The 142,545-nt window shown below is 38.1% G+C and overlaps 11 protein-coding genes across 15 annotated transcripts; 2 read left to right on the top strand and 9 right to left on the bottom strand.

The window, feature by feature from the left end:
* Window positions 1-33,423: 33,423 nt before the first annotated feature.
* Window positions 33,424-35,195, bottom strand: fam181b (family with sequence similarity 181 member B). The gene has a single exon (XM_008426386.3). It carries the CDS (start codon window positions 35,154-35,156, stop codon window positions 33,927-33,929), a length of 1,230 nt encoding a protein of 409 aa, XP_008424608.1. The 5' UTR covers window positions 35,157-35,195; the 3' UTR covers window positions 33,424-33,926.
* A 5,431-nt stretch (window positions 35,196-40,626) lies between these two features.
* prcp (prolylcarboxypeptidase (angiotensinase C)) lies at window positions 40,627-54,836 on the bottom strand. Its single transcript, XM_008426385.3, has 9 exons — window positions 54,338-54,836; window positions 47,295-47,435; window positions 46,758-46,859; window positions 46,474-46,655; window positions 46,135-46,292; window positions 45,334-45,506; window positions 42,513-42,680; window positions 42,237-42,424; window positions 40,627-41,464 (listed from the first exon to the last, which is right to left on the bottom strand). Exons 1-9 carry the CDS (start codon window positions 54,509-54,511, stop codon window positions 41,218-41,220), a joined length of 1,533 nt encoding a protein of 510 aa, XP_008424607.1. The 5' UTR covers window positions 54,512-54,836; the 3' UTR covers window positions 40,627-41,217.
* A 1,008-nt stretch (window positions 54,837-55,844) lies between these two features.
* rab30 (RAB30, member RAS oncogene family) lies at window positions 55,845-61,793 on the bottom strand. Its single transcript, XM_017308393.2, has 5 exons — window positions 61,510-61,793; window positions 60,261-60,359; window positions 60,096-60,179; window positions 59,804-59,987; window positions 55,845-58,470 (listed from the first exon to the last, which is right to left on the bottom strand). The coding sequence occupies exons 2-5, from the start codon at window positions 60,351-60,353 to the stop codon at window positions 58,220-58,222; spliced, it is 612 nt and encodes a 203-aa protein (XP_017163882.1). The 5' UTR covers window positions 60,354-60,359; window positions 61,510-61,793; the 3' UTR covers window positions 55,845-58,219.
* Window positions 61,794-87,373: 25,580 nt separating this feature from the next.
* Window positions 87,374-90,303, bottom strand: LOC103475019 (tubulin beta-4B chain-like). Its single transcript, XM_008426383.3, has 7 exons — window positions 90,121-90,303; window positions 89,833-89,941; window positions 89,330-89,440; window positions 88,539-88,783; window positions 88,122-88,444; window positions 87,691-88,035; window positions 87,374-87,615 (listed from the first exon to the last, which is right to left on the bottom strand). Exons 1-7 carry the CDS (start codon window positions 90,175-90,177, stop codon window positions 87,471-87,473), a joined length of 1,335 nt encoding a protein of 444 aa, XP_008424605.1. The 5' UTR covers window positions 90,178-90,303; the 3' UTR covers window positions 87,374-87,470.
* A 1,069-nt stretch (window positions 90,304-91,372) lies between these two features.
* On the top strand, window positions 91,373-94,159 carry LOC103475018 (tubulin beta-4 chain-like). The gene is made up of 7 exons (XM_017308073.2): window positions 91,373-91,623; window positions 91,799-91,907; window positions 92,288-92,398; window positions 92,764-93,008; window positions 93,103-93,425; window positions 93,520-93,864; window positions 93,936-94,159. Exons 1-7 carry the CDS (start codon window positions 91,567-91,569, stop codon window positions 94,072-94,074), a joined length of 1,329 nt encoding a protein of 442 aa, XP_017163562.1. The 5' UTR covers window positions 91,373-91,566; the 3' UTR covers window positions 94,075-94,159.
* Window positions 94,160-94,736: 577 nt separating this feature from the next.
* ndufc2 (NADH:ubiquinone oxidoreductase subunit C2) lies at window positions 94,737-96,009 on the top strand. Its single transcript, XM_008426382.3, has 3 exons — window positions 94,737-95,002; window positions 95,369-95,512; window positions 95,821-96,009. The coding sequence occupies exons 1-3, from the start codon at window positions 94,864-94,866 to the stop codon at window positions 95,868-95,870; spliced, it is 333 nt and encodes a 110-aa protein (XP_008424604.1). The 5' UTR covers window positions 94,737-94,863; the 3' UTR covers window positions 95,871-96,009.
* An 877-nt stretch (window positions 96,010-96,886) lies between these two features.
* thrsp (thyroid hormone responsive) lies at window positions 96,887-97,514 on the bottom strand. The gene has a single exon (XM_008426380.3). It carries the CDS (start codon window positions 97,390-97,392, stop codon window positions 96,988-96,990), a length of 405 nt encoding a protein of 134 aa, XP_008424602.1. The 5' UTR covers window positions 97,393-97,514; the 3' UTR covers window positions 96,887-96,987.
* Window positions 97,515-99,381: 1,867 nt separating this feature from the next.
* guca1c (guanylate cyclase activator 1C) lies at window positions 99,382-105,835 on the bottom strand. Its single transcript, XM_008426379.3, has 4 exons — window positions 102,914-105,835; window positions 102,572-102,721; window positions 102,085-102,172; window positions 99,382-101,167 (listed from the first exon to the last, which is right to left on the bottom strand). The coding sequence occupies exons 1-4, from the start codon at window positions 103,106-103,108 to the stop codon at window positions 101,031-101,033; spliced, it is 570 nt and encodes a 189-aa protein (XP_008424601.1). The 5' UTR covers window positions 103,109-105,835; the 3' UTR covers window positions 99,382-101,030.
* A 315-nt stretch (window positions 105,836-106,150) lies between these two features.
* Window positions 106,151-114,016, bottom strand: c15h3orf52 (chromosome 15 C3orf52 homolog). Of its 2 annotated transcripts, none has more exons than XM_008426377.3 (7): window positions 111,626-114,016; window positions 109,657-109,713; window positions 108,808-108,867; window positions 108,599-108,704; window positions 108,274-108,404; window positions 106,995-107,065; window positions 106,151-106,888 (listed from the first exon to the last, which is right to left on the bottom strand). In XM_008426377.3, the coding sequence occupies exons 1-7, from the start codon at window positions 111,710-111,712 to the stop codon at window positions 106,702-106,704; spliced, it is 699 nt and encodes a 232-aa protein (XP_008424599.1). In that variant the 5' UTR covers window positions 111,713-114,016; the 3' UTR covers window positions 106,151-106,701. The 2 variants fall into 2 exon arrangements, with proteins under 2 accessions (XP_008424599.1, XP_008424600.1); XM_008426378.3 differs by lacking the exon at window positions 111,626-114,016 and adding an exon at window positions 110,899-111,601.
* A 124-nt stretch (window positions 114,017-114,140) lies between these two features.
* Window positions 114,141-131,150, bottom strand: zgc:153184 (capZ-interacting protein). Of its 3 annotated transcripts, XM_008426376.3 has the most exons (7): window positions 130,804-131,149; window positions 124,684-124,779; window positions 118,909-118,992; window positions 118,726-118,797; window positions 117,435-117,494; window positions 116,512-116,715; window positions 114,141-115,142 (listed from the first exon to the last, which is right to left on the bottom strand). In XM_008426376.3, the coding sequence occupies exons 3-7, from the start codon at window positions 118,933-118,935 to the stop codon at window positions 114,714-114,716; spliced, it is 792 nt and encodes a 263-aa protein (XP_008424598.1). In that variant the 5' UTR covers window positions 118,936-118,992; window positions 124,684-124,779; window positions 130,804-131,149; the 3' UTR covers window positions 114,141-114,713. The 3 variants fall into 3 exon arrangements, with proteins under 3 accessions (XP_008424598.1, XP_008424597.1, XP_081470908.1); XM_008426375.2 differs by lacking the exon at window positions 124,684-124,779 and having other exon boundaries at window positions 130,804-131,150; XM_081614782.1 differs by lacking the exons at window positions 124,684-124,779; window positions 130,804-131,149 and adding an exon at window positions 130,000-130,470.
* Window positions 131,151-136,551: 5,401 nt separating this feature from the next.
* mlnr (motilin receptor) lies at window positions 136,552-141,795 on the bottom strand. Of its 2 annotated transcripts, XM_008426374.3 has the most exons (3): window positions 141,163-141,795; window positions 139,532-140,360; window positions 136,552-137,109 (listed from the first exon to the last, which is right to left on the bottom strand). In XM_008426374.3, exons 2-3 carry the CDS (start codon window positions 140,313-140,315, stop codon window positions 136,802-136,804), a joined length of 1,092 nt encoding a protein of 363 aa, XP_008424596.1. In that variant the 5' UTR covers window positions 140,316-140,360; window positions 141,163-141,795; the 3' UTR covers window positions 136,552-136,801. The 2 variants fall into 2 exon arrangements, with proteins under 2 accessions (XP_008424596.1, XP_081470906.1); XM_081614780.1 differs by lacking the exon at window positions 141,163-141,795 and having other exon boundaries at window positions 139,532-141,156.
* Between the last annotated feature and the right edge of the window lie 750 nt (window positions 141,796-142,545).

Here is a 142,545-nt window from a genome sequence, read left to right as displayed (position 1 = left end):
ACGCATGGGCTTTTAGCAATTTGCTTGCCACGAGAGGTAAAAAGATTGTCGTTCCCTGATTTTTATGGTCATGGAGTTCTTTAGGTGAGCTTGGTGATAATCATGCTTGTGCAAGGTAGGAAATTGCTTTTACACCTTGGCACACAAAAGTCTGTCAAACTCTGCTCCCACTGGGGAACGGGGCTTTTAATTAAAACAAAGTTACATAGTAATGTAATTAAAGTCTAGATAATGATACATTCTTTAATTATGAAGTTCATCCAGGAAGGTCTCACTGATTAGATGCCCAAATAAGGATTAGATTAACAAGATGTGACATGGAAAAAGAGGAAACGCGAGTGCTGCAACTACATCAGGAATTTTTTCCCCCCCTCCTCATTCTCAGGGATTTAAAGGCTTACAAGGATTTGAGGGGATATTACCCATTCAATTCCAGAAAGTGTGAAATCCCGTTCAGTGTAAATTAAACAAATCAACATAATAGAACATTAAAACACTCCCTAATGATTTGCTGAAGAGAAAGAAATGCTGCACAAATACTAAATCATTATAAATACATTTTTTAAAAATCCTTAAATCCCAGCTTTGGAAGCGCACTTTTTGCTTTTAATCAGGAGCTGCTGTGACTCAGTATTAATCAAAGAACAAAAAAACAAAAAAAAAGCAATGCTCAGACCCAAGCTCAGCTCATTTGACAGAGGCATCTACAAATAAAACTCTACTGAAATAGTTACAGCAAATCTTATTCTTTTACAAGACTACAACTCACAATTACATAGGATATTATAAACTAGTCTCTTTTTTTAAGATCAGATTATTCTGTGTTACTGTTAAATCATTTATTCATTGTAATGACATATGTCACAAAATGCTGTATTGCATGACCAAAATGCAAAGAGTTGGAAGGTATTCAAAAAATTAAACTAGTTACTTTGCACGGTAATAATAATAAAACAATAAACTTACAAAACTCAAAGTCCAAGGGAAAAAAAATACGAGGATCACAAGGACCGTGAGACATGCTGGAATATGCTGGACATGAATAAGGATTTGAACCATAACTAACTGAAAGGTGTTCATGCTGGAGAGGTGATTATTGAACAAGGAGCAGGTGGTTCATTAGAAACAAGGTGCAGCTGTGGAGGTAGACAACAAAATGAAATCCAACTGAGGAAATTGGAGAAATGGCTGGCAAAATACACTGGGAATGTGGAAAAGAAGGAAATTGAAATCAGAAATGTAAACAAACCAGAGGCACAACCCAACATATGAAACTATCAAGATTCAAATCAAAAAGATGACAAGATAACACAGAAATAAGTAAATGGAAGGTTTTCAAGAAGAAGGCAGAAAACAAGCTTTAGGAGCTTTTGTCAGTGCTTTTAAACCTCGTCGACCATAAAATAATGCTCAATTTATAGTAGTAAACATGAAATATCATCTCAATAAAAATGTATGTTCAGATCTGTTAGGGGTAAATACCTGCCTACATCATGACAGGACGAAACAAATCCTTGACCAGCGAATGGGTTTGCCTTAATTCAAACCCATAACATGCTGAAAATCCAACCCTGTTCCCAGTGGTTGAAAAGAAGTCCATTAGGCAGCCAGAGAGACGCATTTTAGCAGCTGGGAAACCAAAGACATTTCTATAAGCATACATTTTTGCAGCGCATGCTTTCTAACAAAATGACCTTCCTCTCAGAGTCCAGACTCTGCCGCGGCTTTTACACTCATATTCATGTGGCCTGGTTTATGGGACTCGTAAGACCACTTTCATCCAGGAGCATAATGTGTTTGTGTGAGGGGTATAAAGCACATAATGTGCAATAAAATATGTCCTTTAATGAATATTAGGGAAAGATAGAAGGATCCACATCACCTTAAGAACAGGCGACAGGAAAATGAAACGTGGCAACTCCCAGTACAACTAATGTTGAGTAAACTAATGATTACTTTAGTGTTCACTTAATTTAACAATAAACTGGATTAAATATTGGTACATTAAGCTTTTTTTGTACAATATTAGAAATACATTAAAAGATGCAAATGAACAAATAAGTAATTTCTTTTTTTAAAAGTAAGTAAATATTTTCTTGCCTAAAATCCAATAAAACAGCATTAGCAAATCTGAATTATACCACTTAAGGAGTTTTGGATGAAACATATTTACAAAGGCGTTTTTATCTTATATTCAAAATAGATATACTTTTATACAGTTGTGGCTTAAATACAGCTATGTAGTTTTTTCACCACTTGGGCTTTTTTTTTTGTCTGTATACTCCAGTTAACGATTAATCAATTACTAAATTAGCTGAAGATTTGATAATTGTTTAATCATGGTTAAGTCAATTAATCATTTAGGCCCTATAGAAATTGATGATTTGTTTCCACTTCTTCAATTCTTTCCTCTCCAAAACCACTTATTATCACAGGTAGCGTGATCGCCACTTCCATGAGTTGGACTCCGTTTACAACTTCCGTTGACATAAAGTTAACAAATCTATTGAAATCTGTTGCGTTTATGAATACGGACAGTATTTGATGGATGGTGGCGGTGAAGGTGCGGAGAGGACCGCTGGACAGGGCGGACCTTTACACCTGAGTGGCAGGGGATGGCCTGGCCACATGCTGTTCGCATCATTACACAGCCTCAGCCCAGACCTGTGGTGCCACCCTGATTGATGGGCTCCACCAGGCCATATAGCCCAATGGAGGCGGTCCATCCAGTCTGGGGCCCGGCCCATCCATCTTGAGTTCCTGGTAGAGAGTCGTGTTACAGTGCATCTTGTCAGGTGGTGGGCCGCTCCAGCCTTAATCCCACACCCTGATTAAATGGATTGCTTAGTGCAGGCAGGGCAGTGTATTCAACATTAAATTCCCAATGACAATCTAAGAAGTGGGGTGCGGAGAAGATTGTCACTGTCAGATTATCATTTTCATCATATGTGCCATGAAATTTGTTGTATAACATGGTAGAAGAGGGTCTACATGTTAGTTTTGATGTCAGTGACTTGCAGTATGATGCAATTTTCATTGGGTGTAATCTCTAACCACAAATCTGGAAAAATCACGCATTATGGTAGAGTGATTCATATGATTGCAGATGGGAAATCTGCTGTGGCCTTTAACTTAAAAACAAACAGATCTAAAAAATATATTTTGTTAGACAAATGGACAAAAACATGAAAGAAAAAAAACATTTTTTGCTTTCAGTTTTGCTTGTATCATATCCTTCGCCAGCTCTTTTTATTTCTGGGTGAAATTTCCTCTCAAGTTTTGTTCTGCTTTTGCTTCATAGCTCAACATGAGTTTATTGACTTTTCTTGGAGAGCTTTTTCCTTTGTATTTTACCCAGTTCTGAATCCAAAGTGGGAAGCCACCAAGACATGACATGAACTGAGCCAGAACCACTGCTGAAGCAGAAAAGCTGGTCACTCCTTCAGCCCAAAGAAAAACAACAGAGATGGCATCCGAAAGCAGAAATGCAAGTAGGTTGCAAGAGAACATAAAAGTCAGCATATGATCCAAAACATGGCACTTTTTTCATGTTGTATTCATATTCTGCTGTCTGTGGTTCTGAAACATTGAGGCTCACCCTTTTTCCATTTTTCCAAACATTCCTATCAGTTTAGATTAGATTCTGAGACAAACACTTATTTTAAAGTCCTATGTGTATGACTAAGAATTAGGGTTAGGCTAAGCATTTTTTTTCTTTCAAATATATGAATAAAGTCATAAAATTAACAGGAAAAAGATGCAATATTATGGGAAAAAAGTCATACAATTACGAGAAAAAAATCCGTTTTAATTAGATGAAAGCTTCAATAGAGTAAAAAGATCAGGCATGAACAACCAGTTCTTTTCTTCTCAAAGCTTTTGTGAGTTCTGGGATCAGGTTGCATCCTTGACCTATTTCTTTATTCCTATTTTTTGCCGTGTTGTCCCTTCCCACTTCTGTCTTTTACCAGTAAACACCTGTTAACAGTGCATAGGGAGTTTTGTCTTCTATATGTGTAAGCTATGCAGATAAACTGTCAGAAAAATCAAACATATTTTACTGAACAGGGATGAGAATATTAAAAGACCCAAAAGGCAGACCAATTGATGCAACCTCATAAAACATCCAGTAGCAGTAGCTCCTTTTAGTGTCAAATGTTTCTGGAAGTCAATTACAAAAAGATCAATGCTGCAGAAGCAGAACACAGCAAACGGGTGAAGTTACCAGCACTACCACCGAAACCTGTTTTTCTTGTTTCATTCCTCTGCTTTCTATTGTGTTATATGAAAATTTCCTGAGTCTATGATGGCTTCTTTTAGTTATTGGATTTTTCATCTGATGATTATAGCTACCACAGAATGAAAAATCTTTGGTGAGAGGGAAACCATGTCTGAGATAAAAGGAGTAAATTTCACAAGCCATTATTGCAATATTTTTTTCCTGTTTTATCTTTTTGCCTTGGAACAAATTTTTCTGTGAGTAGCCAAATAGTTGTCATAATTGTGTTGAACAAGGAGCCTAATAAGTGCTTATTAAGTTAAGTAAAAGCTAAAGATTTAGCTTTAGTTGCCCATCTTTTGATTTCTTAACATGGTGGGCTACAAATTGGCCACTGACAGCCTTTCCCTGTTATTTCCCTAAATGACGTCTTTAACATTTCCGACAGTACACTCAGTATCCATCGCAGCGCATGCATCAACACGCTGCCTGTGAAATTGTTTTCAGCACATGACAATTACTGACATGCCATCCCTCGGTTCTCAGGGAAAGGAGCAGCTATAACAAATGAATGTCTTCCCGCCTTCTCCCTTTGAATGCACCACCTCTGCAGCCAGATGCAGCAGCCAGATGCACACAGCTTGTATGCTACCTTACCGCTTCAATAACTCTCATTACGGTAATTGTTGCTTAATGCTTCCATAATCTGCTGCTTACAGAAAACTGTTTTCCTTTCCCTAATACCATAAACTGCCTCCCTATGGTCCTATTCTCAATGTTATTTTTTTTTTTTAAATATGTTTTTTTTCAAATGGTTATAATGAATCGGGAGCTGCTCCCAACTGGCAGGTTTCCCTGATGTAAGAAAGTCTCGAACAGACTTTCTGGTATAAATGAGCAACAGAGTCATCAGAGAAAGGCCAACGGATTCCTGAAATAATGAGTCTCTTACTTGCAGCGTTGGCACCAGCTCTCAGCATCTGGCACTTGGGCAGCCGTGCACATTCACGGCATTTACTTACATTTCACCTCTGCCTTTCCTCGGAATGAGTGATTGTCCACTTAGCCCTGCTCCACAGAGCATTTCCATCTTAAAGAGACGCCGTCTCCGACACACATGCTGATTTATCTGCTTAACTGAACGATATTAATATTAGCAGGTGAGTATTAAGAAATAAACCTATTTCACACATCAAAATTTGCTCTAATTCTGCTGCGAAGAACTTTAAAATATTTTTTTTTCCCTAGAAGAACCAAGAAGTGATGTCAAGGTGGTGCCAGTTTTAAACAATGGATCCAAAAAAAGCAGAACTTGATGATTTTGGAACCCAAATCAGCTATGTCTCCTCATCACCACAAATGAACAAGAAAAATAAAATTAAAATATATCTGAATGAGTGTAAGAACATGGTTATCAACAAGAAAAATTTGGACTGCCTCAAGCAGAAGGGTTTAAGTATCTTTGTGTCTTGTTGATGAGCCACCTTAGTTGTGTAGCGATGCGGGGAGCTCCTTTGGTCTATGGTAAGGCTACAACTAACAGTGATTTTATTTAGTGATTATTCTGAAAATTACTTAATCGATAAAATACGTTGCCACATTTTACATATTTTTTTATTTAAACCACTGAGACCTTTTTGTGCAATATTAGAAATACATTAAAAGATTAACTTGACTTTCTTTTTTAAATAGGAAAATAACATTTGTATTGCCTAAAATGCAATAACATGCCACTCCTTTAGTGTGTGCTTGATTATTTAGATTAAAGGATGCATCTGCAGGTAATAGATATTTCCAACATCAGCATGTGAAGAGCTTGACTAACATCAATATAGTATAGGGCTAACCTATTGACTCTTTTTCCAAAAAACAATCAATAACGTGGTAGCAAAAGGTGCTTAATATGATTTTTCTTCTTTACAGACTAGGTGAAGCTAAAACTATGCCACTTGAGCATATTGGGGTCGGTATACTCCAGTCAACAAGTAATCAATTACTAAATTAGTTTATGATAATTTAATTTTTTTATTTAAAGTGGTATGATAAAGCCTTTAATTGTTTGCCCAGTGTACAATTAACTAATCAGTTAAGTAGAGAACCAACAATACAGTTGTTAAATTGCCTCAATAATAAATTGTGTTTTGTTTTGCTTTTTTCTTTCTTTTTTTTTTTTTTACAATAATGTCAGTCACTTTGTATTATTTAGTAAACAAACAAAAAAAGGTTGACAGTGTTTTGGAAGGGGAAAAATAAAACATTTGTGGAGATATGGTTATTTTTGCGTAATTAAAAATTTATTTTCAGGCTGTCATTCACAAAACACTTTAAGGTGGGATAAGGATTTAGCATTCAGGAGAACTTTATCGATCTCTCGAAGGGCAATTTTTAAGGGCAATTAAGGTGTCTTTCTGTTGTCTCTGTGGATTTTGTGAAAAAAAGTCAGAAGTCATCTCGCTTCTGTTTGGAAAGCTTTAGCAAAGAAGGCTTTATTTGGCCACTCTGCTTTATACTGAGTGACCAAGTTGGTTGGTTGTGTTTTCTAGCAATGTGGACATTTGCATCCGGTTTCCTCTGGTGCAGAAATATGACGCGCGTCTCACGTCAATGACGAAAAAGTCGGATAAAACGCAACATGATCGCTCAGAGTGCAGACATTTTTCATGCATCTGAAACCATCATGTATGGAAGTGGCCCAAATCAGAATGTCTTTTTGGTGAAGGGATCAGAATTATCCATGCACACTATCATGAAATGTTGGATAGATAAAATATCGGCAAAGAGTAAATAAATAAATAAAAACAATCGGATCTAGGTCACATTTGCCAGCTGTGTGAACGTTAGGGCTGTATAAATAAATCGATTCGGCGATATATATCGATATTTTCCGCCCTAGGAAAGTATCGATTTTTCATCCGCGAATATCGATCTGTTAAACCATAGGGATCCATAGCCTTATAGCTCTTTTTAACGTCCAGTTTGTTACAGCGTAGCAGCAACGCTCCGCCTCCCTCAATCTCACTTTCAACTTGAGCTTAAAGTGCAAATTATAAACTATACACCAGTTTTTAAATTGTGTTAATAGGCCAAGTATAACCGGAGTTATGCTAAAATTAGTAAACCATATTTTTCCGAATGTCAGAGAAATGTCAAAAGCGCCACCATTCCCCGGGTTTCCGATTATGTGAGAGGGAATGAGCTTCCAAACGTACAAAACGAAACCTTTGATTCCTGTGTTTTTGGAAATGTAAAATCTTCAATAAATAACGATGGGCTGTATTTTGTTGCTGAGAAACGAAGTAAAGTTGCGCAATTAACCGTGAAAGAGAAGCGGAACCGAGAAGCGGAAAGGAGTAGCGGCCAGTGGCGGAGCCGCCAGGGGGGCCACATGTGTAACGGTGGAGCATTTATGCGCATTTATTGCCCAGTGCACTGCGCTTGTTTCTGCCTAACGGATCTGCACTTAATTTCTTTCCTCTCTCAACAGTCAGCTGTTATTCCTCTACTTAAACTACAATAAGTAGATCACATTCTCTTAAGGTTTTCTCTGTGTGCTCCAAATTCATTACATGTAAACTCATTAGAAGCCAGAGCCACCATCAGGCAAATAATTCTGGTCCGACTTGGACTATTTTTACCTGTCAAATTACCTGTCCAAACAGAGCTTCCTAACCAAGGTGTAACTCATCAACACGCTGTCAGCTCCCGATCAGAAAGACGCATTTAGTTCAGTGTCCATGAGATGATATTCAGAAAGGATCTTTTATTTGATTGATTTTAGTTGCATCTGCGATTAACTCTTTGCGTAAAGTCTATCATGTCTCCATGTGCGCCAGTCAAAGGTGTTAATTATAACATGTCAAATGACAGAGGGGCTTAAAAAATAACCAAATATTCAGTTTGGTTATTTTTTTAAATTATATATATATATATATATATATATATATATATATATATATAGATGTGCACACACACATTTTAAATTTTGCACCCCGAGCTGGAATCCGCAGCGCAGTGAGGATTTCCATGATAACAATGGCTGATAGATCATTCTTATTAGCAACAGACAAAAGCGTATCAGAGACTGAGAGAACGATGAGATCCTGGCAGTCTGAGAGGCAGCTACTCAGAGATCCAAGCAGGGGAATAGCGGCGCTGCGTAGCTTCACTACGGGGTGAGGCGGAGCCACTACGTTAGCAGTTAGCCGTGGCTGTAAGCTGCTTTCTTCTAACTCCGGGAACCAAGGTAGAAAAGCCTTTTTCCCCATAGTCCAAAAGACTGCATTTGTGGCTGCATTTTCACTCCAAAATGCAGCCACGGTGTCCAAAAGAAAAAACATAAGTGCAATCATTTGCATATTGAGAGTCTACAGAGGCTGATAAACTCCCCACTCTGCTCCTGGATTACCGATTAAACTTTTGCGTTTTATGTCAAATCCACATGAATTAAATGAAGAGAAACTAAATCTCTCACTGCATCTTTGATTCATTTTGTCCAGCTGCACTGTTAGACTGTCTACTCAGAGTCACCAATCAGTTGGTGCTTTTAATCAGTTTTCAGTTAACTGAATTCAAGTCTATGGAACACAAAATGTCACTAAAATCCCTGTCCTCCTAAAATCTTTCAGAAAATCGCAAAAATGCACTGAATCGTATCGTGACCAGAATATCGTATCGTGAAATTATTGTATCACTACACCCCTAGTGAACGTAGCCAAACACTCCTATTATTTGAGTGCAACGTTAACATTTTGTTCTCAGGGCCTTTTCATGAAAACCAGAATGAGACCCATGTATATTGGAATTTATTTATTGCACATGGTTCTTACTAATATGTGCAATTCTCAATTTTACCCTTCACTAATGCCAGTTTGCATATTATATATATTCAATGTAAGGTGAGAGAAAATATCGACATGCTAATAAGTCAGGGTGGTATTTGAAATATCAGATAGCCTTTCCAAAAGACCCCTTAGTTTCCTATCAGCAATAATTATGAGTGACCAATCCATCTGTGGATCATTCGTTTCTCTCATTATCTCACGAGTGCATTCTGCCTGCCCATGACATTTAGCAGGGGCCCTTTCAGTTAGTCACAAGGTGGGCAGAGATGCCATTAGGTGATAAGGTTCATTTATTGTTGGGCTTCTCATCAGCACATTTCCTGCCTTGAGGCATAAAATACAATCCACACTGATTAGCATCAGGCCCATATCAGGAGAAACATAATAGCCCCACTCTGAAGGTGAAGCCTTCGAGGGCAAAGTCTTTGCTATAAACACAGACAATTGTCACAGATTTTTTTTCGCAGTTGGAGGATTATCTCCGGCGCTTCGAGTCCTGAGTGGCGCTCTCACGGGAGGAATTGAGTTGTTTTATATTCACATGACATCATCGGGTAATTAAATCATTAAGTTTCAGCATGTCCTTCATACTTTTAGTTTGCACCTTGCTATATAATATTCCTGTCAAGGCTTATTAATTGATTTGAAGATAAAGTCAAATAAATTTTAATCAAGTTAAGTGTTTTAGCAGCAAGTGAAACGACCTATTGCTCTATTTGTCCTTGAGAGCAAAAAAAAAAGAAATAAATAAAATAAAAGTAAGAAATGTGGCTGCTATTTAAAGCAATTTAAAATCAAAGGCTGCTAAAACTCAAACATTTAACGTTGGAGTAAAATTACAAACATCCCAAATTAAAATGTATCAAAAGAATTGAACATTATGCGATGCATTTTCTCTTATTACTTAGCTATTTATGTAAGAGAGAAAAAAAAAAAACACCCCCGGTGATTGTTAGTGGTGAAGGACAGCTAATTATACGGGTTGGTTGTCTTTGATTTATATAGTCTTTGCTATCATTTCTTAATCAGCTGAAACCAATGATCCGTGCACAAACAAAGCCAGTTTAATTACTAAGCCATGATCGTGACGGAAATGCCAAGCTCAGAGATGTGCTTAAAACTTGCACAAGACAGTCACATTTTCTACATTGATAAATCAGATAATTGAGCTGTAATTAGACAGATCATGTTGTTTTAAAGAGATCAAGACAATATGCAAGTCGTCCTTATGTCTGTAGCCCACTTATCTAAGCAACAGTATGGTCGAGATGTGTGTGTTCGCCACAGCAAACTGAGATGAATGACATGAGCTACACAATGGATCCTGTGCACCAACAACTTATTTGATCCTTTACCTGTTTTTTTTTTTTATCACTTTAAGTAGCTTTCCTTGACTTTAAATTCAGTCTAATTTAACTCTCCTTCCCAATAGGTAGGCAAACAATGAGTATTTATTAAGAAAAACAAATAAGGAAGCAAACAAAATACATTTTGGTGGATGTTGAAGAAAAAAAAATACAACTGCTCACACTGCACTGCATTCTCTTATCTTATTAGACTGTTAATGAACATTAATATAATGTAATGCAGCTCAATATTACGACATATTTATGCACAAAGACTTAACCATGTCATATGAAAATGAGTCAAAAACCAGTCGTCACAACAGCTGCCACTGCTGGTTATCGACTGAGATATGAAACCTGATTCTGTGTACACTGGAGCATTACACCCAGACATATGGATAAGTGTCAAATTCTTATGTCGTACAGATCTGAGATTGTTCCTCCGAAATATCGAAACAGAAGGCTGGCTGGCTGCCTGGGAGGTTTTAAAAAGAGCTGCTGAGGGAGAGGTCAGAGGGGACGGCAGTTCGATCAGCAGCAGGGCAGCAAGCAGACGAGATGGAACATGAAACCAAAGAGATTTATTGACAAAATCAATAAGCAGAGAAACTACTACAAACAGGTTATGACAGACGGACGGACGCATTCACACTCCCCGATTCACTCTCTGGACAGCCATCATCCTATTTCTGCTCTGGTGTTGAGCTGTTATTTTTATAAATATGATGAGAGAAACTCAAGAGCTGAAGATACAGTAATAAATCCAGTCTTCAATTTCAGAACAAAACCACAGCACATTTTTCATGATATCGAAACCCAGATTAATTAAACAAAAAGTAAAATTGATGAATGTTTATAGCATACTTAACATTTCTCATTAGGAACATTGAAAACTACAACACTCAAAATAGTTTTTTCTTGCCTTCCAGGCTGCCATTGATCAAGATCAACGCTGATGCCACACATCATCAACAATGCTGCACACTGTGAGAGGAGCATAAAATGGCGACGTTCGTCTGGAAATAAAACTTAAATGAAGAAGCGAGATAATTAGAGGAGGAGTGCAGAGCAGGTTCATGCAATAATAAGCACAAAATGAAAGAAAAACTTATCGAAACACCACATCTTCCTTGAGGTAACAGTCAATGGATTTTTTAATTAAGAGCAACTTTTTTATCTTTTATCTCACAAGAAACACCCACACACTATCATAGCGCTTAACAAATATAGTACTCTCTCTATATATATAAGATTATGCATATATGTGCACTTACAAAACTAGTTTTAAACAAGAGCAAGTTTTTGCAAGAACGAGTTTATTTATAATAATCACAAAATTAATATTTTATAATTTTCTTAGCAGGTTAGCTACTAGCATAATTAGCACAGTGAGCATTTGTAGCTAAGCAGAACTTTTTTTAGCTGACAATACAATCAAATTTTTACCAAATATCATCAATGACTTTTACCCTTAGTTTTTGAAAGTAGAACCAGCAGTGACAGCAACTGGTTGTTTTCACCTAAACAATTAACTGTACCATATATTTTAACTCTGAATGATAAATTAGTTCCTTGTTTTGAAGGTTGTTCATCAGGTCACCTTTTTTTTTTTCGTCCTTGGAGAAAATATCTGCCTCCCAACATCAACCAAAAATTACAATAAATTGAAAACTGTAAAACCACAGCCCTCCTGAACACAGATATAAAATGTGATAGCTCCTGAATTATGTTTATTTCTTGCATGATGGCTTCAGAAACAGAAAACAATGAAAACGTGTTTACCTGGTGGTGGGAATAAATAACCCAAACAGCCAGTGACCGTGGCAAAGCAGCCATCATCAGCATGCTAAAACGCCTCTTTTTCCCTGCAACCCAAAGCTGGACTCTTCCTGTCTGAAGCTGTTCAGGATTTCAAGGGCAAGCCAGACCAGAGGACAGCCACAATGATGATAAATAAGTCAACAGAAACCAAAAAGCACAGCTACCAGCAAGCGCGTGTTTGTAGCTGTGCAGAAAACATGATGGGATGTTTACAGCATGACAGTGATGAGATGAGTGTTTAGCTGGCAGTTTTCTTGTCCAGCAACGAAGCACCAGTGCTGAACAGACAGTGTCAGTGTTTACTGCTGCACGGTCCTGCCCAGTCTAATCTATTTCCACTGTACAGTCTGGGTATTTCCAAGGTGCAATGAAACTAATGCGGAATAAAAGAAAGCGGCAGAACATGAGAAGATATTTTACCGACGCAGGTCTAGAATGCATTGAGCCTTCGAAGTCTGTTTCTGAAGAGAAGGCGTGTGTTTGCAATCATGCGCCGGCAAAATGAGCTATATCTGTGCTCCAGGAAAATACTTTTGATTGCATATAATAACAGAGGATATTTGAGGTTCTGAAAATATCAGCAAATGAAGCAGTGACATTTGGAGAATCTGAGCTACACAAAGAGCTCTATGAGCAGACACAGGTTCAGATCTATATGATGTCCCCTCTTCTGTAAAGCAGCCCTCATAGGCGTCTTCCCTGATCGCTCCTTTTTCGTCCCCCCCATATTATTTATGCATGTTATTATTTAGTTCTCACTTTCAGTGTTGTCAGGAGCGCCAAAGCTATTTTACCCTAATCTCTGGTATGACATTGAGATATAACAGAGTGTATCTCTCACTTGCACAGCCTCCAAGGCGAAGGAGTACTATTGCATTACTGTGCATCCAATATAGCCTGCACAGTATGGTTATCACAGATTACCTTCAGTGACACATGGCTCATTGAAACGTAATGTGTTATGTAGCCTATTTGGAGAATTATTTGAGGTGAAACTATTCACCTTTGATATGCTGTTCCCCCCGAGGAGCAGAGGGTTTTGGAGGACTCTAATGGTCTGTTACTTTGATTTAAATCTGTCTGTTCTAAGCACCTTTCCAGGTTATTATCTTTTGCGGTGAAATTGTTCTTCTTGCACAACCGCGTAATTTCTATCAATCATAACAGAAGGTGCATCAAGGAAAGCAAGAGAAAATGTGAAAAAGTGTGCCGAGGCGAAATCCTGAAGGGTAATTACTTGTTGATAGTTTTTTGTTTTATTACTTGTGTAAAGTTGCATATTCCCAGTGCGTAGAGGCATAGCTTAAATAAATTAGAATATCATTGAAAAGCTGACTTATTTTGGAAGTTAAACTTCAAAGGTGAAATCAATTTCTCATTACACACAGAGTTATGCATTTCAAACATTTTTGTTCAGTAAATTTTAATGGTTACTCTTAACAGCTATTGAAAACCCAAAATTCAATCTAAAAAAGAAGTTTTATAACACCAGTAAAAAGTGATTTAAGTAAAGAAATGATGGCCTTAAAAAGTACGTCGATTGTACTTTTACAATATATGCACTCAATACTGCGGTTCTGCGGAGCTGCTACAGAAACTGGTTGTTTTAGCAGCCGTCTTCCCCTTTAAATTTGTTACAGGACAAAAAATAACAGGCCAACTCATTTCCTGTGCAGCATATTTAGTTTTTCTAGAACTGCAAAACAAAGAAATACAGGTTAACGGCAGAACTTGGTGTCTGTTCACTGCCTTGTGAAGTACTGATTAGATTTTTCTGTACAGTCTTTCAATGACAAGAATACATTACACTTGTGTTCAGGCAGTGGTTCTTAACCTTTTTTGAGGTACCGAACCCACCAGATTCATATGCGCATTCACTGAACCCTTCTTTCGTGATAAATAAAATAATTTCTTTTCCAAATTCTAGACATTTGACCCAACTTTTAAGATCACTAAGTCTTCTTAAAAGGTAGAGTCTCTGAGAACAGTTCTTCAAAATATAGTCAGTGTTTTCAGCAAAGTTGAGCTGACTGTCCAGGAACAACCCAAGTTATTTAAAATTTGCCACAGGTTCAACAGGTTGGCCATCGAGAGAAACTGGAACCACTTTAAGGTCTTGTTTAGGTCATTTAATTAGTTCTACATTCTTAAGATAATAAAAAATGAATAATAAATAATACAGACTTTGCGGTATTCTGATTTAGTAATGTAATTATTAGTTGTGTTACCACCCCCACGCCACTAGAGGCAGTAGCAGGCCCGAAAAGATGCGACTAAGGAGCAGATTTAGAAGTAAATATAGACACAAGTTCAAATCCATGCTGAGAGTGGAGCTCCTTCAATCAGGGCTCCTCCGCAGCTCTGATTGGCTAAGCAATGTAACGTGATCCTCTGATTGGTTAAGCAATGTAATGTGATCCTCTGCAGCAAGTGATGGCAAAGCGGGGCGTCATCACGACTTTACACAAGTGTGTCTACCTCCGCGGCAGAGGCTCCGCCGAACCCCTGAGACCGACTCATCGAACCTCTGGGGTTCGATCGAACCCAGGTTAAGAACCACTGTGTTCAGGTCTGTCACAATAACATATTTTGCTATTAATTGTCCCAGAAGTTATTGCAATAAATGATAATATTGTCGTTTTGAGACTATAGTGATGGCATGCAAGTTCACCCTCTCAAAGATGATTAAAGATTAATTTCTAATGAACATGAAACACTAGAAGACATTTTGATTATCCAAAATAAATAAACAAAACAAACTGTCCTTCAAAAAAGGGCTAGTTGACACCAAAGTATCAGATTGAAGTTTTGTCCTCCAGTCTTTGGTCGAGAGAGAAAAAAAGAGAAAAACTAATTATTGAGCTTATTTTAATTTATACTGCGTTTAACTGAATCATTGCTTATTAGAACATTACTTGTATTGTAAAACATAATTCGATTGAAGTACTGTGACAGTTTCCATTATAACCTATGACAACATCTCTACTTCTATTTTTTGTGTTTCAGTTTTACTTTAAATAAGAAAAAATTTAATTAAATGTAACTTTAAGAGAAAAATAACAATGCTTCAGATTGTTTTAGGTAAAACAAATTCTTGAATATAGATATTTGAAAAAGTATTAGTCCCACTAGCAGATTTTTTCCACTTGTAACAAGACTTTTTTCTTGTTTTAAGTCTCTTGAAAGGAATTTGCTTGACAATGCAGATATTTTAAGTTTACAACATTATCTGTTGCTTGTGAATCATTTTCTACATTGTCCCTCCACTCAACTTTCCATTAGTAGACTTGGTCACAGCTTTTACAATGATTCTTTTGTGTCTTATCCTCCTTGTGAAGGTTGTCAATGACTGTCCACTGGACACATCAGCAGTTTTAAGCATAGCACGATCAAAACATAGCATTTCTGTATTAAAAGGGTTCTTTTTTTTATTTGACTTGAGTAATGCTCCAATTTTTTGTGAATATGTATTTTGAGTTTTCTTTGGTTATAACTCATAATCATCTAAATTAACAGAAATAAAACGCATCAAATTCTCTGGGTAAAAGATCTGTATAATACACGAGTTTCATTATTACTGAATATTTCTCGTCGTCTTAGCTTTGGTTTTTCTTCTTCACTAACTCTGTAAAAACCCATTAAGCTATTACTTCCTTGACCCCCATGCAATTATCTTACAAAGGCTGATAACTACATATTTCATGTTTCCTTTGCAGTTTTAAAATAGCCCTTAATTAAAAGCAAATTCAGCTAACAGCAGCTTTGGATTGATGAAGTTAATGTTAATCACAAAATTAAAACAGTAAGTGACATTGTGAGCCAAAAAAAATTTAAATTCATCCACTTGCTCCTCTGCTACCACTGCCTGTCTCCACTTTGATTTTTCCTTGATATTATTACATTTCACGATAACACCTACACTTACCAGAATAGTCAAGTGCAAATATCACAAATCTGCAAAGGTTCTCAAGGGACGTATTTTCTCCATGAAGCTGACATTTCAGCTTGCAGGGTAATAGCTTTTTATTTTTTCAAAACATCATTGCAAAATAGGGCAAAAGGGTTCATTTAACATTAATAGCGCTATAAAAGTGTCCTTTTAACACTTTGAAATGGCTGTTCAAACTGAGCTCCATCAACTTATCTGCTCATCAGAGTCTACCTTAATGAATGATATGCTGTGAATGTAGCATTTTCAGGTTCATGCGGGTGCAAATAGACACACAGTGAAGGGTAATGAATGAGTGTCACATGCGTGAGGTCATATGCAAGTGCCACGGAAAACATTAACTGGCCAACAGATGGCTGGCTGCACATGCTGTTTATGGTAACATAAATTAGTTTTTTTTTTTCTTTTTGTGCCCCTGACCACAAAATAATAGCTTGACAATAGAACTTTGATTCTAGTAATATCTAATTTGCCTTTAAAATGACCCTGTTTCAAAAAACTAATGTTGCATTTATGCTCTAAAATAAATGTGCATCAGTGATTTGTGAAAAATGTTCTGATTTAAAAACGTATGTTCCACAAATCATCTCGTCAAAACTTAACACTAAGAATATTTCGTCAACAGGTTTGTTCCTTGTCATCTTCAAATGTTCAATCTTTAAAGAAGTTTCATACTTTATTTTCTTGATATTTACAGTGTTCACTTACATTTTCACATATTTTTTCTTTGGATCTTCGTGCCATCCCCAATCTGGGTTTTTTTAAAAGCAAATTCTAGACACGTTTTTACAAGGAAGACTTTTTAATATTTTTTTTATTTTGCCACATTCTTTTTTTATGTTTTGTGATCTGTGATCTTTTTCAATGTTATGATTTTATTGTTATGCACCTAGGGTTGCCTCTTTGGATCTTTTAAAGAGCTTATAAATCCATCCATCCATCCATCCATCCATTTTCTTACACCCTTGTCTCTTAGTGGGGTCGGGAGGTGCTGGTGCCCATCTCCAGCTAACGTTCCGGGCGAGAGGCGGGGTCACCCTGGACAGGTCTACAGTCTGTCGCAGGGCAACACAGAGACACACAGGACAAACAACCATGCACACACACACACACACTCACACCTAGGGGCAATTTGGAGAAGCCAATTAACCTGACAGTCATGTTTATGGACTGTGGGAGGAAACCGGAGTACCCGGAGAAAACCCACGCATGCACAGGGAGAACATGCAAACTCCATGCAGAAAGACTAATATTAGCATATTTTATATATACAAAAATTGTCTTGGTTTATAAGATTTTTCTGTGGTATGTTGTAAAATGTACTCTTAATTCAGCTGCTCCTGTCATGTGGCAAATGCAGACCTGCAGCAGCCAGTACAGTTTTATTCTTTTATTCTCATTTTGCATTTTGCATACCATCCATCCATCCATTTTCTTGCACCCTTGTCCCTCAGTGGGGTCGGGAGGGTTGCTGGTGCCCATCTCCAGCTAACGTTACGGGCGAGAGGCGGGGTTCACCCTGGGCAGGTCGCCAGTCTGTCGCAGGGTAACACAGAGACACACAGGACACACAACCATGCACACACACACTCACACCTACACACAACCATGCACACACACACTCACACCTAGGGACAATTTAGACAGACCAATTAACCTGACCGTCATGTTTTTGGACTGTGGGAGGAAACCGGAGTACCCGGAGAAAACCCACGCATGCACAGGGAGAACATGCAAACTCCATGCAGAAAGACCCCAGGCCGGGAATCGAACCCAGAACCTTCTTGCTGCAAGGCAACAGCTCTACCAACTGCGCCACTGTGCAGCCCTAGCTTATAAATCAATAAATGAAATGAAATTAAATCTTTCATGTTCAGCATTCAGATTGTGCACTTTGTTTTGCTCACCTCTTCTTAAAAAAACAAAACAAAAAAAAAATCAATCATCTTTTCATCCGTGTTGAAACTGATTTACGAATGGATCCAATCAAAAATTATGTGGCCAATCAAAGTTTAATGAGTTAGTCTTTCCTTGACATGTTTTTGTTAATCAATATTTTTTTCTATGGACACCCCAGCTTGGTGATCTATCCATCCCTGGTTCTGTCCTACATTCTTACAACCTGAGACCAAATGAAAGATGTGCATCAACCTTGCTAAATTAAACTGATTTGTGTTGCATCATTTTGTAGCAGGGAAACAGGAAGTTAGCATTACTAACTAAAAAGATATCATAAACACTGATTAACTTAAAAAGCAACATGTAGATGTGGAGGGCATAACTGTGGAGTGAACTGTATGCTCAGAGATTTCTTAAAGGGGCGGTATTATTCATTTTCTAGGCATATTGTACCATTACATAGCGCAAGCAAGCAACTATGTTACCTTCAGTTGGTTTACATTGCTGTATATGTATATCAAACGTAATATGAAATTGACCTCTGTCTCAGTACATCATCACAATCACTATGCTGTTTACAACTGTTCTTAGGAGCTTTGGATTGAGACGCAGTTGGGATTAGCTCAGCAGATGCACATTTTTACCAAGTGTTTGCCAGTTCCTGCTGGCGCTAGTCTGTAGGAGCTCAGTGGTTGAACACTCAAGCATGCATGAAAAATCAAAGCAACATTCCAGGTATGCTTTTAAGAGAATAGCACACCATAATGTAAAGCTCATAAAAGGTTGATTTTATAAAATACCCCACCTTTAAACTCAACTCTTTTCGAGGCATCGTTTTTTTTTTCTTTACCTTTGTAAACAACTTTATCATCACATTTATATGGTTCTAGTTTGCCTTTTTTCTCTGATAAGCACAGGGAAGTGACATTCATTTCCAAGCTCATTGCTACTCTGACTCTCTTCCCATTTATATATGTTTTTACTCATCTACTAACAGTCTTTTGAGTCACTGATTTGTGATCAACGGTAAATCCCACTGAAATTAATTACCAAGGTCAGAGCTGCGGTTTACCCTTAAGAGGGGTCTGAACTCCTATGCTGTTTCATAGATGGAGAAATTGCTGACATGTTGGCAACAAAGGTTAGTCTCGGTAAATAATTTAAGGCCACTAACTAAAAAGGGAAAAAAAAGCCTTTGCAGTATTTGTCTGCATTATTTAACTTAATTACCTCAAGAGCAACTGCACAGAGGATTAAGCATTGTTGCTGATGAAGCAGTCTTTTTAATAGGCCAATTAATTTAGTCCTCTATAGAATATTTTAATACACTATTATACAAAACCAGATCTCATGACATTCTTATCAACGTCTGTAGTCTGTCAGATAAAACCAAACGGCACGTCTGTTTTGACATTTATAATTCCTCTCTGTTTTTCCTAATTGGCATGTAGGAAGTCAAAAAAGTCACAATATAAACCTGGTTTTATGGGACTGTGAGCCATATGTTTTTGTTTATATGAGCGTTTTATTAACAGCATACCCTTCAGCCTTGTTGTAATATCTAAATTAGAGTAGCTCACAATGCACCTCCTCCTCCCCCGAACACAAGAGACGCTCGCTGACCTTCTCACTATCATAACGCTCTCAGAAAAGGTCACACAGGACTATACTCCTAGTAATGGTGTTTGTCTTGATTGATAGAACTGGAGCTAAATATACAAGTGTATAGGAAAAATAGTATTACATATTCAGTTAAATATTCGTGGGCTAAGATGGACTTCTGCTTTGGACACTAATACAGTTTGATATTTATTTTACATATAGCCTGCAGTTCCACAGTCTAAACCAAATTCAGATGGTAGATTATTATGTCAGTATATGACTGGAACACATTGAAATAGTCTCATGATGAGGATCAAAATCTGTTGACTTAAAATCGATTTGCTTAAGCTTTTGGCAGATTGACAAGATTTAGGTGGCGTTTATTGATGAGTGGAAAATGCTTTATCTTACAAATCTTTTTCTGCAACAGCTTCATCTTTACAAACCTGCATATCTGAGATCTTTTACTAGCCTGCCTTCTGACATTTTTTCTCCATATATTTCTTGCTTGTGGGTACAGTTAAAGACACCTGTAGTAAACCATTGTAAAAAAATATGAATACTAATTTATTTTTTCCCTTGTTGGTGTATAACTACCGTAGCACCAACTGAAACCTGGCTGCACTTTAGGGTGCTAGAATAATACAACTAGCACCCCTTGTAGGTTATTTTACATCTGCAATGGACAAAAAATGTGTACAATATAAAGGTAATATAATATCTTATTCCACTCAGGTGGGATTCTGGAATGTCCAGAATATGAATGCTTTTATAACATTACCCAGTTGTTGTACTCAAAAATAATTTGCTTATGTCAAGAAAACTTAAGACTTTCACTAATCTAGCTTGTGAAATAATATATAATTAAGAGTCTGCTATTGGAGCTGACTTAATTTTTATTCCTTAACATATAAATTTGTTCGTCTCTTTGCTCAAGGGCAGAACTATTGTTTGCATTTTTGGTCTTTCTCATCAAAATTGTTGACATTTTGGTTAAAATGTACATAGCCGTCGAGGAAAGTCTGATTTCCGTCTCATAAGCTGCGCTACAAACGCCTCTTCCCTCCATCCACTTGAGTTTTAGATCTCACTGGCATTTCTTCATTTAATACCATTTCCCCAACCTTCACGCACAATATTTACTTTGTTTTAAGTTGATTAGAGAATAGAGGCATTTTTAACTAGTCATTTTTATTCTCCTTATTTATTGTGCTCATTTGTAACATGGGGAAAATTGGAGAACATGGCTGTCATGTCACCAAGATCCTTTCTGGTCTTCATAAGTCGAGAAATGGCTGCATTTCTGCTCGTCAATATCTGCAGTCAGAACAATAAATAACACGTTGAAGGGTGCAGACACACCAGCCTTGTTTCTCCAATTGAATCTAATTTGACATTGAGCAGTGTGAAAGCGAACCACACCAGCTGAAAATGTAACAAATGTTGCAATTTTGGTCCCCAATCGAACCGAGTCTGCCGGACTGTCAGGTGTGAAAACAGCCTGAAACAACAGAAGTGTGGTTAGAAAAAGGCTGGAATAGGACAATGAGCTGGCTGATGAGCAAAGTAGCAAAATATTTCCAAAGCTCACTGAGAAACCTGGCATTTTCTACAGAGTGACACTATGCTGCTGCAATAAAAGATAAGTTTATTTTAAGGCATTTTACGCATCTATGCCAGGTGTCCCATTAAATGTGGAGGACAATATGTGATTGCATTCGCTTTCAGATTACAGTACACAAGGGAGAGGGAAGATTTTATGCATATTTGTTCCCTCGATTGTTAGCAATCTGATATAGCAAATTTAAACAAAAGCATAAACCCAATAAGAAAACATCTTCCACGTGGTCTTGTTTGACGAAGACATTTTGAACATTTGTGCATTCTGTGCGAGAGCTTTCTCAAAAGAAACAAAACAAACAAAAAGAAAAAAAAATCTAGAGTACATTTTGTACAATAAAAGGAACACATAAAGAACCGAATTCACCTTCTGAGAAATGTGACTGCGGCAAGTAAACCAGCTGTTAGTCATTTGTCTTCGTATGGTCAATGAACCAGCACCACATGCAGCTGCTTGGGAGGATTTCACCTATTTACACACATCTGCTTTGGCAGTGTAAGCCAACATCCTTCAGGTGAAAGAGTTTATGTTATCTGCAAACTTTTGAGAGGAAACCCATCATGCAGAAAGATTTCTGCGGGAGGATTTTCTATTTGCTAAACGGATGTGGGGATAAAAAAAAAATTGAGATTAATTTTCATTTTTTAACACATACGCATAGTCTCACACACACACAGTAAAGGTGCATTCACTTATACACAATACATCCCAGAAAATGAACCTTTTTCAACATGTAATTGTGTTGTCGGAAGCCACGGCTACAGTGCTGATATTGAAAAAAAGAAAAGACTGATGTTCAGAAAGGCTGGAATTATCTTTAGAAGACTGCGAATGGAACAATTTACCCACCAATGAAGAAATTTGTTTTGTACTGTATATTCAGAGCAATGGCGTATGAGGCAGTTTGGAACAGGCACATAAAAAAAGACCTATACATATGAAGTTTATTGCTTTACCAGTAACTAAAGGAAATACAGACACAGATGCAGAGATTAAAAAACAAACTGGGCCTTAACAAATGTGTTCACCAGGATTATTGTCAAAAGTTTCACCCTCATTAAAAGGAAAAAGCTGAAACTTGTTGAATTTTTTTTTATCTTGAAGAGCTCCACGACTTCTTGTAACAATAGTTATTTGAGAATATTTATATCAGAATAGAGATACTCTAGGCTGTTTAGTTTTTATAAACTTAAATGTCACATATACGTCACCATGTTGTTTACGCTGCAATGAACCATGGGTAGATGACCTATGCTAGGTTATTAGGAACAGCTGTGGACGAGAGCAAAAAGGCAGAAAGAGGGAAAATCAGTAATAACACGAAAAAAAGTTGAACTTAGACACAATGAAACTACAAATCCATGGGAAAGATCCTGACAATATTTTAAGGCCTAGTCCAAACGTAGCTGGATATCTGGCAAAACATATACTTTTTTATACGTTTTAGCTTCTCATCCATAGAAAAACTATCATTAAAAATGATTATTATAAAATTCTGAGGAAAGTCTAATCTATCTAGATTAGACTATTCTCTAATCTATTTGAGAATAGTTTTCTCAAATAGATTAGAGAAAATTATTTGCGTTTGTAGATGGGAAAACTGACATTTGCGGTCCACGTACATTAATAAACAAATAATATTTATAAATATATTTGCTTTGACATGATTTCTGATTAATATAGTCTGTGTAAAAGAAGTTGAGTCTGTCCACACAAATAATCCTTGTGTCATATTTAATTTCTAACAGGACGTTGTGGTTGTTTTGAAGCAATCTAATTGGTTGAAATAGGTTTTAGCTCTGCACTACACTGCCCCCTACGGGTTCGGCATGTTTAAAACGACGCTCAGGAGCATTTTTGAGTTGGTTCATGTGGAAGAAGACTTATTGAAACCAGTCCCGTGTGTACAATGTATCCTTAGCTGCAACTACCCCATTTTTCTTTAAATATCAGTGAATTCTACTTTATCTTGAGCAAACTATAAAGCACCATATCAAGAGATGACTTATCTTTACTGGCAAGATCACTTAGGAAACTCAAACACAATTCAATACTCTGAGAGTTGACGTCTTCAAAAGTCAGAATCCCATAAATTATTTGAGTTCCTTCCTGCTTTTATCTTTTTTATTGCTCTTTTAAAAGCGCACAGACATCTTCTCATTTCAAACGAGACGAAACAAAGCAGTTCACGCTCGCTCCCTGGCACCGTCTCTTCCCGTGTGCAGACATCAAACACTTCCAGCAAACCAGACAGCAGATAAACAGCTCGTTAAAAATGGGGGCGCGCCATCATTCGCAGAATGGCGTTACTCAACCTGCATCACAATGCAGAACAAACAGGGGGAAAAGGCAAACAAACCGAGCAGTCACATCCCAGGATACACCTGGACACAGTAATTTATTGGACATTAATCAGATCACCTGAACAGCCAGCGGGGTGTTGAATACAGAAGCATGACGGATCTGAGCTCATGCAGGGGAACAAAAATAAATTGATCACATCGAAGACAACAAAGAGACTGTTACAGCGTGAGAGAACAATGGGACGCTGAAATAGGATTTATGCTCCGGCTGCATTTTGAATGAATTTGCTAATTCAATATGTTGTACTCCTCTAAAGAGACGATTGTAACGGGAGGCTTTTGATTCCTACAAAAACTCTGAGATAATTATGTTCAGTGTTTCTTTTAGTTTGTCTAATTTTCCCCAGATTTAATAGCATTTCTCGTTAGGCCAGGGGAAAACGCAAAGAAAGCTCAGGCCTTGTGGGGGACGAGAACGCCAAATGCATCTCAGCGGTGTTTGACTTGGACGCAAAAGCTGAACAAACGGAACTGCAGGAGCAGAACAAACAGCTGTCTGGACCGTGTGATTTCACCTGACAAGAGTATCTCTCAGGTCAGCTCACAGAGGCCCATGGTTTGTCCCGCACCTGTGAAGGAAGTTTGATTAAAGGTGAATTGCTTTACCTGTTTAAGGTTGGACTGCATAGGATTATACTTCATTATATCTTAAATACACATTTACATTGTTTGTTCTGTTCAGAGGTGCTTTATGTGTGCAAGCCAGGAACAAAAAGGAGTCCACAGTGTCAGACAATGTGTCTCCTTATCAACAATGTCAAGTCAAGCGTATTTAGATATCACAGTTCAGCAACAAGGCAGTTCAAAAATACTTTCCAACATAAAAACATACTACAGTAACCAATTACGAAACAAGCAATAAACATTACACTTGCAAATATACATCAAATATGCTGATCAGTGTTCCAGTTATTATGAATCAAGGGCAGCTCTAAACAGGTTGAGTTTTAGTTTTAATTTAAAGGAATTTCAGTGTTAAAGGAGTTTTCTGGATGTTTGTTCAAGATTATTTCTCCATGTTTGGTTCTGGGGATGCAGAGTAGATGAGAATAGAAGAGCTGAGTGGTCTGGAGGATTGATTCAACAGCAGCAGATCTTTAATGTATTTTGTTGCTAAACCGTTCAGTGATTTTAAACTTTATTCTCTGAGCTAGAGGGAGCCGATGTAAGGACTTTAGAACTGCAGTGATGTGTTTTATTTTTCTGGTTTTAGTGAAAACGCGAGCAACAGCGTTCTGGGTCAGCTGCAGCTGTCTGACTTTTTAGGCAGATCTGCAAAGGCGTGGAGGAGTTTCTCTAGATCTCGCTGGGACATTAGTCCTTTAATCCTAGAAATGGTCTTGAGGTAGTAGAAGGCTCATTTAGTAATTATATTTATTTGTCTCTGAAGGTTCCGGTCTGTTATTGCCTTAATAAACTCTGCTTTTCTCTTGTGTTTCTCTCTCATGTTAGTATATCTCAGAGAAGTTTTTTGGACAAGGGTGTCAAGGGACACTATTGATCTTTCAAAAATAAGACCCGTTTTCTCAAGAGTTCACTTTAAATCAGATTATTTATGCAACACCAATTTATAACACAATTAATCTCTCGGCAAACAAGACAAACAGAACCAAATCAATCATTTAGAATGTAATTTAGTCCAAATTCAGTGCAAATCCGTCGTTACCATCCAACCGTACAATTAGATTTAGAACAATCCAGTTCGGTCCTACTTATACACAGCAAAAATCAATTGGTCATTTCTTGTCAGTTAGCGAAATGTCAAATCTAAAGATGTTCTTGTGGAGACATTAACTCTGCACTAGTCATCCTGAGTCAGTGATGACTGTGGAAAGCAACAACTACTGAACTGGATTCTGCAGAGGGAGAGGCCCTCTGCAGAACCCAGTTCAGTGTGAGTGGCCATCTGCAGAGACTGGATTAGGGCTGAGAAAACAGAGAGCAAACATTAAAAAAAAGGAAAAATAAGCTAAATCAATTAGCCAGGAGGACCTTCTATGATTCATAAAGACAACAGGCCAACTTACAAAAATTAATTGTAGTTTTACAAGACAGAAAAACCAAAGTGTCAGGAGTAGCTTTCTGGGAAGAAAAAAAAAAGATTACACAAACTTAATGGCATCAATGGTATTATGAATGGCTTTACCCAGGAAAGAGACGTGTAAACAAAGAAAACTTGGCCAGGAGCAAATTCTATGGAAAGAAAAACAAAGAAGATCTATGAACAAACTATTCAATTAAACCTCAATCAGTTTTACTAAGGAGAAAAAACAAAGAAAAGCTTCTTTCTCAAAAAAGTATGAGATTAAAAATGTGTATCATGTTCCAGTTCCCCATTTCCTTGTATAACTGCATTGTGCATTTCTTTGGTCTTCAACAACAGTGGTGAACAAATGTGGTTGAAAAATTGTTTTGTCCCAAAATGATTTTCTTGTTTTTCTCAAAGGCCAGCCCAAGCTTTGGGAGAAATGACAAAAATAGATTTCCCCCAGATTTTTCTTGCAGATATTGGAATATCAATGACTCTGGCATCTTTCACCTCCCGTTCCTCCCAAAGGAGAGACTCCAGCAATTATGGTGGAAGAAATCTGCCACTGGTAATGGGATTTTTTTTTTCATCCCCGACTCTGAATGATTCTCATGTTTCTCAAGGGATAAGCAGACGGTGTAACACAACTTCATCATCTTAGGACGAATACCACCTAATTTAAATCTTCAAATCACTTCCTGTCCAGAGCGTGAGACAAAGACGGAGAAACTCACTTTGATGCAAACATCTCTAAACATTTGCACCTGACAATAGCCAGGGACGCATTTTCTTCAATCAGGAGGACTTGCAGCGGCGAAATAATTGCGGCACTGCTTCATGACATTAAAACTCCATAATTGAGCAGTTTCTGTGGGCCTTGGTGGCAGGCAGCTTTGATGATCTTCACCGAGTAACATCTATTTCGAGGTGAGAAAGTCACTCACATTCCCACTTAGCATGAAGGCTATGCAAGAATTTGGAAATGCAAGTGTTATGAAGCCTTATGTAATGACTGCCTGTGCTGCCAGTGCAGACAGGGTTTGCATATTTCTGCAAAAGTATTGTGCAGAAATCTTTTGATTGTGTATTTTTTTTTTATTACGGTACCTAAAGACAAAAATGAAGCAACTTAACTGAGAGTTTTTGTTTGTTTTCGCTTTGAGGTAGTTGACAGACTTTTAGACGCAGAATATAAAACGGCTGCAGGCTAAGTGGTACCTTAAAGTGTCTCTCTGCTTATGTTGTTAATTCTGCCATTGAGTATGCTTTCATTACTCAGAAGCTTGAAATATTAATAACAAGGCCAGTAAGAAGGGACTAAGAGAATAAGCCACAATCAAATTACTTTAGAAAGGACATTTATCAACCAACTGTACTGCAATGTATATATATCTAAGTGCTGCTCCAATATTATACAATCTCTGGATTTCAAAACACAGCAAATGTTTTCAGGGGATCAAGATCATTTCCTTTCTTAAGGACGAACAGGATGCACAGAGCATTCATTTCAAGTGTGCACTCTCAGCTTGGGAATCCTTAGTTCTTTCTTTTGCCATTTAGAAAGACGTGAAAAGATGTGCAAAACGCAGGGCTGCACAGTGGCGCAGTTGGTAGAGCTGTTGCCTTGCAGCAAGAAGGTTCTGGGTTCGATTCCCAGCCTGGGGTCTTTCTGCATGGAGTTTGCATGTTCTCCCTGTGCATGCGTGGGTTTTCTCCGGGTACTCCGGTTTCCTCCCACAGTCCAAAAACATGACTGTCAGGTTAATTGGCCTCTCCAAATTGCCCCTAGGTATGAGTGTGTGTGTGCATGGTTGTGTGTCCTGTGTGTCTCTGTGTTGCCCTACGACAGACTGGTGACCTGTCCAGGGTGACCCCACCTCTCGCCCGAAACGTTAGCTGGAGATGGGCACCAGCAACCCTCCCGACCCCATTAAGGGACAAGGGTGCAAGAAAATGGATGGATGGATGGAAGATGTGCAAAACCAAATGTGCCAATTTAAAATAATTTTAAAAACGCTTTGCAGTTTAATAAATCACTCCAATGCTTTGCAAAAGGAAAAAAGTTGCAAATGATAATATGCTTAGCTGAGTTATAAAGGCATGAAGCTACAACAACGAGAGCTGGTCTGTAACTGGAAAAGGAGATGTGGTAAATAGAGGACTATTAGTTTGTAATACAATGAGTATCAGTGGAAAAATAACCAACAGGATGAGTTAGCTATCAGTTACACTTGACTTCTTTGAGTAGTTTAACTTTGCGAACAACCCAGACAGGATTTGGTGGGGAACCTTTAATAATTCAGTGACTCGTGGATCAGTTCTTCGACAACAGATATTTATCATGTCAAAGCTTTTTGGCTTTTTACACATAGAAGCCTGCAGTAGTCAAAGATGGTTCTCAGGGAACTGGATGGCAGCAGTCACCGAAACAAAATTGCTGCTTCTCAGAAAAGTTTCATTTCATAAAAGCAAATAAACTTGTTTTTAAAACATAAATGTCTGGCCTGCTGAAAAGTATGCTCATGTTCTGTACACTATACGCACACAATGCTTGGATGGGGCTCAATTCGCATGAATAACTGCATCAATGCAGTGTTGCTTGGGGACGATAAGCCTGTGGCTCTGCTGAGGTGTTAAGGAAACCCAGATTACTTTAATGGAAACCTTCAGCTCATCTGCATTGTTGGGTCCGATAGCTCTCATTTCCCTCTTGACAATATCCCATAGGTTCTCTATGGGGTTCAGGTCAGTTGAATTTACTAGCCTATGGGGCAAAGTATATAACGGTCACTGAACAGGCTTTTGGTGCCTTTGGTTGTGTGTGTGGGCAGGTGTCAAGTGGAGGAGGAAAGCATTACCTGCTGTAAAAATATCCTGCTAGATGTCTGTATTGGTTTTGCGCTTTATCATCACTAACTGGGAACTTCAGGGTTTCGAGTAATTTGGGAGTTTGATATCCGAATGAAATGCAAACTTTATTTTAATCTGAAATCAGGACGTTGGGACTATTCAAATCCCACAAACTCTTGAAATGGTTTAGCTTTAAAACCTCTAAACACAGGCTGCGTTTATCCTTTATGCACATTTTTCTAACATTTTTTCTTTCCACTCAACCTTCCATGATGATGCTTGGAGCATTTTGAGAACAGCTAGCTTATTTAAGACTAACTTTTTGTGTTTAATCTTCCTTAAGTTGTCATAGACTAGTCTATTGATCTCATGTAATCTGTATTGTTTTGTTTTCTTTTTTTCATGCCCTGCATCGACATTCCAGACATATAAGGAAACTGATTGCCTACATGTGCCATCACGTTTTGCTCCACAAAAAGATATTTGAGGAGGGTATCCTAACTGTGATGAAATATGAACTCTGTCGGTATGACCTTGTCCTTCTGGATGATGTGAATTTGAAAGTGTGTGTGCGCAAATCAGTGTGTCCGCTGGGGTCTGTTTGTAGAAAAATGTAAAAATGTATACTGCATATTTTTCTGGAATTTTCTCAGATAATGTTCTGTTTTCACCATGTGTGTATTATAATAATTCGAATTAACAAAAATAAGCACTTCAAATTTATCAGCATGAAATGACTCAATTTGAGTTTCACCTTCAACTTCAAATACTGATTTTAATTCACTTTTCAATAAAATATTAAATAATTAAAATGCCAGCGCACTTAAATAATTAAGTAAAGCCTCAATAAGACAAAAAATATGTTAAAAATCATTTTCAATTGCCAAACCCCCCCATTGACTTTATGATGTTGAGGTTTTTTTACATTGAAACACGTTGCACAAGAAGCAAGTGAATAAGTTGAAATCTCCCTTCCAAGTAAGATGCTTGGATTGAAACCGCCTGTCAATATAATTTTCTAGAGATGAACATTTTAGAGCAGTGTTGTCTGTAATGGATCCAAGACTTTTGTCAGTTGCACAGTTTTTTTATTATCACCCCAACAAATACACACAGTGCAAGCTCGCAACACCCTGAGGGGAAAAGGAACAGTGCTCAAACGCTGAATAAAATCATTTCAAAATGGAAAGTGTTGAGGCTTCAAAAATACAAATGCTAAAAGATGTCCTCTGCAGTAAGTACGCTGTGGGTGAGTCTGTCTGAAATCGCACACTGCAGACAAGTAAAAGATCAAGCCAAGGATAAAATATTAATATAAAGTGAATGTTTACGAATCACCTTTGCTTGTGACCACTGTGTTTTTTTATTCAGACTTTAGAAAGGATCCCACTGATTCTGACTGGTGGGTAGAAAAATGTAGCGTGAGCTCTAAAGTCACATCTCCACTGACAGCGTTTGTTGGTGAATGTCGTGGGTAGGTCGAAGGTTGCCCGCAAAATATTTCACGATGAAACATCTTTTCAGAATTGCATGTCTGAAGTTGTTTGGTGCTGACAATTTATTTCAAGAATGTAGCAGGAAGTCTTTAAAAAGAACCAAAAGGAAGAACTTTTGGTCAGAGAGAAGCTCTCTTTAGAAATTATTTGCCAGGTTATAACAGATATGTAGCATTATGGAGTAGGTGGTTAGAGGCAGGCGTGACATTCTCACAATACGATAACCTTGAGTAATAATATGAGTTTCTGAGGATCATAGTGTTTGCACAAAACATGTAAACAAAATATACTTATAACATGACATAGCAGCTCTTGTTCTAAAGAAAAAAAGTAACATTCACTCCCGCTTCTAAAATTATCAGCACCACAGACTGAAATAATAATCTAAAAAAGAGCAAAATTTAGTGAGTTTTCAAAAATAAAAAATCTAAACAAATCATTTTGCAGTTCTTTCAAGCATGAAAGAAATGTATTTTATTGTTGTAATTCTACGTTTATTTTGTTTTTGAAGCCAATGCACAGATATGATATACAGGCACCACGATATTACTTCATGACATACCTTTTTTCTGGTATGTCAATGAAGAATATGGAAACTATGGCAATATTTTATGATTACGAACATCTACAGTCACTGGTGGTATCTCCTAAATCCTAAACCAAAAGTACAGCCCTTTAGCGTTGCTAGGATACACCCTAAGGCAGAGCAGGAATTTGATAACTGCACCAGCAAAGTTTGCTGGTAAAATAAGTAAAAACCAGAAAAAAAAAATGCACATGGGGAAAAATGTTATCCATGCCGGAATGTTTAAAGGGGAATGCGTAAAAGGAGGACAGCAAGATCTGGCAATGTAAATGTTTATTCAGTCGCCAAGGATTTGCAGAAGACAGAGTAGAACATTTCTCAAATGCTCTGATCAATATTTTAAAAAGTGTACAAGCTACTGTTTACTGTTTATAGGACCAAAAACTATTAAAAAAATATTAAAATTTAAAATGAGGATACCAAAGAAATGCAAGGTAAAATTGGAACGTATTAAGCAGCAACAATAAATAGCTTTAACCATTATAGTAATCTGACACAATTCATGCAGAAGGCAGAGAAGTAAGCAGAATATTTTGCTACAATTAAACTTAACATTCACAAATTTAAAACCTGCTCAACATCTGTCTCAACAGCAGGAACCAAACAGAGCTATGGGAGTTTTTCAAAGTGGGGGGTCATCAGGAGGCTGCAGGGGAAAGATGGAAGAAAGTGAGCAAAATATAAAAAATATGGAATAAATTTGATTATATATGTTTTTAATTATAAAATATAACCTGTTTTATCAACATTGTAAAATGTAAGCTAAAATAACTTATCACAATGTTATTTGCTCTGCTCATCTTTCCTTTTGGTTGGCGGTCAAATTTATGAAGCTGCTTTGCTCTTGTGGATAGAAGAGCAACCGCGAAACTGACAAGTTTCTGTCAGGAAAAAGGCATTTATGGTAAACCAGTGTAATTATTATTGAATAGAGTATAAAAATGAAGACCATAAAAAAGAAAAACGTTTTAAAACTCAATGATTCTTTAGATATTTTGTTGCTTTGTTTGTTTTCTACATACGTTATCTGCAGTGGAAATCGTTTGTTTTAGCTGCATGCAGCATGTGTATCTATGCAATATAGTTTGTCAGATTTTTTTTTTTTTTTTTAAACCAAACATTCCAGTCTCGATATTCCTATGCGCAAAATCTCAGAAGTCGTTAATCACTTGGACAAACACAGCATCTCCACCGTACTATTTATCAAATCAAAGCAGGATGCAGTTCTTGTGCCATCAGTGGGGCCTAATCTGAATGTATTAGCCAGTGTCAACTCTGGGACAGAAAATCCATATGCCGCCTGTGTGTGTACTTCAGTGTACAGAAAGATAAAATGATGGTCTGTCCCTGTGTATGATGTATTATAGTAATGAACAATTTGCTAATCAAGCCAACTGGCAGGAGGCAAACCACAGGTCTTGCAGAAAATGTCTTCAAATTGGAGCATTAGATCATTTTTTTTGTGCTCAAAAGACTGAGCATTTTGGGAGAATCCTTCTCAAATGGGAGTAGGATAAAAACAGTGATTAAATATCAAATTTAACAACTGCTCATATTTCTCCAAATCTGTTTTTATAATGCAAGCAGACATTCGATGAACAACTCGGTTTTTACTATACAAGACTACAATGATATGCAAAACATCATACATCATTTATGGCCAGATGGGAGTGGTGGGGAAGCCCTTCCATGAACCATTACTGCCATCTAGTGCATGTGTGAAGGAAAAGCATGCGTGCAAATGGTCATGAAATCGATAAAATTGGATGAGACATGAGAAAAATGCATCAACTGAAATTTTGGAACATTTCTTGCTTCTGTCTACCTTCAAGCTTTATAAAGAAACTGATTTTATTTTCCACTAGGTCTTCCACTTGTTTCCGTTTCAATGACCCTGGTATCAAGCAAACTAAACCTCATTTTCAATCTTTTAAGAGAAATATGAAATCCCAGATCCAACAATGCAGTTAAACTGAAGTTTCCTTTTAAAGCAACCTGGACCTACTTATCTCCTTCTCATCCTGATGCTTTAATGCTGTAATTCATGTAAAAGCAGTTGTGGCCGAGTACTGAGTGCAGATACTGTACAACATATGGAAGCCCATTTCAATAATCTGAGATTTCTGTATTAAAAATCCCTTTTTCATTGTTTTCATGCAGTACATTTTCTAAGAAACCAAATTAGTTTTCATGAGCAGCAAGCTATAATATTTAAAATAAACAGAAATAAAGGTTTGAAATAAATCTGAATCAGTTTTTAACTCAGGGGTGTCAAACTCATTTTCATTTTGGGCCAACTGAACGTCACAAATATTCTCAATAGGGCCGATTGTGGCAGAATATATTGATAAAACTACCCAATAAATTGTTAAAATATTATTAGCTGCATTCCATTATTTAAAATTAAATATTAAGCATCTTTTCATATTAATTTATTTTTGACTCTACACAGATATAACTTCTTTGATTTGATTGACAAAATAATATTTAAGCAACTGTTATCTTAAAAGTACCTTTTCTCAGAGGGCCACATAAAAAGTTATGGCGGGCCAGACTTGGTCCCCAGGCCTCGAGTTTTACACATATACACCAACTTAAACTTTGTGCCAAGGGTTCATACTGTTACAAAAAAACAAAACATAGCCACTAGGGGGAGCCGGTATGTTTTGTAATTTTGTTGTCTGTTTTTATCACAACAGGTCTTTAAATTCAACACTAGAATCACATCGAGGTAGAATGCAGTTGTAGTCACCGAGTGAAAAATTGTGTTACACTTATCCACAATAAGCAGGAAACAGACACACCAATAAAGACCAGCTTTATTTTGTCCTGTTACAATAGCTAGATACAATAAATGCCTTCCCAAAAGGGGACGAAAAGTGTTCAGTCGACCAGCTGAAAGTAAATTCTGAATACATTTCTGGTAGACAAAAACACGGAGTCGTCATCGTTTTAGCAATAATTAGTTTCCCCCTTTCTGCGCTGCTGCACAGACCTTTACTAATAAAGTTGGAAAAGTGCATCTTTTGTTTAGTTCAGCTTCGTCACTGTTAATATCAGCCACTATAGGACAAACTGATGTGTTGAGCAGGATAAACATCACTGTCACCTCACAGTTAGATCCTTTCAGAAAGTCTTTGTTAATTGCCTGAGATGGAAAAGAAAATCCACACATGAAGCTTTTGATGTTTTGTAAAATGGGTTTTTCATAGACGCAACATGAAAACTGTGTCCCAGTTGCAATGTTAATGAAAATCAAAGTGTCTTCTTCTACTGTTAGAACCATCTGCAAGCTTTCAGTTTCTCATAGACATGAAAAATTAGTTTTGTTATATCCACCATTTAAGTCATAGGTAACCTGAGATATGGAGCAGTCTGGGAAGAAGTTCGGAAAGGTCAAAGTGCACAGTCCGTTGTCGTCTAAGGGCACAGAAGTGTCCTCAGCCTGACTGTAGACTGGAGGCTGCGGTAGACCTGTCCGCAGACCCTCCGAGGGTTTTTTACACGGTCCAGAGCAGTTAGTCCAGGGTTCGGTATAGAGGAGACCACCAACTAAGTGGTCATAGGAAGCAGGGTCCAGGCCTCCCAGGTCTGGCTGCCCCCTCAAAGGCACGCCCTGATAAATGTCCTGCTCGTTCACCATGTTGCTGTAGTCGGGCCCTAGGAGCTCAAAGAAGTCTGCGGCCTCCGGGTTGCCCCGTTCCAAGTCCTTCAGCGTCATCCCAGACGTGGAGCTAACTCTGGAGCAGTTGGCAGGCTCGGTAAAGAAAGATGGAGGCAGATTACGGTGCCTCATGGGGGGCTTCTTTGCCTTCTCCCCCCTTATTTCCTTCACAGGGCTGAAGAGAGCAGCCAGGCTCTTGCTCTGCAGGTTGGCCTGACCCCCCTCTCGTTTCTGTAGAGTTTTACTCTGCAGAGGGCCCTGCTGACTCACTGGGGAACCCTGTCTTTTCACCGGGGCTTCTGATGTGTTCCCTGGTGTTATAATACCAGTGCAGCGTTTGATCTGCTTCTGCAGATACTTCCGGTGGTTGACTTTCCTTTTGGACTTCACCGGCTTGTCCAGAGCCAGCTTGATGTTGCTGGAGGCTGAGTCTATGAAGCTCAGCAGGTCCCTGGTGGTCTCTTTGAAGTCTTCGTCGTTCTCTGCCTCGCACAGGAGACTCCCATCCAGACTCTTTTCCACGTCGTACTCCATCACAGAATCGGGGAAGCAAAAACTCATAAACTGAGGGTTCATGATTGCAGTTTGAACCGCCATAACTCTGTCGAGCCCAGCGGCTACACCTGTGGCATCCACTGTGATCCCTGAACTGAAAGTTTCTTCAAAGCATGACTTTGTTCTGTGGATAAACACCTGCTCCTGATGCTGCTCGTGAAGTTTCCATAAACAATCCAGACTGGAAGTGACAGGCACTGAGGATGAGGAAGGGGATCTTTCAGGGGGCAGGACCGATGATGTCAGAACATCAAAGAGGAGGAGCGAAGGGAAACCAGGGAACTTAACTCTTTGCTTGTGCCCAACCACCTGCATCTAAGAGGGATTTGTCTGAAATTTCCTACTGAGCTGAAGACAATGTGCTCTGTCAGAGAGCTCCTCCGCTGGTTTTACTGTCAGTGTGTGCTCTGAACCGTGACAGCTTTTGTGGAACTGTTGGATATGACTGTAATAGTGAGAAGAAAAGGCTTTTTAAGCCCCATTTGATGGCATGTTTCATTTTCTTTTGCAACTAAAAAGCAGTCACTAAACAACACAATTCCAACAAATTGCTTAACCAGTCGAACACTAAAAATAGCGCTATTAAAAAAATATATATATATTTTTTTAAAGCCATTTCTTCTCACTCGTACAGTCAATAGTTGCCTTTGTAACACTTAAAGGTTTCAGATTAAACAAATGTAATTATCTGAGAAATATAACCTGTCATCTCAAAACGTTGTCGGAATCCAAGACCAACATAATACAGCAGCCATGTTTTTTAAGTGCCATTTAAGTATTTGAACTAGAAAACTTTCAAAAACATTACATTTTTACTATGTGAGGCCACAGAAAATTCCCCAAAGTCCTGGGGATTATCAAGCTGTTTTTGGCAAATGTAAGACTTTTATATTATTTTTTTTGTCAGCTGTGAGTTTTCTCTTGAAACTTTTCAATAGCAGCCATTTTTGTCTAGTTTAACTATAAACTAACTATAACTAATGTACATGAGACCAACATTGCTGTAAATGTCCCTTTTTTATGTAGTTGAGGATTATGGCTCTCACTACGGTTTCCAAAGCCCTTTCAAAATAGGTTGATGTCAATTAATTTCTCTATTTTTTGATGTCTTTAGAGGAAGATATAATGTTTCTGCTTTCTGAGGGATATTTGACCTACTTTATGTTGTCAGAAATGTTCTGGTGGTACAGGTGGATCGGGCCAGGTTGGTTTGGATAACCTTTTTTCACATAAGCCATAATTTTTTCTTTCTCCATTTACTTTGATAATGTTTATCTGAAAAAAAAATTGTCTATGGATGCAAGCAAAAACATAAGAGCTTTCCTCAAAAACTGCAAAAACCAAATGTATCAAATTTAAAGACAGAAAACATCAAAGACAAGGAGGAAATTCATTTATGCTTAAAGCAACAAAAACATTTCATCAATTCATAAGAAGCTGAATTTTCTGATTATCGTTTTTGTTTAAAGCTTTAAGAGGTTTATTTGTAATTTCATTATTTACTAAGTTGAAAACTGAAGCTATACAGTTGCAAGAAGTTGCTTCTTTTCTATGGGAAAATCTTTGTCCCCAAACAGATGCCAGTATGTTGGAGAATCTTCCCCAACTGCTTGCTTGTTGTCTTAATCTGCTCATGGCAAAAGTTGATTTCTAGTGCATTCCCAGGCCAGTGGGAATTTCTGCCCTGGCCTGACAGCTATTATGGGCCGCCTTTGACATAAAGCCCTAGCGGGGTCTAAATAGCCCTCTATTCTTCGGGCAGCACTGAAAGGGAGCTTTGTGCCAGAGATTCATTAAATTGCACCTCACAGCCCCTTCGTAAAACGGGTCTCAATAATGAACAGTCGATTTAACTAGAAAAGCTGCCGGAGCTGTTAAATTAAAGTGGAATAAAGTGCAGTTCGGGCTCAGTGTGCCAGAAGAAACGTTGACCCTAAGAAATCCTGGGTATGAAGCTTCTGCTGTAAACAATCACGTATTTACAGGAAGTTTCATGGCCAGCACTGAATACAAGGGAGGATGTGTCCAACAGCCAGACAGTGTTGTTGCCAGTCCTTACCTTATTTTCTAGTACATTCTGAACCTCAAAAATGGTGTAATTTACTTTTAACGTATCTAGTAAATAGCATTTGTTCCTGTGTGCCCAGCCATTTGATACAAATATTTATTTTTCTCTTTTTCTAGGACAGAAAAAAAATAGAACAGGTCAATAAATTTACAGAAGCACCGAGTTGTTTAAGTGTTTGAATGATAAAAATCGGTGAAGCAGAGCAAAATTCTTTCTCATGTTAATTCCCAGGCAGAAAGGAGATTATGCAACCAGTTGGCCAACACAACTCTGCTGACTGAAAGGAAAGCTAAAAACAAGAGCAAATGTGAACAACAATTTGGACCGTTGCAGCTCATTTGTACAGTGGTTTAAAAAGACACACCCCTTGAATTTTTCAACATTTTGTCATGCTACAACAGCCTTCGCTGAATTTTATTCAAATTTCTTGTGATAGAGCAATACAAAGTAGTGTGTAATAATAAAGTAAACAACGTGTTTTACAAACTAAATTTTTCAAATAAGAATCTAGAAACAGCATCATGAAGACCAATAAATAAATAAGTATTCCTTTTAGAAGCTGCACAAAAATTAAGACTCATTTAAAGCTTCATCTTCCAATAGCATAACAACCCTAAATGTATGAATGGCCCAGTCAAAGTCTGGACTTTTAATTCAATTTTAATTCAATTGGGAACCAGTGGCACAACTTGGAATTATACGCACACAAATCCAGAAATGGGAATTTTTAGCTGCTTCACAATTTAACACCAATTAATTTTGGAATATCAAATTGTGACAAAGTGGTTAAGATTGTTATTTGTCCCTTAAGCATTTAATCTGTTTTATAGTTGACCTTGATGCTTTAGGTAAAACATTGGTGTTGTCATTTTGCTTCACTTACCATCATAGGTTTGTTTGTGGTGACATTATGTTATAGTTTACATTTATGCACGTTTACAAAGCTAACATTTCTGAAACATCAACTAATTATTTTTTTTTCTGAAGCTACACGGTAAATTTACTCATACGTTTATTTTTTTGTTTGTTGAGACTCACCATCTTTTGTCCCTCTGTTCAAATCCTACCACCGGAACAGAACAGGTGTGTATAGGAGGGGCCGGCCCGGCACTTCCTGTTTATGATGTCATTGATTACATCACTGGACGTAACCAAATGGAGTGTTTTCTTTTTGTATAGCATTATTTATTCTCTTTAAAGTAACCTTCTGAGATTAATGTATTAAGGTTTTTACTTTGCAGACGATTTAGTTGTGTAGATGAGCTTGTGAATTAGATTAATAACTTTATTTATTTTCTTTGTATAAATTTTGTTGTTTGGTTTAATCTGTTTTCTAATGGTACAGGCCAATGAGATCCAGCTGTGTTTTCAATTCTGTATAAAACTAGTAAGATTTTAGTCAGATAATAAAATTCGCCAAGAATAAACTATTGTCTGATGTTTTTATAATAATGACCGTATGCTCACACAGATATAATTCCAATAAAATACTTCATATATGCATTCAATGTGACAATATGTTAAAGAAAAAGAAAAAAATGTTTTAAGGCATTATTTTTCAAACATAATCTAAGCTAAAATACAAAGTGAAGAGAGAAAAATGCAGTTTGCAAACAAGATAACATGTCAGATTCGTAGAGGGAATTCTAAAATTCATTTTACTAGCAGCACAGTTTTGGCAAAATGACATCATTCCAGTCATGGCAGCTATAACCCCCTCCCATTTTTACCCTTGTCAGGGGGTCTTGGCTTTTATGCTGGTAGGTCATTCAGACCACAGAGCCTGACGCACAGATCCCGGAAACAAGTTTCTATTGTTGCGCGAAAGCTGTGAGGATGGGAGGGGAAGGGTAGATGCAGATCAACTCAAAAACAGAAACAGAGACCACAGCTTAGGAGGTTTAAAGTTGTTTGTACACTAAAAATATTCTGGTAAATAACTTTTTTAAGTTGTTCTTTGCAGCATTAAAGAATAAGTAATAATTTATGGAGAACATTACTTTGCAAATTCATATATTTCCCCAGTTGTTCCTCGTCCCGCTTAAGAAATTTTACTTATTCAGCAGAACCAAATCCTAAAGAGGAGAGAGGGGACAATGTGAAGTGACATCCACAAGCTTAACCTCATCCTAATAGTGTGTGGTCTCCATCTGAGCAGGGACACACTCAAGAGCTTGTGCTCAAGCGAATACTAATAACACCTCTGATTGATGACGATTGTCAGGGAGCTAAAAAAAAAAAAAAAAAAGAGCCGCCAAATTAATGACCTCTCAAAGTCCTGAGAAACGTTTTTAGAAGGGCATTTAGTGCCAGACACCCCGTCCTCCCCCATGTTTAGCTCTGCTTCTTTCCACTTAGGAAATTCATTTGAGGCTGTGACAAAACGCTTAAAATCTGTCTTTGTTGCTCGTTGTGAAAAATAAACTGACATACCCGACATTTTGCCCTCAACGGGTCATGTTTGTGTCAGGAACTTTAGCTTTAGAGGGTTAAAAGTGTGAAGTGAAACAGTCAAAAATGAAAAAAAAACCACAACTGATTTAAATCAGTCTCTGGGTACCTGCATCATCTCTCTGCATCACTTTTAACCTTCCAACAACCCCTCTCAGTCTCCGCAGCACTGCTGGAAATATATTAATAATACAACTAGCAGGGGGGGAAAAGAACTTGAGTCTACAGGCTGTCCTGGTTCCACAATTTAGACTTTTAATAGCAGCTGGTGAATGAATGCGTGGCAAGGGGAATCCCACAGGTTGGTCCGCAGGGGTAAGGTCAGCAACCGTAACCGCAATAACCTCCCACCACTTGCTTTATTGGCCTCCTCCGATTGGGTTTTTATTAAATCTCAAGGATGCGCATTTGTTCTCGCTTGGTGGAAATTGAACTTTATGGCCTCATCTTTTTCATAAACATGACAAAAGAGGCTCCTCAGAAGGATAAAGTCACATCTCTATCAAAGGCTAATTAAAAGGAGATACAGTAACTTGCAAAACTATTTATACATAAAGGGTACTGGGTTTTTAATGTTCTAAAAATAATGAGTGGTGTGGCTTTTAATTTGGTTTCACCCTCTTTTACACCGTCACCCCTAAGTAGAATCCAGTTGAACAAACTACCTTCAAGAGTTATGTATAGAGTAAATAGGAGTCCATCTGTGTTTGATACGTAAATACATTATTTGCATAAGAATTATTACAACAACAAACTAGTGACCAGGTCCGAAATCTGGGTGTAGTGATGAACCTTCAGAGACATATAAAGACAATTTCAAAGTCAGCTTTTATCATCTGAGTAACATTTCTAGGATTAAATGACTAATGTAAGATCTAGAGAAAGTCATGTTTATATTTAGTTGAATTGATTACTGCATTAGTGTCTTTATAGGATGACCTAAAAAAAATTTAATTACTTTGTAGCTGCAAGGATAATGATTTGAGTAAGGTGAATACAAATGGATAAGATAAAATTATATTTAAGAATAAACATATTTTTTCAGCTAAATCTCTTCCACTTTGTGTCAGTTTATCATGTGAATTCTTACAACTAAAATACTTTGAGGTTTCTGTTTGAGATATGAAACATGATAAAAATATGTAAAGGTTTAAATGGTATGAGTACAAGGCGGCACTGTGTCTATAGTTTTGAGAAAAATATTAATTTGTAGTTTGTACAAAGACATAAATTCAATACAAATCTAAAAAAGATGAAAAAAAATCATTTTCTGAACAGCACAATTTCTTTATTGCTCTCATTAGGGCAACAAAAGACTTCAATGCAAACAATTTCATTCATATTTAGTGCCAAAACTTTCTCCTGAGGCTCCTATAAGTACACTTAGAAAGAACAAATTACTGAATTATCCATGATGATAATAAAATGATAAATTGTCATTTTCTCATCAAAAATGAGATTCAAAAATCTGAAATATAAAAACAGCCCTGATTTCCGAAAAAGAAGACAAACATCACCATGTGGGCAGACGAGCCTTATCTGCTTTAACTTTAAGAAAATAAATAAACTGAAAATGTGCCAGTTTTTACATCAAAATTTCAAATGATAGTTTGAATAGCAGGATAGAAAATGCATTTCTGTCAGCAGGTTTTTTTTAACTGATATGTGAATGAAAACATTTTTACAAATATTATGGCATTGAAAATGGAGTGTTTATAATTAGATAAGAAAAGCTCAAACAACAACAACAAAAAATTACATAGTAAAGGACAAACTTTGGCATTGTTCAATCAGAAAGCACCGTATGAAACTCCATGTCATGCAAGTTAAAGCTAAATCTTGCACTTCAATAACATCTTAAGGAGAATTTTTCCTGTTCTTGGACATAGTAAATCCAGTTCCAGTTGACTTTTGAGCTTGCCTGATCCACTTCTGAAAATACTTCAACTCTAAGGCCCTTGCAGCTCGGACAGAGGGTGGGTCGAGCTTGTTGCTGTAGCGGAGGTCCAAGTGGTGAGCCCCGTCAGGAATCATGATGGAAACTAGAGACTGGCTTATGTTGGCGGTGACTCCACCAGCTGACCACGGATCAAGTCCGCCGTTGCTAGAAAATACACAAGATGCACATAAACACTGAGAATTGCACGCAAGGCACAAAACCATATAAGAGCATTATAACATCTGTCAAGCAACACAACACGCCTGAATCAAACAAATAGTCTAAATAAAACTCTGAGTGTCTCTACAAGGAAACTTGAAATGAGTCCTTATTGGGTCTTTCAGTAAGATAATGATTCATAAAAGATGGCCAGATCAATACGGAAATAGTTTTATTTCACACAAAAATCACCAGTCTTTCAAAAATACTTCAGAAATTGATACTGGACAGTCTAAGAAATTGTGGAACAAGGAACAGTCCAGGATTCCTCTCACCGTTTGCTCCAGAACTGCTGCGTAACCAGCCTTCACCCACTTCAAATTAAGAGCATGGATATAAACATCTTTTTGAAGATTTATTAACAGTTGATACCCAAAACATTAACGCCCATTACAAACTTTATTCAACTGAAAATTAACAAAACAGCCAAGTAGATTATTAGCGCATTAGAATTCATCTGAAAAAAAAAAAATTTGTGGAAGCTACGTGCACCAAACATTGTCAAAATTAGCAAAAGCATTGAACAAAGAATTAGCTCTTGTGTTAGCGCATTAGCAGAAGTGTGCCCACAACTGCTAAGTTGTTTCCTAGAGGTGTGAAAAGTTGTGCAACGTATGGACGGAACAATCTGATTAGTTTCAATTTACCTGTGGTAAAAGTTGTTTCCTCACCTAATAAACCCAAACACACTGAGCAATATTTACTTATGGTCTCATACCTGAAGATAATGTTGCTATGGGAACCAATCTTCTTTCCTCCATAGACCGTTCCAGCCCAATCGGCTCGAGGCCTGACGCCAAAGACGGAGTTACACTCATCGGATAAGGCCTGCAAGCTCCACTCCTCTGGTTCGAACATGTCCTGGACTCCATCTGTGCACATGGGCATCACCATCTCTGTGCAGGCCTGGGGTGGATGGATGAAACATATGTTCACTCTGAGAGGCAAACTCACCCACCGATACCCCGGAAAATCCCTAAGCTGTTTTACATACCTGGAAAAACCAGCCGAGGGCACCAAGGCTGCTGGTTGCTGTCTGTGAAGTGTTGAGGCAAGGAGCGTTTCCCGTGTAGTTGTAGTAGACCTTCGCCGCTTGGGCGACACCGTGCAGCAGCTGCTCGTCAGACACGGTGGAGTCGAAACCAAGATACTTGCACACCACCTTAAAAAATAAAATAAAAATCAGCATATTTAAAAAGGTAACTTCCTCACCCGGTCATGTTTTACCCTGATTTAAAACCCAAATGTTATAAGTTGATCTAGTTCTATTCCATAACAGTAAATAATCCAGTTCATGTCTTCAGTATTTTTATGAAAAATTAAGATAAATGGTCATAAAAATGCTCAAATGTTACATACCAGCATGTCATTTTCTGAAAACTCTGCATTTGAGTTTATTTTTGTCCTGACCACGTTTCTATTGAGGGCCACATTTCTGTTTCTTATTATTAAATGACAATAAGAGTAAATATAAATGGGGGCTTTATTACTTTAGATATTCTTTAGGGTTCTATTGTAACTGTCTGGAGGAGTCCTTCATCCACTCTTGGTGTAATTTTGTAAATCTGCCATTCATTGGGAGATTCTCCACTGTTTCATCCATCCATTTTCTTTACGCCCTTGTCCCTTAGTGGGGTCGGGAGGATTGCTGGTGGCTATCGTTCCAGGCGAGAGGCGGGGTCACCCTGGACAGGTCGCCAGTCTGTCGCAGAGCAACACAGAGACACACAGGACAAACAACCATGCACACACACACTCACACCTAGGGGTAATTTGGAGAGGCCAATTAACCTGACAGTCATGTTTTTGGACTGTGGGAGGAAACCGGAGTACCCGGAGAAAACCCACGCATGCACAGGGAGAACATGCAAACTCCATGCAGAAAGACCGGGGCTGGGAATCGAACCCAGAACCTTCTTGCTGCAAGGCAACAGCTCTACCACTGTGCAGTTTCATGTTTTCTTTATTTGTAGATTTTGATCCCAAAGCCTTAAAAATTGTCTTTTTACCCTTTCTGGACCGATAGATGTCATCGATTTGTTTCAAACCAGATCTTTGAGGCAATCATAGTGTCTTCATAACTCAACAAAGGTGCAAAGTACTATTTCTGTGTATTACCAATGTTTGTAATCGAGTGAATGGATACTATTGTGAGAGAAAACTTAGTCAAAAAATGTTTAGCATATTTTGCTTGCTTCTTTTAATCAGACAAAACCCGTTACCATGCAAAGCTGTATTGGTTCCCTAGCAGAACATACCACTGACAAGATGTGGAATACTGTACTGTTTTTACGGGACAACGAAACCAACGTAATGAGTTCTGTTCTTTATGCCTACGGAGGGTAAAAACTGTACCAGAGCCCCGTTTCCTACCCGAAATAGTCAGGTGTGAAACGACTAAGACTATAAAAGGTACAAAACAGCGAAGGAGTGAAATGAAACCAAAACAACTGAGGTTTGTTCGCAACAAAGTTTTGTCACCTTTTAAAAGTTCTGTGCGAGTGAAAAAAATTCAGGCATCCAACTCTCTTAAATTTAAGTTCTTTACAAGACTAAAGAATGCTTTCTTGTGGGCCATTAAGTGTTTTTCCCCGCATAAAGGTGGCGCCTGATTTGCATATGAAACTCCCTGGAATGAACTTGAATTTATTACTCTAACCTTGGCGTGGGAGAAAAAAAACTAAAAACTCTCCATGTATTCAGACGGAACAAGTTAAATAATTCAAAAATGTAAAGGCTTAAATCTCGTCCCTGCTGTTTTGTTTGACTCGCTGATTTCTCTGCATTATTAGCGTGAATGATAAATATTTGCGTTTCAGCTCCTGTTTGATTTCACTGCGTGTTGTTATGGTTGCGGCGGCAGAATTGGCCGGCGCTGTTGTTCCGCACCTTTTGTGAGGCAGAAAAACTGGGCTCTCTTTATTTTTAGAGGTTGGAGGGGATCGGCATCAGAGTGGAGTTTGTTACCAAGGCTTTTGTTTATGGGCAGGGGAGGAGTTGGTGGTCGATGGCTGAGGAGGGCCACAGACATGTCCAACTAAAGATTTATACTGTGGAGAGAGAGAGAGAGAGAGAAAAAAAACACTGCAATAGCCCCAAAGCATCTTCTCCTTACTTTTCAGATAGGATTAGTTTTATACATTCATCTCTGCCAACAGATTTCCCTTCTCTAAGCCTTCAATACCCCGTTCTCACACTCACTCAGATAATCACATTAGCTTTGTCATTAAAAAAGCTCCTCTTTGCACCCGCTGCCTAAACCGCTTAAACCACCCATAGGGGTTGCATACATTAAGAGAAAGGAGCCAGAAAAACCTCAAAGTGACCATTTAGTGCTCATTTCACATGATGAAACATGACGCTTGCGGATCCATTCAATGGCTCAATAATAAATAACAGAAACGTATCAGACTGGTGGAAAAATGGGGTTCCTGCGGGAAGCCCATTGAGGAGAGAGGAGAACTTAGTGCAAAGCCTGTGAAATGCCAAAAAGTATCTAAATAGACTGCACCCAAACAATGATGCAAAAGTATTTGTAACTTTTTTTCACATTACGTCCACACATTTATTAGGATTTTACATGATAGGCCTGTACAAAGTAGAGAACAAATACAAATCTGTAAAGTGTGGCCTGCATTTAAAATGGTAAAAGGCTTGTACTTGTATAGCACTTTATGAAATCCAGAGCACTTAATAATTAGGAAAACTAAAGTCGAGGTGAAAAAAGACAGAAAAGAAATTGAACATAATATTCAGTCGAACCAGGCGGGAGAACTACATATTTCCCAGTATGTTTACTGGAGTCCAGTCTGTACCTGTATTGGCCAGCGAGGCAGCGGCTGCAGGAAATTGGCTTCATAAGGATAGTCCACCATGGCCAGATTCACCCATGTCTCTTGAAGCCAGCTTTTAAAGCTCACCGCATCATTCTTGTTTTTCAGAGGGGAGCATAAACTGAACTCTTCTGACAGCCACTGAAGACCAGATGCTTAATGAAAAAAAAAAAAAGAATTCAGTTAAAAAATTTCCCAACAATGTGAAGCAAGATTTTTAATGCTATTCATTGTATGATTTTTCTCCCCCTGTGGTACAGAAGGAAAAAAAAAAAACCTAACATAGCTCCCATTAGCTATCACGGTTTGAATGTCAGAAATGTGCTGCTACTCTAAATGTAAATGAAACATCCATTATCTTGTCAAATTAGGCTGTTCAGGAGAAAAGTAAATACTCATTTACTTTAAAATATTCACAGAAAAGCTGAGGCACATATTTGTGTGTTTGATGCAACAAAGACTCTTATGAAAATACAAAAATCTGTTCTGTGCAAGAATCCTTTTTGATATCTAATAGTCATTCACAATTTTTCATAAGTCTCAGAATTACTATTTTTTAAAATTATCATTATGCGAACGTCCGACAGACCTGGCTAGTCACTTTTCTGAAATCCTTTTTAAGTTCATGTCCTTATTCAAAATACACTTTAAAAAGTTACATCCTTTTATAGAAAAATGCTGTGGGATAAAATAAAAAGGCACTCCAATTCCTTCAGTGTAATACAAAACAATCTGACATGTTGTGATTTATTTCCTACAGATAATCCAGCTCTTGCAACTCACCAGAGGAGGAGACGTTATTTATGGCCTTCCAAGATCTCCTGATGTTTGCGTCACAGTTTTTGCCGCTTTTGGCAAAGTCCTGTGTTACTATTTTATAAAAGTCTCCACATGGCACCATGTCAGGGAACTGCCATATTGGTGCAGAGGCTGCCAAAGCCCTGAAAGCCAAGAACAAACAGAACTGAATCTATTTCTTGCTCGAAAACTTCACATCCATTTCCCTCAGTCATCCGTGAAGACTTGCAAACACAAGGCGAGTCGTAAAGGTGGACGTCAAACGTTTTTCTCAGATGTTTAAGTATCAAAACATATGAGGCAACTTGTGCATGACAACCTTACCCAACGACAATATTTGGATATTTCATCCTGAACCAGGCGGAGAGCATCCCTCCATAGGAGCCTCCGATAGCGATGACAGGGCTGTTCTGAGCACCCGGTACAATAGTCTTGATGTTTTGAATCAGCACAGCAAAATCTGCGAGGGCCTGCTCCGATGTCAGGTAATTCAGGTGTTTGACGTCCTGCATTCAGAGTGAAATGCTTTTAAATTAAGAATCATGCGCTGGTTCTTTACATTAACTTTATAGATCTGTTTTTAGATGTCGACTTGGATCTTAACTCACGCTGTACGAGTCTTGACCAAATGGCAAAGACTCTCCATAGTAACGATGTTCTGCGAAAACCAGCATGGCGCCCAGCTGTTCGGCAACTTCCCACATGAAGCCCTGAAAAGCAGTTTAAGGTTTTACATCAGGCAGTGGTATGAATGTTTTGCCCTGGTGGCAAACTACTGGAAGGGAGGCCATAAAATTCATTACATTAAAAAAAAGCAAAAATTAATTTACTGTGAGCTTTACTTTCCTTTAAAGTTTTACCTGCTTAACAATAAACACTTTTTATGAGAACTGTACAACATTAAAGGTCCCAAAGATACAAAAAGGTTGTTAAAAGAAATAGGGCAATTTCCAATTTTTAGGGGGTCATCAATCGTTTTTCGTTTTCTGTTTTGTTGAGCAATTTTCTTCAATCATTCTTCACTTGTGATCAGGGGCTGAACAAAATCATTTCAAGGGCCACAAATAGCCCCCCAGCCACACTTTGGACACCCCTGATGTAAGGCTAAACAATACAAGTATGCAGTGGAACATCTTTATATTTACAGTGTTGTTGCAGAACCAGGTGATGTCTCCTTCGTTTCCGGTGTAGAACAAAATGGGTCCATCTGGATGCTGCCAGTGGTCGTCAGCTACAAGGTATCTCTGCTTAAAAGTGCCATCTTGGAGGAATCCAAAGTGATCAATCTGTGAAAGAGAATAACAGGTCAGTAACATATTGACTGAAAGCAATAGACATAATTTTCTTTATCCTGTGTTTCCACAAAAAAATATATAGGAAAGGTATTTTAAAAGGTTTTGCAAAATTTTATGATTTAAAAAAATAAAATAATTTTTGCTTTTCAAAATGGAATATCCTCAGAAAGAAAATAGCCACATGGTATGATGTATATAGTATTTTTGTAACAACTCAAGGAATAAAGTTTTATAACGCAGTGAAATAACTTAAGAAAAAACTGAAGATTTAACACTTTTACACATGCCTGTATTTTCCTGAGTTTAACTGAGATTTAGATTTGCCAAGGGTTAAGAGTTGAATTTACATCCTTAAAATGTCCTGAATGATTGAGAATTTTTAAGGTCTTAAATCCACATTTTTGTCTCAACCTAAATGCAATTTCAATACATCACGGTCCTGAAGTAGCCCCAAAGTATCCTGCTCTGTATCAGTGCTCCTGATATAACAAAATGTTTCTATTTCTCCGCTCCAGAGGTGATTACAGAATACCATCTAATAAATACTCTGGTTCAAGGCCAAAGTCATTTTTATGTTAGATATGTGAAATGGTCATTGAGCCACCCCCACCGCACCCCCTCCAAACATATATGGAACATTTTACCTCCCAAAAAACATAATATATTTGCAATAAATGTCAGTTTTGTGCCTAAATCTGCTACATATTTTTGCACATTGTTATTACAAATTTACTCTCCGTCTTTCCCAAAATGAGAGAAAGGAATTTGCCTTGGAAAAAAGATCAACAAGTAAAACGGAGCAGGGTGGATGGTAATAAGAGGACAAGTGAGTCAGATCATCATCATAATTTTCTTTTCTAGCGGAAAAAAGGGTCTCTGTATTCAGAAGCATGAACTGATTACAAATTGTGAATCTTAACTCAAATGGACTGAGGATTTAGACGGCATCATGGACGGCAATTTAACATCCAATTTAAATGCGGCTAAAGGACCAGGCTCGTGTTTACACTGAGCCTCCGTCTCATTTGATCATCTGTGCACTGCTCAGAGGAATGTGTCTGCAACGTCTCTGAAACACAACCTGGATACTCCAATTACCTGCACAGCTCCCGTCACTAGAGCCCTGGCGGACAAGACACTTCAAAAGATGGCGAGGAAACAGACAGACTGAACGTAATTTATTAGTATTTGTGCTACACGAGTAGCTTTTGATAACAGTTATTGAGCCTTTTAATAGTCTGCAGTACATTGCTAAAGTATTTTATTAGTATAAATGCTGTAGGCTTAACTACTTTTGAATACTTTGTGCTATTTCAACCTTTCAACTTTTACCATATTCTGCTCATTCAGGACATTACAGCTATGTATTTTGGTATTGATATCTACAACAGTTAAAGAAATATTCAGCTTTTTGTGATCATTTTGGGTCCCACTGAAATGAATGGATGAACTCCTAAGCTCATAATTTCTGAAAGATTCTACTAAAAACGTTGCGTTATTTCATGGTTAAATACTTCTTCATGCTTTCAAATGCCATTCAAATATTAAAAATGTAGTCATATCATGCAACTACTCCTTTTTGTTTGGTTTTTTTTGTATCCCTTACAGATTTCATAAAATCTATTCATGTTTTTGCTCACATTACGGTCAGCCTTCTGTCTTCCAAACAAAATTCCAACCCTCAGTTGCCAAAAATATTACATATCATGTCTCGTACACTATAGCCCTATTTACTATGGTAAAATTCTTGCAACTACAGATGCTGGTATTTTACTGTAAACTATATAATATTTTTTCAAACAGTGTAACAGCTGCTAGGAAGGATCTATGAAAACGCTCCTTTGTGCACTTAGGATGCAGCAGTCTGTCACTGAAGGAACTCCAGAGCTAAGCCACAGCTTCATGCATGAGATGGGGAATATTGGGGGAAAATATAAAATAAGTTTAAGGGGTACACATACTTTTACATGTCATCTTATTTATATATTATTATTCAGAAGACGTTTGCGCTTTCCTGACTAACAATGGTCATTAAAATGTCAGGCAGCTAGGCTTATATTCACGTTTTGCTCCTTTTTTCCTTCTCTGATAGAGCCATGAGATAAATGTTCTGTATAATCCGAAGATCAGATGAGTAGAACCTTCTGGCCACACTTCTCAAATGTAAGCTGCTCTTAGGTCACAGCCCTGATTTTGGACTTTAGGGTAATTAGCACCAATTTGTAAAGAGAAATGCTGGAACCATTTTAAAAAAATGCCACATTAGTTCCACCTTCGTTGAGCTCCGAAATATCCTTTGACAAAACCTCAGGGATTCTCGGCCATCTTCTCCTTTCAACCATATTTTCCCAAGTTTTTTTTTTCCTGAACAAAGGCTTAACTTCATGGTGAAGACGACCCCATGAGGTTTCTCTGCGGTTTGGCCGCTGAAACAGCTTCCAGCACTTCATACAAATGTTTCTGTTTTGTTTTTACCCCCTTCTATCGTCGCTCAGTACACTCCTTGGTAGAAACAAAGGAGGCAGGGTTTTTATGAGCCAGTGACAGCAAAAAGATTCTGGGGGCCTCAGTGTGTTCATTCAAGCCTCAATTCCTTCACTTGGCAGTGTTTTCGAGGGTGGAGGGGAACGACCATGAGACGGTTTAAAGGAAATGTTCTGCAGTTTGGCTACAGAGCCAACTGCTACTGGCCCAACATGCTGTAACATGTGGACAAAGAACTTCAGTTACTTCCTTTATCAAGAATTTCTTACATTTTACATTCTTAATTATTTATAACTGTGTTCAAAAGGATTTTAAAGAGTTGCTATCCAGCTTCAGGAACCGAAAGGTGAAAATACTGTCAAACAAAATCTGTTTTTAGTGAAACGTGGATTTAGAGAAAAAAAAAAAAAAAAACCTTTTTGGAGTTTAGTGCTTCAGCAAAAATGTACCCCCATACTCAGTATGCACAGCACACTACCTGTAAATCTGGTTTTATAACCCACCCAGAACTTAATAACTACTGCCACCTTGTGGCCAAAGCAAGTATGTCCTATTTCAGTTGAATTCAATAAATATTCAGCAGAAATGCGGAGCCTCAAGTATTAATATCTAGTATTTTTTTAAATCACATTGGTTTTCTTATGTGACAGAACAAAACAAAGTAGTGTATAATTGTAAAATGGAGATTTTAAGTTTTTAATGAGCTGACTAACAATCTGCTAAATTTTTGCTGTACCCATCTGTCAGGTTTGCACATCTAGAGACCGAAATAATTCTTTGTGAAAGAGCTAAATCTCAGTCTGAATGGAGAATATTAAGGGATAACAATGTTCAAGTCTTTCCCTTTTTCAGTTTGATTTAGGTCTGGACTTTGACTGGGCCATTCAAACACAAACAGGTTTTGATTTTAACCAGGGGACTGCCATCCGTGGCTCCAGACATTTGGACATCCCACAATAGCTCTTATTTGGCTAAAAATTACAAAAACAAACTCCAGCTTTGTGTTGAAATTTCACAACAGAATGACATTAAAAGTACCAATATGTTGTTCTAATTTTCGTCTTCAGGTGGAAAATGTTTTTAACAAATAACATCTTGTAGAAGAAAAATATATTCATTCTCTTTTTACAAAAGGTTTAAGTTTTTTTTTATTGTAAAACCTAAAAATTGAAATAAAATGGTGGTTCAGAACAACAAAGTTCCATAATATATCTTTTCTATAGGGTCATGTAAGACTTCTGGCTCTAAACAAGTTTCACGTAGCTGGACAGGGGGGAAAAATGACTCTTTTAATGGTGAAGGTCACAAACTCACAATCTAAACCTTTCCACGCCAATTCTGGCTGTATTTACGCTTAACAGTTATACTATTTGAGTTACTCTAAAATCCAAACAAAATACACTAATGTGAGCAAATATGGACAAATGTACGCATTAAAACGAATACTTTTGCGAGGTACTAAGAGTTTGAATATTTACTACGGCAAAAGTTAAGATGCAAAATTTGTTTTCTACCCTACAGAGTTGCAGCTAACTCTAGCAGTTAATTTTAAGGATGCTAAAGGACACTTCCATTTATTGTCTGATGGCAGACTGCAGCCAAAAGGATTTCCTGATGACAATTGCTGGCACTACGTTCGTATCAGTCGGCACTACAACGTGTGGGAAAAAAAACAAAACTATATCTTCGCTTCCAGATAGCAGAAGACCTGACAGGTATTGAAAAGAGGTTAACAAGGGTCTTATTTGTTGTACATATCACAAAGAAGCATACAATTTCTCACTGATTGGCGAACAGGAGTTCACACGAGACGAGACAAAGGGGGGATGGGGGCGTTAGGAGTGAGGAAATGGTCTTTATCTTCTTGTCAGCTCGGTTGATTAGACAGGATGCTGTGGGCAGGAACAGGTGTGGAGCATTGTCCACACATCCAAACATTGTTGAGAGCGGAGACTTATTATGAATGTCTTTTGTGGTATCGGGTTTGGTTGTATTTACGTTGGATCCGATGCGCTGTAGTATGTTTCCAGCTTTTGTAGGAGTCTCCAGTCCGAATGGCCTTCACAGATGCATTTGGACCGCTCCAGAGTTCACTTCAACCAAACCATGACCTTCGTTTCTAGGCAGTCTAAAGTTTGCTGTTTTGGTCCATGTTGGGTTCGATTGTTATTCACACCTCTCCAAATGAACCTGACTTTCAAACTGGAGTTCGATTAAAGCAGACTAATCAGGGCTGGTGTGAATGTATCACTGTGTTTTGCACATATCTAGAGCTGCTTTAAGAAAGTAGCTCATGACATAAACTGTGCTTGTTGTAATCATCTGACCAGAAACTAGACATTAAAATTGTCTTCCAATCAGTTAATGCATCATTAGAGCTAATAGGACAAGCTAACAGCAAAGTTCTTATAAGTGGAAGTCGTTACTGAGAGAAGACAAATAAAAGTTTGCTATTTTTGGTTTCTGTGAGATGTAAAAAAAAAAACTGAAAAAAAGGTGAAGGACAATCCTTAAAGACCATGCTGGATTTAATATCAGACTGATAGTGGCTGCTTATTTATGTTGCTATGTCTAAATGTGGAGTGAGAAGTTGGCAAAAACAGGAAAGTGCTGTCTTTTTCTTTGGAGTATTCCAATTCTGTATCTTATGCAACATTAGCAGCTATTAGCTATCTTTTTGAAATCTCATAGATAAATTAGGGATTTTCGAATTAATCCAAACAGAGATTGATGTGTACGAGTGTAAAATCACATAAAACCACAAAACTATGACATTCTTACTTAACAGCATCAGACCTTGGAAATCTCAAAGTGATCCATGTCTAATACGAACCCTTAAAACAACAGACAAAAACAACAAAAGACATAGATAAAAAAAATAAAAATTAAAACAGAATAACAAAATAAGTATTGTTGAAGTTTTAAATCTTTTCAGGTGTAGGTGTCTTTATCACATGTAAAAGAATGGGCGTTTTGTAAGTTCATATTTGGACTGCACCCAGATGTTTCTTGTTTTGACTAAGAGCAGATGTGCCGCGTACCACCGCACACCGTCCGACATGTAATCTGAATCGCCGTGAAGTAACGATAAATAGAAAATGTGCAGGCTGAATGAAGATCTTTCAAACCCCCATGAAAAGTAAATCGTTTCATATTCACTGGGCCCCGGAGACCTCTTTAGGCAGACAGCCAGGCAGGAGGGTTCCGGTGCTGCTGGCAGGAACAGAGCCAGTTGTGATGGCTTTCCCTTCACTACAGGAAGCCAGATGGAAACACCTATTGTCTTCAGTCACAACTCATGCACTCCTATATGTTAGAGTAAAGTGGGAACTTTAGAAAGCGCAAGCTCTGTAGTTCTTTTTTTTTTTTTGTAAACAGTGAAACCAAGAAGTGCAGTAGAAAATAGGATGAATTTGATTATCTAAAAATCAGAGCTCTTAACCAATGTTCTTCTCCTTTGACCTAAATTTTCTGGCTTTGATGGAATTCATTAGAGCTTGAGGAAATTTAAGCGAATGTAAAAAATTTGACAAACTGGATTTTATCTGTGTGTTTCATAAATTATGAAAAGAACAAACAACCTGAAGTTGACTTTCACTTTGATAGCTGGGTGATTTCTGGACAAACTATTCCTTAAACTTGGGAAATCTACAGATTCTGTATGTTATACCTGTATTGTTTTCTAATATGAAGAATCATAATGTCTAAGCTTTTTTGGTCCTAAACTGGATCCAGTTTAAGTATAAGTCCAAGTTAAAAACCTGATCTAAGAGGGTTTAGCCATAAAGCTCTGAAATTATCCCTTTTTTTTATTAGGTGTAAGTATGCGTTTATAAAAATCTAATTGATATATAAATATGAACAAAAAACAGGTTTTTTATGTGGGCAAATATAAGACAAATTTTGTCAGCTAAATAAAAATCAACACAAAAACGATTGTCTACAAATGAATGTTTTCCATCTTTGTGATCGAACCACACAACTTTTTCTGTATTTGATGAAAAAACAAAATCTAATTCTGTATTTCCCTTGACTTTTGTACATATAGGAACCTTGAACATTTATAGTGTAAACAACAAAATACACAGTTTTATTTTTGCAAGATTGGGTCATATCTTTTTTCTTGTTGTTATACTGGGAATATTCTAATCTGGGGGAATAATGTGGGGTTAATACCAGATATGCTTACGAAAGAGCACATGTAAGTAAGTTTCCTACATATAGGTATCATTGTATCTCCCTACTGAAGTTAATAAAAAAAAAAAACTAAAGGAGAAGTGAAAGAGAAAGAATTAAAAGCGGAAGACATCAGCTAAAGAATAAACTTAAGTGGTCTATTATTTTTAAAGTTCACGTCCAGCAAGAATAAATAAGAAAATAAATATATATATATTTTTTAAATCACTCACCTTTTGATCGAAGTACAGTGTTTTATAGCTGATGGGGGGCTCCGTGGTGTAACGTAAACCTCCAAGTCTGGTGAAAAGTTGTGACTTTAGAGAGGTCACGTGCAAACATGCCAAACACAACGTTATGATGCAGGTAGCTGCAATTGTGTCCAAACTCCTGCCTCCGACCATCATTCTGCTCCTGGGTAAATCACAGCCCTCGGCTTGCCGATCTTCTACGTGGTCAACACTGCCGCATGATCTCTGCTGAGATTGCAATAAGTATACTTCTCCCGTAGAAGGCAGGAAGTGAGATTCCCCCTGTCAGCAGGTCCGGAGAGGTGTTGCCATTCAAGTCAGTGTCAACTTAGCATGAGAGCAGCGGCTGAAGTCCGCTTCTGAAGAGCGGACACCAGGTGCCAGACTCTCCGGAAGTACTCAACTAACACTGCTAGGTAAGCTACCGGGGATGTAAACACACAGCAGATGGCTCGTATCATAAATAGACAAGAATGAGCGTACGCCGCATGAGCGTCAGCGACGTACGTCAAGTTTGCAACCATCTTGTGAGGGGCAACTTTTAGTTCAGCCATAGAAAGCTACAGAGAATATTTATGTTCTGTGACTGTGTGGCCTGTTGTGATGGGCCACTTTTTTCCACACACGATATTTCATGAATGAGTAAATATACAAAAACAAATGAACAACAAAAAACCGCTCCACTTTCTGTTTTCAACATGCTGAGTCGAAATCGTTAACATGGATAACAATGTACGTTCTAAATATACATTGCATATTATTCTAAAAAAAATACACTATTGAATATTATTTTCTGATATGACAAAAACTGATCCAATTACAATTTCTCAGAACTATAATTTCAGACATCAGTTAATCCCTGAAATAACATCCATTAAGCAAGTTTTTGACAAACTAAAAAAAGTTTTGTTCGTCCTCTGACTTAAATAAAGGTAAGCTTATGTGCATTAAAGCATACTGTTAAATTTTGGTTTTAAGTTGTCCATTAAAAACGGTCAATTAAAACCATTTTAAAATAAACGTATAAAAATTTTTTTCGAAAAAACGAGATTAAAAATGCCACTCACAAAATGGCCGACGAGTCTTCAGACTGACGAGCACACTGCGACGTCTGGTCTTCTACCATGCAATGGTTAATGGGAGTGTGAGTTCTTTATAAGAAAGATCCAACAAATTCCAAAGTTGATTCAGCAGTGCTCAGAACTTTTAACTATGATGCTCAATAATAGAGTCCTACACATTTTTTTCATTTCAGTGTTACTTACTACCCCAGATTGCATTTAATAGAGTTGTCAGTTCATTTCTAACCAATTTTATAAAGCAGAAAAACTCACATGCCAACTCTAACAGCCTGAAAATTTAGCATGACTATATATTTTGCTTTGTCTCTTTGTTTGGTAAAAAGTAGAGAATGAACTGCTTAAAATATTTTTTTAAAACTAAAAAAATCTGGCCATTACAAGCAAAAATAACAACACAGGGCAAATAGTCAATAATTAGTGTAGCTGTTTAATGAAATACACAGTAATTTAGGGATTATTTTTGTACACAAAAGGAAAAAATACAACAATTCAAACAGCCTTTCAGATGTAAATCCCATTGAAGTTGACAGGAAGATGTAAAGAATTAAGCACAAGTAACATAACTCTGGCACTTCTAGCAAATGAGAAAAAAACTGAAGGTACAAAATCATACAATAAAAGTGCCAAGATGTACTACAGTAATAAATCTGTACAAGAAAACACTAAGTGTTACAGTAAAAAAAAAAAAAAAAAAAAAAAACTAAGTGTGCAGTATATGGCATTGTGCAATACAGCAGCCTGTAGTTATGGCAAATGAATAAAAGATAATTTTAGACACTACCATGCTGACGACAAAATAAATTCACAGAAAGCATAGTATGAAATACAACAAGTTATATAAAATTACATGGACACACCCCCTTGAAACTATTTCATGACCAGCACTGACAAATGCAGGAATATTCACGGGTATGTTAACGAAAACAGCTGACAATCATAAAGAAAAATCTACTTAGAAGTTTCACTGATAGAAGGCTTTCCAACTGCTTCAAACTAAATCAGCAATCACTAAAACTGCCAATATACTAAAAAAATATTAATAGCGACGCACAATACTGTAGGTTTTATATGTGGTTCAGTTTTTATGACATAAAAACATGTTCTAGCAGCAAGTAAAAAGTCAAATTTGGGAGAAAAAAAAATGCTTCACAGTATGCAATGACAGGTGCAAATAAAAATGATTTTAAAAATGACAAAGCTGTCATGGTGATGTGATTCTCAGAGCAGAGGGAAAATAAACGTCCAACTGATTTTATGTTACATTTTCAGCTTGTTCAACCTTGGTAATCTCCAAAATGTAGTGCTTGTAAACATGTTACTGACAACTAATAAACCCCAATGTTCACTAAAATTGTCATCCGATTTGTAACAATATACCTGGCAAAACTTTTTGCTCTCTCATAATACTGCTGGTGAATACTGATGTCAGATGAGAATTGAATCCCGAAGGCCAAACTGGAAAGTCCTGCCGTTTCTAAGCCCTACCCAGATTACCCACATTATCAGTCAAACATAAGTGCATCTGAAGAAATTGGGATATGATTTAAAAAAATAAAATAAAATAATCGAGTTAAGTGAAACCTTTAAAATGTTATAAATTCATTACACACAGAGCAATATATTTCTAAAAGGAATTTTGAATGTAGAAATGTTATGGCATCTCCCAAGTTTTTCATTGGAAATACAACGGACGTGGCAGGTATCATGCAGAGTCGCAGTCACCTTCCAAAAGGAAGGTAAAATACCAAAAAGGCGTTGCTAAAGAAGCTGGCTGTTCACAGACTGCTGTTTCAAAGCATATCACTGGAAAGTTTGGTGGAAGAAAAAAGTTGCACAAGCAACACAGATAACTGCAGCCTTTAGAGGATTGTGAAGCAAAGGCCACTCAAGAGTTTGGTGTAGATTCAGATGTTGTAGACTGACACTCCCACACATAGACGTATCCTGGTATGACAACTGTGGCATTCCTTGTGTTAAGCCACTCCTGAACCAGAGATGATGTCAGATGTGTCAGAGGTGCCTTATCTAAGGAGAAAAAACGTCAGGACTGTCGTCTTTTCAGATGAAAGTAAAATGTGTATTTCATTTTGAGGCAGGAAGAGTGGAGAAGCACAAAATCCAAGTTGCTTAAGGTCTGGTGTGGAGTTTCCACAGTTAGTAATTTTGGGGGGAATTGAGTCATCTGCTGGTGTTGGAGCACTGTGTTTTCTGAAGTGCACAGTCACCTACCATGGAAGAGCACTTCACTCTTCCTTCTGCTGGCAATGTCGACTTCCTTTTCCAGGAGATCTTGACACCTGCCCACACTGCCAAAACTTCCAATCTCTGCATTAATGACCATGGTATAAAGTACTGAATTAAAAAACAAACAGGTCTGCACAAGACCCCATAGAGTACTGTCAAGAGAAAGATGAAAAACTCCAGAAGTAAACAATTGCAACCGAAATATATCACTCTGTTCATAATGAATCTACATAATGTGTAAGTTTCACTTTTTAAATTGAATTAGTGATTTAATGAACGTTTTGATGATGTTTTAATCGATTGATGTGCACCTGTTCATCCTGATCAAGTGAGGATACTGGCTTTAATGATAGTAGCACTTTTAAAAACTGAAATCAACTAGCTCCTTTGTACTGCGTATAAAAGGCATGGGAAAAACATGACCAAACTAAGCATTGGCTTTATGCCATCTTAGCAGGACGGAGGCATTGGGGCTCAGCCATCTACGCTCTACAGTCAATGGCTACCGAGTTACCGCAGCCGGGCAGCTGAGCTCCCTTTAATTGAGGCTGCAGCAGTTCAAATAACTGATGGTTTTACCCTCACCGGGCATTGGGGCAGTGTCATTGTTGTCGAGCTTGTTCTGCTTGGCTTCTCGGATGAGTTCGCACGCCAGGTCGAGGAAGAGTTTCTCGACGTTGTCGGACTCTTTGGCCGACGTCTCCAGATAGAGCATGCTCTGAGCCTGAGCGAAGTCTTCGGCCCTCTGCCTGAGAACCTCTCTCTTGTCTGCCAGATCTATTTTATTACCTAAAGGAGAACGGGCAAAACAAATCAGCCAACTATCGTCACGTACGTCGGGAAATGTTATTCAGAGTGCCACTCTGACGGAGCAGTGTGTAACGAAACAGATGGGGATGGAGGTGTATGTGTGTGTCTGCATGTGGGGGATGAATTTCAACAAAGGCTCTGAGTGGGAGTGCTTTATCCCAGAAAATTTGTCTTTTTTTTTTGACTGACATTTCATAGAAATCAACAAACAAGACAAGGGCTTTGTTTTGGATAAATTAGTTAAAAACTGGTGCTATTGGAGATTCTATTGTTTCATACCTTGTAGGCCGTTGACTTCTGTCCATGTATCAATTTGTTACTTCTGAGGGGATATTTTGTACCTGCATTGGCAAGTAGTAACTGTAAGTCATTTTCTATAATATATTCATGGTCTATAGAAAGAGGATTCAGTGGGAGGGTCCTCGGAGTTCATTTGGTTTGCTCAGAGAACCTAATCTGTCATATTTGGCAAGATTCAACTAACCCAAAAGGAAATCAAAACCAAAATAGCATTAAAGCCCATATCATGTTAAGTTCAGAAAATAATTCACTATAAAGTTAAGTTAGAGTTCATCACCTTTGCCAAAAGCAATTTTTTTCTGCCTAGAGCATCCTTTAGAAAAAAAAGTGTTTTTTTTTTTTGTTTTTTTGTTTGCCAAAATCACTTTAAGCAAAAAAATCATTTAGGCAATAATTCTAGGAATGTAACAAAAAGAAATACAATCATTTTTGTGTAAAGCTTACTCTAAGAGAATATTTTTGAGTACATGTGTATGTAATAGGTTGCTTACTGATACCAAATGAAAAAAGAAAGAAATTAAATGACAACACATGGCTACAAAATGAGGCTATGTTTAGGAAAATGTGTGATTTAATCTGGAGGTATTAAAACATTTAGTGCATTGCAGACAACGAAAAGTAGGGAGGCATGACATATTGACACTTACATTGGGATCAGCCGATATCAGTCATTTCTTAATGTCAGTATCGGTCCGATGAACAAAACAGGGCCGATAGGAATAACCAATATTTCTATTTTGTAACTGTTTGCTTCTGAAGGAAACAGGTTGGTGATGTAGCGTTTGTTTGGTCTTGTGACAGCGACAGTGGTGCAGTGTGGATTGTGAGGAAGAAGGGGTGAAGTCAGCAAGGTGATCTTTTTTTTTAAAGGTGTAGAATTGGTAATGAGATATATATTTATACATATGTAAAATATATACAAAATCAGTAAGTAATCAGCAGTAATAGCAACATCAATACAGGCCCAAATTTTCATATTGGTGCATCCCTAATAAAAATAAAACTTTCTTACCGACTAATATAGTCACCACTTGGTTGTTGGCATACTGCTCAATCTCCTTCAGCCACTCTGGAAGGCACCGAAAGGAGTCCTCACAGGTAATGTCATACGTGAGAATGAGGGCGTTGGCACTACGGTAGTAACTCTGAGTAATGGAGCGAAATCTCTCCTGTCCAGCTGTATCCCATATCTGCAACTGGAAAAATGAAGCAAATAACACGTGTAATTATCTGGAAATTTAAAAGTAAATCATTGCAGAGCATTCTTCTCCACACTGTAAACTTCTCTTTGGTTTTGGGTATACCTTGACCTTCTCCCCATTGATTTCCACAGTTTTAATCATGAAATCCACTCCAATAGTAGCCCCTTGTCCAGGTGGGAAAAGCCCCTACAATTTAAGTAGAAATTTAGAATTAAAAACTCTGACATTCGTGTGTTAAGATTTACAACATATTGGCAAAACACAGACCTGAGTAAAGCGCCGGACGAGACATGTCTTTCCAACTCCAGCATTTCCTATGAGAACTATTTTGAACAGGTAGTCATAATCTTCCATGCTCATAATAACCTGTAAAGAAATTTTAAAATTCAAAATGACAAAATTGCTCAAAAAGGAGGGCACCGATTGAAGCTTTCTGGCTGATCACCAGTCTTTAAAAAAACCTGACTGAACGATTCCAATTATGACCGATAACTTTTTTCTTTTGATTACCTAAAACTGTAAGGTGTTACAAGGTTATAATACACATTCAATGCTCCAATTTTATATTATTGGGACACACTGAAAAATACACAACTGTTATGAATGAAGTGCCTTTCGTAAATGTTCCTGGTCCTTGAACTTTTACACATTTCTTCATATTATAACCACAAACTTTAATGTGTTTTATTGGAATTTTTAAGTAACAGTCCAAGGCCTAGTAGTGTATAATGGATAATTGGTTTTCCAAATGCTTTACTTACACAGATCTTAAGAGGAGTGGCATGCAATTGTGATTGTACTGGTTATACTTATAGAACAAGCATTTGCTACAATTACAGATCTGAGTGATCCAAATTTATCAATATTGGCAAATGTTGAACAACCGGCATAACAGCAATAACGGTTTGTAACATTTATGAACAGAATTTCTAGGAGCAGTCAAGTGAGGAGTTAAACATTGGGTATTAGCCTAAGCTGCCATATTGGTGCTTTCCGAATATTTGTAATGCGTGTGCATAAAAGAAGAATTTAATAAACATTAATAGAATTGTTAGGGGAAAGCACCGTTACATCTATCCTGCTCTGTGGGGAGTCGTGCCTGCAAACCAAACCCGTCACAAATGCATTTCAGGCAGACAAACTGCTTGTTGCTTACTCACAAGAACCTATGTTAATGTCCTCCGCCGTAGTTTTTTGACATTAAATTAACAGCTTAAGCTTTCATGTAATATGCACCTCTTTACCGTTTCGAGGAGTTTATTAATCCTTTACCACTGTTAAATCCAAACACCGTGGCCCGCGGTTCATGTTTAATCTGATTAAACATTCTAATCCCTGTCAAAAATGATTTATCTTCAAGCTAACTTGATACCTAGTAGAGCGAAGCTAGCAACAGTAGCTAATAGCGAGGCTACCTTGCGATTCTAGCCATTTTCGCAGCTTCTGCAGATGCAGGAGGGAAGGAAAAATCACAGACAGAGCACTGCATCAACGCAAAAAACCAGTTTGCACTTACCAATAATCACGGGGATATCCCCGGACTTATAACTACTTGGTATGCATAGGTTCGGCTCTTCAAATAGGCAAAGCAGCCGCTGCTGGGCAGGGCATAATTCCCCCGGCTGAGAGCTGTGTGTCCTAGGCAGCTCAGTAGCAGCAGCAGCCTGTCTGATCAAGGAGGAGGGAGGAGGAAAGTGCACTCAATGATGTCATTACCTTTACATCCACTCGTGGACTGCTAATCAGCCAAGTTCAACACCACTGTATTTAATAAACTACATGTCTTTTGGTTTAAAACACTGTTTGTGTTTTAAGTTTGACATATTACAAAAAAACATAACCAGTCAGAAGCTACCAATACTTGTGTAAATGAAAGTTAGCTGTTAGCTCACAAAAATGGTTTTGTCTTCTTGTCTTTGTTGCTAGGAGACATCTAAAAACCGTACGTGAGTGCGTCCGCCATGTTACTAGTGGCATGTTCACTTCGCAACAGACACTTGGAAACAAGAAGCAGTAAAATTTACATTTAAAAAATTTTTATGCATTTTTTTAAAGTTAAAGAATATCTCAATTTTATTATGAATTCTGTTCACCGACACACATAACCGAACAAATCAAACATTTTAAATGCTGTTTATATTACATAATTATTTATTATCAGAGTCTGCACTGCTTTAGAATGCATTATAATGTATGAACGTAATGAATGATAATATTCTACATTTTATTCTTACTGCACTTTTCATTCATCATTGTGACACAGAAATTTACCATTGACATTTACAGCCAGCAGATTTCCGTGCTTTTCTATCAAAAATGAAGTAATAAAATAAAAACAAAACAGAAACAAAACTGCCACTCAACATCGCAGCTGCCGCAACCGAACCCATTGTAGGTGGAACTTAAACAGTCCTCATTTTCTGGGCCCGGACACTTCTTTCGCTTGCACACAAGTCCTTGACTTCCTACGGAGAGGTAGTAGCTGAAATCAAGGACTCTACAGATTGTAGATCACAGTAAGCCTAAATAAAATAATTAAAACATTATTGTCATGGTGCTTGTGACGGTGAGGAGTTTCTCATCCTAAAGGAATCCTTTAAAGGAACCGGTACCATAATACAAAATATGAACACTAAACTGGCAGGCTGAACCCGTATGTCCTCATGCAGGGAAGAGATTATGACATCTCCCTGTGATGTCATAATCTCCCTGTGATGTCATAATAGCATTCTCCTTTGTTATGACATCATAAAACAGTTTAAGTACTTGAACTTTCCCAAGATCTTTCATTCGAGCTCTGAAGAAAGACGTTTAACATGGATAATAATCTTATTGACGACATTAAAGAATTTTACATGAGGGTTGAAAGGAGGAGGTTAGGATATTTAAATACGGAGGAGTTACTCCATGAAGTTGCAGGACTAATGAAAAAGATTAAAAGGTCTTATAATTTAAATGCGTCTGAAGAAAATGAAATGGTGGAAGCTATTCTTGGCCATTTGAATCGAGAGCGGCAGCGTCCGAGCTGGAGTGTGTGGGGCTTTTTAACCAACTGTGGAGAGTCTTTTGTGAGCGGGTTGAGTTTTGGCCTGGGCTTTGGAGCGGCTGCAGGAGTTGCTCTCATCGTTTTTACTAAACTCCTGACCTAAACTGTCCCGTCCATCTGGGTGGTGCTTCAGGTGTAGAGGAATATAATTATGTTAATAGTTAAAAGTTAATTCACATTAAGATATGTTGCTGAAAAGGAATGTATTATGTTGAATGTGCTGGTTCAGTCTGACCCAATAAGGTGTCGTTACGAGAAATTCCTGGCAAGAATTTGTGCTTGAGGGACGGGTTCCCGTCGACCCGACCTTCAGCTGCAGAACCTGGCTCTTGGGACGGGGGATGTCTCCTCTCTGGGGGAGATTGGGAGAGGGGTTCCTGCCTCAAGTGGACGATTTTAAGTATGTGGGATCTTGTTCATAATGAGGGACGGAGGCAGCAGGAGATCGACAGGCGGGCCTCCCTTCTGAAGCTGCTGCCCCACGACCCAGAAACAGAGAGGAAAATGGACGGATGGACAGAGGTTTTTGTTACCATGCAGTTTCTAAGGGCTCGGCATGAAAGAGGTTCTACAAACAACTCTACAGATGATTTTACACTTTCACTTCTTTTGCATGACTGGTCCCAGACGCCATTCCCAAACGCTCCAGAACACCAACCCGGCTTCGTCTCCACGACCCTCTCCAGGCCTCCTAACTCGCCAGCTCCTCAAAGGCTGGACCGCCGCCCGCCTCCACCGTTCATTAAAAGAAAAATAATCCCCTTCAGTCGCTCCGACAACAAATTGAGGCTCTTTCTATTATTTATTTTTTATTGACAATAAGGTGGTTTACAAAATAGCAAAATTAATACAAATAAGTAACAAAACAGAGGATAATAATGCCAGGGTGTTGCATATGAAGCACAAACAAAATGAAAAGCAAATATACAAATAAAAAGTTAACTCAGAAAGATGTTAAAGTGAGAGCACATGTCCATCGTCTTAATGGCTTTTCTGTTTTTTTGAAGACTGGACAGATATAATATATTGTTTGAATTCCTCTTTAAAGGCTGAAAATCAGGTTTCTGATTTGAGAATTTAGATTTATGTGTATGATATTTTGCGACTAATAAAATTAGGTTGATAATATAAAAATGTTTTGTTTTATTAGTGGGATAAGAGAAGAATCCAAACAACATATTTACATAAGTGAGGGAAAAGTCATCAAGAATTGTTTGAGAAATAAATGTACAAATATCTTTCCAGAAAATACATGAGAAATAGCACGACCAGAATAAGTGGCAGATCTTCTTCATAGAGTTTTCAGAATGAACAATTTGTGTCTTTTTTGTATCGTTGAAGGAAAAACTTGCAGGGATAAAAACGATGGATTATCTTAAAAGACACTTCTTTGATCTCATTAATAATTAAATATTTAGATGGAAGACACCAGATTTTTCCCAGGTCAGGTTGGGGGCAAAGTTATTCCAATAAGAGATAAAACATTAGGAACAGAGACGATGTCCTTCTGGAATAAGGCTGGAACATCACGGTTGTTCAGATTTGACCAACATTAGTGACAGCAGGGTCTAGACCTGGTGGAGTCGGAACAGAAGTTACAGAAGATTTAAGAAGCATTATAACACCAGACGGGATGGCATCAAAAACATATTCCTTTGGTGGTACGGAGACCAAACCTTTCTAGAAGTTCAGAATAAGACATTAAGACACCATCAGGACTGAAAAGCTGCTGAACCAAGATGATTCCATGTTCAAACCAATATTCCAAGAATAAAGATTTATGTTTGTACAGAATGTCTCCATTGTTCCAAATATAATATCGATGGGGTGAAAAATTCTGCTTGTAAATTAGAGACCAGGAAATAAGCATTTGTTTGTGGAAATTAGATCGTTTTATGGGTAGTTTCTCAATTTTGTAGTTGCAAAGGAGAACAAATTTAAGGCCACCAAGTTCTGAGAATAAAAAGTTAGGTATAAAATTCCAGATTGAGGATGGATTTTTAAGAAACTGTTTAATCCAGTTTATTTTGAATGTATTATTTAAGGTTGAAAAACCAAGAAAATTGATGCCACCAAGTTCAAATGAGTTCATCAAGACTGACTTCCTGATATAATGAATCCTATTTTTCCATATAAACCTATAAAGCATTTTATCAATGATGTCAGTTGTTTGTTTATTTACAGAAAGAGACAAAGATGGATAAGTTAAACGGGAGATGCCTTCTGCTTTTGCTAACAACATTCTTCCTTGAATTGATAAATCTCTTTGAAGCCAAGAATTTAGTTTCTTTTGTACATTTTCTATAATAGGGTTAAAGTTCAGAGCACTTCTAGAATTTTGATCTTTGTTGATCATTATGCCGAGATAGGTGACCGATTCTTTTACAGGAATATTATAAATGGAGGATGTGTTACAATTTTTAAGGGCTAAAAGTTCACATTTATTAATGTTAAGGTCCAGAGGCTCTGGAACATTTCTCAACTATATCAATTGCTAAAGAACCTGAGAAGCATCTTTTAAAAATAAAGTGGCATCGTCGGCTAGTTGACTAATTACAATCTTTTTATCAGCAACATTGATACCTTTCAAATGGTTGAGTTTAATGAAATCTGAAAGTAATTGAGAGCAGATCACAAAGAGGTTTGGGGAAACTGGGCAACCTTGCATGACTCCTGGCTTTAGATCCGATCTGGGAGACGTACCAGTATGAAGCTTGACTGAACAATTAGCATTTTATACATGGTTTGGATTGCAGCACAAAAGTAAGGGCCAAAACCAAATTTCTCTAATGATTGAAAAATAAAATTATGTTCAATGGTGTCAAAGGCTTTAGGGAAATCTAAAAATAATATAAGGCACAAATCATCATGGCACAAATCTGCAGTCAATCAGATCCAACACCAGCCTGATGTTGTTAGCTAAATGTCTTTGTGTCATGAAACCATTTTGAGTTTCATCAATTATAAATGTAGCACCTTAAACCACTCTATGAGGAAAACTAAAATGGTGGGTGCTTGGGTTCGACATCAATCAGATACACCCTTATGTATACAATACCACTGACCTGGTTTGTAACGAATATGACCCGGAGAAACAGAATTTCAGGCAAAATCATTCAGCTTCACTTTATTAACTAAGGTGACAGGGAACCCTCCCTCACTGTTAATCACCCGTTGAACGGTAAGCTGTAAACACTCTTTAAGATTTAAGGAAAACAAAACAAAAAAAACAACAACATATACTTCTCACATAAGGCAGCACATAAGGCAGGCCAACTAAACTATTAACGTGCACAATTCCCTAAGACCGGTCACCCCAAGCAATGTCCAAGCTAGTGTATAGTCCTGAACCAATAGTCAGTTCTATCACGACCTCCAAAGTGATGGGAAGAACGGAAAAAACCGAAAAACGTTGCAGGCCTGTGACCAACGAGGAGTAAATGTTTAAATCCCAGATGGAGGACCAGGAAAACAAAACACACTTTGAGAGCGTTGCAATTCCGGGAAAACATAGAAAATGCTGCGATGCACTCCCTCCTCTCAACTTCGCAGAGGCTCAACCGCTACAGCGGAACCGTGGTGCTAAAGCGTTAGCCCACTTAGCTTAGCACAAAGTCCGTCGATCGTGACCACTTGCTCCGGTCCTCTTGGGTCGTCCCTCCAGCGTCGACTGAACTCCTTCAACTTCTCCTGACTTTCGTGCCCTCTCGTCCTGTTGTCCCTTTGTCTCTTCCTTTCGTCTGTCTTTATTCCTTTTTATCTATCTCCCTCTTTCCTTCGCTTATTGCGTCTCCCTTCTCCACCCTTCCGACTCTCTCTCTCTCTCTCTCTCTCTCTCTCTCTACCTTGGACGAACTGTCCCCCTTACCAATAAAATGGTGAGACCAGGAAAAATACAGTGCAGCTTGCGTCACACTGCTTCTTTTTCTTACAATATTTACATAATAGCTGAGTAACAATAGTTTTAATCACCAAATAAGGTAATTACTCAATAGTGACCTTTATATTATTTAACTATTAAGGTGAAGGAAAATACCAATATATTTCTTTCAGGAAGAAGGATACTAAACACTTAGTTGTTCATCAATGTATGCCTGAGTAAACAAGAATTTACTTTTAATATACTTGTATCTTGTCTTGACGATGTAAGATTTCTATTAACCTCAACGTACAGTAATTACAGCAACCTCAGTTTACCACTGGGCTACATAAAGTTAAGAACACTTCATCCTCACTGCAAAAATTGGAGCTAGTATTTTATAGTCGTTATTAAGAAGGCAGATTGGACGCCAATTATCAATCAGAAGGGTCTTTTTTAGGTTTGGGCATTAATGTCAGAAGGCCTTGACACAGAGTGGGAGGAAGAGTTTGGTTATGGATGCATCCTGCAAACAGCCGGTGGAGGAACTGGGCCAGTTGTTCTGCAAAGGTGATGCAGAACTCTGAAGTTATCAACTCCTGGAGGTTTGTTGAGTTTTAGGGGCTTGATGGCAAACAGGACGTCAGCAGGAAATGAGGGACGATCACAGATATTCCTTTGGTCATCAATAATTGACTTAGTTTCACTAAGATGTGCAAAGAAATGTTCAGATTCAGATTTATTCAATCGTGATTCATACAACTCACTGTAAAAAGCAGAGCAATACTTTGCTGTCGTTCGGGGATCATCAGTGATAAAGTTGTTAAGTTTTTGAACTGAATTGAATCGACCACGGTTCTTTCTAATTGAAAGAAATACGAAGTGTTTTGTTCCTCCAGCCATTTCCTTCTCGATCTCACAAAAGCCCCCTCTGCTTTCCTTCTGTATATTTAATTTAATTTATTTTGTTGAATGGCTAACTCCTTTAAGTCATTTTCAGTTAAATTTCCAGGTAAGATTTGAGTAATTTCCGTTATTCTGGATATGACATTTGTTTCTTCGTCTCTCCTGGATTTAGACAGAGAGGCACCAAAGAAAAAGGAATCCCCTTCAGTCGCTCCGACAACAAATTGAGGCTCTTTCAATTGCTCTCCTCCTCAGGTCCGCAGCAAACGTCAGGCCCGCCGTCATCCGAATACCCCGGACTTCCAGGTTTTTCTCCAACATCCTCTTCCTCCCTCGTCACCTCAGGCGTCATCCGGCCCACGCCTTCGAGCTCCTCGCACCCGGCAACAGCTCCCCCTCGCGGGAGCCACGTCGTATTACATCCCCCACCAAACGCACCCTGCCTAGCCGACCTCTCTCAGATGCTAGCTTCGGCTATCGCTTCGCTGTCTTCACAGACTCCTCAAATCCCGCCATCTCATTCTTCTCTCCACCCCCCATTCTCCTCCTCAGCTCTCCCCACCTCCATAAACGCCACGACCTCTGGTTCTTCTCAAGCCGCAGCAAACCCAGCTCAGTATAGCGCAGCAGGATTTTCTTCCTCTCCACTCCCCTCTAACCTTTTTCCTACCACTCCCTCTCTCTCAAATACCTTAGCCCTCCCTCTCCCCCTTCAAGCACTCTCCCTACCGTTAATCATAATTTTAATCTCGCTACAGCAGTTCCTCCAGCCCAGTTATCCAATAAAGTACCACGGCCCTCCCCCATTTCTCCTTCTCTTCACCAGCAAGTCCTGAATGGTAATTATGTCGATCTAGCATTTCTCCTTCAACCTTCTCTGATCTGTTTTAGTCAACCTAGAGAAATCAATACAAACCAAGGTCCCATGCAACTTAGCAATTCTTTAAGTTCCCATTCCAAAGACCTCACACCCGTCGAATTTGCTCTCGCTTTTCTCTTTACAGAGACACCATTTGCGCAATCTTTCCAGACCGCAGAGCCGAATTCGACAACTATCTCTCCTTAGTTCTCGACATGGCCCAACGGTTCGGGGGCACCGGGTTTTATCAACATCACATTCTCTTCGCCAACCAAGCAGCAGGTCGCTTGCAACAGTTCAACCTAGGCACTTACTGGAGTCTCTTGATTCCGAATTATACTGCCGCATTTTCGCCGTCCTTAATTTTAAAACAAGTTTTTTAAGCAAAACTCAGCTTTTCAGTAGCTTTTCTCATGGTGACATTAATAATTCGATATTTGCTTTTGTCTTTTTTCTGCAGTTCCAGTTAAAGTTTGATGCAGCTCTGCTTTCCTGAATGGACCGTTTGTCCATTCGGTACCATAACCAGGAGTTTAAAATGAACTAATGAACCATCGCTGTGTTCATGAGGATTATTAATGATGCAAAAATAAATATCAAGCCTGCAAACTTGATATCGGACTGGATGTTATGTTTTTATCATAATCTCTGGTCGGCTTGTGGAGCGCAGGAGGTTGCCATGGCAACGGCTGTGCTTAAATGAAAATATAAACAAGGGCACAATGCAACCTTTTAGTGACTGTAATCTATAAAACAGAGTATTAAATCATCTGCATACATTATGTGATTGATTATGCGGTCACCAACTATACAGCCTGTTTTACAACAATTCAGGCGCGTTGATAGTTCATCCATGTAGATGTTAAAAAGGTAAGGGGACAGTAAACTTCCCTGCCTTACTCCGTTACCAACTTTAAACGAATCAGACATTGTGTTGGCCCATTTTACAAACATTGATTGATGACCATACCAGTAGACCAGAATTCTAATTAGATATTTGGGTACACCTCTGCTTTCTAACTTGCCGAACAGTTTTTGGTGATTCACACGATCAAATGCTTTAGAGGCATCAATAAAACACATAAATACTGTAGTGTTGTGCAAATTATACAAGTCTAAAATCTCCTGTAGTGCAAAAATACACATGTCTGTGCCATGTTTGGGTTTAAAACCGAATTGATTATCGGAGGTCAAGAGAAACTCTTCCAGCCTATTTAAAAGGACTCTTTCTAAAACTTTCGACAAACTTTCCTATAACAAAATAAACCTGCAGAAAGAAATTACTAATAAAATATCTTACATAGGCATAGTGTTCTGCTCTATATGGAGATGTTCCTTAGCTTTGATTGTGTATGTCACAATTTTGTAATTTATCATTGTTTATTAAACTCTGAAAGCTGTTTGTTAATATTCTGTCCTAAAATACGGTTAGATGGGCCTTTATTTAAATTTTTTTTTGAGCTCCTGCCCCTGTAGTGGCCTCTGCACGGCCCTGCCAACAACAATAATAATCTCAGTGATTATTGTTCAGCAAGGTTTTGACCAATTGCCTTTCGGTTCCATAACCAGGAGTTTAAAATGAACTAATGAACCATCGCTGAGTTCATGAGGATTATTAATGATGCAAAATAAATATCAAGCCTGCAAACTTGATATCGGACTGGATGTTATGTTTTTATCATAATCTCTGGTCGGCTTGTAAATTCTTGTTTACTCAGGCATACATTGATGAACAGCTAAGTGTTTAGTATCCTTCTTCCTGAAAGAAATACATTGGTATTTTCCTTCACCTTAATAGTTAAATAATATAAAGGTCACTATTGAGTAATTACCTTATTTGGTGATTAAAACTATTGTTACTCAGCTATTATATAAATATTGTAAGAAAAAGAAGCAGTGTGACGCAAGCTGCACGGTATTTTTCCTGGTCTCACCATTTTATTGGTAACAGGGACAGTTCGTCCAAGGTAGAGAGAGAGAGAGAGAGAGAGAGAGAGAGAGAGTCGGAAGGGTGGAGAAGGGAGACGCAATAAGCGAAGGAAAGAGGGAGATAGATAAAAAGGAATAAAGACAGACGAAAGGAAGAGACAAAGGGACAACAGGACGAGAGGGCACGAAAGTCAGGAGAAGTTGAAGGAGTTCAGTCGACGCTGGAGGGACGACCCAAGAGGACCGGAGCAAGTGGTCACGATCGACGGACTTTGTGCTAAGCTAAGTGGGCTAACGCTTTAGCACCACGGTTCCGCTGTAGCGGTTGAGCCTCTGCGAAGTTGAGAGGAGGGAGTGCATCGCAGCATTTTCTATGTTTTCCCGGAATTGCAACGCTCTCAAAGTGTGTTTTGTTTTCCTGGTCCTCCATCTGGGATTTAAACATTTACTCCTCGTTGGTCACAGGCCTGCAACGTTTTTTGGTTTTTTTCCGTTCTTCCCATCACTTTGGAGGTCGTGAGTAGAACCGACTATTGGTTCAGGACTATACACTAGCTTGGACATTGCTTGGGGTGACCGGTCTTAGGGAATTGTGCACGTTAATAGTTTAGTTGGCCTGCCTTATGTGCTGCCTTATGTGAGAAGTATATGTTGTTGGTTTTTTTTGTTTTGTTTTCCTTAAATCTTAAAGAGTGTTTACAGCTTACCGTTCAACGGGTGATTAACAGTGAGGGAGGGTTCCCTGTCACCTTAGTTAATAAAGTGAAGCTGAATGATTTTGCCTGAAATTCTGTTTCTCCGGGTCATATTCGTTACAAACCAGGTCAGTGGTATTGTATACATAAGGGTGTATCTGATTGATGTCGAACCCAAGCACCCACCATTTTAGTTTTCCTCATAGAGTGGTTTAAGGTGCTACATTTATAATTGATGAAACTCAAAATGGTTTCATGACACAAAGACATTTAGCTAACAACATCAGGCTGGTGTTGGATCTGATTGACTGCAGATTTGTGCCATGATGATTTGTGCCTTATATTATTTTTAGATTTCCCTAAAGCCTTTGACACCATTGAACATAATTTTATTTTTCAATCATTAGAGAAATTTGGCTTTGGCCCTTACTTTTGTGCTGCAATCCAAACCATGTATAAAATGCTAATTGTTCAGTCAAGCTTCATACTGGTACGTCTCCCAGATCGGATCTAAAGCCAGGAGTCAGGCAAGGTTGCCCAGTTTCCCCAAACCTCTTTGTGATCTGCTCTCAATTACTTTCAGATTTCATTCAACTCAACCATTTGAAAGGTATCAATGTTGCTGATAAAAAGATTGTAATTAGTCAACTAGCCGACGATGCCACTTTATTTTTAAAAGATGCTTCTCAGGTTCTTTAGCAATTGATATAGTTGAGAAATGTTCCAGAGCCTCTGGACCTTAACATTAATAAATGTGAACTTTTAGCCCTTAAAAATTGTAACACATCCTCCATTTATAATATTCCTGTAAAAGAATCGGTCACCTATCTCGGCATAATGATCAACAAAGATCAAAATTCTAGAAGTGCTCTGAACTTTAAACCTATTATAGAAAATGTACAAAAGAAACTAAATTCTTGGCTTCAAAGAGATTTATCAATTCAAGGAAGAATGTTGTTAGCAAAAGCAGAAGGCATCTCCCGTTTAACTTATCCATCTTTGTCTCTTTCTGTAAATAAACAAACAACTGACATCATTGATAAAATGCTTTATAGGTTTATATGGAAAAATAGGATTCATTATATCAGGAAGTCAGTCTTGATGAACTCATTTGAACTTGGTGGCATCAATTTTCTTGGTTTTTCAACCTTAAATAATACATTCAAAATAAACTGGATTAAACAGTTTCTTAAAAATCCATCCTCAATCTGGAATTTTATACCTAACTTTTTATTCTCAGAACTTGGTGGCCTTAAATTTATTCTCCTTTGCAACTACAAAATTGAGAAACTACCCATAAAACGATCTAATTTCCACAAACAAATGCTTCTTTCCTGGTCTCTAATTTACAAGCAGAATTTTTCACCCCATCGATATTATATTTGGAACAATGGAGACATTCTGTACAAACATAAATCTTTATTCTTGGAATATTGGTTTGAACATGGAATCATCTTGGTTCAGCAGCTTTTCAGTCCTGATGGTGTCTTAATGTCTTATTCTGAACTTCTAGAAAGGTTTGGTCTCCGTACCACCAAAGGAATATGTTTTTGATGCCATCCCGTCTGGTGTTATAATGCTTCTTAAATCTTCTGTAACTTCTGTTCCGACTCCACCAGGTCTAGACTCTGCTGTCACTAATGTTGGTCAAATCTGAACAACTGTGATGTTGCAGCCTTATTCCAGAAGGACATCGTCTCTGTTCCTAATGTTTTATCTCTTATTGGAATAACTTTGCCCCCAACCTGACCTGGGAAAAATCTGGTGTCTTCCATCTAAATATTTAATTATTAACGAGATCAAAGAAGTGTCTTTTAAGATAATCCATCGTTTTTATCCCTGCAAGTTTTTCCTTCAACAATAAAAAAAAAGACACAAATTGTTCATTCTGAAAACTCTATGAAGAAGATCTGCCACTTATTCTGGTCGTGCTATTTCTCATGTATTTTCTGGAAAGATATTTGTACATTTATTTCTCAAACAATTCTTGATGACTTTTCCCTCACTTATGTAAATATGTTGTTTGGATTCTTCTCTTATCCCACTAATAAAACAAAACATTTTTATATTATCAACCTAATTTTATTAGTCGCAAAATATCATACACATAAATCTAAATTCTCAAATCAGAAACCTGATTTTCAGCCTTTAAAGAGGAATTCAAACAATATATTATATCTGTCCAGTCTTCAAAAAAACAGAAAAGCCATTAAGACGATGGACATGTGCTCTCACTTTAACATCTTTCTGAGTTAACTTTTTATTTGTAAATTTGCTTTTCATTTTGTTTGTGCTTCATAAGCAACACCCTGGCATTATTATCCTCTGTTTTGTTACTTATTTGTATTAATTTTGCTATTTTGTAAACCACTTTATTGTCAATAAAAAAAATAAATAATAGAAAGAGCCTCAATTTGTTGTCGGAGCGACTGAAGGGGATTCTTTTTCTTTTAATGAACGGTGGAGGCGGGCGGCGGTCCAGCCTTTGAGGAGCTGGCGAGTTAGGAGGCCTGGAGAGGGTCGTGGAGACGAAGCCGGGTTGGTGTTCTGGAGCGTTTGGGAATGGCGTCTGGGACCAGTCATGCAAAAGAAGTGAAAGTGTAAAATCATCTGTAGAGTTGTTTGTAGAACCTCTTTCATGCCGAGCCCTTAGAAACTGCATGATAACAAAAACCTCTGTCCATCCGTCCATTTTCCTCTCTGTTTCTGGGTCGTGGGGCAGCAGCTTCAGAAGGGAGGCCCGCCTGTCGATCTCCTGCTGCCTCCGTCCCTCATTATGAACAAGATCCCACATACTTAAATCCTCCACTTGAGGCAGGAACCCCTCTCCCAATCTCCCCCAGAGAGGAGACATCCCCCGTCCCAAGAGCCAGGTTCTGCAGCTGAAGGTCGGGTCGACGGGAACCCGTCCCTCAAGCACAAACTCTTGCCAGGAATTTCTCGTAACGACACCTTATTGGGTCAGACTGAACCAGCACATTCAACATAATACATTCCTTTTCAGCAACATATCTTAATGTGAATTAACTTTTAACATAATTATATTCCTCTACACCTGAAGCACCACCCAGATGGACGGGACAGTTTAGGTCAGGAGTTTAGTAAAAACGATGAGAGCAACTCCTGCAGCCGCTCCAAAGCCCAGGCCAAAACTCAACCCGCTCACAAAAGACTCTCCACAGTTGGTTAAAAAGCCCCACACACTCCAGCTCGGACGCTGCCGCTCTCGATTCAAATGGCCAAGAATAGCTTCGACCATTTCATTTTCTTCAGACGCATTTAAATTATAAGACCTTTTAATCTTTTTCATTAGTCCTGCAACTTCATGGAGTAAGTCCTCCGTATTTAAATATCCTAACCTCCTCCTTTCAACCCTCATGTAAAATTCTTTAATGTCGTCAATAAGATTATTATCCATGTTAAACGTCTTTCTTCAGAGCTCGAATGAAAGAACTTGGGAAAGTTCAAGTACTTAAACTGTTTTATGATGTCATAACAAAGGAGAATGGTATTATGACATCACAGGGAGATTATGACATCACAGGGAGAGTGATGTCATAATTGACATATTTGCATTTGCATAAATTTATGCATTTTTATAAAATATGTTTCTATGGTTTTGTTTTTTACATATGTTGAGAATGGAAATCTTAATGGATGAATCATAATTTGTATCGACATACGGAGCATAAAAGCATCCGACTGATTTTATTCTCTTTCAGCGCTGAAAGGAGACGTTTTAAGCAGTTTCTAAAAAGTCTGAGCAGCGTTTGAGGATCAGGAGGGCAGCAGCTGATCATATGGACTGAAGACTCTCCCTGAATCTCAGCATGTCTCTGTGGCCTGATACGTTTCTGTTTCTCTGAGGAAAGAGCCTCAGAGTCTGACAGAATCAAACATGTAACTCTTCACTATGAGCCCTTTGTCTAACAGCGTGTGACTCTTTCTCCACCTGGTAAAACGTCTCAACGTCCCGTTTGGCTCTGAAGAGCCCAAAACTAAACGGGGAGACAAACCCGGAGCAGACACTGTCCCTGTCCGGAAACGTCCTGAGGCTTTTACAGATGTTCACATCATTCATGTCGTCTTCATGTCATTCAGGTAGAAACAGACGGGGCCCCAGGCCTCCGAGGCAGTGGGTCCAAACCACCATGTCCCCCTTAATGAAGAGTGATAGGTATTTTCCTAGAACCTACATAAAAGAACCACAGACAACGTATATGAATTTATGACTAAACTTCTGCAAGCAAAAGGAGAAGACTCTGTCAACTGCTTCTCAGAGCTGTTCACAGAGCGTTCTGCTTCTCTTTGGATACAGCTTGTCTTTTATTCTCAAACTTCAAAGAGGGAGGATAGGCAAGATAGACAGCAGAGGAAAAACAGCAAAGGTCGTAAAACATTTTACCTAAACAAAGCAAAGGTCGTAAACCAATTTAACATCTGGCCCCTGATCTGAGCCCGGTTCAAATCTCGGTCAAACTGTTTCACATGAAGATAACAGGCAGCTGTGACTTCCAGGTCAGTTCACACATACAGTTTAAAGAGGAGAACACTTTAACCTGAAACAAAATGATAATACCAAAAAATCTCTAACATTCCCCCCTTTTTATCATTTTACCATGTGTGTAAACCCTATTCAAAAGCCAAGCATAGAAAAGAAAAGAAATAAAATAGAACCAAGAAATGCAAAATATATACATTTTTTGTCCTAGTCTAAACATAAAAATTTACACAATGATCATAATGAATAAATGAAATAAACAAAAACAAAAGAAAGAAACAGCAAAAAATCAAACGCAGTTTTCTCATCCCTAACACCACTTGTTTTCACATTTTTGGTGTAGGAATCATTCAGCAAATGAATTAATCCGTTCAGTGATTACAGAACATCATCATTGCACAGAAAATCGTCAGAATCTCAAAACAAGTCATCTTCATTCGTCTCATAGGATGCCTTTGCTAGCTGATAACTGACAACAGTTGTGTTACTTGTCTTAAACATCATACTTCGTAGGTATGGAATAATGCAACCCTTAAAAGGACAGAACAGAACCGAAACAATCAGAATAGGTGTCACGAGCTTCAACAGTAAAGTCCACCATGGACCAGACATGAGCCATGAAAACAAATCAAAAAAGGATGAGCCGCGTGTTCCACTCTCCACATATTTATTTTTTTTCAAGATCCTCCAGCTCATATAGAGCATCAGAAATGGTTCCTCCAGTTCCTGTTTCATCAGGAACGAAAGTGCAACACGTTGGGCCAATAATTCTGCAAACCCCTCCCTGAGGGGCAGTGAGGAAATCCAGAACAACACGATTTTGCATAACCATGTTTCTCAGTTCAGTCAGCTCCTTCGCGGTGCCATTGGCCAGCTGGTATGTGATGTTGATTAGTCGCAGTAATCCGTACCTGTTTATCTCTACGTGGTCCCGAATCTCACCTACTCCAACCCACGGAAACAGACCTTGCATGAATTTTTCTCCGCCGTTCCAAATCCTGAATTCCCATGGAACTCCAGTGTCTGTTGTGAGGCCTCCCCAGCGTTTGACCTCAGGCATCACGCTTGGAGCGAGCAGCCAGAACGTGTCGTCCTTTCCTGATGAATACAATCAGGTACAGGAAGTACCAGTCTGCCATCACCCGTGAACCATAGTCTCCTGGCACTATGGTACTGCACAGCGTTGTCTCCTGTCGTCCAATGTCCGATCTGTGATGTTGAAACTCCTCTCCTGAAGCATGTTGTCACAGTCTGGGTTGTCCTTCCAGACTTTGCAGTGTGGAGTCATCCTTTGACCCCTGCAGGCTGTGCAGTCGATGAAATCCTGTGTTGGTTCGCAGTAGGTGTAAACTCTGTTACACAAGTTCCAGGGCAACGTCCCTAGAATAACATGTCCATTATTGTAGACACAGTTCCCCAGAGATCCTGGTTTAGCTCCTGCTAATGAAATGGTCTCTGGTATTTTCCATGCGGTTAGTGGAAATGGAAATACGTCAGCATTAAAGGAACAGTTCATAGATCCAAAAAGTTCCTTCACGGCATCTCCTATCTGAAGTAGAACAGAATAGTCATTTTTTCACCGTTTGCATCCCTTTGGCATGGGGACGCTGAGTCGTGGTTGTGTGCTCAGGCCATAGAGACACATCTATTTGTCATCCGTGATGTGTCCTACACGCAGACCTGAGTTGTGTGTGGCGATTGGCAGCTGCGCACACACATAGCAGTTCACAGCATGTCCCTCGTACGCGGTTCTATTCATTAGTTTCCACCACAGGTTGATGCTGCAGTCACAGCGCAGTAGAAGATCCATCTGGCATATGGAGTCCCCATTGCTGCTCGGCGCACAGAGATGTCAGAACCCCCAAACTAAAGACGGGGGAATCTTAAGCGTTTCTTCACCGGGTTTGAGACGAGCTACCCTAAAAAATAGCCCCCCTTTGAAGTCCGGCCTTCCTCCCTCCGCCTACTTAGGGGTTCAAACACTCTCTGCAGCTTGCAGTGACTCAGATGTATCCAGCTGGGTCTTTACGACTGTTGGTGTGGTCATCAGCACCTGGAAGGGTTCTTTTATGACCTTTATGTAGACCCAGTTTCCTGGCTGGATGGGGGTGGTTTTATTTAATTCCTGTAGAGGAGAACAGTCAGACGGCAGTAAATTTGCATTTAACACCTCTTTCTGTTTCAGGATCCTGATCATATAATCTACCAATGTTTGTTCTTCATCAGCTTTCTGTAAGTCTGGAGCAAACAGAGGCAATATGTAAGCTCTCCATAAATTTTGTCAAAAGCAGGCTTTGCTGGAACTACTTCAACTCTTTTAGAAAAAGCATCAATCATCACCAAACAATATTTATGTGGTCCACTTTGTGTGAGTTCAATAAAGTCCATATGCGTTGTTTGAAATGGATGAGGGTTTTGGGAAACTTCCTCTTCTTGGTCTAATGTTTCCTTGAGGATTGTTTCTGACACAAACTGGACATGCAGTACAAAAATTTTTTAAGTAAGAATTTAATCCATATGTGGTAAAATGCTGTTGTAGCATAGAGACCATCCCCCCTGTTGACACATGACAATGTCCATGTGTCAAAATTGCTGCCGCTCTAAATAGAGATTTTGGAAGGACCGACTTCTATTTACTGAAAAAATGTTATCATCATTCAGTGTCGCCCCTTTAGTTATCCACATTTGTTCTTCTGCGTTTGGAGCATTATCCTGCATGTCTTTTAACACAGCTTTGTCTATTACTTGAGGATCTTCTATCTGTATTGAGAAATTGTCTCCCCCATGCTTCCCAGTTGCAGCTTCCTTTGCTACTTTATCAGCTAATCTATTGCCACTTGAAACCTCATCCTGTCCCGTGGTGTGCACTGCACACTTACAAACTGCTAGTTCAGCTGGTAAATGTATGGCCTGCAAAAGATTCTTAAGCAAGGATGCATGGGTGACTGGTTTCCCTGTAGATGTTATCAAATTCATCAAAGCATAACTCTTCCTAAATAAAAATGACCATCCTGAAATTAAACCAAAACCTCAAATCCTCTAATTTTCCATTTCTTTTTGAATTTATTGACTATCAATCAAATCTGGATTAAAATGTTCTAGACTGAAGTCTAGAAAATGTTGCTTTTAATCACAATCATCAGTTTTTAGTAGCCGTTTACAAGGTTGCTTAAAGTCTCAGGTTTTCTCTTAACCTCGCATTTCAGACAAGTTAACAATGGTTTTTTATATTTTAAATTAAATGGTCAATAATTTTATCCGTTACTCAATTTAGCAGTAAAATTTCTCTCTTCTCAAAACAATTGTCATTCATCCCAATATAAAACACACAAACACAATCCCAATCAATTTATAGATTCTTTATATAATTAAACTCTAAGTTAAGCGTTTCAGTTAAATGCAAAGAAATACTCCATAGTATTTCAACACTGCAATATCAATTAAGTTCAACACTTAGATATGTTTAATTTAGTTCCAAACTTGTATATTTATTTCAAAGAAAATAAAACATTTGCAAATCATTATTAGTTTTGAATCTAATAATTTTAGTTGGTGTATTTTAGCCGTATCACACTCAGTTTTTTTTTTTTTTCTTAACTTTTAACCATTACAGTTTTTTCCTTCACAGTTTCCCAATCTATGGCTCGTGGGCCCTAAGAGGATCACTGGTCCTTCTGTTAAGGACTGAGTTAATGGGTACAAAATGGACGATTTTGTTTAACATTGTACCTAAAAACCTTCAATATGTCCTTTTCTAGCTAGATAATTCCTTCCTGCTAGTAAGTAAGCAAGCAAGTCCTCATTACAGTAGCAGTGTGTGTATCACAGCAGTGTGTGTGTATAACTTATCTGCATTTCTCCTTTCTGTCTTGCTTCTCGCTTCCCCCTCCTGCTGCTAGCGTCACTGCAGCTGGTCCTCCCTCTGTCTCTTCTCCAGCTCCCTGTCAGTCCAACTGGCTCTGGTGTTGGATTATTTATAAGTTGTCCAGACCGTCCCTTAGTCCACCAATGAAACAAGCGGCAAACAGTTCAGTTTGCTTTCTTTTTCCAAACGTCTAGCAGGACTCCATACAGTAGTTTTGCTGCATGGCAGTTCCCAGATGTCAAGGAATTAGGACCAGTGGACACTTTATTGCCTTCAGTGTCCAGTTGGTAGAAATCGTCCTGTCCTTTTTCGCTTCTTTATCAACTAGCTGGTGATAAAGGAGGGAGTCATCTGATTGGCAGGACAGATCTGAGCTGAGGTCAGAGGTCAGACGCAGCGCAGCGAGGCTCAGACAGAGGAAAAGGAAAGAAGCAAATAAGAGTCAATTATAACTTTCTTTACTTTTCATCGTATAGCTTTTAGCCACTTATTATCCAACTTTTTAAGAAGTCATAAACCATTTCCTTATTCAAACACATATAAACATGAAACATGTTAAAAGCTGTAGTCTCTTTCATCATGTTCACCATTAACTTGTAAAATGTAGAATGTAAGTTTAAGTTAACTTCATCTAAGACACGTCTCACCAGAGAACAATGGATTTCTCTAAATTTGTTGATCTCAGTGCTGCAGACTGTGAAGTCAGCGGGCAGCCCTCCTCTCAAGGCCTAAGAGTTACGAGGCTGGACAATGTCCAGGTCGGTACCTTACTCTGACAGCTGACCCCTCCAGATAGACAGCTAAGAATCATTTCACCAAGTTGGTGTTATAATATTATTCCGACACAATACATTAAACATTGTTCTCTGAGGACAATTTTATTATTTAGTTTTATTTTTCAGCTTCTCCTCCTTCAGGAAAGTCATGATTCCACTTTTAGCATACAAAGAAGTTGTTCCCATGTTGTTATTTCAGTGAGACCTCTCTTTACTGGTTTTTCTTTAAAGGTGTAGGAAGCTCAAAAGAAAAACAAAACAAACATCAGTATTTCTTAAAACAAATTATTTCTCACTTGTGAGGTTTAAACCTAACATTAGTAGCATTAAAAATTATTTTGCATACATTGATTTCTTACAGGAATTCAATTTCTTTTATGGTTTTACTTAACGTCTTAAACTGCATGCACATGTCTCTAGCATTTCATCAATTTGGACTGGGGGTTTGTGTTTTTGGGGTGTGGTAGAGTCTGATCATGCTGAAGATTTCTCCTATTTGTGGTCTCCTCACTCCACCACCCCTCTTGTCGCCCCGTGCAACATTCTTTGAAGCGCAGTTTCTTGCCCAGTGACCAATATTGCCACAAATCCAGCAGCCTTTTGAATACCGTGGTTTTTGTGGGGTGTTATTTTGGGGTCGTCGCCTATCGTGACCTCCTCTGCCTCTGTCTCTTCCACGGCCTTTTGTCCGGTCGTTGGAAAAGGCAGAGGTATATAAACCTCCAAATTTCTCCAGGTGAAAAACATCTGATCCTTTCACAGCTTTCCTGACCTCTTCTAAGGTACAGGGTCTAAAGATATATAAGTTTTGTGTCCCTTCCTCTAGGGAGGGATACAGTCGTGTTGTTGGAACAGCAGCGGCTGATACTGGAGCAGACGGAGCTGCTGAAGCAGCAAGGGGAGAGGTGGCTGCAGGAGCTTGCTCTCCTTGCACCGCTACAGCATGCCGTGTGCTTGGAATTACTTTATTTTCTTCCTATTTTTCTTTCTACACTACTCTCCAAAATTCCCACAATTATTTGCCATTGATCAATTTTTAGCTTTCCATCTATTTTGTATTTCTTTCTCCATTTTTTCATGTGTACAGTGCTACCAGGAAACCTGGACAGCATGTACTTTTCATCTCCATCGGCGCCCTTACCGAGTGATGAATTACAAGAATGTTTATTTCCCATATTTAAAACACTTGCAATTTCAGCTTAAAAATATTATTTATTTGAATTTATTTAAATTTGGTCCAGGTTCGTTGACTCCTAGGGAGTCCTATGAACTGGAGCTCTTTTCAGTGGGCCAGCAATTAAAATACCTTGTTGTGGTATTCCCCGCTTCGACTCTTTCGAGTGGGAGAATCTTGCCTATTGCATCCACAAGAGGTTTGCTGCTTAAATCCACTGTTTTATATGAGGTAAAACACAGAGCGGTATTTAAACCTCCAATCACTCTCACACACACAAAGCAGCAGTAGCAAACCAGCAATATAAGCACAGTAATGACTCTATGATTTAGCGCAACATTATCTGTTTTTGCCTTGTCAGAAAACTCAGCACCAGTGATATTTTACCCATCAAAAAATCAAAACCACACAGCAATGACAAGCTTCCTATCCGCCTGAGGACTTGCCCTTATGGGGTCTCCTCGAACAGAGTTTTAGCAGAGCGACATCATACAAGGATTCTCAAACCACAGAGTTTTAGCAGAGCGACATCATACAAGGATTCTCAAACCACAGAGTTTTAGCAGAGCGACATCATACAAGGATTCTCAAACCACAGAGTTTTAGCAGAGCGACATCATACAAGGATTCTCAAACCACAGAGTTTTAGCAGAGCGACATCATACAAGGGAACTCAAACCACTAAAATAGCCATTTTAAAATTCACCTACGTTTCTGTAGTTTTCGGGTTGTCCAGTCGGATCTCGTCACTCCGCCGTTGGCAGACAAAGTCGGACCTACGGCGCTGGCCCAGCGAAGAATTCTACTTCCTGGGTCTTTCTTTCCAGGTCCAAATGACTTCTGGCCATGCATGGATTCAGCGCGTCTTCCTCTGCCTGACAGCGGTCGGTATGAGAGATCCCGGGTTTCGGCACCAAAATGATAGGTATTTTCCTAGAACCTACATAAAAGAACCACAGACAACGTATATGAATTTATGACTAAACTTCTGCAAGCAAAAGGAGAAGACTCTGTCAACTGCTTCTCAGAGCTGTTCACAGAGCGTTCTGCTTCTCTTTGGATACAGCTTGTCTTTTATTCTCAAACTTCAAAGAGGGAGGATAGGCAAGATAGACAGCAGAGGAAAAACAGCAAAGGTCGTAAAACATTTTACCTAAACAAAGCAAAGGTCGTAAACCAATTTAACATCTGGCCCCTGATCTGAGCCCGGTTCAAATCTCGGTCAAACTGTTTCACATGAAGATAACAGGCAGCTGTGACTTCCAGGTCAGTTCACACATACAGTTTAAACAAGAGAACACTTTAACCTGAAAGTAACAACAAAATGATAATACCAAAAAATCTCTATCAAAGAGCATGTAGGGAAATAAAATGTTAATAAAGGGTTAAAAACAGCTAAATGTTAAAAAGAATAAAATATTAAGATGATATGTGAAAGTTAATGAGCTATAAAAGAGTCAAATATTAAAAGAATATTTTAAAATTAATAAAATGTAAAGATAATATTTAAAAGTTAATAAAACATAGAAAGGATGCAATGTTAAGAAATGAAATGTTAAGATAATCTTAGAGTTAATGAGTATTTAAGGGTATAGAATATAAAACGAATAGTTTCAAACCAACAGAGTAAATAAGCCTTACATGCAGCCGATAGAAATATAATGAGATGAATAAAATCTAACCAGTTCAGTCTAGACCTATCAACGTCAGATCCGTTTCTGCGTGTCCAGATGTAGAGGCGGAGCAGCTAGATAGGAAACCCGACAGCCAGGCTTCAGAGGCGTTTCAGCTGTAAACTGGTCCACAGTCTCACTTCCTGCCACACCCAGAAAGGATTGGACTTTATTCTGCGACACAAAACAACTAAAGCACAATTAATGGATTTATATAATGAATACTAAAAGAGAAATATGATTTTTTTTATCCTAGATACTAGTCCTGCCCTCAAACTCTAGAAAGCTGCAGCTCCACCATCGTCTTCTGGTTCTGGGAACCATCTGATGGACAGGTGGGTTCTGTTGGTACCGCTGCTCTTCTCTGTGTTGGAGGTGATGCACTGACCAGCCGAGGACCTCAGGCAGGAAGCAGCAGCATCCACAGGTGATGAGGAGAGCAAGGAGGAAGATTCTTTCAGGTTGGCCACCATCTGATTAGTAAACATGGTTTTTTTTAAGGCTTCTTGAAGCTTTTTCTCTTTTGCTAAGCATCAATATATCAATAACATCTGTTATTTATTAACCAAATGACCCTCTTTTGTAGGTTTATCATATTTATCAATGTGTTGTTGGCAGTTTTGAGGAGAAGTTTGATACAACTAAATGTATTAAATGATATAAATGCTCAGGTTAGACCAGGGGGTCCATAGTGGGTCCTGCAGGTTTTATTCTCTCCCTGCTGGTAGAACAACCTCCTCAGCAGGTCAATGTTCCTCTCAGGCCTCTAATGAGCCTCATCTGATGCAGGTGTGTCAAACCAGGAGAGACTGAAACATGCAGGATGAGGGCCGACACCCCTGGTTAGACCTTCTGCATGACTTGGTTAAAAACCTGTTTCTTCAAATTACAGCGAGAGACAGAGAGGCAGCAATCAAATAATCCGTTCCATGTTTTAAGAAACCTTGTTCTGTAAAATCTATTTGACACGGGATCATTGTTAATTTTAATGTATTCAGAATATTCAGTATCAACTCCAGAAGTTTCTGTTTTTACACATTAGAAAACATTTCATGTAAAAAGTCTGTTTTAAAGCAAACAACAAGTAAAAGTTTCAGCCATTAAACAAGGAGCATTTTAACGACACTTTAGCATTTTTGCCTGCTTCCCTGCATGAGGACATACGGGTTCCAGTGGCGGAGCTAGACTTTTAAAGTTGGGGGGTCAAGGGGGGGCCAGGACTACCTCTGGGGGGGCAAAATTTAAAATGTCTGTATGCACATCTATATATATATATATATAATTTTAAAACGAAACTGAATATTTGGTTATTTTTTAAGCCCCTCTGTCATTTGACATGTTATAATTAACAGCTTTGACTGGCGCACATGGAGACATGATAGACTTTACGCATAGAGTTCATCACAGAGGAAACTAAAATCAATCAAATAAAAGATCCTTTCTGAATATCATCTCATGGACTCTGGACTAAATGTCTTTCTGACCGGGAGCTGACAGCGTGTTGAAGAGTTATGGACACCTTGGTTAGGAAGCTCTGTTTGGACACGTAACAATATTTCGAGTCGGACCAGAACTATTTGCCTGATGGTGGTTCTGGCTTCTAAGGAGTTTACATTTAATGAGTTTGCAGCACACAGAGAAAACCTAAAGAGAATGTTATGATCTACTTATTGTAGTTTAAGTAGAGGAATAACAGCTGACTGTTGAGAGAGGAAAGAAATTAAAGTGCAGATCCGTTAGAAACAAGCGCAGAGCGCTGGGCAATAAATGGTCCAATTAATCACACATGAGACGACAAACGCCAAATATACAATATATAGTTACACTGCTTAGTTAATGGTGTTTTAAAAACAAAACCAGTAAAAACTGAGTTAATATGTCAGATTCCCTCCTCACCTCGTCTTGATAAGAACAGAGAGCAGTTCTCTTATCAAGTAAATGAGTTTATCATTGGTTATTTTTTTAATTATATATATATATATATATATATATATATATATATATATATATATATATAGATGTGCACACAGACATTTTAAATTTTGCCCCCCCAGAGGTAGTCCTGGCCCCCCTTGGTCCCCCAACTTTAAAAGTCTAGCTCCGCCACTGTGAACCAAGACAAAAATGAGTACCGTATTTTAAACGGCGACTTGGAACGAAATGGGTCATGCACATTCAGGGAAAGAAAGTAATCTTACTCTGTTACACATACCTTGGATCGTAGTGCATTTTTCTGATACCTGAACTGCATTTTAATGTTCAAATCGTGTTCTTGATGTTATTGTTACTCTTATTGTAACTTTTTGATATTTTGTGTGAGCCTTCTGGTACTGATGCTGATCCATTGTTACAAATGAATTTCCCCAATAAGGAACAAGATATTTCTAATTTTAAACTCATGCTATTTACTTTTTTGGATTATAGCATCTGCCAAATGTTTTAACATTATTATGCATTTATGTAGCTTTATTAAGTGCAAAACTGAAGGCAAAGACTGCAATTGATAAGCAAAGGTAGGTTAAGCACTGCATCATGCAATATGTACTAAGGCAACATTTGGGTGCTATTTGCAGTCAAACCTTATCTTTATTTACTTTTCACAACACAGTCTGAGATTTTCTCATCATTTAATCTGCAAGAACTAAGTGTTCCTCTGTGAATATTTAATCATGATGTTTCAATGACCTTAGCAGTGGTGTCCAAACTTTTTGGGCCTAAAAAATAAAACCATAAACAACATTGCAGTATGTTTTTTCAGAGCTCAACAGTAAACTAAGCAAACAGTAATTCTAATTAAACAGTTAAAGAAGTCTGAGTTTTTTCTAGGAAATCACTGCAGATTCAAAAGTTACGTTTTTTTGAATTATTAATAAAAAGACATGTAGTTTGCAAATTTGTTTGGGCTTGGATAAAAAGATAAAGAAAACATTCAGCTTATTCTCAGCAATAAGAACAGGATTTGGGTCACTCCCTCTAAAAAAAAGCAACCAGGTTTAATAAATTAATTAAAAGCAGATTAGGGTTCTCCAAGTCTGTTTCTAAGTAGAAGTCTATGAAATTAAGTGAAAGTAAAAACTAGGGATTAAAAAAGACAAAAATTTTAATTTGTCAGTAATAACTGTGCTCTAATTAAAGAATAAAAAAGTATCCAACTGCATCAACCACATTTTCTAATGGTGCACACAGGAACAATTGAAGGTGCTCCAAATGGCTCCAAGGACAGCCCTGCCTTAGAGCTTACACCAATTAGCTCATATAAAGCCAAATTTACAAATAATAAGTGTTAATAGCAAACTTATAAGAGAAGCAAATCCAGGAAACCACATGGTCTGCCATTAAACAAATGCTTTGACTCTGCAGACAGTTCAAAATATGAAGGGTAATTTAAACATTGTATTGTTCAAACACTGCTGCCATAAAACCTGCTATGAATAGTGACAGATGACAAATTATGATCATAAAATGCTTTGAACACAACCAAGGTTACCCTTACTAAAATAATGAAAAATGTTTTGTAATAGTATACTATTGTCACTAGAGGGCAGCCTTGAACTCTTTGAGATAATGTGTTAAGCGGCTAGTGACAATACATTTTATATTGAAAAAGCTCAATGCATCTATAGCTTTAATGGCAGCACACACACATCATCAGTAGAGGTTGACATGATAATATAGTTTAATGCTACATAAGAAAAATTTCCCTTCACTGAGTTCAAATTGGAAATATTTCACGAGAAAAATGACTTAAATGTTATGAAATGTCTAGTCTGAGATGTTCACAAGATCCGTAGCCCTTCAAACACCTTCTAATTTAGATTTTCTTTGATTTACCTTGACATGTTTATATTTCAGCTCAGAAGTTCTTCTGCTTCAAATAAAGAATTACGGAAAAAGTCCTGAAAATGAACATTATTGATTTACAGGTCAATATTACCTTAATTTAACGGTGATAAAAAAATTTAAAAAAAGAAGTCAACCTTTAAAAGTGCAATGTTAAAAATGGCATGTGGTCAAACATTAGGGTATATCTAACTACTGTGCTGGTGCATCTAAGAAAAAACATTAGGTGCACCAGTGCAAAAAAATTAGTCAAGAGCAAAAATGTTCCATTTATTTCTTATCTTCTATCCAGTTATGTAAGGCACCTTGTGGTAGCCTCCCAGGTAGCTGCAGCCCCCACTTTAAAAAACTAGCTTAGGCATCTTCTTCACCCTCTTCTTCAAACTCTCCCTCCTCCTCTGCGGTGGCGTCTTGGTACTGCTGATATTCCGACACCAGGTCATTCATGTTGCTCTCTGCCTCGGTGAACTCCATCTCATCCATACCCTCACCGGTGTACCTGTGACATGACAGCGTCAGAATCTACGCAATGCACCAACCAGCACACTACTGTAGCTCACTGAGTCTTACTCACCAGTGAAGGAAAGCCTTGCGGCGGAACATGGCGGTGAACTGTTCAGAGATTCGCTTGAAGAGCTCTTGAATGGCTGTGCTGTTTCCAATGAACGTGGCGGACATCTTGAGTCCACGCGGTGGGATGTCGCAGACGGCTGTCTTTACATTGTTTGGAATCCACTCTACAAAGTAGCTGCTGTTCTTGTTCTGCACGTTCAGCATCTGCTCGTCCACCTCCTTCATGGACATGCGGCCTCGGAAGATGGCGGCGACTGTTAGGTAACGGCCGTGGCGCGGATCACAAGCTGCCATCATATTCTTGGCATCGAACATCTGCAGGGTGAGTTCAGGAACTGTCAGGGCCCTTGGAAAAGACAGACATTCAGTAAGAATTATGTTTGTAAAAACATTATTGTTATAATACAAAAGTGGTTTCAGGGGCAGCTTTACCTGTACTGTTGGCTGCCTCGGCTCGTCAGAGGGGCAAAGCCTGGCATGAAGAAGTGCAGTCTCGGGAACGGCACCATGTTGACAGCCAGTTTCCTCAAGTCGGCGTTCAGCTGACCAGGGTACCGCAGACAGGTGGTCACACCACTCATAGTGGCCGAGACCAGGTGGTTCAGATCACCGTAGGTAGGGGTGGTAAGTTTTAATGTACGGAAGCAGATGTCATACAGCGCCTCATTGTCAATGCAGTAGGTCTCATCAGTGTTCTCAACCAGCTGATGGACAGAGAGGGTGGCATTATAGGGCTCCACCACAGTGTCTGACACCTGCCATGGGGAGAGAGGAAAACCTTAAGATTTGAAGGAAGCAGCTATCAGGCAAAGCATCATATCTGAACACGAGTGAAAGCAGGATATAAACCTTAGGCGATGGCACAACACTGAAAGTGTTCATGATGCGGTCTGGGTACTCCTCCCGGATCTTACTGATGAGGAGTGTGCCCATGCCAGAGCCGGTGCCTCCTCCCAGGGAGTGGGTGAGCTGGAAGCCCTGCATGCAGTCACATCCCTCTGCCTCTTTTCTCACCACATCTAGGACAGAGTCCACCAGCTCAGCTCCTTCCGTGTAGTGGCCTTTAGCCCAGTTGTTACCAGCGCCACTCTGGCCTGTTGGAGATCAAAATATTTAATTAAAACAAAAGTCAGCTTGCTTTATGAAAAGTGTAGTACTTCATTTAGAGAATGACATTGCCATTGACTAGTTGGCATCAACTATAAAAATTTAGGGGCAATTTAATTAAATGCCTTTCTTTTTCCATATTTCTTAAACTTCAACAATATCAAGTGGTTTCTTTCAAACACCTGGATGTGTTAATGCATCTATCAATTTATGTAGCATGGCAACATCAACCTGAGCTCTGTCCTCTTCTAATCACATCTAGTGGTGTAGTCTGTCTTGCACATTAAAGGAACATTCTTTTTCTTTTAAAAATGCATGCTTAACTGAAATAAAATATGTTTATTTTGTGGAGCTTTATGCCAATAATGTTTGACAATTTACCAAGTTTCTTTGTGTGTAAAAAAAAAGAAAAAAAAAGAAACTTTTGAGAAATTAAACAGAAAATAAACATTCCAGTTTTGGTTGGCAGGCCTATATGGTCATTTCAATTTTTTTTTTAAACCAAAACAAAATGCTTCCAGTAATATACATACCAAAAACAAAATTGTCAGGTCTAAACACCTGCCCAAAAGGACCAGACCTCACAGAGTCCATTGTGCCTGGCTCCAAGTCAACCAACACTGCACGAGGGACATATTTTCCACCTAATAGAGCGAGGGAGAGGAAAATTATGCAATTTTGCATTGACATCTTCGCAAGCTTGACTAAACAAAACTGGACAATGATGTAAAAAAGGATCAAAAATGATTTCTGGAAAACAATATGAAATGCATATCAACATTAAAATGTGTATTATAAACTGTTTGGGGTAGCTGTTGTCATAATTCGTTTCTAGCAGTTGTGAAAGAAAAATGGTAGCAACTGGTAGCTTGGGTTTTTGTGCATCATTGAAACAGTTGCTTAGTAACAATTAAATTCAAATTAGGCCATGTAACGGTCCTCTGGTGGGCGGTAACGGTACCAAAATGTTTCCTTGAGATATTTAATAACTTCACCTCCACTAAGTAAACATCTGTGAAGCAAAGTATGAACAAACCTGACGCCTCGTTGTAATAAACGTTGATCCTGTCCAGCTGTAGGTCGCTGTCTCCGTGGTATACTCCGGTTGGATCGATGCCGTGTTCATCACTTATTACCTCCCAGAACTACAAAGAGAGAGGAAAAAAATATTAAACTAACTGATTGAGCGGCAACATAACGGAAACCAACGGCTATGAATAGCATTTTAGCTAGCAGTTTAAGCTTTTTGGCTTTGAACTAAATCTAACTTCTCAGTCGGTGTCTCCACGAATTTAGGCCACAGTCTTACAAATATTTTTCTTACCTTTGCTCCAATCTGGTTGCCGCATTGGCCTGCTTGAAGATGAACAATTTCCCTCATTTCTATGAAAGTTCAACGAGAATTTTTTTGTGTGTTTTTTTTCTTTTTTTTTTAACGAGCAAAGTTGCGCCTGCTGCAGTCTTTCAAAGAATGGGGTAAAAAAATTATGCTTAACAGTTATTATGGAAAGCCACACACGCGATTGGACAACGAGGAATTCATGAACGGCATTTGATTGGTCGGTTCAATTTTGACTGTCTTGAGCAACGCACTTGTGACATCTTAGTAACCAAAAACATTTAACAGCCTCGCTGGTGTTATATCTCTGTACTTACAAGAAAATTGGTTTAAAATCGAATGTAACCACTACTGTTTAAAGTAAGTAAAATATTTTATTGTCAACGTACACAAGCATAACGAAATTGGGGTCATAGTTTTTATGACTTAGTTTTCAAGAAAGGTATAAAGAATAAATCTGCAATCAAAGCAAAAATAAATAAACAATGTAAAATGAATTAATGGCATGCTATTTTCATTTTGTATGTCCAGACAGCCTTCCAGCTAACGGTTACCTGTACCTTTTTTTTTTTTCTTATTCCGGTTGAACAGCAAAGCAATGAAAGAAGGGCTACGAATACCTTTTAGCTAACGGTTACGTTAAGTGTTTTTGGGCTAAAACTAAGACTAACTTCTCAGTCGGTATTATTATATAAAATTTTATTTGTATAGCGCAGTGTTTCTCAACCTTTTTTGGGCCAGCGCCCCCTATCCATTATCCAGGTCCCTCACCGCCCAACATCAAAGAATTTGTAGGCTACTTTTTACTGAATATTATTTTATTATAATATTACTATCACTATTGTTGATGTTTTCATGTTTATGCTTGTTTCTCATCAAAAATAATTTCCCAGAGAACAAAAAAGAAGCCATGGGAATAAAACTCATTACATTCATATTCAGTGCCACATCATGTAGTCACATTGTCTCAATGTGATAAATGACCTAATTTGGTCATTTCGTCAGTTAAGCAGTCAAATTATCATGCACAAATAAAAATGGTCGGATCCGCCTCTCCGGCTGCAGTGTGCCAGAGAAAGGGGGAACAGATTTTCACAGGGGAACAGAATTTCGCACAGGACCTGCATTTAACATACATGTACTCAACGTCTGGGGAACAATGTTTGTCTACAAAGACTGGTACTGTAACTGTTCTTGGTTACTAAGGTAGTGCACGACGTTTACACCAATCAAAATTGAACCGACCAATCAAAGGCCGTTTACGAATGGCTCATTGTCTAATCGCGTGCATAGTCCCTTGTCTTTCCACGGTCAACGTGGAGCATGTTTCTTCTCCGACCCCCACCAAAATGGAGCAGCAGGCATAACTTTGCTCGTTAAAAAAAAAAAGAAAAAACATTGCCTTGAACAATTGGAAAGCCGTTCATAATAATGAGGGAAATTGTTCATCTTCAAGCTGGCCAATGCGGGAACCAAATTGGATCAAAGGTAAGAAAAATATATTTGTAAAATGGAGGCCTAAATTCACGAGGACACCGACTCAGAAGTTAAATTATTTTGAGGCCGAAAAAAATAATAATGAACGTAATAGTTCAAATGTAATTAGTGTACGCTACTGCTCTGCCTCTTAGTTTAATAGTTTTTCCTCTCTCTTTGGTTGTAGTTCTGGGAGGTAATAAGCGATGAACATGGCATCGACCAAACCGGGCTATACAACGGAGACAGCGACCTGCAACTGGACCGGATATGCGTTTATTTCAACGAAGCATTAGGTTTTATTCATATTTTACTTCCCATGGGAAATTATTCAATATCTCAAGAAAACACTTTCGTACCGTTAAAATCAACTAGAAGGCCGTTACATTGCCTAATTTGAATTAAATTGTATGGTTACTAAGCATCTATTCCAATGATGCACAAAAGTCCAAGCTACCAGCTGCTACAGCTTTTTGTTTCATAATGGCTAAAAACGAATTATAACTGCAACTGATGTGCTGCAAACTGTTTTTTATCCACATCTTGCACATTGATATTAATTTCATATTGTTTTCCACCAATTATTTTTTATCTTTTTGTCCAATTTTACTTTGTCAAGCAGGCAAGGATGTTACTGTGTCTGCATATTTGTATATCCTCTCCCTCTCTCTACTAGGTGGAAAATATGTCCCTCGTGCAGTGTTGGTCGACTTGGAGCCAGGCACTATGGACGCTGTGAGGTCTGGTCCTTTTGGGCAGGTGTTTAGACCTGACAATTTTGTTTTTGGTATGTATATTACTGGAAACATTTTGTTTTGGTTTAAAACATTTAAATGACCATATAAAGAGGTATGGCTGATGTTGCCATTCTATAACCTGTTTGTTAACTCATGCAGGTGTCACATCAATCAACCGACAGCAGACTGCACCTAAGGGTTTCTCTAAACATACAGATGTTTGAAAAAAAACCACCTGATTTTGTTCAAGTTCAGAAATCTAGGGGAAAAAGACATTTAATTAAATTATCAACTATGATGACAACTAGTTATGGCAATATCATCCCCCCAATCAAGTCTTGAACTTGAATTCAAGACTCAAAATAAAAACAGTTGACTTTTATATGTTTTTATAAAATATTTTGATCTCCAACAGGCCAGAGTGGCGCTGGTAACAACTGGGCTAAAGGTCACTACACGGAAGGAGCTGAGCTGGTGGACACTGTCCTGGATGTCACAAGAAAAGAGGCAGAGGGATGTGACTGCATGCAGGGCTTCCAGCTCACCCACTCCCTGGGAGGAGGCACCGGCTCTGGCATGGGCACACTCCTCATCAGTAAGATCCGGGAGGAGTACCCAGACCGCATCATGAACACTTTCAGTGTTGTGCCATCGCCTAAGGTTTATATCCTGCTTTCACTCGTGTTCAGATATGATGCTTTGCCTGATAGCTGCTTCCTTCAAATCTTAAGGTTTTCCTCTCTCCCCATGGCAGGTGTCAGACACTGTGGTGGAGCCCTATAATGCCACCCTCTCTGTCCATCAGCTGGTTGAGAACACTGATGAGACCTTCTGCATTGACAATGAGGCGCTGTATGACATCTGCTTCCGTACGTTAAAGATTACCACCCCTACCTACGGTGATCTGAACCACCTGGTTTCGGCCACCATGAGTGGTGTGACCACCTGTCTGCGGTTCCCTGGTCAGCTGAACGCTGACTTGAGGAAACTGGCTGTCAACATGGTGCCGTTCCCCAGACTTCACTTCTTCATGCCAGGCTTTGCCCCCTTGACCAGCCGAGGCAGCCAACAGTACAGGTAAAGATGCTGCCCCTGAAACCACCCTTATTTAATAATAAAGCCCCACTTTTTCTCAAGAAATTCTTCTTACTGAATGTCTGTCTTTTCCAAGGGCCCTGACAGTTCCTGAACTCACCCGTCAGATGTTCGATGCCAAGAATATGATGGCAGCTTGTGATCCGCGCCACGGCCGTTACCTCACAGTCGCCGCCATCTTCCGAGGCCGCATGTCCATGAAGGAGGTGGACGAGCAGATGCTGAACGTGCAGAACAAGAATAGCAGCTACTTTGTAGAGTGGATTCCAAACAATGTAAAGACAGCCGTCTGCGACATCCCACCGCGTGGACTCAAGATGTCCTCCACATTCATCGGAAACAGCACAGCCATTCAAGAGCTCTTCAAGCGCATTTCGGAGCAGTTCTCCGCCATGTTCCGCCGCAAGGCTTTCCTTCACTGGTGAGCAAGACACAGTGAGCCACAGTGGTGTGCTGGTGCACTGTGTAGATTCTGATGCTGTCATGTCACAGGTACACCGGTGAGGGAATGGATGAGATGGAGTTCACCGAGGCAGAGAGCAACATGAATGACCTGGTGTCGGAATATCAGCAGTACCAAGACGCCACTGTAGATGACGATGGAGTGTATGAAGAGGATGAAGAAGACTAAAATAGTCTTCTTCATGTCTGAGCCAGTGTATTTTAAAAATCTGGAGGGAAGATGAGAAATAAATGCAAAGACAATGCTAGAACAATTCTTTGTACTAGTGCCTAATGTTTTTTTCTTAGGTGCATCAGCACAAAAGTTAGATGTACCCAAATGTTTATCCACATATAAGCATATTTAATATCACAGTTTTACAGGTTGCCTTTTTTTTAAATTCACTGTTAAAGAAGGTAATATTAACCTGTAAATTATATCTATTCTAGGAAACGTTTTTTATTGAAAGCAGAATTACTGAAAGAGTGTTTAAATATCCTTTATGAGCTGAAATTTAAACATCTCAAGATAAATAAAATAAATTCTAAATTATTTTTAAGACAGTACCCCTTAATGATCAAACTGGACATTTTTCATGAGAATAAAGTCATTAAAATAAAGTCAAAATAAGATGAGAATACCGTAGTATTAGAATACTAAGTCGTAATAATATGGCTTTATTGTCGTAATACTACAACCTTATTCTCGTATTATTTCGACTTCACTCTCGTAAATTTATTTTGTTTTTATTTATTTACTTTTTTCGTAGCGTGGCCTCCGTCGTAATACTGCACGCACTTTGCATTTCACTTAACTGAACCCATCTCTAGTGGAACCTAAACCGTCCTCATTTGTTGTACCCGGACACTTCATTCGCTCGCACGCCCGTCCTTGACTTCCCACAGAGAGGTGATAGCTAAAACTACCCGGGCGATAGCTCACGACAAACCTACATAAAGTAGATTAAACATTGTCGTCATGGGGATTGTTCCAGAGGACGCAAAGGGTCTCCCTCCTCCCGGAATCGTTAACAGGAACTCGGTGTGGCTGTCCGGTATGGGCTGGTTCAGCGCGATGCTCCATAACGCTTTAAACCATAGGCCGCCTCTGAAGTCAGGTTAGCATTGTTTCTGTTTTGATCTGCTGAGAAAGTCGACCAGACCGCATTTTGCTTAATTTGTCAAATTAACATAGTTATGCATTTCGGGTTTTAGACTGTTACTATCTTCTTTTGTTTTATTGGTGCATATTTTCTGTGTAAAAGCTGTTGTGATGTCCATGACTCCAAGTCAGTTTGCCTGCCTTGCAGTTTATTTCGCGTTTCCTCGAACCATTGCCTTTTGGTGCGTTTTTCTTTTTAATTAGGCATTTTAAAGATTTATTATTGAAATTTTCACATTCTAATATGAAATCTACAAAATTGTCATTCAGAGAGACAACAGGGAACACACTGAAGGTAGTTGCATCCTAATTTATTTTTCAGGCGTTCATCGGCAGTTCCTTTTGGCATCTCTTGGCTGGTTCATCGGTTATCATCTTACAAAATATGAAAACTACACCTATGCCAGACTGGACCGAGACATGAATGAGTATGTTAAGCTCCACCCTGAAAGATTTGAAACTAAAGGTTAGTAGTTTTGTTTTTCATATTTTAGTCCCTTCTTCATCAGTGTTTGCTTAGAAAACGTGTTTTAAAATGTCATTGATGTATCTATGGCATGTTCACTTGTGTCGATGTGGTTGTGCCTAAGCACAGCTGTCATAAATTCGTTACCATTAAAAATTACATGTTTAAAAAATAATAATTAAAACATCTGTCAAATACTAGACATTATTTAGGAGTTCTAATTCTGATTGAACCTGTACATTAGTTTAAACCATGGCTGCCCATATTTTTGTTCTAATGTTTTGTCTCCGTTTCTTTCATCTCGCCAGAAAAAAAGACCTTAGCAGAGATTGTCGAGCCGTTCCATCCAGTGCGCTAAGTCTCAGTGGGTGCCAGGGGGAAAAACAGAAGAATAAAGAGAGGACAGACAGTTTTCTATTAGGCAGCCTGTTTGTGAAATCTGCCATGTATTGTATGAACTATAGAGATGTAAATAATAATAAAAAATAAAAATAAAATGTGTACTTGTCCTAATGTAGTATTCAGAAACCCCCGTGATGGACTGGTGACCTGTCCAGGGTGTACACCGCCTCTCGCCTGTTGACAGCTGGAGATGGGCACCAACACTCCTCCCAAACACCCACTAGGGATAAGGATGTATGATAATAGATGGACGGGTGACTAGTATTCAGAAATTGACAAGTCTGTTTTGGCTTTATTTACAAACCATAAGTTTCTTTAATGACTCCTAGTTCATTTATGTAATATTTTGGCTGTAATCAGTTGAGCTTTTTCTGGCTAAGACCATCTTCTAGTTTTTAAAGAAGGTTTAATCTGCCGGCTCAGATTTTGTGCCATTTTGTATTTCTAAAGTTTATAACACACAACTATTTTATGTGGAGCTGCACCAATCATTCGGCCTAAGATTAGACTTGCCAAATTTGATCGACCTTTATGAGTGACCAACAAGTAAATACTTAAAAATTTGACATCTTTTTTTTACATGTTAAGTGCTTTAAAACTAAGAATGAATAAGAACTGTCTGAATCATGCAGCTCTATTTTTAATTCTACAATCAAATGAAACAAACTGATGAGACAAAGATGTACTGCATATCTTTCCATGTTAGAGATTATAGTTTCAAAACTGACAGTAAATTAAGAGATTAGAAAATTATTGCTATTCCCTATGCCTCAAAAACATCCCTGATGTTTAACAAAAGTGGACCGAGGGAAATATGTCTGGAGATGGAAACAAAGTGGAAACGTTTAGCTTGGATACATTCAAAGATTCAAAAAGCTAATCACTAATTAATGACTGCCTTACTAATTCCAAAAATTATGGTATTATTCTCAGTGCAAATTAGCTACTCGCTACCAGCAAATGAAACACAAGTTGACGGTTTTGCTTAATTACATTTATTTCACATCCATGAAAAGTTTAAATGTTTACAGTAAAACCCTGAAGGTCAATGTCTGCAAACAAATGTTTTGACGTTAATTTGCCAATCCAATTATGTCCAAGTATTTGTCAGTGAGGCTCCGAGTCTCCTTTGTGAGGTCGCTCATCATAGAAAACAGTCCTCTCAGATGGAAGAGAAATAATGCTTCAGGATCAGCCTCCAGGAAAGGCTCCGGGGTCTTGGTGAATGTGGCGTTTTTGGCCTTGTGATCGTCCAGGGGAACCAGGCTGCTCTCCACTGTGTTTCGAATGGCCTTCAGCATCAGGTAGTTGGCATAGAGATCTCTGCAGGTCTCATCCGCTGCTTCGCAGTCAGAGGGGACGTCTCGCAGCAGGCTTGGTAGGAGGATGGTCTTCTCCATGTCGCTGACGGCTGAGCTGTATCGCTTCAGGGTCAGAAACAAGCTGTTTCTGTTGAATTTGGCTTCAGCAGACTGCATGATTCAGGTGGATGTGGATGGCTGTTCCTGAGCAGTGGTGGCAGGCGGCAGGTAGATTTACGCAGTGCAAAGCTGCAGGGGGAAAAACTGCGTTTTTAACGATGAGCCAAGGTGGGTTGATCGGTTCATCATCCGATATATTTAGGCAACATATGGGTGCTATTTGAAGTCAAACCTTATCTTTGTTTACTTTACACAACACACAGCCTGATATAGTTTTGTGTTTTAAACTGCAAGCACCAAAATGTTCCCCTGTGGAATCATTAACCATGACAGACAGGCATGTTTTCTGAATGACCTTAGAGCATGGGCTAATGAGTTTACATCGACCCAAATTTCCAAACAAATGTAACGTTGGTAATAAGGGGTAAAACTAAACTTAAAATATAAGAGGCAAATCCAGGACACGTCAAGGTCTGCCAGAAGACATGTGTGTTTAGGTCTGCAGGCAATTCAAGATATGAAGGATGACTTAAAACATTGTACTGTTTAAATGTTGTTATGTAAATCTGCTCTAAATAGTGACAGACGACTGACAAATAATTTATCAGGAAATGTTAAACACGATAATCGGTTACCTTCACCAAAAATAATAAAAAATGTTTTGTAATAATTGACAATGGTCACTAGAGGGAAGCCTAGAGTTCTTTGGAATAAGATCTTAAAGGGATAGTTCGGGATTTTTTGAAGCGGGGTTGTTTGAAAGGCTATTGTCAATATCTTCCAAGATATTAAAAATAACCCGCGGTTCATAACTCCTCACGGCATTTTCATTAAATGTAAATACAGATAAATTGATACCAGAAGATGAAGTCAAGCAGCTAGTCTGAGAGAGATCGAAACTACACAAACTTATATCAGTGATTCTTGAGAATATTATAAAACAGGTCCTATGGATAAAGCACAAAATTTTAATAAAATATACACAAAATATAATTTTTTCAAATATCTGTCTAAATTAACCTGGGTCATGTGAGCACAACAATGTATATTTTCCAGGTATTTACTGAATATTTTTTTATTTTAAACATTGTAGTTGGTGGATGATGCCTGTAAAAGCCTTTGTCCATGAGCAGAACTCAATACATTATAATAGTTTAAACAATTGAAGAAATACGAAAATTATATATTATGACAATTAAGTATAAGTAGTCATATAAATAATTATAAAAGTATCAATAAATTGAATTAAAAATAATTTTTATATATTTTCCAACTCCATTGAAATTTGTCCCTACTTTTTGTCAACACCGTCAGAGAATGTAAAAAATCAGGCATTGTTGGGGGGCACCAGAACTTCTGAGGACCCCATGACCACTTCTTTTCTCTTCCTTTGCTAAGAGGGCTAGTTAGCTCTGGTTAGCTTATGTTATTCTTTAGTTTTTTCTTCTTTTTATTCCTAAGTTTTTTGTCACAACCATGATGTGTCAACACCATAACTGACAATTTACAAAACTTTTATGAAATTTTGTGAAATAAAAACTTCATTTCGGTAAAATGTAAATATTTCATGGACCTGATGAAATATTTCATCAGGTCATTAGCAAGCCAAAAGCCAAATTGAGATAGTTTGGCTTTTTGTCAACTCGGTCAGATGTCAACTCCATCAGTTTTTGTGACTCTTTCAGTGAAATTGTTGTCAAATCTCACTTAAATGTGCAATTAATTAATTTTAATGTATTTTACATAAATTGCATTACTTCACATGTATCAAGTTTTTCTTTTTACTCACTAGTTTGTCACCACCTTCAGTTCTGTGTCAACTCCATCATGCACTGTCAACTCTGTCAGATGGACTTTTTGTTGTTTTTTGTTTAAATAATATTTATTTTGTTTCTTGAGAAGCATTTGTCTGTAAAATGAGTAAAAATATCACTAATAGGGTCATTAAAAATTATTTTTTATTTATTTTTGTCAGATGGTGATGACAGCATTCTAGGTCAGGTCGATTAAAAATGCAATTTTTTTAAAAAAATGTTGCAACTGGGAGCCTGCACCTTAGCATCTTTATATTTCCAAAACATTATTTGTCATATTTGCATACATAAGGTTGAGAAATAACACAAAAAAAATTATGGGAAAATTAAAACCCATTTTGTCCCTATTCTCAAGAATCACTGATACAACCTGAAAACAATGTTTTAAATGTCCCCACGGTTTACGTGAATGCTATTCAATAACCATCATCACATATGCATTAAATGATTATTTACAGAAAAGCCAGTGTGTTTACACAGAAAATGGTGGCTGGAGGCCATGAAAACAGAAAATCAAAAGCATTTCCAGTCAGAGTAACTGTCTGAACAGAAGAAGGATGTGAATTGTAAAATATTACAGCAGCCTAGAGGAAGGTTGTTTTATAGATGTTTACATGTAAATGTAAGTAGGTCATTTGGACCAGAAACACTTTCCTTTATCTTCCTCAGTATTTGGCTAACCTTATCGGACTGGACTGTTATGTGCTGAACATTTTTTTATTAAGAAAATTATGCATTTTAAAAAGTAAAACATTTTTTCAAAACGGGTTTCTTTGAAGGAGCAGCTGGTCGGAAAAGGAGGCATTTACCCAGAATATTCATGCAAGACCCAACACAGATATGACTATCATAGGTGGTGCACTGCCTCCTACCCAATTCTCACTGGAAAAACATGATCAGCTTCTGTGTAATTAATGTAAACATGACAGCTTTACAGGTTTATAAAGTAGCATTTCCAAAAGCTGTGAAGCTCTCGGATTTTGAGACAGTCTGATGTGATCTCAGCCCCTCTCTGACGAGCCATCAGCTTCAGTCTGGTTGTCCAACAAATCTGGATTTATGATCAAAAATGAATAATACTGAGATATTATCATCTGTAAATCCAATAATCTCTCCTCATACTTTCACTTTATAAAACATTTTAAACTGCATTCACATAGCCATAAATACTATGAACCTTGTAGACAGAATAACACGTCTATATTTCTATTTAAAATTTTGCCTATTTTTAATGTTTTGTTTCATATTTACAATTACATGCAGCAATACTGTAAACCAAAAGAAAAGAAAATAAGACACTCAGTTATGTCATTGTAGCCTTTGCAGGTTTAAATAAATGTCTTCCACTTGTGGATTTCATCTTTGACAAGGATTTTGACAAAAGTCTTTCAAAAAGTGAAACAAATTTTAAAACAAACACTGTTCTATTCATAAAGGCATCACTTTCATATTAATAGTGGCAACATATTGTAACATCCATGATATAAACATGTACATACAGAAAACTTTTATGCTTGCTGCACCTCTAGGTACCGTTTGTATTTTTTAACTTCAACAACCAACAGAAAAATGCAATGAATTCAGCACAACCATTCAGAATTCAGTTTGATCTCAAGATGTTTGCTTCGAACTGACCTGGAACCACGACTCGAAGTTTCCCCAACAGTCAGTAAGCAAAATATTTTGCAAAAAATGTTTTAATCCTAAATCAAAACCGTAAATAAAGCTCTGCAAGCACAGTCCGAGTTAAAAGTGACACGTCAGCCACTTAGTTTGTTGCTGACAGAGATTAAGTCCAAATCCTTCAACGACAGTCTTGTTTTTTTTTTTTATTATTTACAATGCATAACTCAGCAAAAATCCACTTTGTGGAATCACATCTCAATTCACGGCGTTCCTCCTTTGACCTTTGACTATGATTTTCAAGACTTGTGTGAGATCCATCATTCTTGTGAGCATGTCCATGATGTCAGGATGCTCCCTCGCTCCGCTGATGAACTCTTCCAGCGTCAGCTCACCTGAGGAAATGAATTTAGAAATGAGAAGTCCGTCTTACATATGTATGAGTACTGTGTAGTTAGAAATAATTAGGTTCACTTTCATTTCAGAAACTTTAAGCCACTTTTGGTTAGAGTGACATCAGCTAAAAAGAGTGCAGCTTATCTATACATTACCCCTTTACTGTAGGCAGGTGGACAATTATTATACCAGTCATGGTTTTCCATGGAAAATGTTTATCTTTTTAAAATGCTAACCATTAGGCACTTAAAAGTATTTTGCTTTCATGAACCATGTTTAACTTAACAACAACTAGCCTTAAATAAAATAGAAAAACATCCCACAGCTGCTTCAAAATCAGACTTTGCAGAACCAATTCATTGATACTAAATACAGCAAGCAGCAGAAAGAATGACCCATTTCTCAGCCTTGTGACTGAGAATAGATTAAAACAAAACTCTAAAAGAGGAAGTTATGCGTCTTAACATAAACCGATGTATTCAGAAAAATTTTAATGCTTTCTTGTTTCATCAGAATATTAAATATTTGTTTAATATTAGATTATTGTTGAGAATCTAAAATGTGGACCAGGTGTATTGCATTGTGATTTTACTCCTTAGTTTAATTTGCTTTCAGTTAGCAGACTTTAAAGTTCGGACACCACCGGTATACCAACACATATTTTTGTCTTTGAATGGCCCAATCATAGTCCAGAGCTTACTTCATTTCAGAAACTGCTGCAATTTAACATATCTTGCTTGAGGTATTTTACAAATAAGATTAGATGAAAATTTCAATTTCTAAATGTAAAAAACAACAAAAAGAAAATAAAACAAACTTCATCCACTTGTTGGCTATACATTACATTGCTTTGCTCCATCACCTATAATCCCACTAAGACGCTAGCTCAAGCGGTGTAAATACTGTAGTGTGTTACCTTCTCCTTTGACGTCAATTTTCTCGTATATAAGAGTCACAATTGTCTCTGGAGGTATCTCGTAACTTCTGGTGATATCTTGAATAGCCTGTTAACGAGAATTTACGGCAGCTTTTAAAGTTTGCAGTACTTTAGAGTTATGTTAAAACGGTGACATCTGAACTGAAGAAAACAAACAAACTATGTGCTCTAATAAGTTAAATAATGGTTTTATATGTCCTTTTAGCCTAAAATGCACTTTTAATGAAAGTACATTTCACAATAAATAAATATTGAATTAATGATTAAATGTACAAGAATTTGTCCTGTCTGGACTGTTAGTTAGGTAACACTATATTTAGCCCTCTGATGATGTAAGAGATTCTCAGATTAGATGTTATGTCCATTTCAGGATCTGTTAATAGCTTTAAGGATTCCAGAGGCCATGCTCTCTGCATGAGTTAGAATAGAATATGATTGCTAAATATCATTAAAGAGCAAGCCGTACCTTAAATATAGTTTCCAGCTCATCCTTGTCAATTTTCCCATTTCCATCTTGATCAAAAAGCTTGAAGTACCACTTTAATTTCTGATTTACTTCTCCCTTCAGCAATAAACTTATAGCTGCGATGTATTCCACAAAGTCTAAATAGCCATCCTGGAGAGAAAAACAAAGACAATATAAGCATCTCTTCCACATTCATGTTTTCTTTAGACAAGATCCTAAAAGTTAGAATCAAATTCTTTTGCACTTTGTTGAAACAGAAGTCTATTTTATCTATCATCTAGGCTGTAAATATTGCTCATATTAAGTCATTAAAGGTAGTTAAGCAGAAATGTCTTTTCTTACCCCGTCCATATCAAAGGTATAGAACACCTGGTCCACATAACTGTTGGCCTCTTCTGTCATGCCGTTCATGTCAAGCATCGTCTTCAGCTCAAACAGAGTGATTAGTCCTGATGGAGATTCCCTCATGAATTTTGTGTACCAGTGATGCATGTCCTCCTCCAAGATGTCATCCAAGTTTGAGCTGTAGGAGCCCATCACTTCTTTTTAGGATTGTGATCTTGGTTTTGGTCACAGATCCCACAGAGAAGTGGCAGTGAAATCAATGCGCAGAGAAGATGGCACCTGTGATTTCTGTCTGAAACCCACCGCAGAGAGTTTACGCTTAATCTTTAAGCCCAAAGGAGAGATAACGCTTTAATTGGATAAGCGCTGAGGCTTCCAAGAACCTCAGGACATTAGGTTAAAAACAAAAGCAGAAATAAATGTCATTATCTGGTGTAACCTAATTGAATTGTGGGAGAGAGAGAAAGAGAGAAGAAGAGAGAGAGTGAGAGAACCTTCCTCCATGTTTGGCAGCAAGATTCAGTGTCTTATTGGTCTAGTCAAAGTCCAGACAAAAATCTGGTTAACAATCTGGATATTTTGCAAAGAAGAAACGGCAACAAATGCAGTTCCTCACAGTTATGCATGAGGTCTGTTGCTGTAATGTGACAAAAATTAAAAATGTTCAAAGGTTGCAAATACCTTCGAAAAGCATTGAATGAAAAAACATTAACGTTAAGAGGATGAGGTTGCAGTAAATAGCGAAACAATTTATGTCAACATAGGGGTCATAAGCCCTACAGGGGTCGTGAAGTTTCTGATTAGACATTTTATTTTTTTTCCAAATTCATATCTCATGACTGACATGTAGTTAAAATCAAACATAAAAATGTATTTCAGTCAGAAATGCACACATGCTGTAAGAAAAAAAATCCATTTACTGAGTAAAAAGTTCTGTATGATATGAAAAATAAGACCATTTGTTAATGGCAGTGGCATTATTAAACAATCATGTTTGTATTGAAACTTATATTTAAATATAAAAACAGGAAGTAAAGAAGCCACATGTTATTTGTATTAAATGCCCAGAAGTAATGCAAAATTTCTACATTTATAACTCTAGTTTATTATAAAATGACACAGACAAACATGGGCCCTTGCTCAGGCTCCGTCCGTTTTAGGGTCCCAGATGGATAAGAATTGAAGATCCCTGAATCCAGTGTTGAAGTATTCATGATAGCTTTCAGATGAACCTCTGCTGTTTGTAATAAGGCTATGAAAGCTCAGGGAGCTCAGCTCAGTAAATCTGGCTTTGGGTGGCTGACAATTCTCAAAATAGATTTGCCAGCCAGAGTCAATGTTGATCTTGCACCGCTGCCAAAGAATTACATGCATTCATGTCAATAATTCAAGGTGACCAGGAGAAAATGAGGCGACACATTTTTGAGTTCTGTGGAAAAATGCCACCAGATCTTTTGCATGGTAGAATATTTTTACCAACTCACCATTTGGAGAACCTGCTCAGAGATCTCTCCTTGTCTTCAATGTCTATTTGTCGGCTTTGTCAAGACAAGGACTGGGGTGTCCAAGTTCAAGGCTACGGTCCTGCGACTTAGATGCATCTCTTAATTTCCTAATCAGCATATTTTTAGCTCTGCAAAGGCCTGGTAACAAGCCACTCATTTCATTCAGGTGTGCAGGAGAGTGGATGTGTCTACAAGTTGCTGGATGGTAGCATGTTAGGCAGGGATTTGGGTACCTCTGATTAATACGGAGAATAATAGTTCTTTAAATTGGTGAATAGCAACTATATTTCTTCAAATAGCACTACTATTACCTTATCACCCTGAGATTTTGTTAATATATGCAAGAACGCTCCAAATGAGCTATTGCATCACTTTCTGTTTTAAAAGAGACGTTATTTCTTTTTGGCAGCAATGGCGTCACTTGGGGAATTTCAGGGGGAACAATGACCTCTCTCTCTAATAGCATTTTATGTGGGCTTAAAGATTGTTAAAACACAAACAGTACGTGTCATACGCAGGAATGCGAGCAAAATTATCTCCAAAGTATATTTCGCTCAAAGGTCTACTGGAGTTGGCGTGCTGGTGAACAGAACATCCACCACTAAAACTACGTACCTCCACGTTCCAGTTACATCATCCTTCTGAAAAGCAGCCAAATGAAAGGTAAACAGAAGCTTTCTAGACAGGTGAGGAGTACAATATCTGTCCACAAAGCTGAAGAATAGACCTGTTTATATTGTGTGCAGAGCCAATGTACACATAACAAATAAGTGTAATAAAAATCTTTCACATTAATAACAAGGCTGGTCATCAACTTTGTCCAAGCTTCTGATTTTGGCCCATTGTGTATTTGTGTAGGTGTATCCTGTTATTACTTTCAGTTTTGGTCTCTTGCTACATTATTGTTACTTGGCCGCTCCTTACAAAGGATTCTGGGAGTTGTTCTGTTAAGAAGCAGCTGCAAAAACACGTATGGTGTCTGCTGAAAAATGGAGGATGAAAAAAGGCCGGACCTTCCACATATCTGAGATGGGATCACAGGGGCCGGATGGAGACTCGGAAAACACTATTCACAACAACATCCTCCAGCTCCTTCGGGGAGCATCTCAAAAATTGGTGGATTGCTCCCTCTGGGGTGAGGGTTAGACTTTGCCTTACAATGCTGGATTAGATTGGTTCCATATTTAATTGATATTGCTTCAGCTTTGAAAATTCCAAGAAACATAAATGTTTCCCTCTTCTACTAATCTTATTTTATCATGACGACTGCAAAAATTGCATCAGATTGCTTTAAAATTCTCGTAAATGGCATACTTTATTGTAAGGCAAAAACCTGTGGTACAGTTTACAGGGGGCTTATTAAAGGATACTGTGCTTTTAAAATCTCCTAAAACCGCAAGAACTTATCCTGGAATGATCTTCAACCAAATGGTTCCACTTCTAAAACGTGACCCTCTGGGAGTTGATATGTTAAACTCTTACTAGATGAGGCATGAGGATAGGGTTACAAAAACGCGTGCAAACTGATAAACTGAAACCGCTGTGTTTGCTCAAGGCGTTAAACATTTACAAGTTCAATCATAAACTGGAATAACCTTCTCTACAACCTCATTCAGGGAACGATATCTAGTCACTGAAAGGTAAAAAAAAACACACACTCCTGGTGAGGCACACCTACGCCCTCTGTTGTTCATAAAAAATACTAAAATGCAGTAAAGAAAAAACTAAATTAATAAAACAGCTGAGATATTTAATAACAGTCACAAAGCACACATGAATAAAAGAACATTATAAGTCACACTTTGGGTCAATAAGTTCATCATTTGGCAAATAAAAATAGCTCTTCGTCTCTCTGCACCTGGTTATTTTAGTGTTTGTTCCACTTTAGGCAAATGTTTCAAGGCAAGTCCAGTTACGGTTTGCAAATGATGTCTGCTTGTAAACTGAACGTGTATGCAAAGGAGTGTGTGTACCCACTTCATCATTTCCGCTACATCAACATACGACATCTGAGGTTTTAACAAAGACCTTTTTAACTTAAAAACAATGGCAATACATAACAAAATCTACATTACAGTATATAAAAATCCTAAATGTACAACAACCATGTGGTTTATGCTATCTGGTCGTGTGAGAGCATTCACATGGGCAGTGGCTCAGTTTGTGTGGTGAACAACAGCTGACAAGTCAACTGTCTCTAGGCCACTACGTTAAAAAAGTAATCACATCCTGGAGATCCGGTTTTAGTGGTTTTACAAGAGCTCATTTTTCAAGATCTGATTAATGCATGGTGTGCATTTCCAAGGAAGTTGGGACAATGAACATAATCCCAGATTCTTCTTCATTCTGATCGTAGAGGAACTGCCTGAACACATTGTACACCATCTCCCTGCTAAGAATGGAGTTCCTAAGCTCCTCTTCTGGAAAGATAAATTCCAGCTTGTATTGCACGACAGCAGACTCACTCCTGCAGGCAGAGGGAAGCACAGGTTAACTTCAGCACAAAGCATAACATGCCATGCAACACGGGGAAGACTATAGTGCAATAACCACTGAGTGGCTCGTGTGTTTACCCAAGGCGAAATGTCTCCGCGTTTGAGAAGAAACGACCCAGAGCATGGGAGGATTCATAGAGCTCGGTCAGCTGGGTGGGGCAGGTAGAAACATGCAAAAAGAAACAATAGGAATGTGGTGTTAGTTGGAAAGCCAGCCCAGAGCAACCTAGACATTCTTTATAAGAAATGATAGCTGTGCCTTATTTCTGCAACACTTTTACATTATTTAAAAGGACAATAAAAAATTGTGTATGAAATACATTTTTAAGACCACCCCCCCGCCCCAAACATTTCTTGAAAGGATTAAACATAAATGCTTTTGGTTGTTTTTCAGAACAGATCAGAAAAGAGCTTTTAGACTGCACCTCTCTAGAACTGAAGGTTAAGACCATATAAGGAAGATTATTTGGAGTGTAGCCGCGTTCTCCGGAAGGGAGGGACAGGAGCTGTGACAGTCAGGAGAAGATGAAGAAAAGAGCCCTGCAGACAGGAGCTCTGTCTGCAGCCTTTTTGGGGCCCTAAGCAGATTTTCTTTAGGGTCCCCATACCTGCATGTCAACACCAGATTCTTTATCATTCCTAAGTTACTCTATATATGAAATTTACCCCCTATTAATAGCATAATTTGTAATTAGTCTACATCATACCAGTGATATTATGACAGTTGACTTTAACCTTACATAAGTAGCAAACTAAAATAAAATTGGATTTTGAAATGCAGAGTGCTATTTAAGTGTGCCATATTATTTGAATTATTTGAAAGTAACATCAGTTGATAAACAAGACTTGTTTATCAGCTACTTAGAAAGATAGTAAACAAGTTAACACATTTGATTTATTATATTTTCCCAGCAGAGGCAGCAGCAGGAAGATATCAAGCTATTGTGTAGCAACTATAAAAATAACATAAAAATAGTTTCTCCGTTTGTAAAAGCATTTAGTTTGTTTATCGTGCTAGTCTGGTGGTCTTGGGGGACCCCTGGTGGTGTGGGCCGCTTAACTCTCATATGCCTTGGGCTGCCTATGCATGTGAAGATGATACAAATGAAAGACAGCATTGTGTTTATCATAATAAAGAAAGATTTTTTTTTTAAACTTTGCTTTATTTTCTATTTAGTTTCTAGTAAAAACCTCAAATGATCCCATCTTTTTTATTCTTTTACTAAAGAAGTAGAGAAAAAAATGGGCATAAGAGAGGCAGATACATAGATAAAGCAGCAGCCGTCTTGTTGTTTATCTGTGTCTTGGGTACCATGTCTGGCTTTGTAATAATATTTATGATAATAATATCACCAACCTTTCTCTGAACGTCATTGAGACCTTGGGTTTCATTTGAAAATGGAGTTTGCATCTGGAAGCTCCCATTAAATTTCTGTTGTAGGTTAAAGGTCGTTCGGTCAAAATTTTCATCCTCATCGACATTGTTTGCTGCTTAAAGAAAATCTGTGTTAGACACGTAAAGCTGAAACACTGTGAGTCACTGAAAAATAATTACAAATAGTCAACAAGTAAACCAAACTAAAAGTTGAGCTTGTATGTACGAAACCTAGATAAATACATAATATCTTTAGCATTTAAAGAAATTGTATTTTTGCAACAAACAGTAAGCTTAGACTTCATACCGCAGCACGCAAGCACAGAGATGACAATCACAACAGTTATAAGGACAATGACAATGAGAGCAGCAATCAGTTTTTTGCTTTTCTCTCCTCTGCGGCTTAAACAATTCTGAAAGTACAAAAAAAAAACATCTGTTAAAATGGGGGTTCACTGTTACTTAGAGCAAACATTAAGAAGAAAAAGCTAATGAGGAGCAACATTATGATCCTACCTGTGGACTTGTCCTGTCCTTGTGCTTTGATTTCATGCCTGTTTCCCCCCCATTATTGCTCTGACAAAAGGAAAAGTGGTTTAAATGTCTCTTTTTTAGCTAATAGATCAATATCACTCACACTTAAACCAGATTCAGTCATAAAGTTAAACACTAACAGATTAAGAAGCTGTTCTAAGTGGGATTTTGCTCACAAACTGGAGTTGTGTTGATGTTTGATCACTCTTCATAATTTTAACCTTTCACCTGTTAAGCAGTTAGCATTTGTTACTGGCTATATAGCATTGCTGAACATTCACATTTTGACCAAAGAATTGGCCATAAAGTCACTACAAACAGGCAAGGATGCTATAACCTATTATTTATACATTAGGTTTTCCTGTAATTATGGTTTGTGATGATGAGTTTAGCTCATGATAAAGGTTTGCTCACCAAAAATAGCCTTAGCATTATATGTGCCAAGTAGATAGCGTAAACAAATTTTAGCTAATTTCAATATTCACACTTGACAAATGTCATTATAATCAGACTTAGAAAGACATATTTATTTATATTATACTTGTGTCTCAGTTATCTGTCCATATTATGTTTTAAATGTGTGTTAATTTAATTTGATTATTATCTTTTCCCCCAAATATGACCTGTTTGGTAATCCAGGTTATAGCAGTTCAGTTTAACCAGCTTTTTGCTAGTTTTAGCAAAGCATTGCAAGCATTTACATTTTGTTTTAACATTAGTTCCATCTTTGGTATATGTGGTTTCTTACACTTGAAGTAAGAATAAAAAATGTATAGCCAAATGTTTATTTTTCATACAGAAGAAAAACAACAAACGGTGACGAAAACTCACCTGTTTAAGCAGATTCATTTCCACACTGGCCTCACCATCTTGACCATCTACCATTTCCTAAGAGTTTACAAAAAATATTTATTATTAATACTGTCTTTTTGTCATTATAAATTATGCTTGTTTCAGGAAAATGTCAGCTCCCAAGAAGAAGGGTGGTTTCCAAAACAGTTTCAAACAGACGTCCAGGTGGTGTGACTGCTAATAATCACACACCAAAATGAGTGGCTAAAATTTGCAGCACACCAAAATCAAAAACTAGGACAGATGTTCAGGGGTTTTATTATCCTGTGATCACAAGAGAATGGGCTCTGAGAGTGATACTGAGTATGTTCCTATTAGTTCCCATTAGTGATTTTTAAATTTTTTTTGCACATTCTTGTTAACCACCTAGCGAGGGCTTGTTTCAGAAGTGGTCCTATAAAACTCTGTTTGATTTAACAAAAATGACCAGTGGAATTTTCTAATCGAACCAAATTTTCTGTTTGCTCATTTTTTAAACTAAGCATATTGTTATACTACAAAAAGGCTATAAATCAACCATTTTGATTTATGGCCCCTTCCTATGCAAGCAAGGTCCAAATTTGTATTCCGCTCTAAAGTTTCATGTAAAACAGAATACAAGCCCATGTGTTTTTTCTTTTTGAGGTTTACGCTTACAAAGATCAGATTCTGCCTAAAATGCTAGAATAAATCAATAAGCCAATTTTTATTCATCAAATCAAACATTTGTGCTGAACATTTCAAGATCATATTTAAAATACCCCATTTAAAATCCAGACATTGCGTGATTTGTTGTTACAGCTTTAAAATGGTCTCATTCAGTTTTTCAAATGTTCTTATATCTAAACCCACATAAATAATATTTGTACAATTTGAAAACTCTTTTAATGTTCTGTCAATAAAATATTTTATCATAAAACTCTTTGGGAAAATTTATCTGACCTCCATCTCCTAAAAAAGACACAACAACTAACTATATAAATAAATAAATACTGCATCTCTGTGACGTAAGAAACGAGACGGAGTGGAAGTGATTAGGGTTGGTGATCACACACCTGTCTACTTGACTGGCATGAGCCTAAAATGTATCGGTCAAATAAATATTTCTGCTAGAGAAATAATTTTAGAACTACAACATTTATTATAGTAATTCGATCATTAAAATACTTTTCTTGTCAAGGAGGCTTATAGACTGGAGAACTAAAACGGATAGTTGAAATACCTATTATTTTACTAACGTACCTTTTGGTCCAAATTTGTCTTAATTTCTTCCAACTCAATGCTCCCAGATTTCATTCCGTGGTTTTAGCTTCCCAGCAGACCCGGAAGCGCCTGTTAAACGGTGTAAACTAAGAACAAATACGTTCTCTCCGTGGGACCGTAAACGTATCAGTCCCGGTTCAAAAAGTAAAAAAAAAAAAAAAGAAGTACTCGCCGACCGACAACAAAAGACAATTTTTTTAGGTTCAGTACGAAACTGAGGGCAGCGTTTCCTTTGGGTTGGGGGTAAAGTGTCTTCTTTCCCAGGTCCTCTCTTCTCGGACTGTCTGTCAGGTGAGTCGTTTCAGTTTCGTCCGAATTGTCGACGGGCGACTTTTCCTGAACGGGCCGATGATCTTGGGAGGCGGTACGGAAGCCTCTTCATTTAACCACATCAATCAACACGGATACAATGACACAACTCCGGTGTTTTTTGAAAGTCGGGTGGGAAATACGAACTACTGTCTCTACACATGCGTCTAAATAATTTTAGATTATTTGTAAATTAATTTATTTCAGTAATTCAGTACAAAATGTTAAACTAATTCAAGGATTTCTGCTAATTTTGATGATTATGTTTTTACAGCTTAACAAAACTTCAACAAACTAAACTATTACAGATGAATAAAAATGACATGTAACACAAAAATATGATGTACACAAAAGGAGAAATGCTGATTTGACAGTCGTCCAGCTGAAGGTAACTCACCTTTGTTGTGCTGCACGCTTTTCCCCTTCTGTGCAACACCCAGCTGTGTTTACCAGTTCTGTGACCTGACCAAAACTCCTCAGTCATTACCTTGAGATGCCAAAATGATCAAATTTAATTTGACTTTTTGATCAATAAAGTGCTTCTGAATTTCAGTTGAAATGAAATGTTACAAGTCATACAAACTGGACAGATACAGAGTCACATTCGCTGTCCAGCACTGGGCCCCACTCAGCGCACCTTAAGGGTGACAGAGTGTAGAAAAGATTGCAGCACGAGTTCTGCTTTTATCTTCTCTTCATTTCACCCTGTCTCTATGCCTTAATCAGTTTTTGTTTGTGTGTGACTGTCGCCAGTCTCATATGTTATGGTTATAACAAATAATACACATAAAACCCCAAAAAAGCGTGCTGTAATGTATGCCGATACATTTCTTTTTTTTTTTTGCAAAAACTGTACCCGTAACTAAGGAAATGTGAGTCTGGAAATGGTTTTGGTATTGAGTTTAGAAATGGAAAATATGTAGGAATATGTAAATCTACAGTATAGAGCACCCTGTTGCAGGAAGCCATCTGGCCGGTTTATCATGAATATTTATACACACTCTACAAAACATTTGGCTGCTTAGTTATTCAGGAACATGCTTTGAAAGAACAGAATTATGTAGTTTTCAGTATCAAATAAATCTAATAAATACCTTCCTACTTTTGAAGGATTTTAGATATCTTTACCCTACTTTATCAAACAGATTTGTAGATAGACAGGACATCCAGGGCGGCTTGTGCAAAGGCAGACCAGAACATGACACAGTCAGAAACTGTCTGCAATTGTACAAACATGTAGAAACATGCCAGGTAGGAGCCGGAGTCCCACAGTTAAAGTCACAGTGAGAGCCAACATCCAAACAGACAAGTTTGCTATGGTGAAACCTTCTATTGCTTCAAAAAAGACAGAAGACAGCAGAATGACAGATGATGCAACCGACACCACAGAAACACTAAGAAGGAACTTGAACTCTTGAAAAGAAAACACAGAGCTTAAAGTCAGAACTAGAGAAGTTGAGTAAGGTCATACTTGGGAGTAGCTTCACAGTTCATGTGAAACCTTGAGACAGTAACTTCTAACTGGAAGGAAGACTTCAGCAGATTCCAGGAATAACAACACAAGATATGAACTCTATCATCTTCACAAAACAAGTCACTGGTGACTCACTCTATGAAGAAAATACTCATGAAAATCAGCAATTTAAGTTTTAAAGAAAAGCATCTTACATTATCCGGTTGTCTGCTTAGGAATTTACAAATATTTACCTAACTGCGTGAAATGCAGGATAAATGTATGACTTATTCTCATGTGACATTACCAAATCTTATTTAAGTTAGAAATAAACAACCTCTCATAAAAATAAAACACACACAGGCATGTTATCCATTACTCATACAAGGCAGGGTGAAATTACAGGAGGAAACCAAAATGTGCTACAACCTTTACAGGTGAACTTAATGTAACCTTCTCTAAACCTTTGAGTGCTCATGTCCAACTGTTCAGTGTGTCGGTCCTCTTTGCACCACTTCCTTTTCTGTAATAAGGAGCTTAAAGACAAAATTCACAGCAGGTGTTTTAACCAGGAATCAACCAATACATTTCTTCATCATCGCTCTTTGACATCACAAGACCAAGACGATACTGAGCAGATGATCAACTGTACCTCGCCATTGTGGGATTTCAGGCAGGATGTAATTAGTCGGAAGTGGCCACTGAGGTTATGGCGTCACAGAGTGTCATAAGGTTACAACAGAGATACAGAAACACCGGAAAAGTCACAGAAATACACAGGAGTGGACGTCGTCTGGCCACATCCCACCCTGATGAATGAGGAAGAATGTTACTCAACTCCAAGCACATTTAAGGGAGTTGAAAGACACGTCAGATTGGTCGAAACCATTTACATCAGCATGTAACGCTTACTGGATGACCTTCGCAGGTACCAGACTGCACCACCACACACAGACAAGAACAAGGGACCAGCAAACTCGATTCTGTTCTCTGGTAAAAGTCGATTTACGCCGAAAATGACCTCATTTCCAGTGTAATGGAGGATCGATATACGACGGGGCTATTCTCCTCGATGTAGACCCTCGGAGTGCATCATGGCATCATAGGTTCTTTAAAATACTAATACTGATATTAAAATAAAAACTGGTAAAATATGATAATTTCATTGAAAAAGGACATCATTTTTCACTGCAAAGAAAAGTGAAGGACCTGTCATTGTGTGGGTCTTGTAGGTACAGGGGAGGATCTGGCATTCAGTGGGCCTTTTTCTCTTCCAACAGCCTTGGGGACAATGATGGAATGTGTTTCATCACCGGCTCTTTGATATTTCAAAATCGGTGAACTCTACCAAAGAAATGACATTGAGTTTTCATTGGATCTATCAGCAGGATAATAATCCAAGGCTTTTAAGGCTTTTTAATTCGTCACAATCAGGAGTCTTGATAATTGTCTAGGGCACTGTAATTTGAAATATTTTAGAAATATTTGTACTTTTAATATTCATAAGGGTCAGAACATCTGTACATTTTGTTGCACACAAAACAACATATACATTATTTTTAAGGACAGTCAATTTGAAGGGTTTTAGTTTACCATCATACATATACAAAAGTAGAGCCCTAATCTAGTCTCTGGTATTTTATACCTTTATCCATCCTATTATTCAATGTTACTCTCTGTACTGCATACATGACAGGCCCCAAGGGTGGGGCTGAACTCGTCTCAAAGTCTTGAACTTAAAAAAAAAAGCTCCGCAAAAAGAGGGATTTGCTAATTTAACAAATATTTCCCATGATCAGGTATAAGTGAGGATTTTTCTGTCCATGTTTCCACAGCTGTTTTGCAAACAGCTGCTTTTCTCAACTGTCCAGTGCTGAAAGACCTGTTCTAAAGACAGCCAGTAGAGGGCAGCAGAGTCATTTAAAATCGAATGGCGGAGAAATTTTAAATAGATCAACTCTAGTTCTCCTAATGAATGCATTCATATACTTATTTGTATGTTATTTTTCCAGAAAGAAAAGACTTTTACAGTTCACATACTGTCGTTTTCTTCTTGTTTTGCCACTTGAGGCATCTCGTCCTGCCCCTTTTCTGTTTCAACGTCCCCCTGCCTCTGCTCCTCAGACTGTAAAGGCTCCTGTCCCTCCTGCAAAGCCTCTGCAGGTAGGTCTTGTTCCGCCTCCTGCTCCAGATCCTGTCTGTCGTCTGGGTCAGACTGTGCCACTTCAGCCTCGATCTTTTCAAAGTCTTCCTCTTTGTTTTCAGCTTCTTTTAAGCTGCCCAGCTGCTTGGATTCAGCTTCCTCCATTAGATTCTCAAACACCTGGTCCTTGTTCCCATTTTCTTTCTGGGTGTCCAGTTCACACGGGGAATGGTCACTTGTAGCACCTGCCTCCTCTCCAGCTGACCTTCTGTGTTGTCTTGTAGGCGGACGCCTCTTGAATGATAATCGTGGACGGGTCTGTGTGGACACGATGAGAAAGAGCCATGAGAGAGTTTAGAAGCTGTTTAATTATGGGTGGATATTTAACATATCTGTATTTATTGTGATGAAACGACAGACCTTGGAATTTTATAATTTGGCTCACTTTAAAATTGAAAACACATTATAACTGGCTTCAACACTGTAATCATATTAGGGCTGTAGCCAACGATTATTTCAGTAATTGAATAGTTATAAATTTTTCTGACTAGAAATCGAGTAATCTGATAAATAAATTGGCACATTCTGAACATTTCTCGTTTAGATTATTTTATAAAATATTAGAGATACATGAGAAAATTAATTTCTAAATTTTTAAACTAAAAAAAATATTTCTGTACTTAAAATTATTTTAGAATTCTCGTAGAAAAAGATGTACCTGCAGCTTAAAAAATACTTTTAGCTTAATAGCACAACTCTTTCTGCTTCACTTTACATCAATAAAGTGTAGTGCTGATATTTTTTTTTATTATTAAATGGTTAATAACTGGAGCGCAAACGATGCTTAACGAGAGACTTTTTAAACATCCTCTAAACCAGATGAAGCTAAAACTACTCCACTTGAGGTCTTGGTAGAACATATTTTCAGATAAAGTTTTTATCATGCTAAATGCAAAGTGTAGATATTTTTTGTTGTATTTCATATCTTCAAATATAGCTTAACTATGAATACTCCAAATATTTGTTTCAGTACTAATTGAGATCTATTTTGAAATCTGGAAACGCCAGCTTAGCTTTGGAGTATGACCCTTTTAAAATATAAAATTGACAACAAACAAGACAGAAACATTCAAAGGCGTGAATTTTGTACAGCTCTGCATTCATTTTCTCTGTCTAGTTGTCATTTCTAAAACAAAAATTAAATGCGATTCATCTTCAGATCAACAGCAGGTGTTTTTGCTCTTCTAATGATTTCCGGTCACGTTAGAAATCTCACTGCGGTTTGCGTGAGAACACACCACGAAGTGCAGCCAGGGACTCTAACTAGGCTAAGTGGATTATTTTCTTCAATCCACCATCTTGCTCTAGCTTATCTCAGACCTGCTTAAACAGAAGACGCACGTCGGCCAATCAGAAGAGCGTCTGTGAGGACAATATGCATGTGCCTCGCTGTGTCGTCACAACTCACTCACCAAGTAGCGTGAGTAATACTTCGACTCATTTATTTATTTATTTTTTTCAATCATTGGCTCAGTTTGTCTCAAAAATTCAAATACAACAATTCAAATGAGGTCACAAGTAATCTAATCTAGGACTCATAATGGATCAAAAATAAATATGTTGTGGTTAGATCAGAGCACCAACAACTGGATCCATCTGTGCTGTTCATGCCTGATGACGGGTTTACCTTATTGAAGCTTGGCAGCGGGGTCCCTTCAGGTGGGCTGTCGAAGCTAACAGGATCCTCGTCTTCGCTGGACAGATGCAGCGGTCGCAGGACGGGGCTCAGGGGCGTGCAGGGCGTGGAGGGCGACAACTGTGCTGGCTGCAGCTTCACATCTGAACCTTTGGGCGAAGGCAGAAGAGCTGTGGGGGACAGAGCGAGGTTGGCCTGCGGAGAGGAGTGACGTGTGATTATCTGTTGGGGATTCTGCATGTGATTCTGTACTGGAAAGTCCAATTTGAGAGTGACAAAATACAAATTTTGACCATTTCAACAAAAGTAAACAGTAAACAAATACAAAATAAAAGGTTCCAAAACGCACTATTATCCTTGCTCTTCTGATTCCTCCCACTTTTAAAGCAGACTATTAAAACAAACTCCAGTAACAAATAAATCCTGACCAATCAATTTGAGAAATCATCTGCCTCCCAAAAGACAGGGCTGCCCAACTCTAGTCCTCAAGATCTGCAGTCATTCATCACACTATTCTCCATCACGCTTCACTTATTTGCATGTCATTCCATCTTTATGTGCATCTAAAAGTCTAAAAGCACCCCTGAGTTAAGATCGCTGATGTGTCCTACCTGAACTGGGGAGAAGAGGAAGAGGGAGAATCTGCAGCCTTTTTGTCCCATGGCTGCTCGCTGTGGGAACGACTAACTAAAAGGTCTAAAGTGACAAGTTGGAGGCTCACCAGAGCCTCAGTGGCCCAAGATCCCATTAGACCATTAATCTGAGCCGATTGTGGCAATCGGGGAAGCCCCACCCCTTTCTTCCCAAAATGTCATGAGCTAATGCGCCAGTAGGGGGCAGTAATGATTTAAACATCCTCACTTCCTGTAGTGGATTATACACTGTAAAACAATCAAGAGTGTCTAAGGTTGTACCTGCAGTTTCTCAATGATGGAGGAGTTCTTTGTTTTAAAGGTACTGGGAGAGACAGATGTCTGGCGAAAAACCAAAAACAAAAACCATCAGAGATAAATACAGAAACGTTGTTAATCTCAAGTGAGTTTAAGCACCAACGTGATTAAATACAACTACAAAAATAATAATTAAGATATTGATAGGAAACAAATAAAATCTGTAAAAATAGTAAAATTAGTTAATCAAACAATACTGTAATAGAGATAAATAAATAGTGAACACAAAGTTAAAAAGAAAAAAAAAGTGAAGCTGCAGCTGAGTTGAAAGCCATAGAGTAAACTTGAGTCTAGGTATTTGATCTTTTTACTCTAAATAAAACTTTGTGGAGCATTAGTAACCCTGAAAAAAATAACAAAATCTTAATTTTAGTTTCTATAAGTGACAGTGTGGCTGCAGCCAGAGTTAAATGCTGTTTCCTGGAGCCAGTCAAAAATTGAACCAGCTGATTAATGCCCTCCTTACACATGGACTTACAGTAACCGAGGCGTGTTGTGACAAATGCACGTCTGATTTACTCAGAGACTCTCGGAAGGAAATATGACTTTACCCTGGCTTGAAGGTATAAAAAAGCTTCCGAAAATGCCACCCAGGTTGCTCAAACAAAGGATTGACTGAAAGATGTCTGGCATTCCAAACAAAATAACTGCTTTTCATTTTGATTAAGATTTGACTTTTTCCAAGATTTGGAAATTTTGAGATAAAATCAGGTCTATCAAATACGTTTATACTCAAAAAGTTAACTTGATTATGACAAGAACTTACTTAATTACACTTAATGCATAATGAATATGTAAAGAAGTATTATTTTTGCTCTGATCGTTTAGTTTTAGTGTCATAATGTTATAATGCTAAGATTCATTAAATTAAAGCCACATTTTTCCTTGCGTTGTAAATAAGTGTAGAATGTGCCACAATTAGATATTTATCTTGAAAATGAAAATGGTTACTCTGAAAATATCTACACATTTTTTTCAACAAAATCTTTTGTACTCTTAAACGCAGACTTAAAACTGAATGAAAGCACAGATTTGTTTTCATCAACACATTGTGAGAAGAATTCATTAAAACTGAATGAAAGCACAGATTTGTTTTCATCAACACATTGTGAGAAGAATTCATTAAAACTGAATGAAAGCACAGATTTGTTTTCATCAACACATTGTCAGAAGACTGAGACAAACCCAAATCTTTCCAAAATTCAGGAAGCTGACGGTAGCACATAAAATCAACAGAGGAACCAAGTTTACCCACATCTGACACTTCCTTATCTTGTGTGGGATTCTGCAACTTTAGAGAACAAGGAGGTCGTCCTCGAAAAGGCAACTGCAGGAAGAGAGGGGGGAAAAAAAGCAGGAAACCTTCTGAGTATAAACAGTGTATGAGTCAGAATACTGAAGATGTTTTTATTAAACAACCGCTTGGCTAGATGGTTACCTCATCATTTGAGTTGGGCATTGGCATAATGTGACCCTTCAACTTTCCGGCCAGCTCAGCCACAGACGGCTTGGATGGAGAATCCTTCAGGAAAAACAAGAACAAGATTATTTAACAATTACTCAAAAAAAAAAAAGAAACACGGTGTTCAAAAACATTAATCTGAACATCCTAATCTTCAGCAGTCATAATAGTTTGAATCATAAGTTGTGAAAAGTGTGTTGTAATACATAGCATTAGGTGTTTCCTTAAAAACAGAAGACTACAGGAAGTCCACAAGGAACCATTTTAGGTCCCATTCTTTTCAATTTCTTCCATTCTTTTAAATATTTTATGTTTAATATATGTGACATTAAACATCTGATGTTTAATCAATATGAACAACTAACATGGACTTAGCTGCTCATATTGCGAAAACAACCTTGTGTGCTTCTGCAGAAAAGCTACATTCAAGCTTAGAGAAAGTGTCTTCATTTGAGAAGTCACAATTGACATCAAGAATCTTTTTTTTAAGGGAGGTTTGCCAATGATGTCTCGTGCTTCTCTGTAATACTAGATAAAGTGGCTGTTTTCTATTAAAATAAAAAAACAAACAAACACCTAGTTCTGCTAGAGAATCATTCTAGGTTAGAGTTAGGAGTAACTACATTAAATGTGTAACAGAAGAGACTCATCTTGGATTAATATAGGGTTTATAGTTAAGTTTTTAATTCATATTAAAGTAAAATGAATACAACTGTTTGTGAATAAGCAAAATTCAGGGATATTTTCACATTTGTCTTGTGGCCCAAGAGGCTGATCTTCAAATGTTTTAGCAAACAAAGTAAGTTTGACCATTTTGTGACCAGTTAACATTTTTTTGAAGTTGGAGCTCCATTCTTTTCTTTCAGTTTGCATTTTTCAAATGCAAATGTAACATTTACCATAGATATGTGGTAAAGTTAAACTAAAGTCAAGCTTCTTGCTCTATTCTTAACTGTAGGTTTAGAATAAACTGCACATTGTCTCTAGATCACCACAACAAAGGTAAAATTCTCATTTCTAACTTTTCACTTAGAAATGAGAATGTCATCAAGATGGACGGGGGGAACCAGCTGGAAAGCTTAACATGAAGAGAAACATCATCTTTCAGCATGAAAAAACAAATACAATCCAACAACATAACATATCTTCATCAAAAGAAGATTTAAGTTTCTGAATTGCGCAACCAGAATAAGAGACAGGAAATTAGCAAGTGGTTAGTTATGACATAAATAATTAAGTAACTGTGGCGCAAGTTTTACTTGAAGTGTACAATATTCTTTTTCCACATTTTGCCATGTTTGATGAATGACAAAATCCAAAAGTCAGATTGAAAAGAGACTGTGACATAAGCCATTTTTGACTGAATTCACAGAAAACCTTGAAACCACACTGACATTCTTCAGTAAAAATGTTTCGCTTCCTCTTCTCCGTCAAAAGAAAAAGCAAGCAAAGTGAGAAATGCAGACATCAGGCGACTTTAAGGGGGTGGGGGGGGGCGGGAAAAAAGGATTGTAGCAGCAGTTTGGTGGGTTTCTGCGTCGTCCTCGGAGGAACTCTCTTGAAGCGCGACAGGAAGTGAGCCCTGCAGCTGGTCAGCGTCATGCTGCAGCCTGTGACAGCAGGGACCTGCATGTCCTCGCTGCTTCACGCTGTTATCACTGCCTCGGCCTCTTCTCCGTCTCCCGCTATTCCCATACTGATTTCTGCACCGCCCTCCTCTGCACTTCCCTTTGAGGGTCAGTAACTCTGCACATATCTGAGCCTGAATGATAAGTTGGCGTCAGAGTAGAATGTGCATAAATTTCTCCGCTCTTCATTTATTTCTATAATACGATGGCGTATTAGGGCATACTAAGAAAAATAAAACATTTTTTAAATAAAATGAATGTTATTTTTTAATAAAGTTAAAATATTTTGTTACTTTTTAAATAAAATAAAATACACTGCTCAAAAAAATAAAGGGAACACTTAAACAACACAATATAACTCCAAGTAAATCAAACTTCTGTGAAATCAAACTGTCCACTTAGGAAGCAACACTGATTGACAACAGGGACCCTCGTCGGGTCAATCAGTGTTGCTTCCTAAGTGGACAGTTTGATTTCACAGAAGTTTGATTTACTTGGAGTTATATTGTGTTGTTTAAGTGTCCCCTTTATTTTTTTGAGCAGTATATATATATATATATATATATATATATATATATATATATATATATATATATATATATATATATATATATATATATATTTTTATATATTTTTTTTAATAAGTTAAATTTCTCCTCTCTTCATTTATTCCTATATGATGGAGTATTAGAGCATACTAAAAAAAACTTAAAATACAAGAATAATCAAACTCATGCATATTACAAGAGTAAAGTTGTAATGTTATGAAAATAAAGTCATTGTACTATGACAATAAATAATATATAAAAAATATTGTAATATTTTGAGAATGAAGTGCAGTCATAATATTACAAGAATAAAGTCGTACACTAATGAAGTTAAAATAATACCAGCATAAAATCAGTATTTTGAGAATAAAGTCATAATACTTCAAGAGCATAGCGGTTATATTATGACTTGTAATTTTATGATTTTCTTCTATTAATTTGATTAGTTTTGTTTTCTTGTCCCCACTCCGTCGTTTAAACTGCTAATGTTTTCTTTGTTTCCATGAGTTTGTAGTCAAATTGTTCTGAGCTTGTGGAAATTCTCATGCATCAAGCTGCCATTAAATGATTTGCATCTTGCTTGTGCGGTCACTCCCTTTCAATCAGTAACTTTCACACTATATCACATTTCCATTTTACTTTTATACATCATTAAGAAACTCGTGGCTGTCCGCTCGCAGCTGCCACTTCTGTCGTGTTTCCTGAGTGGGCATTTCCACTCCGTCATTCCTGCCGCCTCCCCTCGGCACATTTTGGACCAGCGCCTAGGAAAACATGGATCTCCCAAGCATCACAAACACACATACCAGGTTAATCGCAACACTTTATTTTCTTTTGCTTCTCTTGTTCTCAGCATGACCTCACCACCTCACTCCCTCCACCCAAACACAGTGAAACGCCTGCTTGGACTCTTCTGCCGTCCCGCTCCACATCCAAACTTTTTCCTAAATTCTCCTGCCTCATATTTGATAAGCAGTAATTACCAGATGCCCTCCATCCGCCTCCCCCCCCCAACCTTGTTATTTTGTAAGCTTCAATTGTTAACTCTTTCCTGTCCTTCCAAAACAAACGCATTCAGAGAAAACCCAAATCACAACTGCACAGCCAAAGGAAACAGGGCTCTTTGTTTTAGTCGCCGGTGAGATGTCTGGGGTGAAGAAAAGCTTAGTCATCTATAATGATGGGAAATGATAAGCAGGGACTTTAAATTGGGTTGAGTAGAAAAAAAGAAAAAAAGTTATTCAGTTCCCTTTACTGAGCTACCCCTAAATATAATCCAGTGCAACTATCCACCTCAAAAAGTCATCTAATTAGTAAATTAAACATTTTTGTGATTTAATTTTAGAATAAAAGCAGCTGTTCTGTGAAGTTTGATAAAAGAACCAGCTTCATCTGCAACTCACACTGAACACACCATTCTCTTGGTGTAGCATAGTATTGGAATCATCATGCTGTGGGGACGCATTTCTTTAGTAGTGGAAACAGGAAAGCTAGAGTTGATTATTTTTGTTGGATGGAAGAAAAATGAATGCTAAAAGAAAAATGAATGCTAGAAGAAGTAGAAGAAAACATGAAACTGTGCTGGAGGCTCGTGTTTTTCATGTTTCTTTTTAATACTAACATATTAAAATGGCCCAGCCAAAGTCCAGACACTCTACGTGGCAAAAATTAAAAATGAAATTTGCACTTGTAATATATAATCTGCCTGAGTTGATTATTTTGCAAAGAAGGAGCAAAAGAAATGTTGGTTTCTAACGTGCAACGTTGGCAGAGACAGCCAAAAAAACTTGCAGCTGCAATTGAAAGACATGTGATATATGATTGAGTATGGTTGCTTTATATTAATTTGTAAATTTCAGACATATCATTTTCAGTTGCAAATTTAACAGGAGTGACTGAGCCATAGAAAAGCCAAGCTTCTCCTGATTTCAATAAATTATGAAGAACATCAGGCGTCTGGTTTGCCTTGGTAACAGTCTTTTGTACAGCTCCATATCTGAAATCTAACTATCAGTTGAACAAATTGTAAATGCTTGTAATTTTCCTAATCAATGGTGATGAGTTTTTTAAGTCTTCAGACTGTAAAGCTATCACTCAGTGGAGGGCATAACTAACAGGACAAGGGATCAGAAGTCAGTCAAACCATTGATTTGGTTTGTTTCCCATTTAAAAATATGCATATTTAGTTCAAATTCTTCTTTAAAAAAAAAAAAAAAAAAAAGCTTTATCCTAATAGTCATATTATAATTAACGGTGGAAGTGGGAATCAGAAATTTAAGGTAAGCTATCTGAAAGCAAACAAATCTTTCAGATAAAAAGTAAATGTTTCATGGATGGGACATCCCACAAGCCACTTTAAATTACATTTGAGCAACTGGGAAATTGACTTTCTATGGGATGAGTCTCTTGACAATTCCCATATGAACAAACTAACAGCCCACAACATGGTGTAAAATACAGTCATGTAAAGAAAACATGAAACAAAACTTTTGCTACATTCACGAGCAATCTCACTTACTATTTTTGTCCCAGAGAAGACAAAACAGATAACAATAGGCCTTAAATGGAAATAAAGAGTTGGTTATCAGTAACGCACACGTTTCACTCAGCTGGGACCCCAAGCTTGGCTGTGAAAGAGTGGGAAACTATGTTTCTCTACAAGACAGATCAGATCAGACTATTTTTGGGGGCACAAGGCCTGGGAAAAAGCCCCAGAGCTGTTCAAGCAGCTCTGCTTCGTAACCCCTCTGCTCCTCCGAGTGTCCCTAGACCACATCTGAAGCATGTTGTAATTCAGCATATGGAGCAACTGAGCATGCCTAAACAAGGAGATGGTTGAAATTCTTCTTTAAGCCAAACAAGCATTCAGAGGAGTCATGTGAACTGCAACAGTTCACTTATTAGCACTTGGCAAATATTAGCACTTAGCAAAAGTGCTAATATCTAAATTTTGCACATCATCAGACAAGGGAGTTGTGGAGGCAGTATTATGATATGGGAACACTTTTCTTTACCAGGGAAAAAAGTTCAATGCAGGTTAATCCAGCAAAAAAAAAAAAAAAAAACAGCCACCCCCCCCCCCCCCCCCAAAACAACAACAACAACAACAAAAAAACTAGAGACTTCCATCCCGTGAGACAAGCCTAAGCATAAACTTAGAGCTAATTTGGGCATACTGGGTGATAAATACAAATCAGACCATGTCTGTCAGATTTGCACATCATTACATTTTAGAAAGTACAAAGTACAAAGCCAGGGATAAAATTTGTGGGGAACAATCTTTTTGCTTTTGTTCACATTGCTAAGTGGAACTAGACTGAAGTATGTAAAGAGGTAATTTATCAACAAGTCAGATCAAAACACATAGTAAACATGCTACAATTAACCTAGCAACTGTGTCACATCACAATATTTATCAGAGCGAGGCAAACGTTAATTAAGGGTAGATTCACACTGGCCCCATTTAGTTCATTTTAATCAAACTCTATAGTTTGTTTGCTTGGAAACTCCGGCTCATTTGTGGAAGTGTGAATGTGCAATGGAACTTTAATGTAGAAAAGAAAAAAAAGTCAAACTTTGGTTGAAGTTAACTTTGGTGCGGTTCAAAAGATAATGCCAGGCTGACAGGAGACTGCTCCAAAAGCAGGAAGAGGACTGTAGCACAGGACAATCTGGGCAAATAAAAACAAAATAAAATCACGTTAGTGTAGCACTACTGGGAGAAATGGCTCATGGTCTCTTTTACCGACTACAAAAGAGAAATCCTCCAACTGCTAAAATCTGTTGGAGGATTTCCCATTTGCTTTCTTTTCATACAGGATAAAATTGTGCTCAGTGACTTCTTCAGAAGTTTTTGTGTTCCTTCTTTCAGTGGTTCTTGGTGCAGCGCCCCCACAGGTGAGTTGGTAAACAGGTTTTTCGTGTTTTTTTTACATGAAAACACCTGAATACTGCAGTTGTTTGTGTCAAAATGTGACATCTTTTTATAAACATAAGCTTAGGATACGTGGCGCTTAGGTGATGCGTTTTCAGAACATTAAAGTAGATTTATTAGCTAAGCATTGATATGGAAAAATCTCGTAGAATCCAGAATGCCATCGGTTACTGACTTTTTAAGCAAAACAATGGACTGGGACTTGGTGTGGGTAAATGCCTATTTTTAAATGACTCGGATCAGCATCTGAGATGTCTAGATTCAGATAGACATAGCAAATGTTTAATGATGTGCGCAACCAATATCTTAATTCCAGACTGCGGATGAAAGCACGAGGTTCACTGTGTGACCATCAGCTGTGAAAGAAGAAGAAGAAGAAGAAGAAGAAGAGCCAGACTGTCCACACAAAGTTTGCTTTCTTTTCTTACTGCAACTCCTGTTCCCAGAGGCAGGAGGGGAAGAGGCGCATGATATCAGGGCTCAGCAGACGTCAACAAATCCACCAGCAGTCAAAGAGCCGCCAACTACACAATCTATCATGAGCCTGATGATAATCTGCAAGATCGTGGATGCTCCTCTGAAATTAAAATCCTCTGGAAATCTCTTAGTTAGAATGAAGTAAAGCAGACAATTGCTCAGCCAGATCTTGTTCAGATTAGCAGACAGAGCATTATGCTTTCATATTGTCTCTGCAGCTTCAGCTTTCGCATTTCAGCAAGTCCTGCCGCAGGGAAACAATGACAGAGAACAACTCCTTCTGGCCTCAGCACTTGTTTCAGAGAAACTGGCACTTCCATTGCCTGCTGCCTTTCCAGGAAAACATGAGATGTTTTTAAACCAGACCTCAAGTGAAATTTTCTCTTTTCCCCAGTTCTTACAATGTAGTCCTTCACCAGTGGATGAGCTAAACTCATCCATGGGAGTCTGCGGCCCCGAGGTAACAGGGAGGTGCTACTAGCACATTCTGGTACTGTATGCTAGTCAAATAATAAAATATATATTATAATAAATAACGGTGATGACCTGAAAATAGAAACAGGATGATGGTAGACACACACCAAGAACAGCTTGGATAGTTTTAATGTAAAGGTGAAACTAGATATTTACATATTCTCACATGTTTATGAGGATAATTCATAACAATTGAGGTAAATGGAGGCATGACTGGATGTATTTTAAGGCAACACTTCAAAAAAACATAATAGGAAAAGCCCTTCATCCTTTGACACAAGTATAAACAGTATGGGAAGCTGATAGGGGAAACTGTTATTATCCACATTGACATGGGCGAAAAAGCCACTCAGAGAGGAAGAAGCCTTATTCCAAAAGACAGTCTTTTAGAAACCACTAATATTAGAGACAAATCCTGTTCTGTAGGAAAATATAAGTGTTTTATCCCCATAACCACCATTACATTATGTGAAAGGGTTATAGGCTTTGTTGAAACTGAAAGGTTACAGGTAGAAATGATTAAAAGCGCCCATACGGCCCTCAGACGCCCATCTGAGAAAAAAGTCAACGTTTTGTGAAAAGAAAACCTTATGATTGCACACTGATTACAGAAAACATCAAAGTTATACCTGCATCCAGACCACAATGACCTAAAGTCTCCTTTTATACTCATTAAAAGTTTTCTCAACAAAGATAACTATATATGCAGATTGTATCAATTAAATTGTTAAAAATGACCAAGAGGTGAAATGGTGTTTGCAAACAAGTAGCAGCTTGCAGCCTTTATCTTTACACTCCTTTCTGCCAAAAAAGGAAGAAGAATGGCCAGATGCCAAAATTAGAAGAGGGTGGTGCAGGCAGTGCGGGCTAACTGCTCTGTAGGGAGATCTGAAAGTCATTTATGAACTTATGAAGTCTGTTTTAGTCATTTCCACCTACTCTCAGTCAGAATTATCAGGGGTTCTTTCCGACTAAATTAACCTATATATTCATTTAGAACTGACTATGAGGAGCTCAAATACGAGCAAATATTGAACGACAACAATGTTGCTCCTCCAAAAATTGTGATTTTGATAGATAATGCATATAAACTGTATGTTTAAATGAAACTGCATCTTTCTGTTGCATTAATTCATGAATGGCAGCAGCACGGGTGTTTTTCTTGTGCTGGTTATCTTGATCATAACCCACCTCCTGCCTGTATCTCTGTGCTCCACATGCTGCTTTGGGCTCTTAAAGTGTCCAGTGACAGCAGCAGCTCCTGATAGAGCACCACATGTTTGTTTGTTTTTTAGTAGAAATAGCAGGAAAAAAACAGAAAATCATACAAAAACAGAAGAAAATAATAAAAGATCATGCAGTTTAAAGATTTGAGTTTAAAAAAACCCCCCCAAAAAACAATGATTGGGCACAAAACGGAAAAACTTTCCAACAAAAAGGAAGCAAGAAGATGTAAATATAGAGAAAATACATCTGCAACTAGGCAACACTGCAAGTATGTTTTAGGCTAATAGTTCCTAATTTTTTCCCACACAAAACATGAATGATTTCCTTGCAAGCTTGGGTGTTTCAGCTTGGTTTAAGAATCTTCTTGATCTGGTCCCTGATTAAGCTTAGGCCCCTGTGCCAGCTGGTGTTGTTCTGGGAGTCTTCGAAATATGTTTTGTATCAATATTAACTTTTTTATCCATTGATTTTTACAAAATTAATCTGAATGTTTTCATGACTATTTAAGAACTTTTATCCCTTTACAGTCGCAGTTGAAGATAAACTCTAATGGCTGCTGCAACTTGGTGTCAGTCTGTGTGTTGTGATCTGCTGTGTCTTCTGTGATGAGACTCATTTTACATTTAAACAACTAAATGATATACATAGCAAAGTGCTATGATTATGCAGCTGGACGTTTTTAAAAGTTTTGTCTGCTATGGAAAACTCTGCTATTTGAATAAAAAAATAAAAAATGAAAAAAACCACCGCAGTAGTTTATTTCTGTTTTGGGTGCCAAGACCGTTGAGTTCTTTATGCTTGATTTATTTACTGCATGCCTTTTTGTTTGTTGCCACTGTTTTGTCCAGATTCATTTCAAAGATGCAGCATGTAACTTTTATAAGAAATGTTTTTTACATATTTGTTAAAACTACCGCAATACCCTCATAACATAACATGAGACACAAAGTCTGTGGGAAAAAACAACAACAAAAAAAGCTCCTCTGCTATAATCTCATCTAATCTTTCCAGAAAAAACTTCAAATGGGACAAAAATTTTTGTTGTCATTTAAAATGGATGATGCAGTGAGGAAGATGATGCACATTCAAAAATACTGAGACCACATGTAGATCTTATAGTACTGATGCTATGTGTTGTTTTAATACACTGTAAAGTTACAGGGTTGTCAAATCTGTACATGGTAGTGATTTTATGAGAAGACTGGTTGTATTGAATCACCTTAACTGACTCAGGTTAGTATTTGGGACAAGAAATTAAGACATCCCATCATAACACTGCAGAATTGAAGCTACTTAGGAATGCAGAATGTAAATAAACCATTTCTGAGACTTTATTTTGAAGCTTACACTAACAATTTGTCAAGCCAAGGCATTTGATTCCCTTATTAGGTTGAAAAACAAATTGAACACACTTTATCCCACATGGTAACGCTTCCTAAGCTTACATGTGTTTTCAAAGTCTGCACCATCTTTTTTTTTTTTTACTGCTTTGTATGTTTTGTAAAAAAAATAAAAAATAAAAAAACACCTTGGTGCTATCTTTTTAAAGTTTCTTTTTTTGCTGTGCAAATCTGTACCTGTCTGGAGACATGGAATACAAACAAAGTGACAAAAGTGTTCAGCAAAAGAAGACAGAAAGCTATTTCAGGTTATCTTCTGGGAAACTGTTGTAGACAGCATGAGAAATACTGCAGAGAAAACACAAAGAGTTTGGAAAAAAGCATGTAATTGTGTCCTTTGGGGCATTTTCCACAGCTTACATCAGAGCAGAATACAGTTAAGATGTGTGAACATAAGTCTGCAAATATTCTCAGAGACAGAGTGAGAGAGAAAAAAAGCAAGACAATCCTACAAAATACATGAAACATCAGTGCCATATGACATCGCTGGATGGCTCAATGTGTGATTTTCAGGTATTCATCACAACTCAGTAAAGTTAGATATTGTTTTTTTTATCTTCTCAAAGTTAAAAGAGTAACCCTGCAATGAATCAGCCAGAAATGCAGTCTTATTTGCTCCAGTGATGAGGAACTTTAATTATGCGAGAACAGCTCAGAGTACCTGTTTATAATCGTGCTTTGACACAATTCAGATGACGTAGTGCAGCAGAGCAGCAAAGGGAAAAACTAGCTCATTAGCAGTGCAGCTGGCACTGGCTGTTATACATTGACTTTACTATGCATTACATAATAAATGTGCTCGCCAGATGGTTGGCAAAGTATCTCCAAAATACTCCCTGCCCCACTTGTGGTGGAGTGTTTCCATCAAAGAAGAAGAAGGGAAAAAAAGCACCACAGCATGAAATCTGCCCCTGTGGAAAATCCTCAGGTGCCCACTCAAAACTCTATAAATGTCCAGTTTGGAATCACGTCGATGTTCCAATATGAGGAAAAAATAGGAAGGCTGGTCGATTGTGTCAGATTTGATAAACATAAACTACTCGTACGGAAACTGAGAGAAACATTCAAAATCTTCTGATCAACAAAAATCCTTAATATTCGGACAGTCCTTCCATGGTAGTTTTGTGTAAAAAATTCTTCAGTGAATCAGGCAAGCAGTGAGGTAGCACACGTTAACTCTAGAGGAGCTGCAAATATCCACAGCTCAGGTGGGAGAATTTGTTGACCGCTCAATATATGAAAACAAAAGTTATGCATCCTTCAACTGATGGAACAGCTACGGATCACATGTCATCCCAATAAAAACATCTGAAGATGATTCAGGCATAATTTGCGCATCTTCAGCAGAAAAAGACTTTACAAATAAAATGTAAACCCACCTGGGATCTGCTTCTACATGCAGTTCAGAGTCTAAGGAGAAGCAAAGCAGAGCCTCAACCTCAAACTGAGTGATTTTTGCTTTGTGGGAGCAGTTTTGCATATTACTTCCGCACTTCCTAATGTGCTGTGGAGGAAAGAAATTGGGCGTTTCTCTTCCTACTTTTCACGTTGCATGAAACTCTTGAGAGTGACGTGAAAAGGTCTGAGGGAGCTTCTGTTTTTAAACAGGGAGGAGACTCTCAAAAACTATGAGCAAGCCATACATTTCCTCTACTCAGAAGAAACAGCTTTTCTGTTTCAGCCTCTGCTCTTCAGAGGAAGAGGGGACGCTGTGCAGGTTTATGTAACTTGAGGAATTCATAAAAGATGCTCTGTCATCTCCTTTTACTTCCACTTAGGCTTTGGTAACGCGCTACAAGATTAGTCTTAAAATCACTGAGCATCTCAACTTACTAAGTTTTCAGTAAATCTTCTCTCCCCTAAATGTGTGTTAATGTGTTATTATTTGCATTTCATGTGCTGCTCTGCATAAGAAGCCGAAAATAATGTGAAAAGCATTGATATCCTAAATGCTCTCGCTCATCTCTAACTCTTCAACCATAAACTGTTAAATATTAAAAGAAAACAATCTCAACTCTTCCAAAAAAATAAAATAAAATAAAAATTAAAGCAGTATTTTTAAATACTTCAACTTCAACCATCAATCTCCTGGGATGCAATGCTTCGATTTCAATTCCACTTTAATGTCTAAAAACATCTGGTTGTAAAGAGAAGGCTGCAACAGAGATTTAAATAGTTTCTACCTCCATCCTGGGAATGCGCCAGGAGTCGTTGTTCTCCCTCCGCCTCGGTCTTTAGGAACAAACTGCGCGCAGCTTGAGAGGAAAGTGAGGAGAAGCGAAGAACAGCAGCTCTGTGTTTATATCTGGAGCCAAATCAGCCTCATGGACTGAGAGGGAGGGGCCCCGCTATACTTTTCTACGCGCATTTGACTCCCACCGTGAGGACTTTCAAACTAAAAGCCCCTTCATTACTGCGTTCAAGCTGATAAATAAGCCATTAAAACGTGCGAAGCATTTCACATGCGCTTCCTTTTAGCTTCATTTAAGTTATTTCTAATCAGAAATCATGCATAGTTCAATTCAATTCAGCGTATTCACACAGCGCCAATATTGCGAGAATAAATTACTTTCTTTTAGTGCTAATTCACATGTTAACAGCTATGGAGGAAAAAAAAAAGAAGAAAAAGGCAAAGTTTTTTTAGGGTTTTCTTTTAAAAAAAAATCGTAGTATAGATGATGATGTAGATACTGTCTGCTTGATGATACATGTATTTTAATGACATATTGAATGGACGTGTCGTTAACACAGACAAATAAAGTGATCAGTATAATGACACAATCTATGCCTGAAATGTTAGTGAGTGAGTAGATTGAGTTGACATAATTGAAGTTCGTTCTAGTATTTATGCTGTAGTTAAATAAAAACATGTTGATTTAAAACGAACAATAAGACAATATAATTAACTTCACATCAGAGCAACTGTTACGTTTTTATTAATCTTATTTAATTTAATTTGTTGCATTTCTTTCCCCCTTTTCTGTCCAGCCTGCTTTTCTTGCTTCTTGTGTTAAGTACCTGGACAGTGCATGGTTTGGTTTTAGATATACAACACTGCCTGTGCAGACCACATGTCAGACAAAAGCATTGTAGACAAGAGCATAATTTCATGTTGTCAGCATCAAACGTGCATATATGCCGCCCTATTTGAGCTTTTTTTTTTTTTTTCTTTTCCACATTTTGTCACATTGCATCCATAAACTTTTCAGGAATTTTAGATCCACACAGACTGTGAAGTCGGTGAAAAATAATTCATGGTTTAAATAAGCTGCATAAACAGAAAACTGTCTCCTGTGCGGTGGAGTTCATTCACCCCAATAAAGTCAGTACTTTTTGGAACCAGCTGTAGAAAATCATCCAGAGATAAACTAGAGGCTAAAACATTTCACAATGCTTTGGTAATGGAGAGCATCGACATATTTGATGTTTATAAACATCAGTTTATAAGTCTTGGTATAGATTTTTAATGAAGTTTTATGTGTGGACTTTGGGTGGGCCACTCTTGCACATGAATGCGCTTTTATCTGCTTTGCACCTCAGGCTGTATGCTTAAGAGTTTATTTAGATTTTCCCATCAGACATTGTGAACATGTGCAGCTCCTTTGGAAATCTGAAATCTAATCTACTATTAGAGTTTATTGAGCTTTTCTATTAATGTAAGACAGACAGATTGCCCATTAGCTTCCCTGTCCAGCCTATAAGGCAAAGTACTTCTATAAAACAGTGAAGCATTTTGGCTCCTCAGACAGCAGAAACATTTCAATCAAATGTGATTGAAAATGTTTTCCTCCCATTGGTTCAAAAGCCACTATAAAATAAATATAAAGCCACTTTGGATAACAGACTGATAAATATTTCAGCTCTGCTAATAAAATTGTAAAACTATGATCTTCATTCTTATTTATAGTTAATAAAAATAATAAAAAAAAGTCAGGAAAAAGGAGGCTACAGAGAGGGTTTCTTGCTTAAAGTTGATCATTTCAGGTTTTTTTTTCTTACTCATCCCCTTGTTGCAGAGTTCACAGTGAGCTGTTCAGGTTTGAGATGAATGCCATTCTGTGGTGGGAAAAGCTTTTGAAATAGAGAGAAGGGATGAGAAAAGGACACAGCAGCATGGAGCCGAATGAAAGTAAAAAACAGTGACAGTAAAGTCCAGGTTCTGTAGTGCTGAGTGCGGTTTAAAGAATGTTCTGGATTTCACTTCAGCTTCACCCAGTCACGCTCATGGCTGAGGGAGCAAAACAGGAAAACAGCATGTGCTCATCATAATTTGCGGAAGTAAACTGGAAGGAGAAACTGATAAAGATGTCTTAAAGGCATAGATTAAATATATTTCTTTTATAGATTTAAATACATTTATTTTATTGTGTATTATGATCTAATATATGCTCGTTGTTTTACTTTACATCTGACTGTCTTTTTAAGTTTTAAAATCCCTGATTACTTCGGCGCGTTTATGTAACTGGCGCAAACTTTGCCGCCCTCTGGCGGTGGGAAATATAACGACACTGTAATAAAAGAAAGGAAAATAACTTCGTACCATCATATTTCAAAAATGAATTATTCAGGTTTTTATGTGGAGGACCAGCTGTGAAAGTAATTTTACTAGCATTTTATGCATTTTATTTAAAATCAAAAATTTCTTTAAGTTTGTTTAACAGTAAAATCAGCCTTGGGGTTATTTTAGTATTGTTTATTATTTACAACAAAACTCTAACAATGTTCACCAGAGTTTTGGAAGTGAAACAGGCCCACGGCATCACAGATCCTGCCCCAGGTTCAAGAGTGGAAATGAGGGATTCACCCCCCTTTCAGTCCTTTGCTCATTAATCATTGCCTTAAACCCTGTTTCTATAGAGCAGAGCAACCCAGTTGTTTCCATGGAGTTTAAAAATTTTCTAAACCTTAAAAATTGAGTTATTAACACTTAGTAACAAAGATGTAGTTGTGCTTACACATATTTTTAAAAATAAAAATATCTGAGCAAATATAATTTTAATTTCATGTTGGATTGAAAAACTGCAAAGCGCTTTGGGTCATTGTGCTGCTGACAAATGAAACATTACCCCAGTCTGTGGTCAGGAGAGCTCTGCAACAGGTTTTCGTCTCTGTGCTGTAACACAGACTGCTACAGCTGATCCTGTCTGCCCCACAGCCGTCAGCATCTACAACAACTCCTTAAGAAAGCCTGAAAAATATGAGTTACAACATTTCACTTCCCTTTGGAATCAATAAAGTTTTTTTCAATTTGAATTATTTTTGTCTAACAGCGTTTCAAAACCCTATGTGTAAAATTGAACAGCATCGCCTGCAGTGGGTAAATTAGGACTTTTTATTTGAGATAAGTCATGAATTTGAAATGAAAGCTGCATGAACTTAAAAATGATTTTTGAAGGCTCCAGGGCAGGTATATCGACAAAGCACTTGTAGCGCAGCTCTTCATTATCTGAGAAAAAAAAAAGGAAAAAAAAAAGCAAAGAACCCAGAGAAGGGTCGTGCTGCTTGTTGATCTTTCCCCTGGGTGATGTCAGGTTAGTCTGCTGTGAGATATGAGCTTTAACAAGCTCCTTTAGCTTTTCTGGCAAAGAGTTGAATGACTCTGTTAAAAAAAAAACAACAGAAAAAAAAAGAGTGGATGAGTCAGCCCAGAGCGACTGCGTCTCTTTGTATTTGTGCAAACCAAGGCCTGATGATTCATCGGCAAAATCCTGACAGCTCCTCACAAAAAAAAAACCCAACAACAAACAGCCGGGACGTCGACAGAGAAAGTTCAAGGTTGTTCTATGTGGGAATTTATTTATTTTTTCCTTTTTTAGGATGGAACACGTAATTCAAACATTACACTTCTCTCGGGAGCAGATGAGACACAAAAAACCACAACTTCTAATTCAATAAATAAATTGACCAAACTGATGGGATGACTCAAGTTGTGGAAAAAGAAAATCGATCTAAGCCTCTGTGGTTCTCTTGGAAAAGCACTGAGGGCAGCTGTTACTTTGAATATGGTGATGCAGGGACGTTGGCTGGAGGCATACATGCAACCCAGAGAACATTTAATATAATAGCTGTGACAGATTACATGCGACAGCCGGCACGTACGCAGGCCTCAGACCTCTGGGCTCAGGTGGCGCCAGCGTCTCTCACACACAAGCTCACATTCACACGCCAAAGGTTCCCCGTTTTGATTTTAAAATGCTTTTATCAAGTTTATATTCAATGTTTTCACACACATACACACCCCCACAGCTGGTAAAAACCTGCTGGCAGGTTTATTTTGTCGTTTTCTTTCCTGTGAATCTCAAACAAACAGTATGATTAAAAATGTTTCCGTCTTATGGTGCCTTGTAAAAGTATCCACCCGCCTTCGCCTTTCCCCGTTTTGTCATGTTGCACCCCAAGCTCCTGTGTATTTTGTTGGGGTTTTATACCCCCGCTGCTACAAAGTGAAACTCAAAAATGCTTCTAAATATGCACTACATAAAATTTCATTGTGAAAGCTAGCAAAAGTAAACCAAAGTCTATTTATATTTTGAGGTGTTTATACAAAATGTATACTGCACAGAAGAAGATAAAATGTAGAATGAGATGAGCCTTTTCAATGAATATTTAAAATTGGGAAAAATAGGCAGCATAGTTTGAAGTTAAGTTACTTTTGAAAACCTGTTGCAGATGTTAAAAGTAGATTTTGCATAAGAATGTACTCCTAAAATGACCAGTTTGCACTGGATTCATGATGAAAAAGATTTCCTTTTTGGTTTCGCAAGAGCCACAGTTGAGACTCCAAAGAGCCGCAGGTTGCAGACCCCTGTGCTGGTCCAGCACAAGTGAAACATAACTGTAAAGATGAGGACACATTTTTACATGATTTTAAATATTTTACACCTATAAAAATCTGAAAAGTGTGGTGTGCTTTTGCATTTAACTTTCTTCACTCTTCTTTACTCTTACGCTCCTAAATAAAATGCAAATAGTTGCCATTTGTGAAGGTGTCGATTTTTCAGAACAACATTTGAAAAAAAACATATCATCATGAAGACTAAGGAACAAAGATAAAGGCATTGTTAACGGCTCAACCCATCATCCAAACAAAAAAGAAAAGACTATTTAAAGTAGCAGATTCTGTCAACACTAAACATGTCTGGCCTATGTGAAAGAGAAATTAAAATGAAAATCCCTAATGCATGTTGCATCTAATCTTGCACTGACAGGATTTCAGGATGATGGGATGTTTTCTCACAGTGGCACACAGTGGTGACGGCATCATGCTGTGGGAATGCTTTTCTCCATACAGTCTAATTGGGATTGAAACTGAAAACAAGAAGGAGATATTTGTAAGGAAAAAGAATTTCATTTAAAGTTTGGCCTACATTTAAGGTACTTTGTGTGGTTGAAAACTAACACTGCACATGACCTTGAATATGCCATACTCATTAGCTAACATGGCAGTGGCAGCATCGTGATGTGGGGATGGAACTAAACCTCTTGTTACTGTAAATGGTTTGAGATTTCCAGTAAAACAAACAATCCAAAATATGCAATTAGAGCTGGAATACAGAGATTTACATTAAGGCATATTCACTTGTTACAATGGCCTAGTTAAAGTACTGACCTAAATCTCACTATAAAACACATAAATATTGATGTTCACAGATGCCGTCTGATGAATTGTACTGAGCTTGAACTGTCTTGTAAAGAAGAATGAGTGGAAACTTGAGTGTGACGGTGCAAAAATGAACCTAAAATCCTGAAAATACATTGAAGTTTGTGGTTGTAGCACGACAAAATACGAAAAGGCGGAACGATTCACCAACATAATTAACTCACTGTACATTACAGAAAACCTAGCGACACACCAACAAGCATAAATGACACATAAACAGTCATGCTTTCCTCCTAATAACAGACAGTCTCTAATGTAATCCAAAAACAACGGAGATAAGTGAGCTGAATTTACAGATATATACCAGATGCAAATAATACTGAACACTGACTGCATAAAGGTATCTCAAGAACTATACTGTGACATTATAGGCGATTATAGTAATCAGAAGGCCATTAAGACAGATCATTATTATTGTTATTATTTTTGCATTGAAAAGCCCTGTTTCCCCTCTCATCCGCTTTCTGCACATCCTCACTGAGAATCCTCTTTTGATCTTGAACCCTAAACCGTAGAGAATCTCAGACCCCGGTGAGGCTTTCATTCAGCGTGGAGATGTGATCGGTCATACAGAGCTGCCTCTGGCTGCGGCTGGCCTGCCGGGGCCGCTGGTGCAGCAGGAAGAGGCGCTTGGCCGCGGCCCGGTACTTCCGGGACATGAGGTTGTAGACGACCGGGTTGATGGAGGCACTGAGGTAGCAGAGCACCATGGAGGCCATGTTGAAGTTCTGGCTCAGCATGGCCGTCTCGTAGTCGTCCACCTGGGCGAAGAGGTTTCTGCCGATGTGGTAAGGCAGCCAGCAGATGATGAAGGCCAGCACCACCACCACTGAAAGGCAGAAGACGGAGTAGATCAGAACAAGAAGCTAAATGAAAAAATAAAAAAGACACTTAAAGTTACAGCCAAAGAGAACTCAAGAGCTGAAATCAGTCGGCAAGTGTTTGTTTCACTGCAAAAAGTTACAGTACGCGACCGCAAAGGAACCAAAGCAAAAAACAGAACATAATAAATTACGTTGGGAAATAAGACAGATGGTTTTAACTCATTTAAAAAGCCATTAAGTCCAGTTGGGTCTCCACCACCTTCTTCTTGGAGGTGACAGAAGGATTTGACTGATAGTTTGTTTCAAATCTGTGAAACAAGCTATCAAACAACAACGCTCAACAGTCAGTCGTCTGACAGGATTGTCAGCACACGCAGCTATGTTGCCTTCAGTTCTAAAAATGCAGTTTTTTAGTCATAAAATAAATTTGACCTCATATTTTGGCGACTTGAAATTGGCCTCTGTCTCTTTAAGAAGCTCCTACTCTTTCAGACACTGTCTTCAGCGCGTCGTCGCAGCAATGCTCCTCATTACGCCGTTTATAACAGTTCTTAGAAGCGCTGAAATGTGGCGTAGTTTGTATGAGGAGCTTCAGCCACTTGTTTATAGATATATTAAGATTACTGATTAAGAAAAGCAAAGCAAAAAAAAAAAAAAAGCTCTTTCTCTACACGGATTGTGTTGATTCATCACACAAGACCAGATAAAAACATAGAACATGTAAAAAAAAAACTAAAACAAACTCAAGGCGTATGTATACTTTTGCGAGCGACGCAGCAACATATGCAGCCAGCTTCAGCAATAACATTTATTTTTCATGAAAAATGGAAGTAAAGGAGTCAGCTAGAGGATGAATGTCTAGCGTGCAGAATAATCGCCACAAATCCAGCAAAGAACACAGAGAGTGATGTGGGAGCTAATCACCGAGTCACCAGTATTGATCAAGAAGCCCCCGCAGATAAAACCCTCACCAGTTTCTAATGGAGGCACTAATTTCTGTCAGGACAGTAAATGTCAGTCCTGTAATTAAAGGGAGGTGTGTCTGACCTAATTACTTTAAAAAACAACAACAGTCGGCACAGAGTGAGTGGATGCCAGAGTTACGACATACGAATTAAAAATAAACGCTACCAGGACTGCGGTAATATTATAATGGATGCATCCTGATGAAACATGTGGAAATAACGCTCTGGTACGGCCGCGCTCTTTCACATCCTGCGCAATGTTCCAGAGCTTCAAATGAAGATAATCAGCATGAGCAGCGGCAGGGCATGATTAGCCTGAGACTAAACCGACTAATTAACCAGATCATATCAACAACAGAGCACATGGCACCAGCTCTCTTTCTCAATCTCTTCATCAAGTCAAGAGCCCAAGAAGCGCGACGTGGTGGCGCATGTGGCCCCGTGGAGCCGCCGGATAAAGCTCCTGATGGTGCAGGACACCAGAAGTCCTGGATTCCAGTCTGTCAGGATGGCATTTTTACTGCTTCAGCCGCGCCGAAAGGCAAACTGACTGTGCAAACAGGTGGGATTTCAGCTTTAAAAGCCTTTCCCCCCTACAAAAGGCAAGATTAGAGCGCTGTCATTACCCAAAATCTGTTTGTTTTAGTTTCAGGGGATGAAAAGCAGGAAATGAGGATGATTTTACGGGGTGTTTTCTTTTGGTGAAACGGTGTGGAAACAAATCTTTTGTGCAGACTCTGCGAGGATTACCTTTTGGTTAATTAGAGAGGAGCTGTGGAGCTTTGAAAAATCTGCTGTTAGTTCTGTAGTATCTATAAAGTTATTGTCTTAATTTATTTATCTGATAATTGTAAAAAAAAAATGCTAAGCTATAAAACCAGTAAATGCAACAATTTTTCATCCAGGTTCATCCAATCTTATTGTGTTAAATCAGCTCTGGATCAGCACGTTTTTGAACTTATGACTGAGGAAAATGACTCAAATAATATTGATTTTCGTTTTTAGAAGGTAGTTAATGAACAGCTATTGACTAAACCTCTGCCGAAGTTTGCAAACATAACAATGGGTGAAGTGACTTCATATGTGGAAGATGGAAAAAAACAAAAAACTCAAGTAAGGAACACAAGCATGAATCAATGATGGATGGATGGATGGATGGATGGATGGATGGATGGATGGATGGATGGATAGAGGAATGGATGAACAAAATGAAACATTTTCTCTGCTTTTCTCTCCTCATCTAAGCTAACAGTTCATTTGTTAGTGACTGTGGAGGAACCCTGTGAATTTCTCCTTTTTCGCTCCCATTTCACTGATTGCATGTGTCCCTTGGAGTAAAGCAGTTAAGCTTTCTGGGACGTTTCCACTGAGTCACTTTTAAAAATTGAGCTCCACATGGTTGATTAAACTCCGCTGCAGTGTTAAGTTTCACTAAAACCTCCCCTGCCTTCGCCTCACTCACCCAGGATCTTGACTGTTTGTCTGTGGGACCTCTCCCGGGCCAGAGTGCAGGGCCCCTGCATGTCGCTTTTGCTCTTCCACAGCTTGCAGCCGATGGAGCCGTAGAGGAAGATGAGGCAGAGCATCGGGCAGAAGAAGTAGGTTGTGGACACCCACAGCATGATGTGCAGCTGTCCGGAGCTGATGGCGTAGCTGGTGTGCTTGCACTGACCCGTGTCGTAGTCGGGGCGCGTGTCGTTATCGTACTCCACCCCCACCAGGAAGAGCGTTGGGGCAGCGGAGACCAGGGCGAAGCCCCACAGGGCGAGGATGATGTACTGGACCCGGCGCCGGGTCACCATGACTTTGCTCCGGAGCGGGAAGCTGATGGCCAGGTAGCGCTCGATGCTCAGCGCGGTGATGTGGAGGATGGTGGCCGAGGTGCAGCCCTCAAAGATGTAGTGGTAGAAGCGGCACACGGCCTCCCCGAAAACCCACGGCACGTACTTCCACAGCCTGTAGAGGTCAAAGGGCAGGCAGAGGAAGATGATGAGGTCAGACACCGCCATGCTGGACAGGTACAGGTTGGTGGTGGTCTTCATGTCCTTGAAGTGCTGGATGATGAGGATGGTCATGGTGTTGCCGGTCACGCCGATGATGAAGACGAGGATGCAGATGACTGTAACAGGGATGAGGGTGGAGGTGGGGAACAGGGAGCCCTCGTAGTGGTGGTCGTCTGTGTTGAACTGGTCCATGGCCTCCGCTGTGCCAGCATGAAGGTCAACTGGAGGTCGGGCCCAGGGCATAACAGTCCCACTCAATGCTGGGTGGCACACTGGGAAATCTGGACGCTACAGTGGTGAGAAAGAAAATGATCAGGAAACCAAACAAGGGCTTTGTTTTAAGTCAACTTTATTTGTTTAGCACATCTCGGCAACAAGGCAGTTCAAGGAGCTTTACATCATAAAAATATCACCACCACATCAAATAGTCATAAGATAAGAGATAAGAAGAAAAAAACAGTAACAGATATTTCATTTGTCAATTTCCACTGTGAAAATCATCAATACATTTAAGATATACTGGTAATTCTGTCAAGTGACAAAGTTAAAATCATCAATAAACATAAAAGAAAACATTTGACTTACAACTCAGCTCAGTTAATTATTCAAAGTAGTTTAATATGTTTCTTTCTAGGGATACGATTTTTGCATTATACGTTTTTATTAGTCTTCTGAATTACTAAGAAAATGAATTCAACTTTTATATTGAAATAATCTGTATCATTAAATTTTTATAATGTGTAATTTTGAAGCTGAATCACTAAAATGAATAAAATGGTAAAATTCTGATTTGTTGAGACCCGCCGTTGATTGGAGCTCTTGGTTTTAATTCAAGCAATCAATCTTAAATTATTTTAGTCTTTCACTGGTTCTACTGAACTTTTATACACACTGAACTAACTTTGTACTCAGACTGATAACTTCTAAACATCGGATATTTGTCAACAAACGACAGCTCAATACAGCAAGTAATTCCTGTAAATCACAGATGGAATGCAATAGTAATCAATGTGATATAAAATGTTGTAGTAAATACGTTTTTTAAAAAATCCTAAAAGTCCAAAGAATGAATATTTATTGTCGTCTTTACCTGAAAAACTGAGTTGTTCCGACCTTCCTAACTTTTCCTGGTCTCCGTGTGGCGTTCAGGAGCAGCAGCAGCTGAGGGGGGTTCACATGAAGTGGCAGCGCCCGCCTTGATGCTCAGAGTCCTATTACGGCACACGGAGAGATAATGAAAGCAGCGCCTCCTGTGCAACACCCTGAGGAGTCACGGAACATCAGTGTGTGTGTGTGTGTGTGTGTATGCGTGTGTGGCAGGGGTTGCCTGCTGTGTGTGCGTGTGTGTGTGTGTGTGTGAGTAATGATCATAATCAAATGCTGACAGGACACATGAGGGCAAAGAGGGATTTTAAGGTTCTACAGCAAACCCAGGCCCCCATTATGAAGGCTCTCCTCTACATGAAACATCAGACAGAGATTATCATTATTATTAATAAATATAATAGAAACATTAAGTTTAAATTGTGACAATATTACAAATTCATCTACAGTTTCCAACTTGTAGACTTCTTTACATATTGTTAGCTATATCAATGCAATACATGTATATATTTCTTTAAAAGCCTGTCAGTTTTAATCAGTGCAAACCCTTTTGTGTCTGATTAGTTGATATTGCGCTGAATTAATGATGAGAGTAAACTCAGCATAAAATTGGGATAGTATTGATAAAAAAAAAAATATATATATATATATATATATATAATAATAAAGGTCAATACAAGATTCAGGAAAAAAAACTGAAATGCAAACTTAAAACAACTATATTAATAATTTTCCTGCTTTAAGTTAGAAATAGAAAATACAATGTATATATTTTAAAAAGCAGTTAGGGATGAATATGTACAATTTATATATAAAGATTATTTTTATGTTTGTTTAATAATACATTTTAGAGTATTTAACAAACAAGTGTCCAATTCAACGCCAGGTTTCAGTTTTGAAATGCATGTTTTAAATCTTTTTTTAAAATTGTATTATTTTAGGAGAGGATTCTGGAAAGTAACTGGCTGCTCAGGCTTATGCGTCAAGCAGGGATGTATTTTTAGTTTCTGATCAACAGGTTTCTATCATTTTTATGTCTGCAGCAGCTGCATCAGTCACCGAAGACTGCGTGTCTGCCGTCTTCTGTTGAGTCAGAGCTTTTCCAAATAAACAAACCTTTGCCGCAAGAGACACCGACTTCAGAGTTTATTGCGTGAACTGAAGTAACCCACCTCAGGATGAACTACTCAAACCTCAGAGGGTCAGCAGGAGCCCTCTCCTCTCGCCCGCTCTGTTGCCGTTTGCTTCTGTCAAAGCAACACAACAGGAGAAAACTGGCGTGTTTTCTTTCAGGAGTTTCCAATCCATCTCTCACCAAGAGCCAACGCCGAGAACAATGCAGGGGGGGGAACAAGAAGCGGGCCCAGTT

Source organism: Poecilia reticulata, chromosome 13, assembly GCF_904066995.2.
Source record: "Poecilia reticulata chromosome 13, P_reticulata-male-v2, whole genome shotgun sequence".
NCBI lineage: Eukaryota > Metazoa > Chordata > Actinopteri > Cyprinodontiformes > Poeciliidae > Poecilia > Poecilia reticulata.
The sequence above is the reverse complement of the archived record's forward strand: the minus strand, read 5'-3'. Positions and strand labels throughout refer to the sequence as shown.

Bases quoted from the DNA above. Each gene is read 5' to 3' on its own strand.
- fam181b (XM_008426386.3), bottom strand. From the start codon at position 35,156: ATGCAGGTGGTTGGGCACAAGCAAAGAGTTAAGTTCCCTGGTTTCCCT.
- prcp (XM_008426385.3), bottom strand. From the start codon at position 54,511: ATGATGGTCGGAGGCAGGAGTTTGGACACAATTGCAGCTACCTGCATC. The intron at 46,656-46,757 runs GTGAGTTAAGAT...CTCTGAATGCAG, and splicing joins TTGGTCAAGACTCGTACAGC to GACGTCAAACACCTGAATTA. The intron at 42,681-45,333 runs GTACAGACTGGA...TTATTTTTTAAG, and splicing joins TGCCTCGCTGGCCAATACAG to GTGGTGTGCAAGTATCTTGG.
- rab30 (XM_017308393.2), bottom strand. From the start codon at position 60,353: ATGAGCATGGAAGATTATGACTACCTGTTCAAAATAGTTCTCATAGGA. The intron at 60,180-60,260 runs GTCTGTGTTTTG...CTTAAATTGTAG, and splicing joins TCGTCCGGCGCTTTACTCAG to GGGCTTTTCCCACCTGGACA. The intron at 59,988-60,095 runs GTATACCCAAAA...TCATTTTTCCAG, and splicing joins TCAATGGGGAGAAGGTCAAG to TTGCAGATATGGGATACAGC.
- LOC103475019 (XM_008426383.3), bottom strand. From the start codon at position 90,177: ATGAGGGAAATTGTTCATCTTCAAGCAGGCCAATGCGGCAACCAGATT. The intron at 89,942-90,120 runs GTAAGAAAAATA...CTCTCTTTGTAG, and splicing joins GCAACCAGATTGGAGCAAAG to TTCTGGGAGGTAATAAGTGA. The intron at 88,036-88,121 runs GTAAAGCTGCCC...GTCTTTTCCAAG, and splicing joins CGAGGCAGCCAACAGTACAG to GGCCCTGACAGTTCCTGAAC.
- LOC103475018 (XM_017308073.2), top strand. From the start codon at position 91,567: ATGAGGGAAATTGTTCATCTTCAAGCTGGCCAATGCGGGAACCAAATT. The intron at 91,624-91,798 runs GTAAGAAAAATA...CTTTGGTTGTAG, and splicing joins GGAACCAAATTGGATCAAAG to TTCTGGGAGGTAATAAGCGA. The intron at 91,908-92,287 runs GTTTTATTCATA...TCTCTCTACTAG, and splicing joins TTATTTCAACGAAGCATTAG to GTGGAAAATATGTCCCTCGT.
- ndufc2 (XM_008426382.3), top strand. From the start codon at position 94,864: ATGGGGATTGTTCCAGAGGACGCAAAGGGTCTCCCTCCTCCCGGAATC. The intron at 95,003-95,368 runs GTTAGCATTGTT...TTTATTTTTCAG, and splicing joins TAGGCCGCCTCTGAAGTCAG to GCGTTCATCGGCAGTTCCTT. The intron at 95,513-95,820 runs GTTAGTAGTTTT...TCATCTCGCCAG, and splicing joins TGAAAGATTTGAAACTAAAG to AAAAAAAGACCTTAGCAGAG.
- thrsp (XM_008426380.3), bottom strand. From the start codon at position 97,392: ATGCAGTCTGCTGAAGCCAAATTCAACAGAAACAGCTTGTTTCTGACC.
- guca1c (XM_008426379.3), bottom strand. From the start codon at position 103,108: ATGGGCTCCTACAGCTCAAACTTGGATGACATCTTGGAGGAGGACATG. The intron at 102,722-102,913 runs GTAAGAAAAGAC...TTTTCTCTCCAG, and splicing joins ATACCTTTGATATGGACGGG to GATGGCTATTTAGACTTTGT. The intron at 101,168-102,084 runs GTAACACACTAC...TCATTTCCTCAG, and splicing joins AATTGACGTCAAAGGAGAAG to GTGAGCTGACGCTGGAAGAG.
- c15h3orf52 (XM_008426377.3), bottom strand. From the start codon at position 111,712: ATGACTGAGGAGTTTTGGTCAGGTCACAGAACTGGTAAACACAGCTGG. The intron at 108,405-108,598 runs GTATGAAGTCTA...TTCTTTAAGCAG, and splicing joins CTCTGTGCTTGCGTGCTGCG to CAAACAATGTCGATGAGGAT. The intron at 106,889-106,994 runs GTAAACACACGA...CTCTGCCTGCAG, and splicing joins GCGGAGACATTTCGCCTTGG to GAGTGAGTCTGCTGTCGTGC.
- zgc:153184 (XM_008426375.2), bottom strand. The intron at 118,798-118,908 runs GTAACCATCTAG...CTCTTCCTGCAG, and splicing joins TGCCCAACTCAAATGATGAG to TTGCCTTTTCGAGGACGACC. The intron at 117,495-118,725 runs GTGGGTAAACTT...GTTTTTCGCCAG, and splicing joins AAGATAAGGAAGTGTCAGAT to ACATCTGTCTCTCCCAGTAC.
- mlnr (XM_008426374.3), bottom strand. From the start codon at position 140,315: ATGCCCTGGGCCCGACCTCCAGTTGACCTTCATGCTGGCACAGCGGAG. The intron at 137,110-139,531 runs GTGAGTGAGGCG...TCTGCCTTTCAG, and splicing joins ACAAACAGTCAAGATCCTGG to TGGTGGTGGTGCTGGCCTTC.